Here is a 144179-nt window from a genome sequence, read left to right as displayed (position 1 = left end):
TCTTACTGTGCATTGTTGCTTCAAAATAATGGAGGGGATAGGCTATTCTATTGCTATATATTGTATCCCTATAGCTTTTAAATCATATGCAAATTCTATGTTGTAACCAGAACAATACTAATTATGATTGTTATAATTCTTTTTGAAATTCCTCAAGTGCTATCCGATTTTGGAGTATGCAATATAAACTCATTTCTTTTATTACTCAATCACAATTTATTTTATCCATGGCTCTATGGATGTTTCCACATTAAGGATTGAGCATTGAAAATTATGGTATGCTACTAATACAAGTAATTTGTAGGTGGAAAATTGAATGTTTATTCTCATGTTAGAGAAGAATATTTTCAAGACAAATAGATCAAGTCTAGGAATGGAGACTAGTGATCCTCATTTATTCATATTGATTGAGTCCTAGAAATAATCATCATCTGTATCCTCAATCTCTCAAGTGTTTTAGTGAAAAATAATTTCTAGCATACTCAATTACATGTCCTAAAAATTAGATAATTTCACCATTACATTGTAAGCTTGAGAAATAAAGATGTACTACATTTTAGCTAAGTAAGATTCACAAACCAACCATAGAAATATTTAGAAACAAATCATCTCAATGATATTAGTAATAATTAGAAATAATACAACTGACTATAAAAATAGATTTCATAGAAAGATATAATGAAAAAATAGTGAGAAAAAGTAAGTTGTAAATATATAGATTTTTTGCATCTATAAACAAATTCACCTTTGTCTTTTTCCCAAATAACATTTCTAATTTTTCTAAAGTGTGTTTGAAAAAAATTGAATTAATTTTAAGAAGTGAAATTGTTCAATTTCAAAACTTATGTCATAACAACTAATTAATTTGTTACCATAATCAACCTCTACAAATTCAAACCAATATTCGAGTATTGAATAACAATGTATATAGCCAAGAAACTTCACAATATTGATAAATTGAAACCTAAATTTTAAAATGTATCTTTGGTTGTGGATCTAGAGAATTCTATGGTACAACCCTAGTTTCAAAATCATTAATATTTTGTTGATTTTTTATGGTGAGCTTTCAAGAACCCCTCGAGGTAGGGAAATTTGGGATTCTATTACATTGTTTGGATTTTTTTATATTAGATGATGTATTCAAAGGAGCATAATAGGGCTTCCTTCTAATGAAATGGTTTTAATATTTTTAATAAATAATGCCTTGTCTGATTTTTGAAACTCTTCTACTAGAGCTTTTTCACAACCATTTTTCACATTAAAATATTTAGCAGCAAAATAAAGTAAAACATTTAAGAAAATAGATCTACAATAAGTCACAATATGTGTGTTCAATTACCATATACATAGAAGAAGATGAAGATGTTTTGAAGGAAAAAAAAGGTAAGTGTGTGGTCTAAAAACCCTACTAAAAAGGGTTAAGTCACCATGACCTACAAAATAAAAAATTGACCTACTCAAAGTGAAATAAAAGAATCGAAAAAAAAATCAACCTTCACTAGCACAATTCAATAAGTGTCATTGATTTTATGTTTTGAGTTTTACTCTACACTTATTAAACTAAATGATTTGGGCATAAAGATTTTGTCGTGATGATGGTATTTCTCCTATTTTTCTTGGGGGGCAATGTTGAATAAACTTGATGAGGAGGAGAGAGTATGGTCATATGCTTGATACAAACCAATTCTCTTTTCACCAAAAGTTCTACAAATGATTAGCTAGTGAATCTCATGATTTTTTGTTGTAAACTAAATTTTCTTAGTCCATGTCTAAGGGGACTAATGTTAGTAGGTCCTATCTATTATTTTTTACAACTAAAAGATTATGACAGTCAAAAGTATAAAGTACTTTAATTTTTAAATATGTTTTTCTACAATCATTTCTAATTTATTATTGGTTATTATCTATTTTGTCTATAATAAAATTCTTCTTTAGACATAAAAATTAATGAAACTGAAATTCTAGTATTCACATCTTCCAATGTAGTTGGCGGAGCCCAAGTACAATGTGTTGTCCAAATTACCAAAATTATAATGTAAAACTCATACAACACTTCCCCTCTAATACCACAAAAAAAATGATTTTATTGCACTATTTTTCTCAATGAAAAATTAAATATTTATTAAATTATCAAATAGTAAACAAAAACTATCACTCCATAGCACACGTTAGAACAAAATCATAGTAAACTACTAAGTATCCATCATCAAGTCAATCAAACAAATACTATCAATACATGACACATATTAGAAAAAAATCATTTTGCAACCACATAAAACTAATAAACAATTATCATCAAATTACTCAAAATATCTCATGTGCCTCATGGCCAATAAAACAAAACTTAAAGAAAAAGTGTAATCAAATTAGTCAAACCAAAACATGAATTAACAAGGGCTACGAAGCTAGAGTAGGGTGAGGGAAGTGTGGGAGGGGGAAAATGAATGTCTAAGCTGGATGGAAATCAAAGAATACAATGCCTTTATATATTAGTAAAATTGTATATTTTGTACGTAACTTTATTAAAAAATATATAATATTAAATAATGTTTGATGCTTATAGTTTTATAGTCCACTCCATAAATTAATAATAATGTATATGTGCACCTACCATAAAAATAGTACATGAACACTTGTATTTATCTTTGATGTTTATTGAAAAAACCCTATTTTTCATGATATCAAATTTGGCCAAAATCATATGTATTATAATATACCAGCATTATAATTTAAAAATAATAATATCATAAACATGTTATGATGTCACAACATTTATTATATGCTTAATTATCTTTTTAACTAAAAGAGGGATAAAAAAATTATTGAATAGCAAAGAGATCAAAACAACACAAGACACAAAGGGAACTACAGAGCTTTATCCTGGTCCACAAGTTGAACCAGCATTTGAGATAAATCTAGGGGAAGCATCCTATGATCAATAATATTCCAAGCCGGCCCTTGCTCAAAGGCCCATTTAGCCAAACAATCAGCCACACCATTCCACTCACAAGGGATATGCATAAAAGACACAAAATCTAGAGAATTGCATAACTGAATGATATGCTGAATAGCTAGAGCCAAATGTCAATCCACATGCACAAGGTTTATTTTATTCAATAAATTCACAACCACCTGTGAGTCAGTCTCATAGATGATTCTTTTACAGCCATGTTGACAACATTGTTCCAGTACAACCAAGATAGCCAAGGCTTCCATGAGGTTATTAGTATGGTAACCCTTGTCTATAGAAAACAAAAATTGAATATCACCAAAACTATCACGCCCAACTCCCTCAATACCAGCTAGACCGAGATTTCCCTAAGAAGAACCATCAGTGTTGATTTTAAGAATGCCCACCTCAGGAGGAGACCAATATCCCTCACAATTAACACTTTGAGAGTGTTGCTTAGCTCTATTACCAAGGCAAGTGTGGAGGATAGAGGGAGTATAGCCCTGAAGAGGAAAGGAGAGGTGAGAGTAAATACCAACATCTCTAGGATCCAAACCTCCACCAATATCACATTTAGCTAGGAGTGTTTCATGAAGAGAACTAACAATTTTCCCCCACAGGTGTCTGATCTCAAACTGCAGATCATGGAAGATCCTCCTATTCCTCTCAAGCCAAACATGCCATAAAATAAGGGAAGGGCTTATAGTCCAAGCAACTTGAAGAAAAGAATTCTTCGAAGGGGAATGGCCTAAACGGTCCTAGAATTTAGATAGAGAGGAAACATGCCAACACGTACATCCCCACACACTCCACTAGAAGTACCAAATCTATTTGGCAAAGGAGCACTAGAAAAAAAGGTGAGATACAATCTCTTCATTATTGCTACAGAAAACACATATGAAAGGCCCCTAGAAGCCTCACTTGTAGAGATTATCCCAAGTAAGACAACGATTGTAAACTAGAATCTAGAGAAAAAAGTTACACTTAGGCCACGAAAAACTATTCCAAACTTTCTTCCACCAAGAGACCTCCACCTCACCAAAAATTTTCTTCATTAGTGCAAGGTACCCAGAAGAAATAGAATACTTTCTAGAAGAAGCACCTCCCTAAGCCAAAACATTAGGTTCCTGCAACAAGCTACACTCGCTAGAAGCCAATATTTGAGATAGTTCCCACCAATCCCCCAAAGAGCCACCCAGCAGCCAATCAAAAGAATTCTTCCATCTATAACCCACAGCAAGGCCCAGGTTAAAAGCCTCCTTATAATGAGCCACCTTATTCCATCCAAAAAAAAAGAAAGCATCACAAAGAGACTGCAAGAGAGGAAGAGAGGATAAGAGAGGAGGATGCCCATTCCAAGAATCACTCCAAAATAGAGCCTCAGTGCCTCTATTATAGATCCAAAATAAATTTCTCTTCACCAGGTGAGCACAAATCTTGAGGGTATTCCACACCATTAAGCCTCTTCCCTCAAGAGAAAACCTAGAAATATCTGAAGGTTCAACCCCAGGGAAATACTCGTGTGACAGGATACGAGCCCAAAGCTATGACTAACTAGTACACCAGTTCCAATAGAGTTTGGTAGCAAGAGCTTGACTACACAAGATAACAAAATGAAGGTCGAGGCCTCCTTCATTTTTTGGCCTACAAATGGTATCCCAATTGATGAGGCTTCATTTGGTATTTTGCAAATTGCCACTCCAAAGAAATTGGTGAGAGAGGGCATCAAATTCCTTAAGAAAATATATCGGGGCAGCCTGAACCATGCTTCTTTATACATGGGAAGGGCTTGAATCATAGATTGAAGAAGTGTCACCCTGCCAACAATAGAGAACCACCTATGAGTCCAATGATTAACTCTTTCTCAAAGTTTGTCAAGCAAGCTTTGCCATAAAAGCCTAGGCTATCTACCCACCACAATAGGGAGCCCTAAGTAAGTCAAAGGGAGAGATGCAATTTTAAATCTCAGGATATTAGCAATCCTCTATTGGATCAGCTCAGGAGTGTTGAAGAAAAAAATAGAGGACTTGTGGTCATTAATTTTCTACCTAGAGATAGCCAAATAAGTATCCAAGGTGAGCCAAAAGGCTTTAGCTTCCCGAATCTAAGCTCTCCCAGCAAGGATTGTATCATCAACAAAATGGAAGTGAGAAAGAGTGGGCAAACCATTTCCCCATTTCCATCCTTGAATCAAATTTTGGGAAACATGAAAGTTGATAAGTCTACCAAGTCCCTCAGCCATAATGATAAACAAATAAGGAGAGAGGGGTTCTCCCTAGCAAAGACCTCTAGATGCCCCAAAAAGCTTCATCGGCTCACCATTAAGAAGGATCGAGAAGGAAGGAGTAGTAACACAACTAAGAACCCATCTAACCCATTCCTAATTGAAGCCATAAGCCAAAAGAACTTTCCGCAAGAAATCTCAATTGACTCTGTCATAAGCCTTAGCCATATCAAGCTTAATGAGCATAGCATGTTCCCTAGAAGTACACATAGAGTGAATAGCTTTAGAAGCAATAACCACCCCATCCAAAATTTGTTTTCCTGCCACAAAACCCCCTTGTTCCTCAGAGATAACCATGGGAAGCCAAACTTTGAGCCTCTTTGATAGGAGCTTAGTAATGATTTTATAGACCACATTATAAAAAGCAATGGGCCTTAAAAAGTCTAGCTAATTAGCCTCTTCCTTTTTTTGAATAAGGACTAAGAAAGTAGCATTCAAGGCTCGAAGCATTTCATTGTTGGAATAGGACTCCTGAACCACATCCAAAAGGTCATGGTTGATAATATCCCAAAATTCCTAAAAGAATTCAACAAGGAAGCCATCAGGACCGAGAGCTTTGCCTATTATAACATTACACTCACCCACAAAGGCAAATTAGCACCAACAATGACTTCCTCAGCTTTGGGTTATTGTGAAAGACAGTTGAATTTAATTGACACCCACATTGACATCATACTGCTTGCAATGGCACTAGCCTTTATTCATGGAAGATTATTGTGGCTTTCCCAAAAAGTATTGGGTAAAATATACATATATTTGAGAGTAGTTGATTGTCTTCTTGGAAGAAGAACATCTATTTTGAGTTTGGGTTGATTCAACTATTCTAATCCACAAGCATAGATAACTCATGAATAATTGGTGTATCCTTTTTTCCTAGACGTGCTAATCGAAGGGAATGGTTGAGCTTTTCTTCATTCATTGGCCTCAATAATATTTAATCCATCAGTTCTATGCTTTCTTTCTTCATTGATGGCAGTGATATCCTACCATTAATGGGTGTATCACCCAGAATAAACTATAGAAAAGAAAATAATTGGACAAAGAAAACCACACATGATATTTGAGCTTTCCTTTGATGCTTGCCTACAATTTCTTAATTTTATCTGCAAATTTTTTTACAAGGAAAAAGAAATCTATCTAGACAGACAGTTCTCAGAAAGTTCAAGCCAGTAACTTTTGTCAAAGGAAATGCAAAAACACTTGAAGCAGTCAAAATGATCTTTATCCAAACTATTTTACTACAATCTTCTGTAACTCTTTCTCATATATTTTCAGTTCATTTCGACTCATTTTTACTATTTTCTTTATTTTTAACTGGTAACTATACCAGTGAGACAAAATTTCTATTCCTATTGATGTAGAAATTTTGAACATTTTTATAACTATTTTAGATTTGAATTTTTCTATTTTTCTTAAATCTATGAAGCTAATCCCACTACCTTATTTACAAAAGTTGCTAGATGAAAAAAAGATGTAATATATAATTAGGCCATTTTTCAATTATGATAAGGGTTTTGATCAATTTATTAGAAGAAAGTAAAATATTTTGTCTATGAGAATTGGTGAGCAAGGATATTATAGAGAAAATTACCCCATTTCTTTAGAGACAGAAGCCTTAGAAAGGAGATTTCCACTAAGATTGTACTCTTTTAAAAATTGAGTATTGTTGAGAACCAAAAACTTTAAGGTAGAAGAATTTTTTTTTAAAAACTATGGTTCCTACTATTACATTGTAAGATAAATGTTAAAAACAAAAAATAAGAAGTTTCAATTTTCAAATCTAAATTTTAATTGCAAGCAACAATTTCAATGGAATAGGTCTAACCTGCATTGAAACAAATGCTAAGCATTGAAAATACAATTTTTGAAAAACTAAATTCATCATATCTCCATAAGTACCAAACAAAAAGATACAAGAATTTTTTATAATAAAAAAATAGCTCAATAATAAACTAGTTCAACAACAAAGACAAAGGGGAAATCAAGACCTTACCAAATCACGCTCTACACAAATATGCAGTAGATACAATTTTAAGCATTGAAAATCAATATGTAAGAAGTAGAAAAGACTCTCAAATCTGAAAAGGAAAATGAATGCCACCTGTGTAAATAATAATTCTTCTAGGCAAGCAATGACAAGGTATGTCCTCTTTTTGATGTTTCCTGTATCTACAATTAACACATCAAAGCCTCACACATGATGTCCATCATCCTTGGTAATGTTCATCCCCATCCAATAGGGAATCCTCTCAATCTCCTATCTAGACAAATGTAACCTGATATCATCCTAGCTAATATCATTGGCAACGGATCATATGCCTCTACCATAAAATCCTAGCTGATTTCATAATCATCTTGGTCCTCATCTATGAATACATCCATGCACCCCTATAACCCGTCGTGTTGATCATATTGAACCAACTTGCCACTAATAGGAAGTCTCAATATCATGTAGACATCCTCCAAATGTGGAGGTATACTATGTATTTGTCTATGTGTATTAAAAATTTCAAAAAAAATCTAAACTATCATATCAATCTACCAAAATCTACCAAATCTAACAATATTTCAAGCTACAACTATCAAATTACTAAGAGGGGTTGATCACTCACTGACTCTCTGTAGTCGACTGGTCGCTAGTAACTCTACACTCACTTGAAACGATGTCCTACAATTAGGAACAACATCGTCAACTATAAAAATGATGACTCATCCACCCTATCTTTTTCCTATTTATACCCATGGGACCCTTTGCTTGGGAATGTCACTATACTACATTACTTGTAATCAATTTTTATCACCTAGATCATTTCTTCTCATTACTTATCAAAAGATTTCTCAAATTAACTACCAACTCCATCATGAAATCTAATCAATCTTTCGAGGGGGGCATCTTGTACAATCTATATCATTCCAAATCTTGGGGTAGGGACAACAGGGTCAAATGATAGTTGTTCTCAAAACTATGTGTTGACCATATATTATTCCAAAGAGGAGCAAATTTTATACACATAAGAATTGTCAACCCAATTAATTAAATTTTTTATTATTTAATTAATAAGTTTTCCTCTATTAACTTCAATAAATCATTTTATTTATTTATTTATTTAATTCACTTTCTTCTAATTAGTTAAATATATTTATATTTAATTAATATTATTATTCTATTAGTATTAATAAATTGTTTAATCTATTAAACTCATTCACCTAATTCAGTTACATTGTCCTAAGTCTTCTAAATAATCATATTAAGTGATTTATTTAAATTGCTTAATTATCCACTCACTTAATGACTAAGTCTTTTAGTCCATTGAGTCAGTCCATGTCATGTGCCGCATCATAGTTGCACCAATAATTAATTTTAATTAATTATTAGAAATCATATTTATCCTCACCCACGTGTCCTATTTTATGGTCCTTAAAGAGGATATGTGGCCTTGATTAACTCAACCTCTGGAACACATGTCCTTGGATGACTAATTCCTCTTCCACTTCCTCTACTAGCTTGGATTTAGTTAGTCCACCTCATGCAATCAACAAGGACTCATGAGAAACTTGTCCATGAAGTCCTCCTCAAAGCTAGAGTCCTCTCAAGAAGTCTTGATGAGATGTCTTCCAAGTGTCTTTCATCCCCCCTAACTTTTCTCTCACATCTCAACTAAACACTTTTATTTCCTCCATCTCTCTAACCAAGTCAATCTCATATGTCCATGTGTCCTTAATTGTCTCTCCACTATTGGATATTGCCACCTAGGCTATGGTCTTCCCAGACTCTATAAAAGGAATCTCTATCTCCTCATATCAACACCTATAATTTAAGTAAAATAATTTGACTTTGCAATTTGAATTAACACTAGAGAATTCACAAAAAATTATCCATCAACTCCATATATTTCCATCCAATATCCGTTAGAATCTTAATTCTTCTGTCCATTCATCACCATCTACATTTAGCATTATAGGATCATTTGATAGATCTTATATTGAAGTTTACAATCTCCAAAACCTTGAAGAATCTTGAAGAAGGGAGTTGATCATGATCTAAGGGCTCACAAAATTAAGAAATGCAATACTAGGAGGACAATGGAGGCACATTGGTAAGGAAAGGTAAAAAGTTCCATTTTGATTTGTAATCCTTCATTGTGTATGTTTTTATTGTAGACACCTAAAAACCTTTAGAAAATAAAGTATTTTTATTTTCTGAAAAAGTCCTGATGACATCATCATTTATTAATTAATTAATTTTTATGCCATTAAATCCCTTTATCTTAATTAAAAATATTTAATTAAGGAATCCCTCCCAAAAATGTTTAAATCTTATTTAAACATTATTTCCTTATTTATTAATTATTTAATTAATAAATTGACCAAAAAATCCTAAATAAATTAAAAATTTATTTTTTGCCCAAAACTTGGCCAATTTCCTTATGACCAATAACCTCTTCCAAAATCTTCTAATCCTTCTTTAATTTTGATTAAAGGCTAATCTTATCGTTTCCTACCCCTAATCCCAACTCAAAATATTTAATTAAGATTAAATATTAATTCCCATGTTTATTAAAAAAGTTTTAATAAATATCTCCTCAACCCAAACCCTTGAAATAAATAAAACTTTATTTATTTCCTAAAAATCTAATTTATCCTCATCCTAAGAAGTTCTAGACTCTTCTAGAAAGTCTTCATCCTCATCCTAGGAAATTCTAGACTATTCTAAAAAGTCTTTATCCTCATCCAAAATCTAGACTCTTCTAGAAGATGTCTTTAAACCTAATCCTAATCCCCTCCTAACCTTGTCACATTCCCTAAACATGGGTTAAAACTTACTAACCCAAGCCAAAGTTAACAAATATCTCCTCCTTCACCCACCCTCATTAAATGCCATCCACTTGCCTATCCCTAAGCTAATCCTAAACCATCCTAATCCATCCTCTAATCATTTGCACAAGCCTAAACAAGCTTAAAACCTTCATAATCAAGTCCAAGTCGAAATTGCTCTCATCACCCTCAAAATATCTCAACCATAAAACTTTATGAAGTCCACTAGGTCATAAATGACTCTTACAAGCCCTTTTATTGCTCTTACAAGTCATTATGAGGGTCTTTATGAAAATTTTATCCCTTGAACCTCCTTTTTTGACTCATCCTTCCCCTTTCCTCCATCCTCTCACCATGTGACATGTGTCACTCTTTGATTGGCTGTAAGGAAGCACAATCCATGTGCTCTCTTCTCATGCAATCTGAGCCCTCCATAAGCTTCTTCCCATCCTTGCATCTTAGCCCTCAATCCCTCAAGCCTCTTGCCTATAAATTGGATCCTTCCCTTTTGCAAAATAACACAATCCATGAAGTAAAGTCATAATGCCATTTTGAGAAGCCATTTTACATCAAAACCATACACTCACACCCAAATTCCAACTCCATTTGAAGCCCTTTTTGAAGCATAAGTTTGAGCATACATCCTATCTATTTAGACAAAGCCACTCAACAAGAGAGCTTCTCATTGAGAGAGTCCATTAATGGCTCATATTCTCAATTGAGAGTTCATCTTATTCTATCTTGAAATTTATGAATTTTGTTTAGTTTGTAGAAGCTTTATTTAAATTTGGTTTCTATTAGCATACTAACATTGCTCATACACATTTTGGCACGCCCGGTGGGACCCCGCATGGGTCATCTTCATTAGCTTTTTTAGTCAAGTTTTGTATGTCATTTGCTAATTTTGGAAAATTTTGCTTATTTTTGTGATTGGTAGGATTGTATAAATTGGTTTTGTAGGTCCACATGAGCATGAAGAAGACAAAGGAACTCATAGTCTATCTCATAGTATTTGTAGATTTTTCAAGCTTATAGGTGGACAAAGCACTTGGAATTCTTCTTCCTCTTCTTGTCTATATTCTTCTTATTCCATCTACTTCTTCTTCTTCTTCTTGTGGGAGATCTTGGCCATTTTTTTTAAGGAAGAAAAATCATACACACTTCTTTTTAGTGCTTAAAATGAACCCCCAAATCATACTTAAATCCATTAAAAAACTAAAAATTTGCAAAAAAAAAAAATCTTTTAACAAGTGAAACTAAACCAATCCAATCATTTGCATCCTTGCAACATCAAGGTTTTAGATGCATTCATGCAAAGTTAGGAACACTTCATTTTTGGGAATTTAAAAAGAACTTCAAGTTTCCATTTCAAAAGGTTCAAAATCAACACTAAGTGCATACTAAAATCTAAATCAAACTCAAAGCATCAATCAAGGATAAAATGAACCTCATTTGCAAATATTTTAAAGTTCTTTTAAAAATCTCATGAAAACTAAGAGTCCTAAATGGTTGCCAAAAATTGTCCTAAAAAGCTTTGTTATTTGTTCCAAACAAATGTCTTGTTGCAAAAATCTTGAATGTTTCTTAGGTTTTTCATGCATCAAAACAATCTAGGAATATCATTTTTGGGCTTAAAACATGCAAACTACAACACAAAATCTTTAATGAAAACCAAAGTCCAAAGAGTCATTTTCACTTTTGAGTCCAAAACAATCTTGAATGATCTAAGGTTAAAACAAAGCACTTCAAAGTTCTTAAAACAACACACAAAATCTTAATCTTGAATGCTCAAAGGAAAAAACTTGAATGTTTAATCACTTGTCTTTGAATGCATGTTGCTAAAATCACTCTTGAGTGCCATGGATTAAAATCAATTTTTTTTTTTTTATGAATGCATGATTAAAACAACAAATCCAATCTTGAATGTCATAGATCAAATAATCATCTTTTGGGGCATAAAAAGAATCCACATTTTTAAAATCTTCTAAGTTATAAAAACTAATAAAGACGCTTTGAGTAAGTTTGTAATTGGACTCACCCTCTTTAATCACCCATCAATTCAACCATTGGTTGCAATCTCAGCGCCATCTATGGGGATGGGTCTACCTAAGAGGGTGTTAAGTGCTCCACAAAGATCAAACTCCACTCACTTGGGTCTTTAGTGGTTTTTCTAAGTTAGAAATTTTTTTGAATGCGCATTAATCTCTCTCACACTTCATTTGGGTATAAAAATTGGACAAATCTTGACGTGGAGGGCCTCCGGGCGCGCGCTTGGCAATCAAATTTCACACATCTTTGTTTTGGGCTTAAAACACTCTAACACAATCTTGAATGCCTAACAATCAATGAACATTGCATGGTTTTGATGCATTTCAATGACACTCGCATTTTTTACGCTGACGAATTCTCGATTTCCATTATGTTGATGACGTTGTCAAGTTGGAATGAACATTGTATGCCCTAATCACGAGTGTCTTCAATCATAGCTTACAAAATCTAAATCATCAATTGAAAAAAAACTTTTCTTTTTAGCCCAAGGTCATCTGAATCTTCTCTCCCCTTGTCGCCTTTGCAGGCCATCTTGGGTGCATAAGACTAGGGTCCAAAACCTTGTTTTTTAGTTTTAGGAGGCTTGCTTGGGGATTTCATCACCCCTTGGACAACCTCAACTCCAACATTTCGGTGGAGTATAAAAATTGGGAGGTGAATCCAAAGACACCTCTCTTGGAATCAAGATTTTGTCACTCGGGCTAAGCCTCAAGGAACTTTATACCCTTGAGAAGTGAAAGAGGAGAAGTGGGTTACCGCTCCTCTCGGCTGTGTGACATCTTTTTGGTTTCATCTACAGATTTGGGCCTCACGTACCTTGCGTATATCGAGGACTCCCTAGCTATAACAAATTTCATCCTTGTAGAAAGCTTCCTAGGATGTTGGTGTGTTTGACGTGCTTGCTCCAAAATTCTGTCTGCTTGTTCGTTCATAGCTTTTGAATGAATGTTTTCCAACTTTGGTCAAAATTCCAAAAAATCAGAAATCTCCTAGCTCAAGGCATACTTAGCATAGTCACTGCCTCATCAGAAAATCATCCAAGCTCCCCCGCTGCAACCGAATCTATCTAATTCCTTGCTTTAGAACAATCCCAAATCCAAAGTCTCTCCAAATCATCCCCCCCAGCCAGCTAGCAACCCAATCCAAAATCACACCCAAGCCTTTAGAGAGTTGTTGTCATTCTGCTAGAATTTGCTATCCAATCAATCCGACCAATCCACCAGCCTGACCAAGGTTATCCCTTTGACAGAGCTTTGTCTAGGGTAATCTAGCTTTGTCACTTGTTATCCCTCATCACCTTGAGCTAAAGGTTGGGATCCACAAGTGGTCAATCTCATGTCATGCCCATAGGATCATTAGTTTATCCTTAAGTTGACAAAATCTCCACCAATCCAGTGCATAGGAAAGCAAAACTCACTTTTTGACAGCATGCCCTTGAAGTCTTCCATCCACAGGAAAGCCAAAAATCCTCAGCCAATCCTCCTTAGGTCTATCATACAGCTTTGACTCTCCCTAGGAAATCCTTCATCAGCCAATCCAAAATCTACGCTTAATCCAAATCCAACCATGAGCTTCCGTGTTCATCCATATGCAAGACCCCATCCCCATCTGACTCATCATGAAAACATGAAATCCCAAACCTATCATGATGTGTTCGGTCGTATTGTCCTTGCTCCCACCACCTCCTATTCCAATGATGATGAAAATCTTGTTGACTATGACGGGTATATTGAAAGCCTTAGAAACATTCCCCCAAGCATCCCCCAAAATCCAAGAGTTATTCCAAACTATCTAGTCATGCCATCTGATATCCTAGCTTCTCCTCCATCACCCAATCAACCAAGCTTCCAATCTTCCACCCTCATCACACCAGCTATTCCTATCAATCCACCACCTCCACCTTCGACATATGAGTCTCCAAGGAATCTCCTAGAGGAAATACAAGAAAAGTCGCCTCCAACAGTCGATAAGCCATGTCATCTAAGCCAACTATGTGAAGTAGTCAGTGATGAAGCTTCCCCATCTATAATATCACCCCCATCTCCCATAGCTATCATCCCCATACCATCCATCAAATTGCTTAAAATCCTTCCACTTCATGTAAGCATCAAATTCCCACCACCCATTGAATCGCTCCAAATCCCATCCACATCTCCTCCTCCAAGCATTATCCAAATCCCATATAATGAACCTCATGCATCCACTCCCATCCATTCCTATCAAGATCTTGTCCAAAAGCATGCTGAAATATCCTCTGATAGAACAGCAGATCTTGCCATCTCACTTATTCCCCTACATGATCCACTTTTACCATCCCCTCCATATCTAAATCCTACCATCTTACTTACTCCATCTCAAGATCCCTTTTCCTCATCCCACCCAACTCAAGATCCTATCCTCCCATCTCCTCTACTTCATGATCATACATCTCCCATAATCCATGATGATAGATCCATTGAAGAAAAACTAATTATCATATCCGAAGCTCCAACTCCTTCAGCTAGTCATGGACTCACATCTTTTGTTCCAAATAATGAACATCATATTGAAAAAAGAAATGAAAATGTATTTCTAGATGTTGGTATCCCCGCTATTCCTACATGGTCCCAAGTCCTTCCATCTCCACCCCAAAGTTCCCATCCATCTTATTCCCCATCTATTTTGGGCCCTCATCCTACTCCTTATCTCCAACCCTCCATTTTGGGTCCATATATCCCTTATCTAAATCCCACACCCTTTTCATCCATTTTGGGTCCTTACATACCTAATATGAATCCTTTATCCCCTCCATCTATTTTGGGACCTACACCTTCTCCGTTTCCATCTATTTTGGGCCCATATCCTTCCTTCCCTCCATCCATTTTGGGAAATTATATCCATCCATATCCTATGTTCCAATCTATCCTTCCATCCCCTCAAATCCACCAGCTAGATCATCAAAGGCACTCACCCTTGAATCCCTTCCAACCTTTAAACCCTATCACTCCATCAATTATCCCTCCATCTCCTCCATGCTCTTGTTCCCATCCCATGGCTAATAGAAGCATATTGGATGCCAAAATACAAAAGCATAAATCCAAAAATCCACAAAAATCCAAGTCTCAACATGTCCCTTCTAAAATACATGTTCAAAACAAGAAACATTTAATCCCAATCAAAGAAAAAGTCAAGAGGCCACAAAAGCCCAAGCTAAAAAAGTCAAAAATCATGTGGATACCCAAGATGCTCATAAAAGAGATGCATCTCAAAGAAAAATCTCAATTGGCATCCATTCATGCTACTCAAAAAGCCTCATCCATCCATCCTTCATCCAAATCCCCATATAAGCAACCTTCATCCCCCCAATCCACTTTCAGTCCATATGCTTCTTATCCTAAATTTCCCATCCTCCATCTTCCAACTCTACTTTTAGTCCTTATCTTTCTCTTCCTCCATTTTCTTCTCAACCTCGCTCAAAACCATCTTTCCCACTACTTTATCACCTCTCAAGGTGTGTGCCAATGATGATCTTTCCATTTTCCTCATCCATTTACCCACAAGCCTTATGTCTTCGCATCCATTATCCACTTGTTCAATCCAATCCTTTTTCATCCATCCTACCAACATCTATGAGCCAAAAATAGCTAAAGAAAGCCAAAATCATTCCAACTAAGTCCACAGTCAAAAAGTCAAAAAAAAAGTAAAGAAAAATAAAGCGTCCACTAGTGAAAACTTGGCAATTCAAGCACCTTGGACAAGTACCATGATGAAAACTTGGCAAACAAGCGTCATGTGTAATCCATCCATCCCCAGCTTAGCCTATCATCTTCATGCTTTTGGTCACATCTTGCCATCCAGCTCCATCTTCCAATTTATCCACCTATCCTCCACCCTCCATCTTCCATGTCACACCATCCACTTATCTCATGCAGCTTCAGCCAACCATCCCAGCTATCATCCATCTCCCTAGCCCCTTCAGCTTTTTCCATCCTAGCTTCAATCCTATCACATCCATCATAAGACCTCCTTCTGCATGTTATCTTCTGATTGGGGGCACTATATTCCTTGGAGATCTTGTCTTGTCCATCCTCCTTTGTCATTGGTATCTAGCTCTAGGCTATCCTCATGCAAACCCAATGTCATCTCTTTATATCCATCATAATCCTAGCTATCTACCATCATATCCATCCATCTCATCCTGCTCCTCTAGCTATCCTTGGTCACAAAATCTCTCATCATCATTGGATGCATCCTGCCAAATCCATATCTTTTGCTATCACCCCATCCTTAGCGTTCGCATCTTGCACAACATCAAACCATCCTGCTATCCTCTCATCCTGAGCTTTTTATCCATTTGTATCATACCTATCTTGGTCCGTCAGCTTGTACATCCTCTTTAGCTTAGTATCATTGTATCTATCTAGCTTTCATGTCAGTTCCTCCTTGATCAGCATCTTGCACCCATCGCACATTTTGGTTAGCTATCCCAACGCATCCTTTAGCTAGATTTCTTGTCACCAAAGTGTTATCTTTCTTAGTTTAGCTTGCCAGACGCATCACTCATCCAAATCCACCAGCTTCGGTGCTCTCCGATAGGTCCTTGCAGGATATAGCTTTCCTCATGTCTGATCTTGGTCCGTTAGTACCTTGTCCTACCCATCTCGTTGGCAAATGGCTCTCTTTTGGATTTTCACTTTCTTTTGATTTGGGATCTTCCCTTTTGGGTCTTGAAGTATCTTTTCCAAGAAATCTCCTTGTTCCCTCCTCAAGGTTGCCACGATCTTCCATATCATGGTATGCTGCGAATGGGGCAATTAGAGCGTAAGGTCTTGATCAGGTCTTTCGTTTGTTTTTCTTTTCTGCTTGTGGGTTCTCCAGTGTCGTTTCCATGCTGCTTCCTCTAGGATTCATGTGTGATGGTGGGGCAGTCCTTGTGTGTTTTTTTTGAGTTCATTTGTCAGTCCTTTGGACGGTTGGTGAAAAGGCCTTGATGTTCTTGGTAACCTTGGCAATTAACCAATAGTCCTATAGAAAATCTAGTGCTCAACTACATGGTGGTACTTCTCTTTGAAGTATCCCCCCGCTCAAAAAGCTTCAATGGTTTTCCTTCATCTCCATTATCCCCCATCCATATCCAGCATCTGTCTCTCCTACCCCAGCTGATGCATTAGTATCTCTTTGAATCACTCATCACTCTTAGCTTTAGGGATCCACAATCCTAGTCTTAGGGATCCACCAATCCAAATCAATCCACCAAGCCTCATCTTTCGAGATCCACAATACTAGTCCTAGGGATCTCCAAAACCCATCTTCCGCCAATCTAACTCTTTGAAATCCTATTGCATCAGCTTTATAATCCCCTCATCCATCTCCCTATCCTGGATTCTTTTTTATAGCACTCCGCTCCTTCATCCTCCACCTTCCCTAAAGTCTTAAGCTTGCTTCCTCTTGTGCATCTAATTCTCCTTTATCATTCTCCCATAGTGAGAGTTTGAGCTAATTTAGCCCATTCTCTTTGCCCATCTGAGTCTTCTTGCTCATCTCAGATTCTTGTACTTTTCAAGAAGTCGTCGAGCCTCGCTTTCTCTCCCCGCCGCCTTCTTGCTCATCTCAGATTCTTGTACTTTTCAAGAAGTCGTCAAGCCTCGCTTTCTCTCCCCGCCGCCTTCTTGAGGGGGCATCTTGCAGTCCATTCTCTCCTCTTCTGCTCTAGCCTTGGGCATCTTATTTTCTTATCTTTGATGTCATGCCACTTGCGGCATCACATCAAAGAGGGGCAAAATGTAGACACCTAAAAACCTTTAGAAAATAAAGTATTTTTATTTTCTGAAAAAGTCCTAATGACATCATCATTTATTAATTAATTATTTATTTAATTAATTAATTAATTTTTATGCCATTAAATCCCTTTATCTTAATTAAAAATATTTAATTAAGGAATCCCTCCCAAAAATGTTTAAATCTTATTTAAACATTATTTCTTTATTTATTAATTATTTAATTAATAAATTGACCAAAAAACCCAAAATAAATTAAAAATTTATTTTTTGCCCAAAACTTGGCCAATTTTATTATGACCAATAACCTCTTCCAAAATCTTCTAATCCTTCTTTAATTTCGATTAAAGGCTAATCCTATCGTTTCCTACCCCTAATCCCAACTCAAAATATTTAATTAAGATTAAATATTAATCCCCGTGTTTATTAAAAAAAAATTAATAAATATCTCCTCAGCCCAAACCCTTGAAATAAATAAAACTTTATTTATTTCCTAAAAATCTAATTTATCCTCATCCTAAGAAGTTCTAGACTCTTTTAGAAAGTCTTCATCCTCATCCTAGGAAATTCTAGACTATTCTAGAAAGTCTTTATCCTCATCCAAAATCTAGACTCTTCTAGAAGATGTCTTTAAACCTAATCCTAATCCCCTCCTAACCTTGTCACATTCCCTAAACATGGGTTAAAACTTACTAACCCAAGCCAAAGTTAACAAATATCTCCTCCTTCACCCACCCTCATTAAATGCCATCCACTTGCCTATCCCTAAGCTAATCCTAAACCATCCTAATCCATCCTCTAATCATTTTCACAAGCCTAAACAAGCTTAAAACCTTCATAATCAAGTCCAAGTCGAAATTGCTCTCATCACCCTCAAAATATCTCAACCATAAAACTTTATGAAGTCCACTAGGTCATAAATGACTCTTACAAGCCCTTTTATTGCTCTTACAAGTCATTATGAGGGTCTTTATGAAAATTTTATCCCTTGAACCTCCTTTTTTGACTCATCCTTCCCCTTTCCTCCATCTTCTCACCATGTGACATGTGTCACTCTTTGATTGGCTGTAAGGAAGCACAATCCATGTGCTCTCTTCTCATGCAATCTGAGCCCTCCAGAAGCTTTTTCCCATCCTTGCATCTTAGCCCTCAATCCCTCAAGCCTCTTGCCTATAAATTGGATCCTTCCCCTTTGCAAAATAACACAATCCATGAAGTAAAGTCATAATGCCATTTTGAGAAGCCATTTTACATCAAAACCATACACTCACACCCAAATTCCAACTCCATTTGAAGCCCTTTTTGAAGCATAAGTTTGAGCATACATCCTATCTATTTAGACAAAGCCACTCAACAAGAGAGCTTCTCATTGAGAGAGTCCATTAATGGCTCATATTCTCAATTGAGAGTTCATCTTAGTCTATCTTGAAGTTTATGAATTTTGTTTAGTTTGTAGAAGCTTTATTTAAATTTGGTTTCTATTAGCATACTAACATTGCTCATACACATTTATTAGCTTAGATTTCTTATTTAGGCATTGTCACTAATTTCTGCATATAATCTATTTCTGTGAATCTCTTTTAACAAATACTATGATAACCTTTCAATCCAAACTCCCCCTTAAACTACAATCCTCTATTTCTGATTTTGATTATTTTGAAATACAAAAATTTGAACATCATTTGTCAATATCAACATTTACCATCAAATTTAATGCTTACCATGATTTTTTTTTGGTGACACTCCTCTAATGGAAAATTGTGATCTCTTTTAACCTTGGTGAGGAATGAAGACTTCAATCTATGACTAATTTGATGCCTCTTTATTGATTTACAAGGAAATTGGGTGACTTCAGCCTCTATCAGCTCCTTCCTTGAGCTAGTGGTAATAACAATGAAATATTGTTTTTCTAATTTTATTTTTTGTAAGCCCTATATCTTTATTTCACCATTTAATATGATGGCAATCTTATCTTTTACCAATGATTATAACCACCTTCAACTCTAATCCTCTTTATTCAATAATAAAAACCGTTATTAATATGCTCTTCACAACCTCTAAACGATCTAGCCCAAAATCTACTTGCTTTGATACCAATCTGAAGGGGTGAATGGAATGGATCAAGACTTCAGATGAAAACACAAACACATATTCATAATTTGTGCTAATATACAATAAACATTAATATTATTATTAATTCCTCCTTGAATGCATCAATTTCATTTCACTGTATTTCTAGAAGACAGTGGGAATTTCTAAAAACTAAAATAGTAAGCGAATGTGAAAAATGGGAGAACCATCTAGAATGATAGCAGTTGGAGGAAGACTCTAGACACACTAGTTAATATAGATGTTGGGATTGGTGGTAGAAATTAATATATAGCAACACCATTGATATAATATAGGGTATCCATATACTAGAAAATAACATGATTAGGTTGTTGTTAAAAGCTAGCAATATAATTTTGATTATTTCTCATGCTATACAATTTGGCTTGCTAAGCTCATCCCTAAACATGATTATTAAACAATGCATTGATTAAAAATATTGGCAATAATAATGATTGCTTTCAATTCATGCTTACTTATATTATTCTAAACAATGATAAATTATTGTGTTTTCTCACACTGTGATGTTTATCACAAAACTAAATGCATTAGTTGTCACATATTTGCATTGGATAAGCTAAGAGAGATATTACCTCTTTCTACTTGATATTTGAATGTTGTAAAATATTTGATCATATTGTTCCAATTGTAGTTTCCAACATTAGCATCCTTGCATTTGTACACCTTAAGACCTCAACCATAGTTTAAAAGATCATTCTTAACAAGCTTTTGATTCAATCAAACTTATTATTTATGCTTGTATACTCACACCATATCTAAATAGATGGGCCCTAATTTTTAGAATCATAAAGTAAAACATAATAGAAAAGCAAAATATCAGGACAAGTGAAAAGGAAGTTAGGGAGAAGACATACCAAGGTTGGAAAAAAAAACTCAAAGAAATGCCTTCTCATGGAATATAGAGGTTGCAAAATATGCATGAGATATGTTGTGAAAAATATTTATAAATTCCGTTAGGAGGTTAAAATCTAATTCTGCTACAATTATAAGCATCAACCCTATTGCAATGAAATGAGATATTTGAAAGGATTTTAGACATCCATAATGGGTAAGTGATAGAGGGAACAAGAGAAGGAACACAATAATGGAAGTGAGTATCATGGGATATGACATGTAGAGAGAAGGATATGTAAGAAGAATATGTGTAATCAATAACGATAATGTTAATAGATATGCATGAAAAGAATTTTTCAAAAAAGCGTTAGCAAATTTTATCCATAATGAGAATGATGAAGATGTTATTAAATAAATCATTCTTAGGAGTGTTCAAATTTTAAATGAATAATATATATACTATATAATTGTGTACTTCAAGTTGGTGTATAGAAAACTGGACACTCCACAAAAAAATATTTCCAAATAACCTGATTGGGTTATGAATAGTTTGATCAAGTTAATTAATATTTGTAAAATTCACTAGACTTAGTTACCAACCCTAGTGGCATGTCATTGTTGGAAACATGCAATTGGAACAATTTTCATTTTATAATTGATGTCAAATATATTGATAAGATATACTACCAAATCTAAATGTCATTTCTATTTGATTGATGAAGAGGATTTGAGAAATTGCTCATAACAATAAAACCTAGAGGAAAGGTTGAGTTATGGAAAGGAAGCTACAATGGACATTTTATTAGTTAGACTTTGATAAGAAAATGATTGTTTATATCAAGAAAGTTAAACTAAGTCAAGAAATAAAGTAAAAGGTTAAGAAATGTTGAGTAATGTAGTGTTAACCAAGCCATAGTAAGTGTCATGTGAATCTAGTGTTGACTAAGCATCAGTATCGATTGAGCAAGATTAGTCAGTGTCAAGCTAGAATTTTTATAGCAGTCAAGTGATTAAATGATGACCGAGTGTCAAAACTTAGTGATTGTCAAATAACAATTTTGAGAATGAAATTGAGGAAATCATGAATTCTAGCCGACTCAATTGATTTCTTGGGAGATGTAAACCATATTGAAGATAAGATTGATGAGTTGGATCATTAAATTCAATGTGAGGATTAGGTAAAGACCTAATAGATGAATTCCAAAGAATTTTCTATAGGATAATCAAGAAATTAGATAGATACAATGAATCATGTTGAACCTGATCATAAACCCTAAGATCTATGGTGATCATGAAAAGTGGAAAAGAAAGGATACCTATTTAAGGAGGTATAGAGCCAAGCTTAAGAGAGAGTGAGATAGAGGTGTGTACAAAATAAGGTTTATTAGAGATGTACAAGTGTGTGAGAGTGAATGGAAAGCTAAAAGAGATTGCTTGTGCAGATCTCACTGATATTGATAAGTGAATTTGAGTAGATGGCTTAAGTTTTGTTGTGAGGAGAAGATTGATTTCTTGAAGGCTTGCTAAGTGAATCAAGAATAGAGATGAAAATAGAGAGCTTATTAGTGAATTTGGCACATGAATCAAACAATGATTTGAAATTTTAAAGTGAGTTGTTATTTTAATGAGAGATTATGAACTTAACGAGGTTACATATATCCAATATTAGTGTTGTTACTATAAACTTTGTGGACAATGAGTATGTGAAGGTAACAACTACTCTTATAACAGCTAAACAATTAAAGCAAAAGGAAGAACACAATTAAGCAATGTTGGAGATTGCCTCAACCCTAAGCTATACTAAGTTTGATGACTTAAAAGACTGTGATAGTGCAAAGAATATGTGGGATAAATTCAAAACCATATATGAGGTGATGAAAATGTCTTGAGTGACAAATCAGAGAGCCTGAGGGGTATTTTTGAAGACATAAGATTGATGGAAGGTGAGAATATATTTCAATACTACACAAGAGTCAAAGAAGTTATTAATTTTATTGGTGTTGCAAATAGAGAAATCAAACATGAAACTATGATAAGCAAGGTATTAAGGACTCTACTTCCTATCTATGTCATTAGAGTGCCTATAATTCAAGAACTGAGATGCACACCAGGTAACACTTTGACCTTGGAAGGTGTAATTGGTAGACTAACTGCTTTTGAAATGTCTAACTTTGATAACTATACACCTACTACTATTGAATTTGTCTTTAAATCACAATTGGTTCTTAGCAAAAGAAAAGAAAAAAATGTGAAGAGTGATAATGACATTTTTGATGATAAGATTGGTGAACTTGAAGACCTTATTACAAAATGACTTGTAAGAGGAAAAAGTAAATGTCCTATTATTTGTTTCTCATACAACAAGGTTGGTCATATTGCTACTAGGTGTCTTGATGGAGATGATAAGGATGGAAGGAAGTAAAGAAAGTACAAAGGAAGAAGAGATGAAAAAGACTACAAGAGAAATAAAGATGAAAAAGGTAAGAAATCTTGTTATATTGTTGAAGAGGAAACTGACAATGAATCTAAAAGTAATGATGGTAAATTTGTCTATGTTGCTATGAAAGAAGATTTTGATGAAGATGAGAAAACTACATTAATCTCATATGTATATAAAAGTGATATATGGATAATTGATAGTGGATGCTACAATCATATGACTGGTGATAAAGATAAATTTGAGGATATTGGTCCATGCAAAGGTGGATGTGTTAAATTCGGTAATGATATTCCATGTGTTGTAAAAGGTAAAGGTACTATTCAACTAACTGACAAAATAAAATGTGATAATGTTTATTGGGTTGAATGACTTAACTATAATATGTTGAGTGTTTCATAACTAAACAAGTTAGGTTATAGAGTTGAATTCTATAATAGGAAGGCCAAGATATATGATGTTGATGTAAGATGATTGGAAGTGGTGATCAAACAAGAGGTAACTCATTCTATCTAGATTTATCTAATGAGACATGTTTATTTGCACAACAAGAAGATGTTTGGTTATGGCACAAAAGGTTATGTCATGTAAATTTTGGCAATTTTGTGAGTATCAATAAAATGAAGAAAGTAAGACAGTTGCCTAAACTAAAGAAGCTTAACAATGCTATGTGTAAACAATGTCAATTAGGAAAAATGGCCAAGTCTAATTTTAAGAGAAAACATACACTTCTAGTGATATTTTGGAATTGGTTCATACTGGCCTATGTGGACCTATTGATGTACAAAGCTATTGTGGAGATTAAGTATTTTATTCTATATGTTGATGACTACTATATAATGATGGTTGTGATGTTCCTTAAAGCTAAACCTGATGCTTTTCATTTATTCAAGTGGTATTTAGCCAGAGTTGAAAAAGAAATGGAGAAGAATCTAAAGTGCTTGAGATCTAACAGAGGGGGTGAATTCATTTCAAATGAGTTCAATACATTCTACAATGATAGAGGAATTAAAAGATAGGTGTTAGCACCAAGGACTGCTCCTCAAAATGGGATAGCTGGAAGGAGAAATAGATCAATAATAGACTATACAAGAACATTGATGATGGAGAAGAGTGTATCAAAGAAATATTGGAGAGAAGTTATTGGTACTTGTTGAAAATAGATTGATACAAGTATGATAAATGTGTTTCAATAATTATTCTGTCACTGATGTCAAACCTTTTTTTTTTTGGTAAGACAACTTCTTATATGATTTAAGTACTATTACTTATTTGATTGATGAAAAGGATTTGATCAAATGATGTAACAATAGCACCTAGAGGAAAGGTTGAGTTATGATATGAAAAGCAGTACAAGAATTAGTTGAGACAATGACATCATAGTGCATTGATAATCTACTTAAGGTTGCAAAGGTTGGTTACACTAAGCAAGTTTAAAAGAACAAGTTAAACAAAGTTTGTCTGCCAAGCTTGACCGAATGCATAGTAGGTGTCAAGCAAAACTAGTGCAAGTTGAGTAGAAAATTAGTTGGAGCTGAGTAAAAGTCTATTTTAGTGCATGCCAAGTAAAATAGTTGATGTCAAGTAAATTTTAGTTGATTTTGAGTACCAGTAAACTTTAGTTCATGTCGAGTGATTTTACAAAGGATGTCAACCAACACAGTGTGTGCCAAGCATCAAAAGCAATTTAATGTCGAGTGTCAACATTATTAGAAAGATCATGAATTTGATGGATCTAAGTTGAAAAGCTTATTTTCTTAGATTTTGTGGACCATGTGAAAGATAAGATTGATGAGCTGGTGGCACAGAATTCATGGCACACTATTTTGAGAAAAATTCCAAGAGAATTGAAGCAGAAGTTTTTAGAAATGAAATGGAATGAGGGGTAGATTCATTGAATGCCACCTAATCTATCCTCACCCTAAATTAGACAATGGAGAATGAATAGAAAAGTATCTAAATTATCTATTTATAGGGATGGATGGTCAAAAGCAAGGGTTGTCATATGCAAGAACCTAAGGAAGACAAGGAGTCTAGGGTATTGTTGCATTCAGTGACCTAAGTGAAGAGTATGCACTGGCATGTTAAGAAAGAAGACTTAAGGGTATGGATGCTTGAAGGGTGAACAAGCTATGAGAGCTAAAGTGTGTGAAAGCTAAGTAGAATGGAGGATTGAAACATAGATCTATAATCTACAAATGGAGTTATAATTTGTTATCAGATCAAGCCTTACTATTACTCTCTAATAATTGTATCATTCTAGGGTAAATCATTTGGATTAAGGTTGACCTAAGAGTCATTTGTAAATCCTTTAATTGGGTGACATTGTAAGTGAATAGTCTAAAGTCCTCTAACAAGGCTCACTCCTAACAAGGTGATTGAAATCCTTTAATAGGGTCACATTGACCAATGTGCATTGTAAGCTTTAGTAGGGTTGGCCTTTCATAGGGCATCACTTCAGAAGAGTGAGAAAGAGTAGCATGTTACTGGTGGTTTTTTCCAAATTGGGTTTCTATGTAAATCATCATGTCAAGTGTGTTATTGAATATATTATGTTTAATGTTTACATTTTTGCAATTTGATTTGACAGTAACATACAATTTTAAGTGATTGCATAATCTTATAGATGAGTGCATGACGATAAATATTTTGTGGGTTCACTAAGCTGTGAAAAGTTTTATTTTTACATCTAGACCTTGGATAATTGATTCACCCCCCCCATTATTCTAAAGAATTCCAACAATTGGTATTTGAGCCATCTGCTTAAGAAGACTAGTTTGAAGGTACTAGAAGCACAAAGATCAAGATGTCAAAAAGAGAAGTACCCAATATTAATAGAGATAACTTTTCTTCATGGAAAAGTCTAATGAAGCTACACCTTGGAGGACTTCAAGATTATGAACAATTTACCATTACTATTGAGCATGTTGATCATATTGGAGCCCTAACTGCTAAGGATCTGAAAAAGAAGAAAGAACACAACCAGGCAATGTTGGAGATTGCCTCTACCCTAAGTGACATTGAGTTTGATGATATCAAAAGTCTTGATAATGTAAAGAAAATGTGGGATGCTCTTGACATCATCTATGGAGGAGACAAGAATGTTCTAAAAGCCAAATCTGAGAGTATCAGAGGTAAGTTTGATGATATTAGAATGCAAGAAGGTGAAAATATTGCTCAATATTGCTCAAGGATAAAAGGTGTTGTTAATGCAATAAGAGGATCTACTGGTACAATAGACAATGATACAGTACTAAGAAAAATTTTAAGAACATTTTTGCCTATATATGATATTAGAGTTTCTACAATACAAGAACTAAGACATATACTAGGGATTGTTCTAACTCTTGAAGGTATAATAGGTAGACTCACTACTTTTGAGATGTCCAACTTTGATAATTACAAACCTAAAAATATTGAATCTACTTTCAAAGCTAAGTTTTCATTGAAAGAACCCAATGTGAAGAAGAAAAAGACAAAATATGTGTCCAGTGATAGTGATACTAATGAGGAAGATGTAGATCAACTTGAAACACTACTGTAAAGGAGATTTCATAGAGGTAAAGGAAAGTTTAAAGGTAAACTACCTATCATTTGTTTCAATTGCAATAAGGTTGGTCATATTTCTACTAGATGTCCAGAGAAGAAGAACTAAAGAGGTGGTAACAAGTACAAAAGTAGAAGAGATGAAGTCAACAAAGATTACAAAGACAAAGACCAAAAGTCTTGTTGCATTTCTAAAGAGGAAACAAAAAATGAATCTGATGAACATGATGATGAAGTGTTGTATGTTGCAATGAAGGATGAATCTGATGAAGATGAGGCAATTGCACTAATGTCTTGTGTGAACAAGAATGACAGATGGATCATTGATAGTGGGTGTACACATCACATGACTAGAGATAAAGTAAGTTCATTACCTTGAATTTTTATGATGGAAATAGTGTAAGATTTGGTAATGATGCACCATGTTTGATAAAAGGAAAAGGTTCTATCAAAATCACAAAAATAATTTTATGTGATAATGCTTACTATGTTGAAGGACTTAACTGTAATCTATTGAGTGTGTCACAACTGAATAATTTAGGATGCAAGGTTAAGTTTGAAAATAAGATTGCTAAGATATATGATAGTGATGGAAAACTAATTGGAAAGGGTGATCAAACCAGGAGAAATTTATTCTATCTTGATATAGAGGATGCTACTTGTTTAGTTGTAAAATTTGATGATGTGTGGCTATGACACAAGAGGTAGTGTCATGTTAATTTTGATAACTTGGTCAATATCAACGGCATGAGAAAATTTAGAGGTTTGCCTAAGTTGAAAAATCCTAACAATATAATGTGAAAACAATGTCAGCTAGGTGAAATGATAAAGTCAAGTTTTAAGAGTAAAAATCATACCACTAAAGGAATAATGGAGATTGTTCATATTGACTTGTGTGGACTAATTAAAGTGCAAAGCTACAAAGGAGATAAGTACGTTATGTTGCTTATTGATGATTATTCTGGAATGATGATAGTTATGTTTTTGAAATAAAAATCTGATGCTTTCCAAATGTTTAAGTGGTACTTAGCAAGAGTTGAGAAGGAAATAGGTAAAAGTCTAAAATCTTTGAGATCTGACAGAGGAGGAGAATTTACATCAAATAAGTTTGAGATGTTTTGTAATGACAAAGGAAGCAAAAGATAGGCATCTACTCCTAGAACCCCTCCATAAAATGGAAATTTATGAAAGGACGAACAAGTTTGTAATGGATTGTGCTAGGACACTCATGATGGAGAAAAATGTTGCTTTAAAATACTAGAGAGAAGTTGTAGGTATAGCTATCTATACCTTGAACCATGTATAAGTCAAGAAAGATAATCATTCAACACCTTTTGAACTATGGTATGGATACCCACCCAATGTAAAATATTTTAAGATATTTGGAAGAAAATTCTTTATTCTTAAAGATTTGAGAAATGGTAAACTAGATGCAAAAATTGAAGAAGGTATATTCCTAGGTTATTCCACAAGAAGCAAAGATTATAAGTGTTTAAATACTAACACTAAAAAAGTTGTGGAAAGTGTAAATGTGAAATTTGATGAATATACAGAAGTATATGAGGCTAAACCTATCAAGGAACTAGAAGAATACAAATCATTTGTATACTTTTATGAAGGTATTTCTATTGAAGAAGATGTTGCAAATCAACATATTAGCCAATAGCAAGTTTCAGTGACTATCAAATCACATACTATGAATGTTGAGTTGCATTCAGGAACCAAGCTACATTCAGGTGTTGAGTTGCAGAATGAAGTTGATGTACATTCTGATTCTAAAATTAGTGTACATGAAAGAAATGTTGAAATACTTAATAGAGATGTACATAGTGACTCTGAAGTTGAAAGACCAAATAAAGAAACCAGAGTTGAACCAAGATTATCTAAATATGTCCAGAGACATCATCCTACTACACAAATCATTGGAGATAAAGATGCTAGACCAATGACAAGGAACAAGTTGAGAAATGATACATGTTTGTTGAGCATGAAAAAACCTAAAATAGTGAAAGATTCCTTAGAAGGTGTGGATTAGAGTAAAGCCATGGAAGAAGAGATTGAACAAATTGAGAAAAATAAAACATGGACTCTAGTTCCTAGACCAAAAGACAAAAATGTGATTGGCACCAAGTGGGCATACAAAAACAAGCTAGATGAAAATGGTGAAATCACAAGCAATAAGGAAAGATTAGACTACAAAGGATATGCACAAGAAGAAGGAATTGACTATAGAGAAATATTTTCCCATGTTGCTAGATTAGAAGGAGTAAGAACTCTATTTGCTTATTCTGCATTCAAAAGTTTCAAAGTTTATCAAATGGATGTTAAGTTTGTATTTCTAAATGGCATATTAGAGGAAGAAGTTTATATAGAACAACCAGAAGGATTTGTTGATGTTAATAATAAAAACATGGTATGTAGATTACACAAAGCTTTATTTGGTTTGAAACAAACACCAAGAGCGTAGTATAAGAGACTTCATAATTATCTTGTGAAGATCGGATTTGAAAGGACTAATGATAACAATAATCTGTACTTAAAGACAAAGAAAAGAAAAGGTATTTTGTTATCTGATTTTTTTGTTGATGATATCATATTTGGAGGTCAAGATGCTTTATCTAAGGCTTTTGCAAATGAAATGAAGCAAGAATTTGAGATGTCTATGTTTGCAAAGATCAAGTTCTTTGTAGGTTTGTAAGTACACTAGATGAAATATGATTTATACATCACTCAGTCAAAGTATGTCAAGGAGATACTAAAAACTTTTTGATTGGAGGATTCCAAGCCAGTAAGTACACCTATGGTGACAGGACATAAATTGTCAAAGAATGATAATTTAGCTAAGATGAATCAAATATTATATAGGTCTATGATTGAAAAATTATAAAATGTAATACACAGCAGGCCTAATTTTATATTATCTGTAGGGATAGTTGCAAGATTCTCTACTAATCCCAGGAAGAATCATTTAATGGTTGTAAAGAGAATAAAGAGATATCTTAAAGGAATAGAGGAATATGGTCTATACTACAAAAAAAATGAGAAATTTGAATTAAGAGCCTATACTGATGCTAATTGGGCTAGAAACATTGATGACAAAAAGAGCACCAGTGGAGGAGCATTTTTCTTAGGCAAAAGGCTAGTTACATGGACTAGCAAATAACAAAACTGCACTTTTCAATCTATTGTTGATGTTGTAGTGAATTGTACAAACATTATATGGATCAAATAGCTACTCAAAGATATGAACAAAGAGATCACTAAACCAGTGATACTTTATTGTGATAATACAAGTGTTATAAATATATCAAAGTATCCTATGATGTACACAAATACTAAGCACATTGCAATCAAGTATCATTACTTAAGAGAATTAGTTCAAGATAAAGAGGTTAAGATGGAATGTGTTAACACAAAAGAGCAAATTGCTGATATCTTTGCAAAAGCATTACCTAAGGATGCTCATGAGTATCTAAGAGGTAAACTAGGGGCAATACCCCTATGAAAGGCTATCTAAGAAACAAGAGGAGTTCCTTGCATCAAACAAGTTGATTGACATGTGTTATGCATTGATGTAGTGGATCTTACACTAGGGGCCACCTAAAGTAATCAAAGAACTAAAACTACAAATCAATCACAAGCAAGGTGACAAAGGGAGAAACTAAAGTTCATATCTACATATTAAGATGACATAGTTTTTGGCATTGTTTTCAAAGAGGGAGATATAACTAAAGTGAGATAGATATATATGAGATAATGGAGATAGTAACGGATCAGAAGAGATACTAATCAAAAGAGATATTAAAGATAGACATTATTAACATCACATAAAGGAACTGAACAAAGAGGGAGAAATTCTTCAACATAATATGAGGGAGAAATTATGACTATTGAGAAAGAAAGTGTATCTACTAATTACATCTACCTGGTAAGAGGAAGATAATGTAGAGAGAAATATAAGAAGTAATTTAGAGGGAGTCATAAGGATGAGTTCATTATTTGTTGATCGAAACATAAAAGAATTTTGTAACCTATTAAGAAGATGAAATTTATTGATAGAGGGAGTGATTTAAATACAAGGATTTATTTTCTTTTTGGTATTGTGTTGGTCTTACTGTTTAAACTGAGTCAGTTTGGTTGATCGGTTTGGTTTGCCATCAATACCAAAGAGGGAGATTTTTTGAAAATAGATTGATACAAGTATGATAACTGTGTTTCAATCATTATTTTGTTATTGATGTCAAACCTACTATTTTTTTGGTAAGACAACTACTTATATGATTCAAATACTATCACTTATTTGATTGATGAAGAGGATTTGATCAAATGATGTAACAATAGCACCTAGAGGAAAGGTTGAGTTATGATATGAAAAAGAGTACAAGAATCAGTTGAGCCAGTGATATCATAGTGCATCAAAAATCTACTTAAGGTTGCAAATTTTGGTTACACTAAGCAAGTTCAGAAGAACAAGTTGAATAAAGTTTGTCTACCAAGCTTGACCAAATGGATAGTAGGTAACGAGAAAAGTTGGTGCAAGCTGAGCATAAAATCAGTTGGAGCTATTTTAGTGTATGTTGAGTAAGATAGTTCATGCCAAGTAAATTTTGGTTGATGCCAAGCACTAGCAAACATTAGTTCATGCCGAGTGATTATATAAAGGATGTCGAGCAATGTAGTGTGTGTTGAACATCAAAAGCAAGTTAATATCGAGTGTTAGCATTATTAGAAAGATCATGAATTCAATAGATCTAAGCCAACAAATTTTTTTTCTTGGATTGTGTGAACCATGTATAAGATAAGATTGATGAGTTGGTGGCACAGAATTCATGGTAAACCATTTTGAGGTGAATTTAAAGAGGATTGAAGGAGAAGTTTCTAGAAATGATATGGAATGAGGGGTAGATTCATTGAATCCTACCTAATCTATCCCGACCCTAAATTGGATGATGGCGAATGAACAAAAAAAATCTTAATTTTATATTTATAGGGATAGCTAGTCAAAAGCAAGGGTAGTTATGTGTGAGAACCTAAGGAAGAAAAGGAGTCTAGGGTATTGCTTCATTTAGTGACCTAATTTAAGATTCTGCATTAGCAAGTTAAGAAAGAAGGCTTAAGGGTATCGATGGTTGAAGGGTAAACAAGCTATGAAAGTTGAAGTGTGTGAAAGCCAAGTAGAATGGAGGAGTGAAATAGAGATCTGTAATCTACAAATGGACATGTAATTTGTTATCAAATCAAGTCTTATTGTTACTCTCTAATAACTGTATCAGTCTAGGGTAAATACTTTGGATTAAGATTGACCTAATAGTCATTTGTAAATCCTTTAACCAAGTAAAATTTCAAGTGAATGATCTAAAATCCTCTAACAAGGCTCACTCCTAATAGGGTGATTGAAATCCTTTAACAAGGTAAGATTTAACAGTGTGCATTGTAACCTTTAATAGGGTTGGCCTTTCATAGAGCATTACTTTAGAAGAGTGAGAAAGAGTAGCATGTTACTCTAGTGGTTTTTCCCAAATTGGGTTTCCATGTAAATCATTGTGTCAAGTGCGTTATTGAATATGATATGTTTTATGTTTAAATTTCTACAAATTAATTTGACAATAACCTAAAGTTTTAAGGGATTGCATAATTTTATGGATACATGCATGATGATAAATGTTTTGTGGGTTCATTATGCTATGAAAAAAATTATTTGTACGTCTGAACCTTGGATAACTGAGTCACACCCGCCCCCCCCCCCCCCCCCCCCCCCCTCCTAGTTATTCTAAAGAGTTTCAATAAAAAAAATTCTATACCTTGAATAGAGTACAAGTTAAGAAAGATACAAATGCTACACCTCTTGAACTATGGTATGGATATGATCCTAATGTGAAATATTTCAAAATATTTGGAAGTAGATGTTATATACTTAAAGATAATAGGACTAGAAAACTTGATGCAAAGAGTGATGAAGGTATATTCCTAGGATATTCCACCAAAAGTAAAGCTTACAAGTGTTTGAACTCTAACACTAAAAAAAGGTATGGAAAGTAAAAATGTGAAAATTGATGAGTTTTCAGAAAGAAGTGACATTGCATGCAAAGAAGAATGTGATTATTAGTACATTCATATATATGAATGATGGTTTTCCCAGCACTCTAAATGAGCAAGAAAATCAAGTTATATTTTCCTAGCAGATAGGAAATGATGTACTGCAACAAATTTCTAAGTAGCAGTTAGTAGGTGTCGAACAATAGACTAAAGATGTTGTCACAGATACAGAATGTTAGTTATCAGATAAAGAATATCGAGCACGTAAAACATGAATCAAAACTTGAACAAGAAAGATCAAATGAGCTTGAGATTATTTTCCAAGATGAACCTGTAGAATATTAGAAAAGGAAACCACATGTGCTACAAAAAATTTTAAGAAGACGTCACAAACTTGAAGAAATCATTGGTAATGTTGAATCAAGTGTTATGACAAGAAAAATACTCAAAGATGATGCATGCTTACTTTGTGAATTTGAGCCCAAAATAGTAAAAGATGTTTTAGATAATGAAGATTAGATTCAAGCAGTGAAGGAGGAAATTGAATAGATTGAGAAGAAAAATACTTTGACTTTAGTGCCAAGACCTAAAGAAAAAAATGTCATTGGAACAAAGTGATTTTTTAGAAAAAAAATTCCATGAAAATGGTGAAGTAACAAGAAATAAAGAAAGACTAGTATGCAAAGGATATTCTCAAGAAGAAGGAGTTGATTATGGAGAAACTTTTTCTCCTATGGCAAGACTTGAAGGAGTCATAACTCTACTTCAATATTCAGCCTACAATAATTTCAAGGTATATCAAATGTATGTCAAATCTACATTTTTGAATGGTATATTTGAGGAAGACGTGTACATTGAACAACCTAAAAGATTTGTAGATCTAGACAAGAAGAACATGGTATGTAAATTGAACAAAGTCTTTTATGGATTGAAATAAGCCCTTGTTCGTGGTATGAAAAAATACATAATTATTTGGTGAAGATTGGTTTTGAAAGGACAAATGATAACAGTAATCTATATTTGAAGAATGGTTAGAACAATGAAGTATTGCTATCTGAAATATTTTTTAATAACATTATATTTGGAGGAAAAGAAGTATTGTGCAAATCATTTCTTGATGAAATGAAAAAGGAATTTAAAATGTCTATGTTTGGTGAAATCAAATTATTTGTTGGATTACAAGTATATATGTAACATGAAGTTTTGTATTTTCATTACTTAATCCAAATAAATCAAGGAGATACTAAAGGCTTTTGGAATGGAAGATTCAAGACCAGTGAGCACACCTATGTCTACAAGACATAAGCTATCTGAGAATGATGAATTTGTTGATGTGAATCAGATATTATACATATCCATGATTGGAAAATTGCAATATGTTGTTCATAGTAGACTTGATATTGCATTAGCAGTTGGGATAGTTCCTAGATTTTCAACAAATCGTAAGGAGATTCACATGATGGTAGTGAAAAGGATAATGAGATATCTAAAAGGTACAAAAGACTATGTATTGTATTACAAGAGAAGTGATAGATTTTTACTAAAGGTATTCACCAACTCAGATTGGGCAAGAAATATTGATGACATAAAAAGCACTAGTGGAGGTGCATTCTTTCTAGGAAAGAGATTGGTGTCAAGACAAGAAAGAAATAGAATTGCATTTCCCAATCAATTTATGAAGTCAAGTATGTGGCAACTGCAATAAATTATTCAAACATTATTGATGCAAAAGCATCCTATATTTCCTTGTAATCCTGCACTTTTGGTTTATTTTGTTAATTTCTACTGAGTTCCAGTTATTATTGAGCATTTAGTTAATGTTGAGTTCTTAGTTGTTGCCAAGTGATCCTTTGGTTTCTGATTGATCCTTTGGTTGCAGAGTTCTTTGTGATTTTTGAGTCCTTCATGGTTGTCGAGCATTAGAGGATGCCAAATTCGTAGTAGCCACCAAGTGATTCCTTTGGATGATGAGTTTTTGCAAATGTTGAGTGCCAATATTCTGCGAAGTATTCATTTGTTCAGTAGTCTACATCTGGTTCCAATTTGGGCTGACCTTTGTTGCATTTAATTTTGGTATAGGTAGTTATTATAAGTCGACTTGTGGTTGTGCATGAATTTAATGTAAAGTTTAGTTTTTGGTAGGTTGACCTATGGCTGCACAAGTATTTAAGGAGATCTAGGATTGAGTTTTGGGGATAGAGAATTTTGGGGAGAAGAAACATAAAGAGTTTTTGAAAGAGTGGGATAGGTGCCTAGAAATGTAAGTTGATGTTCGATCATGGATTTGAGAATTGTATTTGTTTTGGTCAAAACCTAGAAGGCCTTATAGCTAGGCATGTATGATGATTATCTAATGAATATATAAACATTTTGTTCTCTCTCTCCTTGGGGTAGTTCTTGTGTTTTGTTTTCCACTATGTCAACTCTTGCAAGTTGGTTTGGATAGTTGGGTGTGCCTTTGGCCCTAGTTATTTCCTTCTTCCTATGTCAAGTGGTATCAAAGATTAGTTGTTCCTAAGTGTGCAAGAAGATCACCGAAGTGTGAGGTACTTTGTACTAGGACTTTGGATCATGTAGGACCCTGATTCGAATTGGGTTGTAGGATTATAGATCTTGTGAATTTTCCCTATAGAGGGTTACAATCTTGTAGGAACCTAATCTATAAAGGTGGCTTGTAGTAAAGGAAATGTTGATAATGAAATATTAGATACATTAAGACAAATTGCAGCCAAATTAGATGATGTGGAGAAGGCCCAAAGGAGAGAAGCACATCTTGATGATGTAAGTGATGATGAATTAGTAGCACCAAACCCTAATCTAGAAACTAAAGAAGATCAAGATGAAGCAAGGTTGTTGAGAGTGTTGTCTAAGGAAAATTCAAAGCTTGTTGTAGAAGTTGTTCCTTATGATGAAAAATTGGACACCAATGTTGTGTTAGATTGGATCTTGGATATGGAGGAGTTTTATGAGTATGACAACACTCTTGATAATAGGAAGGTGAAGATTGCAGTTACTAGGTTGAAAGGACATGCCTCACTATGGTGGGAGTATTTTCAAATTGATAGACAAAGGAGGGGAAAGGAGAGGATCAAAATTTGGGTGAAGATGGTGAACAAGGTAAAGAATAAATTCATTCCTGCTAATTACCAAGTTAGCTTGTTGAGAAAGATGCAAAATTTGAGAGAAAGAGACATGAGTGTGAAGGAGTATAATGAGGAAGTCTATAGATTGGACATCAAATCTAGACATTTGGATGATGATGTTGAGAAAAATGCAAGGTACATAAATGGGTTGAGATCTAGAATTCAAGATGAAATAAGTTTTGTGAAATTAGAAAGTGTGGAGGAAGCATATCAATATGCCTTGAAAGTTGAGGAGATCTTGACAAAGAAGCATGAATAAAGACAAAGAGGTCGAGGTAGTAGATTCCAAAGAGGTAGAGGAAGATCTTATGGTGAAGTTGGTAGATTTGATAGTTCTGTGCATGATAAAGGAAAATTTGAATGAAAGAATGATGACAAAGGAAAGACTGAGTGGAAAGGTGGTGATCCCTACTGAGGAGGTACTAGTTCTTACCAAGCAAGAGGTAATTCTTATTCTAGGGTTAGTTTTCATGGTAATTGTCTCAGATGTGGTAAAGAGGGACATAGATCTTTTGAATGTAAATTCTTTGAAAGTAGGAAAGGTAACAAAAATGTTGTGATTCAAGGAGATGATGAGGGTTCACCAAGTGGACCTAAGGCTGGTGAAAATCTAATGGTGAGAAGAACCTTCTATAACAAAGGAAGTGATGAGAAACCTATTTTAAGGAGAAGTCTTTTCAAAACTAGATGCAATATGGCTAGAAAATGTTGCAAGGTGATCATTGACAGTGGAAGTTCTACAAGTTTGGCATCAGAAGAGCTAGTTACAAAGCTACAATTGCAAAGGCTAAAGTATCCTAAGCCCTATCATGTTTCATAGATCAAAAATGAGCATAAGATATTGGTAAGTGAGCAATGCCTTGTGAAGTTCAAGACTGAAGTTACTAACAGAGTTGTTGATGCATTGAGCAAAAGACATTCTTATGACTGAGATGAAGATTGAAGTTCTTGGTTTTGATGAAATGAAAGAGTTATATGATACTGACCCTAATTTTTCTAAGGCATGGAGAGAGTGCAGAGCACCAAATCTAATAGATCACATCAATAAGTATGATGAATATTTTATTCAAGAAGGTATATTATTTAAAGGTATTCATTTGTGTATTCCTAGAAGTTCCATGAGGTTGAATTTGATTAAGGAAAAGCATAGTGGTGGATTGGCTGGACATTTTGGAAATGATAAAATATTGAGTTTGTTGAAGGAGAAGTATTATTGGCCCCATATGTATAAGGATTTTCAAAAATTTGTGAAGAGTTTTGGAGTTTGTCAAGTTGGAAAAGGAGTAAGTCAAAATATTGGTCTGTATACACCTATTATTGTTCCTAAGAAACCTTGGAGTGACATCAGTATGGATTTTGTTCTTGGATTGCTTAAGACAGTAAAGGGGTACAATTCTATATTTGTTGTAGTGGATAGATTTTCTAAGATGGCTCATTTCATACCATGTAAGAAGACATCAAATGCTAAGCATGTTGTTGAACTTTTCTTCAAAGAGAATGTGAGATTGCATGGATTACCAAGAAGGATTATTTTTGACAGAAATGGTAAGTTTGTTGGGTACTTTTGGAAGACTTTGTGGAAGAAGATGGGTATTGAGTTGAAGTTTAGTTCTACATTCCTTCCACAAACAGATGGATAGATGGAGGTTGTGAATAGAAGCTTCGATAATTTGCTGAGATGTTTAGTTGGAGATAAGCCAAGTAATTGGGAAATGGTATTAGCACAGCTAAGTTTGCATATAATTATTATGTGAATAGGAGTATAGGGAAGACACATTTTGAGATTGTTACAAGAACACAACCTAGAGGAGTATCAGATTTGAGAGACATTGCCAGTGAAGAAAAGAGAAGTGTTGCAAGAGAAACATTTGCTAATTTTATAGAATCTTTGCATAAGGAAGTGAAGCTAAAGTTGGAACAAAGTAATCAGAAGTATAAGGAGAATATTGATAAGTCTAGAAGACATCATGATTTTGAAGTTGGTGAGGAGGATTTCCTATTGGAACATACAGTAAGCTAAAGATCAAGAAGTTTGGACCTTGTAAAATCTTGAAGAAGTTTGATAGTGGTAATGCTTATGAAGTCAAGTTACCTGATGACATGGATATATTTCCTACATTCAATGTTGTTGATTTATATAAGTATCATGAGTCAGATGATGAAGTCATTGTATCAGATGATTATCCTAAGAAGCAGATTGAAAAAGTTGGACAGATATTGGATCAAAGAGTTAGTAAGAGCACAAGAGGAAAAGATTACTATGAATATTTGGTGAAGTGGAAGAATAGACCTATTGAAGATGCTACATGGATTTCTCAATCTGAGTTAGATTTAGCTCAGGTTGTGACATTTGCATGATTTAGGAGACCTATTTCTTTCTATCCTGGTTATTTGATGCAAGAGCATCCTGGGTTTCCTTGTAATCTTACACTTTTGGTACATTCTGCCAGTTGTTGTCGAGTTCCAATTATTGTTGAGCATTTAGTTGATGCCGAGCTCTTAGTTTTTGTCAAGTGATCCTTTGGTTTCTGATTGATCCTTTGGTTGTTGAGTGATCATTTGATTATCGAGTGATCCTTTGGTTGTCGAGTTCTCTATGGTTGTCGAGATCTCTATGGTTGTCGAGCATTGGAGGATGTTGAGTTCATAGTAGCTACCAGTGATTCCTTTGGATGTTGAGTTTGTGCAAATGTTGAGTGCTAGTATTTTGTGAAGTCTTCATTTACTGAGTAGTCTATGTCTGGTTCTAGTTTGGGCCAACCTGTGTTGCACTTAATTTTGATATAGGTAGTTATTATGCTCTAACTTGTGATTGTGCATGAATTTAATGTAAATTTTAGTTTATGGTAGGTTGACCTATGGCCGTACAAGTATTTAAGGGGGTCTAGGATTGAGTTTTGGGGATAGAGAGTTTTGGGGAGAAGAAATTTAAGAGTTTTTGAAAGAGCGGGATAGGTGCCTAGAAATGCGAGTCGATGTTTAATCACATATCTGAGAATTGTATTTGTTCTATTTGTAACCTAGAAGGCCTTATAGTTGGGCATGTAGGATGATTATCTGATGAATATATAAACATTTCATTTTCTCTCTCCTTGGTGTAGTTCTTGTGTTATTTTTTCCGTTGTGTTAACTCTTGTAGGTTGGTTTGGATAGCTGGGTGTGCCTTTGGCCCTAGTTATTTCCTTCTTCCTATGTCAATTATGTGGATAAAGTAATTATTGAAAGGTATGAAGAAAGAAATTATAGATCCAGTAGTTATCTATTATGATAACACAAGTACTATTAACATTTCAGAGAATCCAATGGTGCACACTAAGATAAAGCATATTGCTATCAAGTATCACTACTTAAGGGAACCAATTCAAGACAAAGAAGTGAAGTTAAAATATTTGCACACCAAAGAATAAATTGTTGACATATTTTATTAAAACCTTAGCTAAAGATGCTCATGAATATCTTGGAGGTAAATTAGAGGTGATTCCCCTAAACAAAGCAACTTAAGGAGACAAGGTGAATTTCATTAAATGTGCTAATTAGAATATCTTACACATTGATGCAAAATAGCTCTACTTTGGGAAATGCCTAAGGTAGATTTTCAAGTATAGCATAATAGATTAGTCATAGACAGAGGATAGAAATCATCCTGACATGCAAAATTTACTTAATTTGGATGTATGAAGAGATTGAAGCTAATAAAGTTAAGTGAATTTGGCATTGTTGTCAAAGAGTGAGAATCTAACCAAAGGAAGAGATACGCACAGATATATATATATATATATAGAGGGATAGATATAAAAAGAGGGAAATCTATTAACTCAAAGGTAGAAAATTAGTAAACAGAATCATAATGATAGTGAAATCTTTTGGATTGTATGGTAACAAAGTTAGATACATTGAGATATTGAGTTGTTGCTAATATTTAGATTTTTTCATCAATGCCAAAGAGGGAGATTGGTGGAAACTTACAATTGAAAAAATTATTCTTGTGTCATTGATATCAAATTTATGGATAACACATATTGTTACCTAATCTAAATGTCATATCTATTTGATTGATAAAGAGGATTTGATAAATTTCTCATAACAATAGCACCTAGAGGAAAGGTTGAGTTATGGAAAGGAAGCTACAATGGACATTTTTATTTAGACTTTGATAAGGCAAAGTGATTGTTATATCAAGAAAGCTAAGCTAAGACAAGCAATAGAGTAAAAGATTAAGGAATGTTAAGTGATGCTAGTGTCAACCGAGTCATAGTAAGTGTCGAGCAAATCTAGTGTTGACCAAGAATAGGTATCGACTAAGCAAGATAGTCAATGTCGAGCCAAAATTTTTACAACTTGATTCAATGATGGCCAAGTGTCATAATTTAGTGATTTTTGAGTAACAGTGTTGAGAATGAATTTGAGGAAATCATGAATTCTAGCTAACTCAATTGATTTCTTGGGAGATGTAAACCATGTTGAAGATAAGATTGATGAGTTGGATCATTAAATTCAAGGTGAGGATTAGGTAAGTGCTTAATAGACAAATTCCATAGAAGTTTTTAGAGGATGATCAAGAAGGTGGATATATACAATGAATCATGTTGGACAATATCATAAATCCTAAGATCTATAGTGATCATGGAAAATGGAAAAGCAAGAAACACCTATTTAAAGAGGTATAGAGTCAAAATTAAGAGTGAGAAAGAGAGAGAGAGAGAGAGAGAGAGAGAGAGAGAGAGAGGGGGGGGCATGTATAAAAGAAGGTTGATCAAAGAGACACGAGTGTGTGAGAGTGAATGCGAAGCTAAAGGAGATTTCTTGCACATAAGCTGATGATATTGTTAAGTGAATCTAAGTAGATAGCTTAAGTTTTTTTGTGAGGAGAATATTGATTGCTTGAAGACTTTCCAAGATAATTAAGAATAGAGATGACAATGGAGAGCTTATTAGTGAATCAACACATGAAGCAAATAGTGATTTGAACTTTCAAAGTGAGTTGTAATCATACAAAGCAAAACCATATTATTTTCTTTCTAATCATTGTAAATAGTTTGTATTGAAATCCTTTTAAAAGATGTTGACCTAATAGTCATTTGAAGGACTTAACAACCTATGTAAATCCTTTAACAAGGTGACATTCTAAATGGAATTGTCAGAGTCCTCTAACAAGGCCACTCCTATTGAGGTGATTAAATCCTTTGACCAGGTCACATTTAACAGTGTGTATTGTAAACCTTTAATAGGGTTGGCTCCTAATAGAGCTCACTTCAAAAGAGTGAAAAAGTGGTGACATGTTCTTGGTGGTTTTTCCCAAATTTGGTTTCCACATAAAATCCTAGTTGTGTCAAACTTGTATTGAATTCTTTATATGTTTTACATTTGATAAAGTTTATAGTATGTTATGTTTGGGACATTAATTTTTTTATCAGTATAGTAGAGACCAAGCAATAGAAGGATAAGCAAAATAGTGAGTTTTATATGTTTAATTGTTCAAATGGTACTTGTGGACCTTGAGTAACTGATTCACCCCCTACTACCTCTTAATTATTCTAAAAATTTCTAATAGTTCTGTAACATAAAACTTGATCTGATTTTGATGTAAATCAAAACTTGATCTAATTTTGATGTGAATCAAAACCCAATCAAGTTTTTAAATGACATTTTCTTTTTCAAAATCCAACCAAGTTCTATAAAACCTGATCAGGTTTTAAATAAGCCTTTTTTTTAGCCTATAGCTTTGGGAATTTCTAATTCCACAAAGTGCTAAATAGAAGAAAGAAGGTATTTTTTAAAGTACTAACCCAATTGGGTTTTGTAAAATTTGGCCTATTTTCAACATTTGTAATGATGAAACCCCCTAAAAAAGGTGTTTTCTCAATATTTTATCATTTATATTTGTATTTCTAATTAACTCAAGGTTTTTAATTATTTTTTTCTTATTTTAATATCAAATACATCAAAGATCTCAAGAGAACAATAGAGAGATGAAAGACCACCTCCTACACAAATAACACAATCAATCCCCATAGATACTTCCCATGCAAAAACCCAAAACCCTCCACTCATTGTGGAACAATCACAAAACCCTCAAAATCCCAAAAATGTTGTCTCTTAACAATTAGTGCCTCCTATAAACCCTATGCATGTCCCATTAGATCATGTAAACACTACATAGGAGAACCTCATCAATTGTCTTACACAAAAAACTCTTACATTGCTCAATTGGTCAATAGGTTAAGGTCCTCTAGTCTTGATCACCACTCAACCCTTGATGCAAAAGAAAATTGGTTGATAATGCTAACAATGTGTCTAAAGAGGTATGAAATTGGGGTTCATGGAGGGATAAGTATTGTGAATTTATGTGGATTGGTTATCATACAACCAAGTGAAAGATAAGGGTATATGTAAATGTGTTACATGTGCTCTTTCCATTGATACTACTACTAGAAACTCCCTAGAAGAAACTAAAATAAATTTTCCTATTCATTGGTGTATTCACAATAGGATGAAAAAAAACAATTGGATTAGGCGGTATATGATATTTGATGTACCACCATGTAATAATTGTGAGGTTCCTTTATACTTTTTTAGAAAGCTATACTATGAGTTCATCCTTGGTGAGAAGCCAAATAACTTTAACATCTACCAGTTCTAGGGTAGAGGGAAAAGCTCTGCATAGGATAAGTTTAGGGCCCATAGGGTGGTATGGCCACAAGATAGGAGGTGTACAAAAAGGCAAACTATGTCTCATGTTGTGGTCCCAATGGTTGTAAAGGAGTATATGGATGATTTACAAAGTCTTCATGTTGATGTATCATTGATTGATGTCATAATTCAACATGGCACATAGTTAGCTCAGAGAGTAGATGGAGCATCACCTATGACACCTCCACCATCATTAGATGTTTCATTAGGGTAATCATATCCTACACCATCTCTATCATCGTCACCTATAGCACTAGGGTCATCCCCACCTATACCACATGTAATATCATCACGTGCATCATTAGACTCATTTGACTCCATTGAGCATATTTGTCCCATCTATCAAGGTATATATAATGAGGTAGATACTAAGATCTAATAGATTAGGATGCATTTACATCCCATCCATGTATATGCTTCATGAGTAGATGTTATGTATCCATTATAGATGATGTGGCCCTCACAAATGATTTGATGATGATGGTCTTTGGTGGAGAGAAGACATGGATTTTATTTTAGTTTGGACATGTTATTAATTAATTACCTAAATATCATAAAAGTAAATATTTTTTATTTATAAAATACTCTAGATTGATACAAAAATAATATGCAATGCAAGGTGTAGCATGCACTAGGAGAACACCACTTACTACTTGTTTTTCTAAATGTGTCGGGGAAGCGAGAGCACCTTAGGTATATATATATATATATATATCCATCCTAGCATTGGAAAAATACTCTCACACAATCTAGGCTTTATACACATTCCTCCCTTTAAGCTTGATTCACCAAAGACACCTTTTTTTAATCTATAAATACCAAAGTTACCTATTGACGATATCATGTAATAGTTCCATTAATATCTACAAACTAGATTGGATATCCCTATTGATAGGGAGGCCCTAGGATTTTATCACAACTCTAAAATTTTCAAAGACCACAACCCACTAGAATATATTTTTCTTTTTTTATGAAATGCATCAAAATGATTTAGGCTTCTTTCCTAATGAAATTTTTATCCTACTAGCCTTATTTTAAGAATAAACTATATTGGATACTTAAATCCTAACCTTGAGGCTCTGAATATATTTTTAATTAGTCCCTAATCAAATGATTCTACAACCAATTCTGTCCTGTGAGTTGTACAAATATAAAAGCCCCAAGTTGCTCCTACAACCCTTACAAAACTAGGGTGTGATCAATGTTTTTCTTTTAGTCACTATTCTAACCAAACAATACTTGTTTCACATTTAAAATGATATATCCTAATATTTTGAATCATTAAAATATGCACTCATTAAGATATTTCTCTTACTACAATACCTTAGCACCCAATTTCGAATGGTTGTTAAGCAACTTCCATGGTGATCCCCTACAACATTCACTTCTTCTACATGTTAGGGGTTAGTATCATATGATAAATATAAAATTAGGATCATTCAATTAGAATTAGGTAGATAAATTCATGGAATGACCAATTCATCCATAAATTACTCAAAACTATTAGTAATAATACAAAACTTCTAAAATATGTCTATAGCAAACTGAGAGAGTATGCAATAAGTGATATTGTACTCAAGCATATGGTTAATAGGGTACATTATCTCTATCTTTTTATAATCCAAACGAAAAACTCAATCAGATTGATTGCCCAATCATGCAAATGCACAAGAAAGTTGCAGAAAATAATGATTTTTATTGCATGTTTGATATCAGTTCATACAAAAGTATTTTGCAAAATTGAATGTTTCTCCCTTAGGATTTAACTTTTGAATTTGATTCTTCTAAAACCCGTTTAATTTTTCCTGGGACCTTATTATCCTATTTTCTATCCCTTTGAGAAATATTATCTCTCATTGCATTCATTTTGGTCCTAGGGTCTATGTCATGACCCTTAGGACATTTTCCCCTTACATCATGTATATACTTCATGACATTCTTCATATACTTGATGAAATATTCATATACCATAATTCCCATATTAAATCATTTCATGAAAAACAATCATCATACTATATGATATTACTCCATTAAATCTCTTGAAGATGACAAATCATTACCTAATTGCATGGTGATCCTTGTAGGTTCTTTTGCCTCATATGGGAAACTTGAACATATTGAATCTTCAAGTCTTAAATTAAAATCTAGGGGAACTAATGGCCTTATGTACAATATTTCAATACCTCATAGGTCTTTGTATCCTTCAAGTGTTCAAGGTCAACCGTGTGACTATCCTAGTATCCTTCCAAGGCGTAGGTACTCCCAAGTATTCCCAAGTCTTCTCTTACAAGCCCTAGCCTTCCCAAATAACATTCCCTATAAGTTTTTAAAATTCTCTTAACTATTACATAAGACATGTTGAGGGCTCATATTCCTCAATTTGATGATGTTACACTTTATGTCATTAACTTTGGTTTAGGGAGCTTTACAATATCATATTTTGTACAGCTCTCAAGTTTACAATTTTAGTTAAATTCATGTTATATTATATTCATTCCTCTTATGTAATTTGTGTTTCTATATTAGGGTACTCCATGTAGCTCAAGGTTACTCAAGAAGAAAAATAAATCAATGAGCACATCGAAATGCAAAAAGGTATTAAGTACAAGTTAAGTTTATATTTTTAAATGTATTACAAATGAACATATGCATGTACTCAAATTTTATGAATATGCCTAACTTATTTGTTTTATATATGCAAACACAATTGGATTTTATAGAGTTGATAAATGCATCTAACGTCACTAATGTTCGGGAGTGGGAAGAGGTAACATTTCCATATTTCCTTTCAATTAAATATTTTATCATTGTATTGTAACATGTTATGTTTTTTAATCTAGGAAATGGTCATAACTTCCTAATTAGTGGCATTTCCTCCTAACAGTATAGGAAAACCATTTAAGGGTATGATATGCATTTGTTTTATATCCATGCTAAACATATGCATTTACAAATGAGTATATGTATTTTACAATTGTAGAGTGATTGTCAACAAATTTGGGTTATTAACTTTTGTTAATTGGCTTTTACTTGTTACAACTCCATTTGCAACTTCCTAAAGATAATTTATAATTTCATCTTTTTAGGAGTCACAATCATCAAATATGGGGTCGAACACAATAGAGGCTAGAGGTATGCATGTAGATTCTTAGTTGAAGTCCTCTTATCATAAATTTTGGATTCCTTTTATATATTTTAGAAATTTGTAATACCTATGTCTACAATGCTAATATTTGTAAACTTACCATATAGGTTGTACCCCCTACCAAAACTAATTCATCAGTGGTTGTGCCTCCTACCAACACAAAAGATCTAGAATGGGCTCCAATTCATATTTTATGTTTTACTTCATGCATTTTTGTCTACATTTTCATATTTTACCATGCATAAAAATATACCAATTGATTCATCATAGGTTTTTGCTCCTACCAATAGTACAATACATCCTAAGTCATCAATAGTTGTGCCTTCTATCAGTACAAGATATCCAATAGAGGCTTCAATATGCATTTGATTATTAGTCCATGCCTTTTTGGTTTATTAGTATATGTTGAATTCTACAACTTTTGTATTCTTTTTGTATTTCATCTTATAAGCACCTTCAAGACTACCCATCAACTCTCTACCTTGATCATTTTGTTAAGAGTCTGACTCATCCACAAAGGAGCCCATTACCCTTATCATTCAGTCTAAGCATAAAATAAAGAGATCAAGTAATCAAAAATAATAGTCCAATATTTAGCTATTTTCGCATTATTTTTACATAAGACATCTAATTTAGCATTTTAATTTTATAAGATCCGGTTAAGCATAAGATATTAGAATTAGGAATGTTATATTTAATGAGACAAAGATTTTCAAGAGGATTATAGAAAGTATTGATGTAAAAAAGTTTGTTAATAGGATTGAACAGCAACAAGAAAATAACCCATCATTGCAAGATGGGTGAAATAATCAGAAGTGTGATGGAAAAAAAAAAAGGAGAATGATGAACAACAACTAGAAAACTTGTAGGAGAATCTACAATAGATTCAACCTAAATGAAAATTAGTTCACAAATCTTCTAGACCTCAGAAGCCTTCATAAAAGCATATTCCCCCATATTATATGTTGGAAACTATAGTTGGAATAGTTGTTATATTGTCATTGATGTCAAACCTTACTTATAAAACATTTACTAACAATGTAGAGTGTCATACCTTATGATTGTTGAAGAGGATTTGAAAAGGGAGATAACTAGATGAACTAGTGAATTTTTTGAGTGAAGAGGAGAAAATATGATGGAATTACAATGGACACTTGACCAGTTGGTATATGACAAGATAATTTTTTGTTTGATCATTGTATGAAGTAAGAAGAGATGAACAAAACTCAAGTTTGACCTAGTAAATTGTGGTCAATGAAGAAGTTGAAGCAGAAGATTAAGGAACTTAAGTAGAAGCTGAGAAAAATAGTATTAGTGAAGTGATGGTTGTGAATGAGAAAGAGAAAGGAAAAATGTTAGTGGTGACCAAGCATAGTGAAGATAGATCGATTCAGTGTAAACCAAGAAATGGCAAGAACTACGAAGACCAAGAAATTTAGTGATGACCAAGTAGAAGAACACAATGATGATTGAGTGTTAGAAAATTAATAGTTTGTGAAAGAATTGAGATTTGAAGCTGACATAGTTAAATTTTTGGATTGGTCAAAATGCATGAAAGATTGATGAGTTGGCATAAATGCAAGAATTGAGTTTGTTAAGCGACCTAAGGTGAGGATTTAAGGAGAAGTTTCAAGAAAGAAGTAGAAGGACAAAGTGATGGACATATTCAAAATTAATCTTATCAAACCCTAAGATCTATAGTGATGTTGAAGAAAACAAATATCAAAGCTACCTATTTAAGGACCTACAGGGAATGTTCTATGTTGGTTGTTGGTTAGTTCAATTGCAACTTTGTGAAGAACAAGTGAAGAATAGAGTTGCAGAGGAAAAGTAAGAAGGTTGGTGAAGTGTGATTTCTTGAAGAGTTTCTAACCATATGAGAGATGAAGATTATGATCAAGTTCAGTCAATGAACCAATAATGAGACTAATGGAGATCTGAATAAGTAAAGTGAGTTGCATGTTATCAGATCAACCTAAATGTTACTTTCTAACCATTATGTCATTAAAATAATTTAAACAAAGTTGACCTAACAATGATTTGTAATCCTTTAATCAAGGTGACATTCTAATGGAATAATCTAAAGACCTCTAACAAGGCCACTCCTAACATGGTGATTAAATCCTTTAATAGGGTCACACCTAATAGTGTGTGTTTTAGTCTTTAACAAGGTTGGCTCTTAACCAAGCTCACTTCAGAAGAGTGAAATAGCAGTAGCATGTTATTGGTGGTTTTTCCCAAATTAGGTTTCCACATTAAATCATGGTATCATACATGTGTTAATATTATTTTTATGTTTCATGTTGTTTAGTATAATATATTTATGTTAGTAAACATATATTAAACAAAGAGCTAAGTGATGAATGAATGAGTTAAGTTGTTGATGATTTTTTATTTTGACCGAGTGGATTTGTGAGTTTGAATAAGTTGTTTGAAGTTGTTAAATATGGAATTGGTACATCTAGACCTAAGGAAAACATATTCACACCCCCCCCCCCCCCCCCCCTCATTTATTCTAATCATTCTAACAATTAGTATCAAAGCATTAGTATTTGTATGGAAAGTTTGAAGGGACTCAAGCCAAAGATCAAGATATATAAGAGAGCGATATGCAAGCTGAACAAAGAGAACTTCCCAACATGGAAATGCTTGATGAGATTGCATCTTTCTAGTGTTGGAGATTATGCACTATACTACTTGGATAATGAATACATTGAATTTCCTAAACCCATGACAATGGAGCAAATGAAGGAGAAGTGGGAGCACAATAAAATGATGATAGATCTGGCATCTTCCCTTAGTTGTGTTAAATTCAATGATGTGAAGGAATGCACTACTGCAAAGAAAATGTGGGATAAGTTGGCACAAATCCACGGAGGGGGAAAATGTGTTAAGAGATAAGGTAGAAAGTGTGAGAGGCAAGTTAGATGACATGAGAATTAAAGAAGAAGAAACTATTTCACGGTATTGTGGTTGAATCAAGTCAATTATAGCATCTACAATTCCAGAACTAAGATGTAGTCCTAGTAATGATCTGACCTTGGATAGTCTAATTAGTAGACTCATTGAATTAGAATCATCAAACTATAACTATACACTTTCTAGTATTGAATGTTCTTTCAAGTCTCAACTAACCCTTAATGGATCTAAAAGAAAGAAAAAGAATAAGCATATGGAGAGTGACAGTGAATCAGATGATGATCTTGATGATCTTGAAGCATTATTGGAAAGAAGGCTACCAAGAGGAAAAGGAAAAAATAAAGGTAAACTTCCTATAATCTGTTTTACATGTAATAAAGTTGGTCATATTGCTACAAGGTGTCCTCACAGACATGAAAATGTGGAAAGAAAAGACAAAAAATACCTAGGAAGGAGAGACAACTGAGACAATGAAGCAGGGATAACTTTAAGAAACCCCCTTTGGAAAAATGTATAAAATTTGGTGAATAAAACATTAGTTTAAGTGAAAATAATTAATTTCTATTGGCAAATTAATATTTTTTATTAAGAAAAATAATAATTTTATTGACAATTTTTTTCAACTGTATGAAAATTCTATAAAATCCTAGTGAATCTTCCATTATTGAAAGAAATCATGGACAAAAGTACACATACCTAGAAACCATGATTTTATTATTATTATTATTATATGGGTCCTAATTGATTAACAAACTTGAAGGTTGAATTTATCCCACTGATACCATTATAGTTTTGCTCCAAATTATTGAATGGTAGTATGGAGGCAACATCCCTATTGTTTATAATCGTTGGAGGATCCTAATCAATGGCGTAAATCCTATTTCAGGCCAAACTTTTAAAAGAATTCCTAGTTTTAAAGAAAGTCCCAAAAGTAAAGATGTGTTCTAAATCAAATATATTTTGGGCCAAAGTGAGAAAGGATAAGAGGTTTCATGGAAATTTTATGGAATAGAGACGCATGTGCAATCTACATACTTAACTTACAACCTAATTTAAATTTTTATCAAATATTGGCTAATATAACATCAATTAAGATAAGAATTGGAAATTGTAGACGAAAATATATAATTTAATGCATGGAAAAAATAGATTGCACTGTGAAGTCATCACTAAAATAAAAATACTTATGTATTATTATTGGTGATTGGCCTAAGCATGGGACCCAATTTTTGTAACATGCAGGTGACATGGCCACCCCAAAAGTGCAAACAAAATAGCAAAATTTGAGGTCCATGATGAGTGAGATTAGCCAATTTGTGAATATTAGCCACTAAAGTTATCCTTTCGACTGAGGTAAGAAAAACTACAAGGGAAAAGGTAATAAATCTTGTTACATTGCTAAAGAAGATGGTAATGATAGTGATCCTGATGAAAATCATTAAGAACTTGTTTATGTTGCAATGAAAGATGAATCTAATGAAGATAAGAAAAATGTTTTAATCTCACATATGAGTAAGAATGATAGGTGGATAGTTGATAGTGGTTTATCACATCATATGAGTGGCAATACAAGTAAGTTTGAAAATTTAGAACGTTATAATGAAAGTTGTGTTAAGTTTGGAAATGATGCAGCATGTTATGCGAAAAGTAAAAGATCAATTATTTTGAATGGCAAGATCAGATGTGATAATGCATACTAGGTTGATGGATTAAAATATAACTTTTTGAGTGTGGCATAGTTGAGAAATTTAGGCTATTGAGTTGAATTCCAAAATAAGAAGGAAAAATTATGTGATGGTACTAGTGAACTAATTGTAGGCGAAGATCAAATAAGAGGTAATATGTTCTATCTAGACTTATCTAAAGATACATGTTGTTTTGCACAATTTGAGGATGTTCGATTGTGTCATTAGATGTTATGTCATGTAAACTTTGATAATTATGTAAGCATTAGTCAGATGAAAAGAGTAAGAGGGTTACCAAAATTCACCAAACCTGATAAAATGATGTTCAAACAATGTCAAATCAAAAAAATGATGAAGTCTAGTTTCAAGAGCAAGGCATATTGTTCTAATGATATTTTGGAGTCGTTTCATACTAATTTGTGTGGTCCTATTAGAGTGCAAAGCTATTATGGTGACAAGTACCTTAATTTTTTTATTGATGATTTCTCTAGAATGGTGACGATGATGTTTTTTAATATAAAAAATCTAATGCTTTTCAAATTTTTAAGTGGTATCTAGCTAGAGTTGATAAGGAAGTAGGTTAGAATATAAAATTCTTGAGATTAGATAGAAGAGGTGAATTCATATCAGACAAATTCAATACATTATGCAATGGCAAAGGAACCAAGAGACAAATGAGTGTATCAATGACTCCACCATAGAATGGGAGATCTAAAAGAAGAAATAGATCAATCATGGATTGTGCAAGAACACTGATGATGAAAATGAATGTTTCACAAAGTATTGGAGAGAATTTGTAAGTATTGTTGTCTATAGACTAAAGCAAGTTCAAGTCAAGAAAGGTACAAACAAAACCCCTTTTGAACTTTAGTATGATTATGCACCTAATGTCAATTATTTTAAAGTATTTGAAAGCAAGTGTTATATATTGAAGGATGCAAGGAAAGGAAAACTTGATGGTGAAGGTATATTCTTAGGATATTCCACTAAATGCAAGGCATATAAGTGTTTGAATTCTAACACTAAGAAAATTGTGGAAAGTGCAAATGTTAGAGTTGATGAACTTGCAGAGAAGAATGAAAACAAATGCAAAAAAAGAACCTAAATATTATTGAAAATTTATCTACATCTATGAAGGAGAATCAAGCACATTACCTAAACCAGAGAAAGAGGTTGTTGAGAAATAGAAGCTAGGCATTGCCAAGGTTCAATAGAGAACCTCTGTTGAGCATTAGGTTGTAGGAGTTGAGTCACAAAGAGAAGAAGTCAAACATGAGATAGAATAAACTGAACACCAGACAGACAATGTCGAGATACAGCTAGAGATACTTGAAGAAGATGAAAAAGTTGGACCAAGTGAACTACCACAAGAAAAGAAAATACCTGTACCTATCTTGTAAAAAATGTAAGAAGGAACCATCTACCTAATCAAATCATTGAAGACAAAGATTCTGGGGTCATGAAAAGATGAAATTTTGAGAATGACACATGTTTTATATGTGAGTTTGAGCCTAAATCAATCAAAGATGCACTAGAGAATGAAGATTGGATTAAGGAAATGAATGAGGAAATTGATCAAATAGAGATGAACAAGACCTAGAAATTGGTACCCAAACCAAAGGAAAAGAATGTGATTGGAACCAAGTAGGTATTCAGAAACAAACTGAATGAGAAAAGTGAAGTCACGAGGAACAAAGAAAGACTAGTTTGTAAGGGATATTCACAAGGAGTTGACTATAGAGAGACATTTTCCCTAGTTGCAAGGTTGAAAGGAGTAAGAACATTGCTTGCATATGTTTTTTGCCAAGGATTTAAGGTATATCAAATGGATGACAAATCTAAAGTTTTTGAATGGAATCTTGGAGGAAGAACTCTATGTCGAACAACCTAGGGAATTTTTTGATCCCAACAAGAAGAGAATGGTATGTAAAATGCACAAAGCTTTATATGGTTTGAAGCAAGTGTTGAAATAATTGATCAATTTTATATTATCTTTGATGTTACAAAAAATGTCATACATTCACCAGTCAGTGTTTGCCAAGCTCACTCGGGTGTTAAACACATTTCTCTATGTTTGTCAAGCATTCCAATGTTTGTCAAGTTCAAATGACAGTATCTATCGAGTTCACTCAGGAGACAAAGAAAAGTTTGAAGGTAACAAGTGTTAACTGAGGTCACTCAGTTACCAAAGAGAATTTTTAGAAGTTGGTGTCTACCAAGTTCACTCAAGAAACAAAGAAAGTTGGCATAAAAACTAGTGTTAACCAAGCTCACTTGGTTAACAAAGGAAATCTATTTTGGTTAGTGTCTACCAAGCAAGATTGGCTAACGAAGGGTTTTCTTGTTTTGGCATATTGAGTTCAATAGTTTTATTTGATGGTTTTAACCAACTAAGGAGATGAATATTAATTATTCTATGTTCTATTCAAGACAACTTGATAATTTATTAGATATAAGGCAAAGTTGTGAAATTGAATGTAAACAAGTGTGTGAAGATAAAAGGATACTTAGAGGAAGCAAATTGGAAGGATAAGTAGAATATCCTTATGGAGCTACAAAGATATATTCGATCAAGAAGGATCAAGTATTCAAGCCAAAATTGAGATCTAAAATCAGCAAAGATAAGTTTACATTAGCACTTAGGTCATATCATTATTCCTCTCTAACTATTGTGGCAATGAACTAAATCTCTTAACAGAGTTGGCTTAACAGTTATTTGTAAATCCTCTAACAAGGTGGTATTTCTATTTGAAGTGTCTTGAAGACCTCTAACAAGGCCACTCCTAATAGGATGATTAAATCCTCTAACAGGGTCACACTTAATAGTGTGTTTTGTAACCTTTAACAGGGTTGGTTCCTAACAAGGCTTATTTCTAAAGAGTGAAAAATAGTAACTAATTGCAATTGATGGTTTTTCCCAAATTGGATTTTCACATTAAATCTTGGTGTCACTTGTGTTCATGCTATTTACTTTATGTGTATGCAACTAAGTTACATTAAGGTTAATCATAGTTAACATCTTAAAGATCTATATATTCAGTTATTGCCAAGTAACAGTTGATATTTCAGTTCTTACTGAGTTACAACATTTGCTAGTGTAAACTGAGTGCCTGTGTGTTTGTCAAGTTATAACAGAATTTAGTTTAATAGAGTTTTTTGATTTGTGTTGACATCTAAGAGATCTAGGATTTATTTTTGTGGTAACTAAATCACCCTTTCTCTCTTAGTTACTCCTCTTATATTTCCAACAATTGGTATTAGAGCTTTTGGTGCTTGTAGAGAAGGTTTCAAGGACCTAAGCTAAAAATTGAGATGTCTTACAAAAGAGAGATTCCCAAATTGAATAGAGATAACTTTGCAGCATGGCAGGAACTTATGAGGTTACATTTGGCAACTATTAAGGTTTAAAATATCTATATAATCAATATAAGGCTCCGACTAGAACATTAACAGTTGAAGAGATTGCTGAAAAGAAAAATCATAACACCATGATGATTGATATTGCTTCTTCTCTTAATTATGTTGAATTTGATTAAGTCAAAGGTTGTACTACTGCTCATGAAATGTGGACCAAACTAAAAGATATCTATGGAGGTGATGAAAATGTAAGAAGAGCCAAGGCAGAAAGTCTTAGAGACCAGTTTGATCAGATGAAGATGAGAGAGGATGAAAAAATTGCAAAATATGTTGAGTGAATCAAAGCAAGTGTAAGTGAAATCAAAGCCTCTAGAGGAGACATTGATGATAAAACTATTATAAGAAAGGTGCACAAAACCCTTCTTCCTATCTATGCAATTAAAGTATCTTCTATTCAAGAGATGAGATGTGATCCAAATAATAAGATAAATCTAGATACTCTAGTGGGAATATTGACATCCTTTGAGTTGGATAACTATGATAACTATGTTCCTAGTTCCAAAGGCATTGTGTTTGCATTTGAAGTCAAGCTTTCAATCAAGAAGAAAGGTGGAAAGTCAAAAGCCAAACAATCTGGTAGTGAAGAAGAAGAAGAAGAAGAAAGTTTTGATAGTGGTCTTGAAATTATTAAAGCCCTACTTGCAAGGAAATATCCTAAAGGTAGAGGAAAGTACAAAGGTAAATTCCTCTAATTTGTTTTTCATGTGAAGAATTTGGTCACATTGTTGCAAGGCATTCAAACAAAGAAGGAAAAGATGAAAAGAAAGGTAGTAAGTTCAAATGTGAGAAGGAATTCAAAAGCTAAAAGGACTACAAGGAAAAAGGTAAGAAATCTTGTTTTATGGCTAAAGTATCTAGAAGCAGTGACAGTGATGAAATGGTCTATATAGTTTAAAAGATGAATCAGATGATGAGTCAGATAAGATGGCACTTATATATCATGTTAGTAAGAATGATACGTGTATTATTGATAGTGGTTATTCTCATCATATGACTGGTGAAAAATCAAAGTTTGAACATATGGAACACTATGATGGTGGAAGTGTTAGATTTGGTAATAATGGACCTTGTTGCATAAAAGGAAAAGTTTTTATTTCACTAACCAATGAACTCATATGTGACAATGCCTATTGGGTTGAAGGGATGAAGCATAATCTACTGAGTGTGGCATAGTTGAATAACATTGGATTCAAGGTAGAATTCATGAATGGGGAGGCCAAGTTGCTAGATGGAAAAGCAAATCTAGTTGGGTTTGGTAATCAAACAAGAGGTAACCTATTCAACCTAGATCTCAGTGAAAGTTCATGTTTCATTGCCCAAGTAGAAGAAAGTTGGTTATGGCATAAAAAGTTATGTCATGTGAACTTTGATAACCTGGCCAAGGTAAGAAAAAACAAAAGAGATGTGGTCTTTAAACTGCACAAAGCATTATATGGTCTTAAAAAAGCTCCCAAAGCTTGGTATGAAATACTTCATAGTTATTTGATGAAAATAGGTTTTCAAAGGACAAATGATAATAGTAGTTTGTATATCAAAAAAGGACCACAAAAGGAGATATTACTAGCAGATATTTTTGTAGATGATATATTGTTTACTGGGTATGATGACTTATGTAAATCTTTTTCTAAAGAGATGAGTAAGGAATTTGAGATGTTAATGTTTTGAGAGATCAAATTCTTTGTTAGCTTGCAAAATCAACAGAAGAAAGACGTCATCTACATTACTCAATCTAAGTACATCAAGGAGATACTGAAGAAGTTTGGAATGGAGGATTCAAGACTAGTTGGAACACCTATGTCTACTAGACATAAGCTTTCCAAAATGATGATTCCAAGGAGGTAGACCATACCACATACAGATCAATGATTGGTAAACTATAGTATGTTATGCATACAAGGCCTGAAATTGCTCTTGCACTTGGTATGGTGGCAAGATTTTCAACTAATCTTAAAGAAAATCATATGATGGAAATAAAGGGAATCATGAGGTATCTAAAAGATACTGAAGATTATGGCTTATAGTACAAAAAAGGAGGCAACTTAGAGTTAAAAGCCTTCACTGAGGTTGATTAGGTAGGAAGCATTGATTATAGGAAGAGCACTAGTGGTGGGGCATTTTTTCTTGGCAAAAGACTAGTATCTTGGACAAGCAAAAAAAAGCATTGCATCTCTCAGTCAATAGCAGAAGTAGAATATGTTGCAGGAATAGTCAATTGTTCCAATATTGTTTGGTTCAAGCAATTTTTGGCAGGTATGAAGGTAGATATCAAGGATCAAGTGGTTATCTTTTGTGATAATGCAATGTAATCAACATATCAAAGAATCTAATGATGCATACCAAGACTAAGACCATTGCAATAAAATATCATTTCTTAAGAGAATTGGTGCAAGACAAGGAAGTAAGGTTGGAATATGTGAATACTAAAGAACCGATTGCAGACATATTCACCAATCCATTACCTGAGGATGCATTTTTGTATCTAAGAGGTAAGCTAGGGGTCATTCCCTTATTTGAAACTAACTAAATGAAGTTTAATGATGCATCAACCAAAGCATGTTGAAAATCAGTCTAGTTGATGCAGTATTGAAAGGGCAAATTGCATATGAATAAGTACTTAAGGTACATTAAAAACTACATTGTTTATTGTCTTTGGAATAGGATGTCAAAGAGGGAGAGTTAACTATGTCATATCACATAAATTCAAAAATTTTGCTAAAGCAGAAAAGATGACAAGGAGGGAGAGTTTGACGAAAAACTTGGTCTGATATCAAAGAGGGAGAATTTGCTAAAAGAGGGAGAAAACTAAAGTCAAAGGGAGTTCACACTAACAGAAGGAGTTCTCGTGGATGAGAATTAGAATGAAACTAAGGATATTATCCTTACTTGTATTTTGTTGTAAAATTTCATTGTATTATGACATGTTGTGTTGCCATCAATTCCAAAGAGGAAGATTGTTGAAAATAATTGATTAATTGTATATTGTCTTTGATGTTACACAAAATGTCATACATTCGCCAGTCAGTGTTTTCCAAGCTCACTCAAGTGATGAATATAGTTATATATGTCTGTCAAGTATTCCAATGTTTGCCAAGATCAGATGACAATGTCTACCGAGTTCACTCGAGAGACAAAGGAAAGTTAGAAGGTAATGAGTGTTAACCAAGCTCACTTGATTACCAAAGAGAATTTATAGAAGTTAGTGTCTACCAAGTTCACTTGAGAGACAAATAAAGTTGGCATGAAAAATAGTGTTAACTGAGCTCACTTGGTTAACAAAGGAAAACCTATTTTGGTTAGTGTCTACCGATCAGGATTGGCTAATGAAAAATTTTCTTATTTTGGCATATTGAGTCCAATAGTTTTATTTGATGGTTTTAGCCGACTGAGGAGATGAATATTAATTATTCTAAGTTGTATTCAAGCTGACTTGATAATGTATTAGATATAAGTATAAGGTCAAGTTGTGAAAATAAGTGTGTGAAGATAAAAAGGATGCTTAGAGGAAGCAAATTGGAAGGATAAGTAGAATATCCTTGTGGAGCTACAAAGATACATTCGATCAAGAAGGATCAAGTATTCAAGCCAAAATTGATATTTGAAATCAGAAAAAATAAGTTTGCATCAACAATAAAGTTGTATCATTGTTACTCTCTAACCAATGTAGCAGTGAACTAAATCTCTTAACAAAGTTGGCTTAACAACTATTTTTAAATCCTCTAACAAGGTGGCATTTCTATTTGAAGTGTCTTGAAGACCTCTAACAAAGCCACTCCTAATAGAGTGATTAAATCCTCTAACACGGTCACACCTAACAATGTGTTTTGTAACCTTTAACAGGGTTGGCTCCTAACAAAACTCACTTTAAAAGAGTGAAAAATAATAAATAGTTATAATTGGTGGTTTTTCCCAAATTGGATTTCCATGTTAAATCTTGGTGTCACTTGTGTTCATGCTATTTACTTTATGTGTATATGCAACTAAGTTAAATTAAGGTTAATCATAGTTAACATCTTAAAGATCTGTATATTCAATTATTGCCTAGTAACAGTTGATATTCCAGTGCTTACCAAGTTACAGCATTTGCTAGTGTAAACCAAGTGCCTGTGTGTTTGTTGAGTTATAGCAGAATTCAGTTTAACAGAATTTTTTAATTTGTGTTGACATCTAAGGGATTTGGGATTTATTTTTGTGGTAACTAATTCACCCCTCCCCTCTCAATTACTCCTCTTATATTTCCAACAACAAGCTCCTAGGGTATGGTATGAAAGGTTACATGCATATTTGGTGAGAATTAGTTTTGCAAGAACTAATAACAACAACAATCTATATCTAAAAAGTGAATTTGGGGACTGGATATTGTTAGATGAGATATTTGTTGATGATATCATATTTAGAGGACAAGATTTGATGTAAAAATTATTTGCTAATGAGATGAAGAAATAATTTGAGATGTCAATGTTTAGAGATTAAATTCTTTGTTGGTTTGCAAATTTATCAAATGAAGAAATGAATTTACATTACACAATCAAAGTATATCAAGGAAATATTGAAGACCTTTGGAATGGAAGATTCAAAACTAGTTGAAATGCCTATGGTGATTGGTCATGAATTTTTAAAGAATGATGATATCACTGAAGTAAATCAAACATTGTATAGGTCAATGTTTGAAAAATTGCAATATGTTGTACATAAAAGACCTGACATTGCATTAGTCATTGGTATTATTGCTAGATTTTATGCTAATCCTAAGAAAAATCATATGATGGCTATGAGAAGGATATTGAGATATATGAAAGGAACAAAAAACTATGGTTTATGATATAAGAAAATTGACAAGTTTGAGCTAAAAGTATACACAGATATTGATGGCACTAAAAATATCGATGATAGAAAAAGTACAAGTGGAGGTGCTTTCTTTCTAGGTAGAATATTGATTTCATAGAAAAGTAAGAAGAAAAATTGTATTTCTGAATCCAGAACAGATGTTGAGTATGTTATTGCAGCACTTAATTGTTCAAACATTGTGTGGATCAAGCAATTGTTGAAAGGTATGAAGGAGGAGATCACTGAACCTATAGTCATATATTGTGAGAACACAAGTGCTATAAACATATCAAAGATTCATGTGATGCACACAAAGACAAAACACATTGCTATCAAAAATCATTACTTGAGAGAACTAGTACAAGACAAAGAAGTAAGACTAGAGTATGTGAACACAAAGGCTTTACCTAAGAATGCATATGAGTATTTAAGAGGTAAGCTAGGGGTCATTCCCCTACTTGAAGGGGGAAAAAAAAAAAAAAGACACAACATTGCATCAATTGTTATGATCTAAATATCTTACAAATTGATGCGGAAGGTCACACTTTAGGAGCTTCCTAAAGGTGTGAAAAGATGTGAAAAAAAGGACAGAAGCATGAGCAGATGAGGCTACAAGCAGTCATGAATAAGATGATATCTAGGGAGAGATGATTGTAGAGATCATTGAGGATCAAGTGATATAATGGATGATGTCTTTGGCATTTTTGTCAAAGAGGGAGAAGTATGACTATAACCATCCAATATAAGAAGTATGTGCTAGTATGTGTTAAGTTACCATCTAGTAAAAGAGGGAGAACATGAAATAACAAAGAAGGAGATGTATATCCAAGAGGGAGCCAATACAATTGATATTATAGTTTGTGTCAAAAGCAAAGAGAGAGTAGATTGGAGGTTGCATAGATGAGAATCAGAAAGAAACTAAGAAGATGAGAATCAAAATAAAACTAAGGGTATTAACAAAGATCTATTTCAAATTACAAAGGGAGTCAAAAATGAAAATCATGAGATTACATTTTTCATTGTATAGTAACCAGAGGTGTTGTCATCAAATGCTAAAGAGGGAGATTGTTGGAAACTACAATTGTAACAATTGTTATATTTTCATTGATGTCAAACCTTACTGGTAAGACATTTACTAATAGTATAGAGTGTCATATCTTATGATTGATGAAGAGGATTTGAAAAGGGAGATAACTAGATGAACTAGTGAAGTTGTTGAGTGAAGAGGAGAAAATATGATCGAATTATAAAGAGCACTTGATCAGTTGGTATTTGACAAGATAACATGTTATTTTCTCATTGTATGAATTATAGAAGAGATGAGAAAAACACAAGTTTGACCTAGTAAACTATGGTCAATGAAGAAATTAAAGCAGAAGATTAAGGGACTTTAGGGGAAGTCCAACAGAACAGCATTAGCCAAGTGACAATTGTGATGGAGCAAGAGAAAGGCAAAATGTTAGTAGTGACTAAGCATAGTGAAGACCAAGTGAGTCAGTGTAAGTTAATCTATGGAACAAATTGTAAATGCTGAGCAATTCAGTGATGATAGAGCAGAAGAACATCGTGATGATTAAGTGTCACTAATTTAACAGTTTGTGAAAGAATCAAGATTTGAGGTTGATATAGTTGAAATTTTGGATTGATCAAAACACGTGAAAGATAAGGATTGATGAATTGGTGTATTTAATGTAAGAATTGAGTTTTTTAAGCAATCTAAGGTGAGAATTTAAGGAGAAGTTTCAAGAAGTTTCAAGAAAGAAGTAGAAACACAAAATGATGGACAAAATCAATAAATTTGATCAAATCCTAAGATCTACGGTGATGTTTAAGAAAAAAAAGATCAAAGCTGCCTATTTAAGGAGGTACAAGGGATGTTTTATGTTGGAATTGTTGGATGGTTTGATTGTGAATTTGTGAAGAAGGGAGTTGCAAAGGAAAAGTAAGAAGATTGGTGAAGTGTGGTTCCTTGAAGAGTTTCCAAATAGATCAGAGATGAAGATTATGATGATGTTTAGTCAATGAACCAAGAATGAGCCAAATGGAGATCTGAATAAGAAAAGTGAGTTATATGTTATCAGATCAACCTAGTTGTTACTTTCTAACTATTGTGGCAGTAAAATCCTTTAATCAAGGTTGACCTAACATTAATTTGTAAATCCTTTAATCAAGGTGACATTCTAATAGAATGATCTAAAGACCTCTAACAAGGCCACTCCTAGCAAGGTGATTAAAAAATTTAATAGGGTCACATCTAACAATTTGTTTTGTAACCTTTAATAGGGTTGGCTCTTAACCGAGCTCACTTCATAAGAGTGAAACAACGGTAGCATGTTAGTGGTGGTTTTTCCCGAATTGGTTTCCACGTTAAATCCTAGTGTCATACATGTGTGAATGTTATTTTTATGTTTCATTTTTTTTTACTTTGATATATTTTTGTTAGTTGACATATTCTAAATAGAGAGCTAAGTAATTAATGAATAAGTTAAGCTGATGATGAGTTTCTATGTTGGCCGAGTTGATTTATGAGTTTGAATAAGTTATTTGATTTTGTTAAATATTGAATTCATACATTTGTACCTAACAATAATTGATTCACCCCCGACACCCCCCACCCCCCCTCCCCTAGCCTTCTCTCACCCCACCCTCTCAGATACTCTAGCCATTCTAACAATATATTGTTGATTGATGAAGTGTGCTTACTAATTTTAAGAAAGCTTGTGAAGATGAACATAGTAAACAATGGAATAAAATGATGGAGGAAGAAATGGATTAATTGCTAAAAAATAGAACCGAGGAGTTTGTAAAGCTTCCAAAAGGAAGAAGAGATCTAGAAAACAGATGGGTGTACAAGACCGAGCATGAGGGTGATGGGGAAAAGAAAAGATACAAAGTAAGGTTGGTGGTGAAAGAATTTTCTCAAAAAGAAGGTATACAGTTTACTAAAAAAATTTGACCTGTTGTTAAAATATGTCATCCATTAGAATTATTCTTGGTCTTGCTATTGTTCTAGATCTAGAATGTGAGCAATTAGATGTAAAGACAACCTTGCTTCATGATGAATTAGATGAAGATATTTTCATGGAGAAGCCAAAAGGATTCGAAAAAAAGGGAAGGAAAATTTGGTTTGTAGGTTGAAGAAGAGCCTTTGTGGACTTAAAAAAGCACCTCACCAATGATACACAAAGTTTAATTCATTCATGTTGGAACATGATTTTAAGATGTTGTAATCTAATCATTTTGTCTAAATCAAGACGTATGATCAAGAAAAATACATTATATTAATGTTGTATGTGGATGATATGTTACTTGTTAGTGTTAGAAATAGGAAATACTAAGAGGGGCAATGGGAGTGGGGTCAGTATTTCACAAAATTTTGCCCAAGTATGGATATCTCTTATAATCATTAAAAAATGCACATGTGAATAAATGGAAACGTAAACATAATTGTAACACAATGCAACTATAACATCATTATTTGTTAACTAGGGAAACCCTAGCCAAGGGAAAACCCCATTGGGGATGGTGCCCACAAATGATCCACTAATTAAAAGTATCTTGTGAAAGATATTGACTCTGTTAGGAGTCTATTACATATGTATAGTGTCTTGGTTCTTGTTAGAGGATTAGGCCTTGTTACAAGCCTTAGCCCTAGTAGGAGTTGTTATTACTATTACAAAATGTATGCAAGATAAGCCCATTACCCAAACATGCAATATATAATGATATTCAATGCACAAAAGGTATAGATAAAAAAATCTCTTGCCAATGTTGATATCTTCAATATCATATTTGACCTTTGTATCTCACTATACAATCTTTTCATGTACTTCCTCTTACTGCTCTCATCACATAATAATAGCATAATCATCACAAAAAAAAAAAACATTACAAAACTTCACATCCAAAGATCTGTCTTTTATACCATATTTTTCTGTTATGTTGGCCTTCATTACATTACATGTGTCCCAAAATGAAAAATTAATTTTTTCTAACTTAGCGTTAACATTTAAGATGTCATACCTAATTAGTCAAGTAATTATTTTGCTAAACAAAATAATTCCTTAACTAAAAATATTAACTTCCTTAACTATGTTTAGTTCTACCTATGTATACATGTTACTGATAAATCCTTCAAAACTCTAATTACTTCTCATACTAACTCACGCACTTAGGTACGATATCCTAACACTTGGTACTATCACCAAGTGACTTTGCACATGTTGATTCTGCATATGTTAACTATGTCATTCAAAACTATGTCTATGTTGATTGATAAACTTCATAATAGTTTAGACAGTTTTCTAAGTCCTCACTTAATACTAAATATATGTCAGCATAAATGACAACTCCATACTATATACCTAGCCAAATTGCTGACAATCTCCCCCTTTGGCATTGATGGCAACATATGGGAAAATTGGCTAAGTCCCAAAAATCAAAATTTCAAAATTTGTGAAGTTTTTCACATGGCCATTACAAAATTTCAAAATGTGGATCATTTTCTATTTATACCATCTTTACATCCTTATATCTCCTAGTTACAATAATCATATTATTCCCCCTTTGATTATACTTCTATCTTATATATCATTTTGCATATTACAAATACAATTTGCCATACTATACTCCCCTTTTCACATCAATGACAAAGGTGAGTCAAAAATCAAAATGATGGATCTATCTTTCTTTCCCTAATGTTGACTGGTTTGATATGCATGAAAGGCAATCTACAAAGTTAGTCTTGGTATTCTTGAACTCCTTGTCCCATGTGTCTTGGACTACTTTAGATATGTTGATAAGAGTGCATAGTCCATAAGATGCAACTTCTACTGCATTCAAGTCTAAATGGACAAATTTCTCGTAAGATGCCTTAGCCTTAAGGCATTCATCCATCTACTTCTAAATATGACTGATTTTCAGAGTGACATGTTCTCTTAATAGTCAAAACCTCTCAATTATCCTCTCCCTCTTTAGTTCTATGAAACTTATGTCATCACTTACCTTTCCAATTATGTTTTCCAAGTTCTCAATCTACACATTTGGTAAGTGTAATTTAGTTAAGATATTCTACAACTCAAGTTGTTTCCCTTTACGTTCTTCAATGAAATATTTGATATAATTGTATGACAGAGTGAACTATCCATACAGAGTCTTTCCTTCAGCTAAGTATCTTCTTAACTCTTTATTGTAGTAGTCAAGACTTACAGATTATTCCTTATATTTTTGCATACGGTATCAAATAATTGTGCAGCATGCTTAACCTGTGCCTTGGAGATGTATTGAACTCACTGTTAAAGATCTTAATCACCTCTTCGACTTTCTTCTCTGGATCTAATTTCATGACTTTTAGGTGATTGATATTGTGCAATTTGTTTGTCACTATATTTAGAACTTCTTGTGTCATCTTTATGCTTTTGGTTTTTTACATGATTCTACTAGTGGCTAGTGTTGTTATCTAACTAAATATATTAATTTTAGGATCTCCAGTAGGTGTCAAAAGTGTACTTCTTGTCAAGTTTGCTAACAATATCTTCATTGGAGTCTTTGGTGTGCTTGTGTTCGAGATCTTAGAGCTAGGTGCCTTAACAGGAGTAACTAATTGAATTTGCATATACTAATTATCCACTTGATCTTTGTTATGCCTTTCCTCCTCTTCTATTGACTATTCTAATTCTTTGGTCTTTGTTCTTTTTCTTTGTTTCTTCTTATTGTTGGGGTTAACTGTCATATATATGTTTCTCAGTTGAAATGTACTTTAACTATGGTGAGAAATGAGATGTTTCTTGTGTAATTACGTTGCAACTAGCTTGAAGCTTCTTATCCACTCTCTTACGCTAATCCACTAAGGTAGCTAGATCTTCATCCTTCTTTTCATCTTCTCCTTTCTTCTCTTCAGCTATCTTCTCCTTTTCTCTTTTCTCTTTGTCTCCATTGTTATTTTCCTCATCATCAGAACTTGTATAACCTACCAAATTATCAACACTAGGGCCATAATCCTTGAAAGGATCTTTAAATGTATCAATAGTAGTATTGGTGTTGTCAATGCTTATTGTGTATTTACCAATTGTAATCTATGGTGTTTCTATTGTTTTGTTGCCTTGTACATCTCTCATCTATTTGTCTCTCTTGTAGCTACAGTAGTGGGAGTAGAAATAGTAATTGCTCATCTTAATTTCATGCTTTCTTCTTCTTTGCTAGGTTCAGAAGTAGTTCTCATTATTTTTTCCTCTGAAGTCTTCTAAAACACTTGTCATAACCTTAATGATGGCTCCCTATATCTCTTTATTTACTTCTTCATAATTGCCTCCGATGATCAAGATTACTTGTCTTGTTCCTCGTCAATGGCTCTATATTCTTCATTATTTTCTCAAAGTGCTCCTCATTTTCAATTTTACAAAGCTTCCTAATCATTCTTTCCCTTATTGCCTTATCTTCTTCTACTACCCTCTTCTCTCTATTTACTAACCTTTCATGCATCTATTTGCAAGGAGGATCGAAGACTAACGGCAAAGAGTCATCTATGTCACATTCAAGCTTGACGTCTTAAAGGCAATGACCCTATCAAAGTCCATGTAGTCATCGTCGCAATTGCAAAACTCAACCTTATATTGCAAAGGTTGATTCCCACGATCGTTCTGTGCAAACAAATGCACCGTTGTGGGAATTTTCCACATCAAACTGTCACACTTGTAACACACATCCTTAGATTGTGATGCTCAATTTCCATAGTCCAGTTGTGCAAACAACACCGTCGTGGAAAACTTTCACGTATTACTGTCGCAATATAATTTTACAGGGCATGTTTCCCACGGTTGTGTTGTGCAAACGATGGCACTTCTGTGGAAATCTATGATAGTTGATTGTCACTATTACAATACATGAAAGATAATTGTGATGCCATGGTCAATGTTGACCAAAATGTGTGATAGCACGTGCAAGCAGTTGAATAGCCAAACTACAACACTCTAATGTGTTGCAAGTGCAACGACAAACCACAACTATGGCAAGTTGCGACGAAATTGTTGTGACATCACCATGTGTTGCATTTGCCACACAATCGTCACAATTGCGACAGATAGCCATCACAAAATGGTTTAAAATGTACTAGTGTTTTATGTTGATGTTGTGTTGTTGATAGCTTGGTAATCTTTTGATGGGCCTTCTTTTTGTAAAGGATCAACGCCCTTGTTTTTAGTTGTCTTAATCAAAAACAACTTCATGAACATGTGTATAGTAGGGGTTTCATTTCCTAATTTATATAGAAAGCAATACAGATTAAATATATCAAACTCAATTTACAAGACATTTGTAAGAAATCTCAAAAAAAAAGATTGGGAAGTTGCCTCTGAAATAATGGTTGGAAAAGTCTGTCTCAACTAGAGGAATGACAAAATAACGACAATGAGACGACACAAATCCCTAAAATGGCATTTAAATTGTTATAAGGAATTATGATAGGAGCAACGTCCATGCCACCAATATAAATCCCTAACATAACATTTTGAAGAAAAAAATAAGACAATATGCTTTAATTTGATTTACTTAGATAATTGTTATAAGGAATGATGATAGGAGCAATGCCCATGCCACCAATATAAATCCATAACATAACATTTTGAAGAAAAAAATTAGACAGTATGCTTTGATTCGATTTACTTAGATAATGTAATAAAAAAATGATTGGACTTCAACTATATATCTATCACATTTGTGTTGCTCTTTATCGTGTTGGGGTTTTTTGTGGGATTTAGTCTGATGCATGGATGCTTTAATGCTATATCTTTCATAATCTTGATATACAAGATTTCATGCCCTTCAAAACTTATTTTTTCTTTAACCATAAACTATAGATTTTTTTCCTGCACCTTTCAAGTTGATTTTGTGTTGTTTATAGTCTAATAAATTGTTAAGGGGGCTTGTTTTTGTAAAAGGTCAATCCCCTTGATTTTGATTATTTTCATTAAAAATAATTTCATGAAATTGTATTTAATAGGGATTTCACTTTTTAATTTGTATAGAAAGTAATAGACATTTAAATATTCTAACTCAATTTACAAGTCATTGGTAAAATATCTCATAAAACAACACTAAGAAGTTGTCTATGAAATAATGGTTGGAAAAACTTATATCTCAATTGAAGGAATGATAAGATAAAGACGTTGAGACAACACAAATCCCCAAAATAGTAGTTAAAATGTTATAAAGAACGTTGATAGGAGCACAGTCCATGCCAATATATATTCCTAACATATCATTTTGAAGAAAAAGCAAGACAATATGCTTTAATTTGATTTATTTAGATTATGTAATAAAAAATATTATGACTTAAACTATATATTTGTTACACTTATGCTTTCTATTATTTTGTTGGGTTTTTTTGTAGGGTTTAGTATGATGCCTGGGTAATTTAATGCTATATCTTTTGTGATCTTGATGTAAAGGGTTTTATGTCCCTTCAAACTCTGATTTTAATTTAATAAAAAATTATAAATTCATTTTTTGTCAAAACCTTTCCTCTTGACATTGTGTCGTTGATAGTATGGTGGTCTATTGATGGGATTTATTTCTTTTAGGGATCAAACCCCTTGTTTTTTGCTATTGTTTTAATCAAAAATAATTCCATGAACCCATATAGCAAGGGTTTCATTTTTCTGATCTCTATAGAAACAATACACATTTAAATATGTCAAACTCAATTTACAAGTCATTTGTGAAAAATCTCATAAAACCAGATTGAGAAGTTTTTGAAATAATGGCTAGAAAAGTCTCTATCTCAATTGTTGGAATGGTGAAGACAAGACAATTAGACAACACAAATCCCTAAAATAGTGTTTAAATTGTTATAAAGAATGTTGATAGGAACATGGTCCATGCCAATATAAATCTCTAACATAACATTTTGAAGCAAAAAGCAAGACACTGCTTTACTTTGATTTATTAGGATTATGCAGTAAATAAATAGTTGACTTCATATCTGTTGCATTTGTGCTAGTCTGAAACTTGCTCAATTTGGTTGTGGAGTTTAGTGATGCATGTTTGGGTGCTTTAATATTATATCTTTTGTAATCTTGATGTTTGTTTCGAATCCCTTCAAAAACATGGTTTTTCTTAATCATAAGCTATATATTCGCTACTAATTTAAAGAATTATGCAACTTTTTTTGGTTGTCATAGCATACTTTTACTGAAATATCTGAGTGAATATTGATTGACACCTCTAAATGACAACTTCTATGATATTGTATATAGAATAACACGATTTGTCTTAAGATTGTTGTAATGACTAAAATGAACCAATAGCTCTAAGCTCTTATATCATTTTAAAAAATAATCCAATATAACTTTGGGAATTTAAAATTCAGAAATTAGAACAAATGACCATATTAGATACTCTCCACCATAGAACCAAGAATAAAACACTTTCAAATAACCAAACACTGCCCAATTGCAAATGATTAATAGATATATTAATGCATCAAAGTCCACACGTGTTGAATTGCTCATTGTCTTACTTAAGCCGCAAAGGTGTAAGTCACTTAAGTCACTTTTTGAGGTTTTTATCCATTACAAAAGATCAAACATGGTCTTTGAGACTCTTCCAATTTCTAATTTGAGATTAAATACATTGCAGAAAGAATTGAGCGCAAAGGATATTGGATGCATGTCCACGAGTGCTCACACTTGCAGATGATGGCAACATTGCAAGATTCCTTTTGAGCATAATTTTTTTTTTTTAAATGATATTCAATGTTGCAAAATGTTGATATTATAAACAACAAAGCAATTTCCCTTGTTCTTGGGATAGACGGCCATTTGGCCCCTATAATTGATAACCATGGACGACCAGAAAAATAAGCTAGATGCCCTGACAACAGCAACATGTGCAACTTATATAGTGACGAACTCCTTTAAATGATATACGATAACTAACTCTTGAATTCTGAAATTGTATGCATTCCCCTAAGTTTACTTGACTATTTAAGATCAATGAAAAACAAATCACTTATGGTCCTGATTGGTTTCTAGATGTCCACTATGATGCAATTATGGTGTGCACTGTGAAACATTTACATGGTCTAAACATCATTCACATGCCTTAGGCTGGTTTGTGAGAATCAGCATGTAAGTTAATACAAAAGATGTCAAGTTAAAATAAGAACTTTCAACTAGAAAGACATGGTAAACACGCATATATATAGCTTTATTAGGTCAATATTTGCACAAGGACAAAGACATTACAAATATTTTTGTCTTTGAAATCCTCTATTTTATTAATCGGCATTTGTACAACTACTTAGGCATAGCACATATGGGCTTTTTTAATTCCTTCTATACCATAATAAGTGTTTTACATAAATCTATTGCAATATATAAGGAAATATAATTTCAGGAAAAAAAAATCAATTTCATGTAAAGAAAATCAAATGATCCACAAGAAAGCAGACTTCAGTCTACATTCATTCCATGTATAAAGTTATCGTAAATGATAAATGTGTGCAGTATTTACAGTTTATGATGTAATCTTCTATTTGTGGAAAGGAACATTATTTTCTTCAGATATAAAGTAACAGGTCTACTGGGGCCTCTGACCATATTATCTGATCATAGCTACATTGCACTGAAACTTGAGCAAGAGACCATACAAGGAATTACTTCAAACAAAGAAACAGAAACAAAACAGTAAGGAGCCTCAAGCCTGAGACTCAACAAGCCTCCTATAGAAACAATATATTGTGGAAAGGGACATTGTTAATCCATCAGGATAGTAGTTTTACTTGATATACTTCAGGTTCAAAGGCAAAATGTCATGCATCCAGCTATGACATATTGCGCAGCAGATAAAAATCGACGTTAGGATTAGGAATATGAAATGATTTTACCATGTCATCAATGAGCAGTATTGATATTTTGTAGGTACATAACAAATTGTGAAAAAAAAAGGTAAAATGAAATTCAGCTTTTTTTTATACTTGAAAGATCATGCAGCTCATCTAGAAAGCTATGGCAGCAGCTCCGCACGTAGATGGGTTTCAGGCAGTGAGATTTATGGAGAAGAACCAGTCAGTTCGTGCGTATCTGGACGGGTTCGCATGTTTTTGAAGGATCTTCAAAGGAAGAGCTATTGTTCAGCCAGCAAAGGCCTTCTTTATAAACCCCAGATTTTAATTCACCAATACAGATTCGCTCGTCTGAAATCCAAGAACAAAGAAAATGGGGCCAGAATAGATATTTAGGAAGGTTGCACGAATATTCAACAAGCGGGATTGGGACAAGGAAAATGTGTTAAACCTGGGGCCTACTTCTACACAGGAAGGTTCAAGGGTTTTTGTAGCAGGGTAGACATCAAAAACAAATAAGCAGTTGAAGGTAAACAAGGACAAGGTAGCAGATAGACCATTGACATCAACTCCAATTACATCATCTACTGGAGTTCAGAATTGGTTGAGCAGGAAGCTTTAAAGACCCCTTACACGGGATGCTCATTACATGCAATGACAGGCAACTCGCCTTAGAAATGCCCTTCCGAAAGGACCTCGTACTCACCAGGCCACGGGTGGAGGATGGAATGGTGTTAAACAGTCAAAGTTCCTAAGAAAAAAGCTACCGATCTTTGATAATTGATGTGGCACTTCAACTGGATCTCCAGTCAAACTATTGAATCAAAATGACATTCAATATGAAGGTACTCAAAAAGCAGCAATCTTGGACCAGAATCCTTTACCTTCAGTATCATTTCCAAACAATATACCAATACATAGGAAGATCATTTCATCGCTAAGAATTTATAATGCCGATACCATAAACAAGTTTCAGAGAATATCCTTCAATCCATCAAGGTCTTTGAAGTATCAGCATCACAGTAAAAGTCAGGAAGGACCAAATAACAAGCAGGCTAGAAAGGGGTATGCCAAGGAGAATAACAAACTGAGACAGGTGCACAAAAATGGTGTCCAGATTCATATTCTAGACTAAGACATCTTACCACAAGTGGATTTGCTTCGACAAATAGCATTAATTGGTAAATTTCCAATTATTCTCTTCAATTTACAGAAGTGTTCATCTGGGTGAAGCAACAATGGCAGGGTTTCAAGGATTTGTTGTTAATGGACTCAATTTTTAAGTATTATATCTTGATGTTTGATAATAAGGCCTCTACAGATGAGGTTCATAGATCCAAGGGTTGGTTCTGTAAACGATCGGGGTTTGTAACTATGCTGTGGGTGCCAAACTTTAAGCCTGATCCAGTGCTATGGTATTTTCCACCTTGTTGGATTTCATTCCTTCTCTGCCTTTGAAGGACGAAAAATCCTTGAATTATAGAAACATTTGCGAATAAGCTTTTGGGATATTTGTAAAACGTGACCATATTCCTTATGAGAACCCAAATAGGGATATCAGAATTAGTGAGTTATGCCAAACCACTTCCAAATTATTTCTTCTTCATGGCAAAATGGGGCCATTGGGAGCAAAAAGTCAGTGTACAGGAGGAAAATATAGTTGAGATATACACAAACTGCTTGGTTCACTTCAATACTCAGTGTCAATTGCAGATCCAATTAGAAACTTTAGTTTACAGAGACTTTGTAACAGATCCAAACAAGTGCTCACTTAAGGAAGAAAGTCCTCAGTCAAGACAAGTGTCTAAAGGCGCGACTCAGGTGTCAAAGGAACTAGCTGTACAGCATGGTATTCCCGGATTTCACAATATTTCCATATTATCTCATATGATCACAGATGCTATTGTATGTGTAAAAACCCTAACTGGCTTCTAGTTTGAATGCTGATGCACAACTTATGTTTTTTGACATTTTATGAATTTTTAAAATCCTTTGTAGAAAATGTATCAACAACTTCAAAAAATTTAAAATGGCAATATGAGAAATCAGACTGTAACTGGAAATTAAAATCACAATGCACCTTATTTGGTATTATCATCAATCAAAATTACACATTATTAAATGGCACCTGGATTGTAATATATATTTGACAGGCCGTCTCACCAAATTGCCCTCCTACTGTCCACGTTAGCTTCTTATTGCCAACACCCAGCCGTATACACTTGTGTCTTCAATGTAGAAGGCTGTGAGAAGAATGGCATGCAAAGCTGGTGCTGAAATGTGGCTCCCAAATACTTCCCACTCGGCTGCTGGAGTGTAACGCAGGCCCAGAATTCTGATCACAGCCACTGCTGGTAATTATCACAGCCCAGAACAGTCATTTACTGGGGGCCCTGACCTGATTATAGCACCCAGATAAATAATGCCAGCCCTGAATTTTTAATGGCAGGCCTCCTAACAGGTAACGCAAGTCTGTACTGCTATCTACAGGCCCTGTAGGATAGATCACAGGCTACCAGACTCAATCCTTGAGTATTATCCAACTTTCCAATGCCCAGATATGCAGATAAAATAAACCCTCGAAGTCTCACAATAACAGTCCTCCAAGAAACAGTGACACAGTAATGAAAGACACTAAATTATTCCTCAGAACTTATAAATCCAATCTCCCAATCACAGAAAATCACAGATGGGAGATTTAACCAATGAAACCACTATACATCAGCAGTGACTTCAAACAATCTTCAAAAACTCAAAGACCCTTATACTTCAGCAAGGGCTCATAATTCAGAACTTGGGAAAAAGCCACAAAGGCACAAAAAGAAAATATATATTCAAGCGTGATTTTTCCCATGAAATGAGCTCTCATTTATAATATTTTGTTGGCCCAAAGTTTCTTAAAACACTCCACTTCAGAAATTGTAGAAGTTTCCCAAAAGAACTCAATACTAGAAACTTTCCAACACAGTTTTAGAAATATCACTTAATGTCATTATTATAATAATAGAAACATTATTATAATAATGCATCTTAATAATTAATGAATAAATAAGAGCTCGTGCAATTATTAATTTAATTTACTATAGGTGACGACCAACTGTCGAAGCCACCCACTGCTCTACCAAAAATAGCAACTGCCAAAAAAAGAAGTACTAAAAATAGTAAATCTTCAACTAGGACCCCAAAACACCCTATCAACTCACAAGGGTCGCTATGATGAGCTAACTCCATCAACTACATAGATCTGCTAAAAATGGATGGGGACATTGCAGTATGTGCAAAGAGGCTTTCATTACTACAAACAGATTCTCAGAACAGAATATTAATATTAATAGGCCCAACTGAAGAGATGCATATGCTTCCTCCTTAGGTATCTGGTCAAAATGATCAGACAATACATGAGAAATTGAAGGATTCTATAGTACATAGGATAATGCTTCATAAGTCCCTTGTTTATCTTTCATATGTGTTGGAAATGATTGAAAAGATCATGAGGAAAGTTGTTGGAATGATCATATGGAACTGGTAAAGAATGTTCTCAATCATTGTTTTGTCATTGATGTCAAACTTGCTACTTGCAAGAATGACAATTGCTTTAGTGATCCAAATACTATCAATTAGTTGATTGACAAGAAGGAGGCAATCAATAAGATGTAACTAGAACACCAAGAGAAAGGTTGAAGTTATGATGTTGTAATGAAGTACAAGGATCAGTCAAGACATTGATGAAATAAGTGTGTTGATGACATACTATAAGACACAGAGAATGGGCACACTGAAACATATCAAAGATATAAGGTTTTAGCTAAAACATCTGTAAAGCCCAATTAAGATCATTAGAGAGAGGGAGCCAAGCAAAGCTAGTAGGTGTTGAACAGATTCCTAGTAGATGCCGAGCAAGTTAAACTTTAGATGCCGAGTGATACAGAGTTTATCAAGTGCCGAGTGATATCAAGTGCCGAGCAAATACAAGTGCCGAGTGATATCAAGTGCCGAGCAAATACAAGTGCCGAGCAGATATAAGTGTTGAGTAACACAGAGGTGCCGAGCACCAGTAAAACCAACAATGCCGAGTAACACAGAGGTGTCGAGCACCAGTAAATCAATAATGCCGAGTTGCTGCATTATTTTGCAAATCAAAAATTCGCCAGATCTAAGCCGACAAGGTTGTTATCTATAAATCTGTGAATTAAATGGAAGATAAGAATGATGAGCTGGTGGCACAGAACACCATGTAGAACGTTTTTGAGGTTACAACTGGAGCCTAGACGAAGTTTCTAGATAAGAACAAGATATGGGGTAGATACATTGTATCCTACCTAATCCATTTGATACCCTAAAATTGGAGAGGGAGAATCGAGCGGCAAAGGCAAATCAGATTTCTATTTAAAGAGTCATAAGTTCATGAAGGAAAGAGAGAGGCGATCAAGCATGAAAGCATAATTGCTGAAGAAGGTGCTAAGGAGAAGAAAGCACAGAAATATTGTTTGGATAGAAGACCTCAGATATGGATGCATTGGTATGATGAGTAAGAAGACTTAAGAAGACGAAGCTTGAGAGAAAAACAAGCAGTCAGAGCTGAAGTAATTGAAGCCAAGTAAAAGATTGAACTGAAAGTGTGATCTGAAATCAACAAAGTATGTTGTAAGTTGTATCAGATCAAAAAGTCATTATCGTTACTCTCTAGCAATTGTAACAGTTAGTTTAAATCCTATAGACTTAGGTTGGTTTAATAGCCATGAGATAAATCCTTTAACAAGGTGACATTCCAAGTGAATGTTCAGAAGTCCTTTAATCAGGCCCATTCCTAACAGTTTGGTGAAATCCTCTAACAAGGTCACATTTAACAGTGTGTTGTAAGCCTTTAACAGGGCAGGCTTTTAACAGGGCATCACTTTAGAAGAGTGAAAATCAAGTAGCATGTTACTGGTGGTTTTTCCCAAATTGGGTTTCCACGTAAATCATTGTGTCATGTGTTGATCTTGCATGTTTTATCTCTACATGTTGATTTACTGTAACTTGCTAATATGGTTGATTTAAGTTTGGATGGATGAAAAGTGTATAGATTCATTAAAAATAGTGAAAAAGTATTATTAGGGCATTTGGACCTTGAATAACTGATTCACCGCCCCCCCCTTAGTTATTCTTAAAAATTCTAACAATTGGTATCAGAGCAAGACTATTGATTCAGTTTAAAGGGACTATAAGCAGAAAAGATCAAAATGCCTAAGAGAGAAGTTCCCAAGCTCAACAAAGACAACTTTGTTGCATTGCAAAGCTTAATGAAGCTACATCTTGGATCCATAGGAAATTTTGCCCAAAATTCAATTGTCACTGAACATGTAGATCCAACTGGTACTCTTATTGCAGAAGATATGAAAAATAAACAGGGACACAATCAGACAATGCTGAAGATTGCTTCTGCACTCAACTATGCTGAATTTGATGATATCAAAGGATGTGACACTGCATTCAAAATGTGGAAAGCCCTATCAGACATCTATGGAGGAGATCAGAATGTATAGAGAGCAAAAAGAGAAAGTCTCAGAGGAAAGTTTGATGATATGAAAATGGAGAAAAATGAGAATGCTGCTCAGTATGGCGCAAGAATAAAAGAAGTGGTAAGTGCAATAAGATGCTTGAATGGTCAATTGGATGAAGATACTGTTAATAGTAAGTTTTTAAGAACCTTGCTCCCTATCTATGCTATTAGAGTATCAGCAATACAAGAACTAAGATGTGTGCCAGGAAACAATCTAAGTTTTGAAGGTATAATAGGTAGATTCACTGCATTTGAGTTATCTAACTTTGACAACTACAGACCTGAGAATGTTGAATCTGCTTTTAAGGCCAAGCTATCACTGAAAGATGTTGAACAGGTGAAATCAAAGAAAGGAAGAAAAATGAAATATGTATCCAGTGACAATAGCACTGATGAGGAAGATGTGGAACAATTGGAAGCATTGCTTGCTAGAAGATTTCACAGAGGCAAAGAAAAATTCAAAGGTAAGATGCCTATCATTTGTTTCAATTGCAATGAAGTAGGTCATATTGCTGTCAGGTGTACACAGAAAAAGGATTACAAGGAAGGCAATAAAAACAAATTCAGAAGAGATGATGACAAGAGAGATTACAAAGAAAAAGGCAAAAAGTGTTATATTGTTGAAGAAAATTCTGATGATAATGATAATGAAGTTGTTTATGTAGCCATGAAGGATCAATCTGATGAAGAAGAGCCCACAGCACTGGTAACATGTATGAATAAGAATGACAGGTGGATCATAGACAATGGATGCTCACATCACATGACAGGAGACAAAAGTAAGTTTGTTAACTTTACTCAGTATGATGGAAATAGTGTTAGATTTGGTAATCATGCTCCATGTCAAATCAAAGGAAAAGGTTTTATTAAGCTCACAGAGAAAATTTCATGTGATAATGCATACTATGTTGAAGGATTAAACTACAATTTGCTGAGTGTCTCACAGTTAGGCAATATAAAATGCAAAGTAGAATTTGGAAACAAAACTGCAAAAATCTATGATACTGATGGTAAACTAATAAGAAAAGGAGATCAAACAAGGAGCAATCTGTTTTACCTTGATATGGATGATGTTTCTTGTTTTATTGCAAAATTTGATGATGAATGGTTATGGCATAGAAAGCTATGTCATGTCAACTTTGATAATCTGGTCAATATCAATAAAATGAAGAAAGTCAGAAGTTTACCAAAATTGAAGAAGCCTGATAATATCATGTGCAAACAGTGTCAGCTAGGAAAGATGACAAAGTCAAGTTTCAAAAGCAAAAACTATACATCTAAAGAAGTACTTGAGTTAATTCATACTGACTGATGACTGTTATGTTCTTAAAGCAAAAATCTGATGCTTTTCAAATATTTAAGTGGTATGTGGCTAGAGTTGAAAAGGAAAGAGGAAAGAGTTTGAAATGTCTGAGATCAGACAGAGGTGGTGAATTCACATCAAATGAATTTGAGATATTTTGTAATGATAAAAGAATCAAAAGACAAACGTCAGCTCCTAGAACTCCCCCATAGAATGGAATTGCTGAAAGAAGAAATAGATCTGTGATTGACTGTGCCAGAACATTAATGATGGAAAAGACTGTTGCTCTAAAATACTGGAAAGAAGCTGTAAGTGTAGCTGTTCATACATTGAACCGAGTACAAGTCAAGAAAGGTACAAATACAACACCTTTTGAATTATGGTATGGTCACTCACCCAATGTAAAACATTTCAAAGTATTTGGTTGCAAATGCTTTATCCTTAAAGACGCTAGAAATGGAAAATTTGATGCAAAAAGTGATGAAGGCATATTCCTTGGTTATTCCACTAGAAGTAAGGCATACGAGTGTTTGAATACTAACACTAACAAAATTGTGAAAAGTAAAAATGTAAACTTTGATGAACATACAGAAGTCCAAGCTCAAGAACCAAAGAAAATGGAAGAATACAAAACCTTTGTGTACTCTTATGAAGGAATGATTGTTGATGAGGATGATGTCAATCAAATTGAAACTCAACAACAAATTTCAGTCTCAGCCGAGCTTAACCAGTGAATGTCGAGTTGCATTCAAAATCCGAGTTGCAGAATGAAGAAATTACACAATCTGATTCTCAAGTCAGTACACATGAAAGAGATGAACATACTGACAATGAAGTACATAGTGACCCTGAATCAGAAAGATCAAACATGGAAACAAAGACAAAACCAAGATTATCCAAATATGTAAAAAAACATCACCCTGCTAAACAGATAATTGGTGACAAAGATGCAAGACCAATGACAAGGAACAGACTGAGACATGAATCATGTCTGATTAGCAAATCTGAACCTAAGACAGTATATGGTGCATTACAAGATGATGACTGGTATAAAGCTATGGAAGAAGAGATTGATCAAATAAAGAAGAACAAAACCTAGAGTTTGGTTCCCAGACCAGTTGACAAGAATGTGATTGGCAACAAGTGGGTATTCAGAAACAAGCTAGATGAGAATGGTGAGATTACCAAAAACAAAGCTAGACTAGTATGCAAGGGTTATGCTCAAGAAGAAGGACTAGACTATGGGGAAACATTCGCCCCTATTGCTAGAATGGAAGCAGTAAGAACTTTACTTGCATATGCTGCATATAAAGATTTTAAAATCTATCAGATGGATGTAAAGTCTGCTTTTTTAAATGGTATACTAGAAGAAGAAGTCTACATTGAACAACTAGAAGGATTTGTTGATGAGAACAACAGGGATATGGTTTGTAAGCTACATAAAGCACTCTATGGTTTGAAACAAGCACCTAGAGCATGGTATGAGAGACTTCACAAGTATCTAGTGAAAATAGGATTTGAAAGAACTGATGATAACAGCAATATGTACATCAAAGCAAAAAAAGGTAAGGATATTATTGTATCTGAAATTTTTGTGGATGACATAGTGTTTGGTGGAAAGGAAGTGCTTTGCAAAGGCTTTGCTGACAAAATGAAACATGAATTTGAGATGTCTATGTTCGGAGAAATTAAATTTTTTGTTGGATTGCAAGTACATCAACTCAAACATGGTTTATTTGTGACACAATCAAAGTACATCAAAGAGATTCTTAAAACGTTTGGATTGGAGTCCAAACCAGTCAGCACACCAATGGCAACAGGAAATAAGCTATCCAAAAATAATGAATCAACTGAAGTTAATCAAACAATGTACAGATCCATGATTGGAAAACTACAATATGTTGTACATAGTAGACCAGACATAGCATTAGCAGTTGGAATAGTGGCTAGATTCTCTGCTAATCTTAAAGAAAATCATCTCATAGCAATAAAAAGAATAATGAGATATCTTAAAGGAACTGATAACTTTGGTCTATACTATAAAAAGAATGGAAAGTTTGAGCTCAATGCATATACAGATGCAGATTGGGGAGGCAACATTGATGACAGAAAAAGCACAAGTGGAGGTGCATTATTTCTAGGCAAAAGGCTAGTTACCTGGACTAGCAAGAAACAAACATGCACATCCCAGTCCACTACAGAATCAGAATATGTGGCAGCAGCAGTCAATTGCACAAACATTGTGTGGCTCACACATCTATTGAAAGGAATGAAAGAAGAGGTAACAAAACCTGTGATATTGTATTCTGATAACACAAGTGCTATAAACATATCCAAAAATCCAGTAATGCATGCAAAAACCAAGCACATCGCAATCAAGTATCATTATGTCAGAGAATTGGTAGAAGACAAACAAGTGAAGTTGGAATACATTCACACAAAAGAACAAACTGCAGATATCTTCACCAAACCATTGCCCAAGGATGCTTATGAATATCTTAGAGGCAAGTTGGGGGTAATACCCCTAACTCAAGCAATTTAAAGCAACAAGGATGCTGCCCTGCATCACCAGCAATAAATCATTGAAATATCAACAGATTGATGCAGAGGATGACAGCAGGAGCAGAAACTCCAAATCAGTCACAAGCATGGTGACAGAGGAAGAAAACATCAAGAAGCCAAAGCTTATATTTTGCATGATAAAGATGCTACATCTTTGGCATTTATGTCAAAGAGGGAGAAATATGCAGAAACCTGATCAATACAAAGCAAGAGGGAGATATATGAGATCAGTAGTAAAGATGCAGCAGCCAAGAAAAGTAGCAGACAACGTATACAATCTTGGTGGTAACTAAGTTGATTAATTGATCAGTTTGGTTTGCCATCAATGCCAAAGAGGGAGATTGTTGGAAATGATTGAAAAGATCATGAAGAAAGTTGTTAGAATGATCATATGGAACCGGTAAAGAATGTTCTCAATCATTGTTTTGTCATTGATGTCAAACTTGCTACTTGCAGGAATGACAATTGCTTTAGTGATCCAAATACTATCAATTAGTTGATTGACAAGGAGGCAATCAATAAGATGTAACTAGAACACCAAGAGAAAGATTGAAGTTATGATGTTGTAATGAAGTACAAGGATCAGTCAAACCATTGATGAAATAAGTGTGTTGATGACATACTATAAGACACAAAGAATGGGCACACTGAAACATATCAAAGACATAAGGTTTTAGCTAAGACATCTGTAAAGCTCAACTAAGATCATTAGAGAGAGGGAGCCGAGCAAAGCTAGTAGGTGCCGAACAGATTCCTAGTAGATGCCGAGCAAGTTAAACTTCAGATGCTGAGTGATACAGAGTTTATCAAGTGCCGAGTGATATCAAGTGTCGAGTGATATCAAGTGCCGAGCAAATACAAGTGCCGAGCAGATATAAGTGCCGAGTAACACAGAGGTGCCGAGCACCAGTAAAACCAACAATGCCGAGTAACACAGAGATGCCGAACACCAGTAAATCAATAATGTCGAGTTGCTGCATTATTTTGAAAATCGAAGATTCACCAGATCTAAGCCAACAAGGTTGTTATCTAGAAGTCTGTGAATTAAATGGAAGATAAGAATGATGAGCTGGTGGCACAGAACACCATGTAGAACGTTTTTGAGGTTACAACTGGAGCCTAGACGAAGTTTCTAGATAAGAACAAGATATGGGGCAGATATATTGTATCCTACCTAATCCATTTGATACCCTAAAATTGGAGAGGGAGAATCGAGCAGCAAAGGCAAATCAGATTTCTATTTAAGGAGTCATAAGTTCATAAAGGAAAGAGAGAGGCGGTCAAGCATGAAAGCATAATTGTTGAAGAAAGTGCTAAGGAGAAGAAAGCACAGAAATACTATTTGGATAGAAGACCTCAGATATGGATGCATTGGTATGATGAGTAAGAAGACTTAAGAAGACGAAGCTTGAGAGAAAAACAAGCAGTCAGAGCTGAAATGATTGAAGCCAAGCAAAAGATTGAACTGAAAGTGTGATCTGAAATCTGCAAAGTATGTTGTAAGTTGTATCAGATCAAAAAGTCATTATCGTTACTCTCTAGCAATTGTAACAGTTAGTTTAAATCCTATGGACTTAGGTTGGTTTAATAGCCATGAGATAAATCCTTTAACAGGGTGACATTCCAAGTGAATGTTCAGAAGTCCTTTAACCAGGCCCATTCCTAACAGTTTGGTGAAATCCTCTAACAAGGTCACATTTAACAGTGTGTTGTAAGCCTTTAACAGGGCAGACTTTTAACAGGGCATCACTTTAGAAGAGTGAAAATCAAGTAGCATGTTACTGGTGGTTTTTCCCAAATTGGGTTTCCACGTAAATCATTGTGTCATGTGTTGATCTTGCATGTTTTATCTCTGCATGTTGATTTACTGTAACTTGCTAATATGGTTGATTTAAGTTTGGATGGATGAAAAGTGTATGGATTCATTAAAAGTAGTGAAAAAGTATTATTAGGGCATTTGGACCTTGAATAACTGATTCACAACCCCCCCCCGCCCCCCCCCCCCCCTCTCAGTTATTCTAAAGAATTCTAACAATATGATCACGAGAGTAAGAAAGTAAAGGGGAAGGTAAAGGGAGTATCGGAGGAGAAGTTAGAAGGCTTGGCTAGTGAAATATTACACAACGTAGCAACTTCAATGATCCATGAAATAGCTAATGAGGAAAGTATACATTTAGAAGAGGAAAAAAATCTACATTTAATGGATATGCAGTCAGAGGGAGTAGAACTCATCAATACATCCAAAGCATTTGTTTTTCGGCCAAATACTATGAGAGTACAAATGGATATAGAAGCTTCAGAGGATAAGTTTTTAGAAGATAGTTTTGAGGCAGAAAACTTTGAAGATACAAATGCTAATCCGCCTTCTAATCTAGGTTCACCAATTTTAATAGTGTCAGTAAATCATGAAATGGGGCTGGTAGCTAATAGTCTCAAGCATTCGAATAGGGAAGAAGAAGATTATTTGGGCCTGGATGTGTTAAAGGACTCAATTAAAGAAGGTATGTTAGCTGAACCAAATATAGAAGGGGTGTTAGGTAATAACAATTACATTGATTCTTTTAATTATAGTAAGTCCCTCTCTATTGCTCAAACACCAGCACAGTCACCAATTGGGAAAAAAACACCTAAGCCTAGGGGTCATAAACCAAAGTCCCTCAAAACCAAGGAGGAAGTGGAAGCAGGTATTCAGTCAACCTTAGATGATAATTTTTCCACAGTTAAGAGAACAAAAGGAAAACGGAAGGTTCTCTTTGTCAGAAGTAAAGATTCTATCTTGGAATGTCAGAGACATTAATGCCTCTGACAAGAGACATAGGATCAAGCAACAGCTTGATTCTTCTCATGTGGATGTTATTATGTTGCAAGAAACTAAACTATCTCAGGCCTATTTAAGAAAACAATTAAAAAGTGGTGTGGGTGTAGCTTAATACACATGCAGGGGCTGGGGGCTCCAGGAGGCTTGGGAATACCATGGAATCCTAAATCAGTTCAGGTTCATCCATTGAGACAAGAAAGTAATTGGCAATTTGTGAAAGTCAAGAATTTTGACAAAATCCTTTTACTTTATTAATCTCTATGGCCCTTATACCACTCAGATAAAAAAAGATTGTGGGATATGTAACCAGAATTATTCAATCACATGAAGATCTCATTATATTAATAGGAGGGGACTTCAGTGCCATTTTGATGCCTTCATACAAATGTGGGGGGATATGTCCACCAGTAAGAGTTATTCAAGATTTTGCTGCTTTTGTAAATGACAATGCTTTATGGGATGTGCCTCCCAAGCCAGGACTCTACACTTGGACCAAAAAAGGGAAAACTTTTTTAAAATTGCAGAACGATTGGACAGATTTTTAGCATCTCAGCTTTGGAAATCAGAAGGGTTGAATCAGAGATCCTGTCTTTTTCAGATTCAGACCACTTCCCTATTCTTCTTATGTTGATGCCATCTTCATTAATGAATAGATTTACACAGACCATCTTTCAAATTTGAGCGTATGTGGTTTCGGAATCCACCACATTTTCTTCCACTTCTCAGACAATGGTGGGTTAGCGCTCCACCTACCAAGGGAACAAAAATGTTTCAATTCTGTAATAAGCTCAAACATGTTAAAAATCGGATTTAGGAATGGAATGAAAAGGGTCATCAAAAATGTTTTTGAGCAAAAAGAGTTGGTTAAGAAAAAGTTATAAACTTATATAAAATAAATGAGCACATCATCATGCGTGGAATGGATAGTAATAACAAAAAAGGGCAGCAAGTGCAATCTTCTGAATTCAAATTGCATATTCGGGAGATACTGTCACAAATACCACAGAAATACAAGACGAGGGAATAAAGCTCTTTAGAAATTTATTTAATTCCCCTAAAGTCATTAGAGACCCTACATCAAATGCAAATCTCGATGAATTAATAGGGAGTATACCTATGCTAGTAACCGAGCATGATAATGAAAAACTCTTGGCTCCCTTCTCAGAATTAAATAAGGCGGTTTTCTCCCTTGAACCCAATAAGGCTCCGAGTCCTGATGGATTCACAGCATTATTCTATCAAAAATGTTGGGATGTTTTCTGTTGGGATTTGCTAGCAGCATTGGGAGAATCTAGAAGGAATAGAGGAATGTTAAAAGACTTCAACTCTACTAATGTTGCTCTTATACCAAAGGTGAAGAATCAAAAACGTTTACAGAGTTTCGACCATCTCCCTTTGCAATACACTATATAAAAAAATTGCAAAAGCAATGTACGTCAGATTGCAGCATCTCATCCCCAATCTTATCTCCCCAAAGTAAGGAGGTTCTGTCCCTGCTCGAGAAACAACGGAAGGAGCTCTTGTAGCTCATGAGGTTCTCCATTCTATCAATACCACTCATGAAGTGAACTTTGTAATTAAGCTCAATATGATGAAAGCTTATGACAAAGTGTGTTGGGACTTTTTACTCAAAGTTCTTGTTCAGTTTGGATTTTCAAGTAGATGGTGTGAGTAGGTTAGAGCATGTATAGAAGGTGCATAGTTTTCAGTTTTAATTAATGGATTCCCAGCAGGTTACTTTTCCTCTTCCAAAGGATTGCGACAAGGTGATCCTTTATCTCCAGTCCTTTTCCTCTTAATGGCTGAGGCACTTAGTAGGACTGCTAAGTGTCAGCTCGAAATAGTGGTACTTTAATCTCGGTGACACATTCCTTATTTGCTGATGACATTCTATTATTTGGTAAGGCAAATGTATTGGAAACTAAAATCAAGTGGACTTTAGACATGTATTGCCTAACATTGGGACAAAAGGTAAATGCATAGAAATCAAAAGTCTATTTGTTTAACATTAATAAGTCCTTAGCACAACAAATTATTTGAATTCCTATTCTCTAATTTCCAGTGGACGAACTGCCTTCAACATATTTGGGTATTCCTTTCTTCATGGGTGCTAATAGGAGTGCTTATTGGTATGTTATAATTGAAAGAATTAAAAATAGCGTATCAGCATAGAAAACTAGATGGTTTTCATTATCTGGTAGGATATTATTGATTAAGACTGTTCTATCGACCTTTAATAACTACTGTATTGCAGTCCTTAAGGCACCAGTAGCTGTTGTAAATCAAATTGAGAAGTTCATTAGACTTCTTATGGAAAGAGAATCTCTCATAGGAAAGAAAAGGCCCCATTGGTTTCTCTTCAGGATATGACAAATTCAGAAGTGTCAAGTAGGGTAGGACTTCATGATCTAGCTATAACCGAAATTGGGGGAAAGTTGGTGTGGCAGATTTATGCAAAACCAAATTCAAAATGGTGTCAAAAAATGCAAGCCAATTATTTAGTTAACAATGACGCATAAAGTGTCATTTCTATACTCAATCCCCCTAAGGGCTTAGCTAATGGAATTTTATGGTAAAATCCGTGATGTGTGTTTACGGTCACGAGTAAACAAGTTTAGTGCATAATAGAAAAGTAAAGAATGTAACATTGAGTTTCATAGAACTATATCACTGCTTCCATTAATATTCATGCCAATACAATATAAGATAATGTACTTCTAATTGATCTCTAATGCTGCTTAGGCAGATATACATATAGTACCCAAAGGGTTGTGACTCCACTATTGCATTCCAACTACTTCGGTACTAGACAACTTACACACTTAACTAATAACTATTCTTGACGGTTTACAGTTATTCCCGACAACATCATCCCCCCCCAAAAAAGAAAGTCATCTCCTAACGACAAATACAAAATAGGAACAATGTTGATTACATATATGAAAAAACAAGCTAAGAAGAGTTGGGAGGAAGCGTCCCTGGAGCTGCCAGCTGTTGTTCCACCATACTCTTACCATGTGTGGCTTCCTCTAGCTGTGTAACCAGTACTGCACACTCTGCTTCCCAAGCAGTCTGCTGAGTGGCTAGTTAGGTAGCTATCTCTTCCTAAGATTTCTCTAGTGCTACCTGAGCCTCTTCCCTAGCCTTCTCCTCTCGTCACGCTACAAGCACCTCTTCTGCAAGAAACCTGCCTCCATCCACTACCTCATTAATAGCATTGAGGTGTGCATGTACATTCTCATCCCTCCTATGATCTGCTGGTATTTCGTCCTCTGCCTGCACCATAGTCACTACTTCCCCTCCTGGTGCTACTCTACTGTAGTCTCCCATCTCTCCTAGCAAAGTTGCCTCGACGTCTTCGGGGACATCATTGTCCAACAACATTGCCTTCGGATAGAGGTCCTACTCCTCTCTCATAGGGGACTAAATGGAAGGTCCTCGTGCTATAGGTAGAAGTAGCCACCGTGTCAAGTATGCACTCGCATGACCCCATGAACTACTCTATCTCACTGGTGCATGATATTCCTTTCCTGGAATACTCACATTCATGCTTACCCTAGGACTACCTCCTACTGGATCAGCTAATAATGCGGCATCCGCAATCACCACAGCATCCGACCCAATCAGCTCTAGCCAGACCTGCTTTTGTGATCTGTTGCCTACAATCTTTCTAACTTCTTATGTCACATTTCTGACCAAAGCTTCAACTATCTGAGGCATATCAGCAATTGCTAAAGTGTTCTTTGTGGTTGACACTATCACTGGAGTGATCTCCATCATCGCGGTCTCAGCCACTCTTGGAACCCTTGCCATTGTCATTGTTGGTGGAGTCATATCTATTGCTGCTCTAACCAAACCAAATGCCAGAATAAGGGCATTGGTCGCAATGGGTGTCAAATGAGTTGTGCTAGACAACATAGGTCGTGGAAATAATAGTGGGATTCCTGAAATCCCCTCCACTTCCTCATCTTCGTCCTCTTCTATGTCATTCTCATCCTCGGGCATCTCCTGGTGCCCGCTATCCATATCCTTGGGACCTAAGCTGACCTTTGTCTCCTGTCTGGACCTCTTCTGTCCTGCTACTTTTGACCACCTGGCATGTCCAAATGTCATCTCATAATAGGGGGTTTGTCTGGTACCACGAGTACTACTTTGACCTCTCTCCTCAAAATTGCATGCAACACCTAGTTAACCATGGCATCCATAAGCAATCTAATCACGTAGTGCGACATGTAGAACGTCTTGTGTTGAAGGCTCATAAATTTGTACATGCGCTCGGTTAATAATGTGCCCCAATCATAAACCCTTCCTCCCAACAAGTTCTTCATGATAGAGACCTGCTGAAATTAAATGTCGCACACATGGCTAGAGCATGTTAGTCGAGTTTTGACCAAGTCCATCAAGCCTCTCCAATGCCCCTCTCTGATAATCGACCTCTTTATCCCCCTTTTTTGCAAAGCCCATTTAAGCGACTCCCTCTCGGCCTCTGTGAGGTCATCCCAACAAAGTAGGTGGATGTAGAGATCCTTCACCTCCAAAGTCAATTTTTGCGACTTCAACTCCACTTTATACCCTTTCGCTAGTAAGCCAAAAACTCGCCCAAATTCTGATGGTGTGAAAGAAACTACTACCAAGTGATCCATGTCTAATACTATGCTCTTCATAGAGACACTATCAAAGGTCTCAAACATTGCTTGGAGAGGGCCTTCAAAATTCTTGATGCAGAATATCAGCATCTATATCATCCATTGCACCTACGTGTGCCTCGGGTTACCTTAAATAACTTGGTTGTCTAGTGTTGCCGCACTCTCAAACCACCACCTTTGGCAATCCAAACCATTCAAGCCTTCAAACATTATTATCTATGGTGTGACGTGCTCTTTGGTCGGGGTTGTAGACGCTCTCGGTCTCCTTGTATTCTTGCCTTTATCCATACTACCTGCAACTTTTACGCCTAAAGGCAAAATCAGAGCATTCTTGGTCATCCTGGAACACAAACTCAGCAAGTTTGTATGCAACCTTGTTTTCCAGGAAGCAATTTGCTTTCTGGCTGAATCCATAACCATCTGGCTTTTGTCGTTTCATGCAATAACTGATTCTTCCAATGGTCGTATGGCTTTGCTTTTCGGTTTTCTTTGAATGCAACTTGTTCCTTCTCCAACAGCCAGCTTCTTCTTCACGGCTTGCACTCACTTTTCCATGCCCTAGCTATGTCTCCGTGTGTGAATGTTGTAATGTCTCTGCGCAAATGCATTCGTGTTTTTATTGGTGTGCGGCTTGGTATTCAAATCCAAACCTAATATATATGTATTATTCTTGTCACACACTTCGCTTATTTTTCTATCTCTTAATTCATCTCCTCCTTCCCTCTTCCTCAGTCAAGTTCGACCCTATACATTACCATTTTCAATTTCTAACGTGAAGCAATACATCACGAGGGAATAGCTTTGTACATCGTGAAACATTTAGTGTGTGGTGGTCTTTTGCTGACGCTGACTTCATCGTTCAATGACTTCTGCTGCTTGCTCTCTCTTTCTTTTCCTTCTAAGTATTCCCCTCTTCTGGGCGACCAATGTTAACTCTATGATCCCCGTTCCTTTGATGGCGAAGATCTTCAATTTCGAACCATTAACTAGATCCACTATCTCCCATCCATCGAGACTCCACACCTTAATGGCTCCATTGTCACCAACTTCCCATATTTTGTAGGGTCCTAACCATTTCACGTTGAACTTCCCAAGTTTAATCTCATTATGCCCATTGTACATTAGCACCAACTCTCTAGGCTGAAACCTTGTCCGCTTCAGATGTTTATCATGCCATGTTTTACAACAAGTTTGTGCTACCTCCATTGCCCATTGCGCTAGTAGCCTTCATTCATCTAGCTTGTTCAACCTATACAACCTCTCTCAAAGACTTTCCATATCACCAAGTCTATTTTCAATCGCTATTTGAAGGCTTGAAACCATAAATTTTGTAGGAACTATTGCTTCTTACTCGAACATTAGTTGGAATAGTGTTTGTCCCATTGTAACTTTGTACATTGTGTGGTACGCCCAAAGTGTTGATGTTAACTTTTCTTCCCAATCGGCTTGCTCCACCCCACATGACTTGTAGATGACCGACACTAGAATTTTGTTCATTGCCTCCACCTAGCCACTGGCCCTTTGATAATACGGGCTCGACAGGGAGTGAAAAATTTTGAACTCAGTCAAGAGCAATCAAATCACATGATTGACGAAGTGACCTCCCCTCTCACTGGTCAACTAAATATGGATGCCATAATACATGATGATCTGCTCATAAATAAACTTTGTCGTGCTTATGGCCAAGCTATCGGGTGACACTCGTACCTCCACCCACTTCGTCAAATACTCATTTGCTACCACAACGTAGTGGCATCTTCGAGCCCTACTTGGCTTGAGGGACCCCATGAAATCTAAACCCCACCATTCAAACAACTCTTGGGCATGTGATGGATTGAGCAGCATGAAGTCTCATTTCAAGGGTTTACCCGTGTGCTAACAAGTGTCATAGCTGACACCCACTCTCTGGCATCATTGTATAGCATAGGCCACCATAGTCCTGCCAAAAGTACTTTCCTTGTTGTTGTGTCCGGTCCCATATGCCCTCCTGTCGGGCCTTCGCGGGCTTCCCGAAGAACACTTTGTACTTCCTCCTCCATGACACATCTTCTCAATACTTGGTCTGGCCCCATCTTATACAACAGACCATTAATCAGCAAAATCCCTCTTAAATTCTTCTCTTAATGCAGCAAGTATCAGTAATCCCTCTTTAAATTGCACCCTTAATCATGAATCTAATGTTATACGCTCACCCAAAGTAGAGGACAGCCTACTGCTGATTGAAAGTAACAATGCCATTCAGGAAATGTAAATTGAGAGTCCTATTGGAAGCAAAGAAGATAACATTTGTGATGATGCTAGTGTTATTTCGGATGCAAAGATACAGCAGGCACCAATGACAGTGTCTTTGGATATGGACAGAAATAAGTCTATATTGGATGAAAGTTTGGATTACCCAAAAAGCAGCTGAGAGCAAAGAAGGATACAAGAAGGAAGGAATAACATGTTAATGCAAAAGACAAACTTGTGCTGAAAATACCAAGGGATTCACAGGATACTATAATGAAGAACTGCAGCTGATTACAATTATTTGGAATGCAGCATTTGAGAATGATAGAACAACTGATGTCACCTCTAATACTATTAAAACAGATGTCAGATGCAAACAGGAGTGTGCTTTCTAACCCAGTGGACTCTGGTGGAGATAATGTTTCCAAACATTGCAATCGGGAGGGAAAGGCAGGTTCTGATCTTCATGATATCTGAGAAAATATCTTTACTGAGTGCACTAATATTGATGCCAACATGACTGAAGTTTCAAATGATTGTGATCAGCAGAAGCAAAATGCAAATTCTAATTTTCTTGACATCTGTGGTTGTAAGTTTACAGAGGACACAAATTTTGATGGTAGCGTAACTTCAATTCCTGAATGCTGTAATCAGCAAGCAAAAGATAAACTTTAATCTTCACGACACCAGTGACTATAAGCACACAGAAAATACCAATCATGATGCTACTGTGATTTCAGTATCTGAACACCGTAATCAGCAAGAGCAAAATGCAGATCCTAATCTTTAAGATAGCTGTGCTTAAAACAAGACAAGGAGAAAACAGTCCTATCAATAAGCCTATGGACTTGGTGTTTAAAATCTTCTATTTTGCAGCAAGAAATGGAGCCCCAGATTAATTTGAGTGGGCAGGCGTTCTATCCAAGATTGAAAACAGCAATCAGCATTTTGTTTGTGTATGGTGGAATGGAGAGCTCAGACATGATGGATTAGACAGTGATCTGCAAGCAGACTCTGCAGGCTTCATATGCCCAAACTGCAAGGCTAAGATTGGACAAGCTCAGATTTGATAGGCTACTAAGTGGCAAATATTCAATTTGCAATGGAATATAAGTGACATACATATTATGTAATTTGGAAGGCTACAAGATTACTCCTTTATGATTTGTGAGCTAGTTTGTAATGGCTATTTTATAAAGCCAAAATTGAAGCTCCAATCTTCTTTTTCAAACTTTAAGGTTATCTGTATTACATGAGAAATGAATGAGGGTTTTCTTTCTGGTTCTTTTCCCCAGGAGCTCTTTGAACCATATTAATATTATTAATACAAATATATATTGCAATTCCACTTTTGCCAAAAACAAAATTGATATTTTGTGTGATGTATTTCCTGATCATATTTTTGGAATCTCAAGACTGCACAGGGAGTACTTGGGTACTTAGGGTACAGGTATAGGTATGGGTACAACTATTTTTTTAAATAGGGGACAGGGGTACTTGGGCAGGTCAAAACTTTTTTCAATATATAATTTAATATTTAAAAGAAATTTGAAAATATAAGTCATGACAATGATTTCTCGAAATAAAAACTATGAAAGTTTGCAGATGTAATGTTGTGTTTTCAGTTTCAGATTTGCAATATGTTTGTAATAATAATATATGATAAATGTTTAGATGCATAACAGAGAAGGAAAACTTTAAACATGAACAAGAAGATCATAAATAATATAACAATGACATAATGCAATTGATAAGCTTCTAACTTGAACGGTGATAAAGTTTATTGTTAATCGGTAAATACATATTAATTAAGCTTGATAAATAACAAGCCAACACAATCAAAAAAATGAAACAAAATTCAGATATCTTAATCAAAGTCCTTAGCTATGATACTCTCCACTGCATACCCGGTACTTGAGGTATGTGTACCTGGTACTTGGGTACATGGGTACGCGTCCCAGGGTGTGGGTACCCATACCCATGCAACCTAGTTTTTGATATACCATGCCATCCAAGTTCAAAGGTAATGTATCCAGCTGTGATATATAGCGCACCCAAATAAATGGATGTTAGCAAAATATACATAAGTTTACTGTGCCATAAAAAAGTAATATAGATAAGCTAGAGGGACATATTTCTTGATCATGTTTTAGATATATACCTCCACTTGTGAGTACCTAGTTTATAAGAGAAACTGGTGAAATGTAAAATGTTATTATTTTAACAGTTAAATATACATGCTCTTCACTCCTTGAAACAAAATATAGTGATAGGCAACTTTCAAATGCCGGGATCCTATTTCAAAATCTTTTTATACAACCCAGAAATAACAGTTGTTCATAAGAATAAGTAATATCAATGACATTTGCTGGTCAATTTGGAATCGGAGGGAATATTCTGGAATAGGGAGGGGCGGATATGGTAGGATCAGGTATTAACTTTTTGTTATCAGAAGGATCACGCACCCAACGCAGCTCACTCATATTGGGCATCTCAACGAAGGTCATAATGAATTCTCCATTTTTTTGTGCCCTCCCTTTCTTTCCAGCTCTTAAAACTAGGTTAGCTTTGTGATAGGAGAAAATGCCACCGGTTAGATGAATAATATCACCAGGTTGAAAAGCATCACATTCATTCCCCCAAAGTTGAAAGTGAACAGAAGCAGATTGATCAGCTACCAAAGTCAAGCACGTCCTTTCTCCTCCATCTTTCATTGGTTTCCCTTTCTCCAACATGATGAACTTCGTGTTCACTGTATTTGTAGCTGCTGGTGAAAGATCCTTAAGGCAAATCATTTTGGCCTCTTCCATTTTCTTTGCGGGTCAGAAAATGGAATGCTGCTTGTTCCTCTTTCCTTCACAGGACAACTATTGCCTGATTAAGACAAATAAAAAAGTCATTTGTGAATATAATAAACAATTCCAACTGGTTGGCCAAATGTAATTACATGCCAAACATTATTAACATATTCTGAGTTTATTTTTATTCTAAGATGATTTTTCTTGGCTATAAAAAAGCAATTTATGACAGGTATTTTGAAAAGTTAACAGGCAACTTTCTCTAAGAAGCTCTTCTTAGCTTTATGATAAAAATTGACAGTATAAATGAACAATGCCAACAAATTTCTCTCTGACTGACAGAATGAATAATGAAAAGAATTGCCGTTGTTATTACAATTGGAGATTATAATAGAAGATATACACCATGGGTTTGTTCCCCCATCAACCTGCCATTTCCTTCCCCTCTCTTCTCTCTTTTCCCATGTCCTTGTGCCTCGAGAAACAGAGGCTTTATGAATATCTGACGATGTTGTTAATCAATTGGAGATGTGAATATGTCAAAAAAAAATCATAGAGATCTCACTCAGCAAAAACATATTCACTGAGGTGTCTATAAATGGAATTCTTCTGGGGAAGAACCCCTGGAATTATTTGGCTACCCCATCACACCATAATGGGGGCATATATCATCAACATTGTGGTATCTTGGATTGAATTTTGATTTGGAATATGAATCTGCTTAGTATTAATATCATCCATAATTTGTATCTCAGATATGCATTCAGATATGAAACAGTACACAGTAAATCTACTCTTAAATTAAATTCAGTTCTCATAACACCATAACCTATCACTATCTTGTACACTCTAGACGTATTCAAGGGTGTCACAATATGTGAAATAACTCTCAGTTAACATATATTCTGCATATTAAATGTTAACTTGCATATCAATTAACATATGAATTCCAGGTATGAACTTGCATAACTATATCAACAGGTATGAACTTGCATACCTATATGAATCAACATACCAATGCAGTATAGTTTACTATCTGCTAAAAATTCCGCCTCCTTTTGGTGCAAGTGCATCTCTAGGCTAGGATCTCATTTTCACCATTTCTCTACTTATCTGCTTATACGTTCATCTAAATAGAACTAATGTTCATACACAAAATGCCGCCAACAAAAGCACAAGTCTAGTATTATTAACTGAGATTCTTTCCTCTGCAACCTAGGACAAGTAACAAACAGACTAGGGCAAAAGCACTTCTAAAAAAGGTTCCAAACTGAGTTTTAAATATTCTATACTTTAAAAGGCATTATTTGAGTTGTTTCATGTGCTTAACTTTGAGAGAACACTTCTCTTCACAAAAATTATATGCTAGATGAGAATAAACAAGGTTGACAATTTCCCCATATCATTTTACATATCTACTTTCAAATTTAATTTGCATAGAAGCAATATACACAAATGAAAATATACAAAACGACAAAGCATGTCTAATTGAATTTAAGGAGACTGAACCCTCTTGTTAATTACAGAATTAAGGATATTTGACTTGTGCTGATTACAGAGTTAAGGAAATTTGACTTGTACTCTTTGCAGGGTTGAGGCAAATCTTCTTGTGATTAGGCATGAACCCCAGTTATCTAGATTCTAAATCACCTATTTTTAGCCATCGTTACATATCCTTCCCTAAAAATCCTTTTCACAGCTGATTTTCAAATTAAACAGTTGCTTAGAAATTCAGTTAAAATTTACACCATGAGACTCACCAGATGCAAATTAAAGAAATGCTTGATTTTTAACTCTATTTTCTTCTTCGTCTATATTGAACGTCTTATAGGTTCTATACTTTAAATATAATAATTTTACATTAACTTTGTCTTCGTTGTGTGTGCACAAACATTATTTTTATGTTCTCTATTTTTTGCTAATTTGAATGTTTTCTATAAACCGTTTACTTGACACTGCAGAAGATAATTGGATGCAGCCCAAATATAGGCCCGCATATGGAAATTTTTGGATATTATATCCATGCTATGTCCACAATATCTGATCGATATTTGGCATCTGATACACAAATATGTGTATCCAAGCAGATCAGAGAAGTATTGAGTGACTCTAGAATTTTGTGACTGAATGTTACTCTCCAAATTGTGCATATCCTAATTTATTTTTCTCTTTACATAGAATCCTCTTTTATATACTTCTTATTTAGGATGTATATGGCTGCTCGATCTATTGTGAAATCTGATATTATCAGCCATTTAGAACAGAAATTAACCAAACAACAGTTTAAAAAAGGTTATGCTCTGTTTTTAGAATGGAAACCCCAGAAATGTATTGCAGAGTTGAAAAATTACAGAACCGAGTCTCCTTTTAAAGGAATTGCTAATGAAAACTATGCATGAAAAAAATTTGATACTATCTACTATTAACATCTTTGTTTCAGTTACTATAAGCTATGGCAATTTCAGCTAAGTTATTGATTCGGAAGCAGATTTGGGTGCGCGGATGCATGAAATGAATTAAATTTTAATTATTTTGACAGTAATATAAATAATAATACTAAAGTATTATGATCTAATATAATATAAAAATATATTTATTATATAATCATTTAATTCATTATATATTAAACTCACGTAATATTAAAGGTTATTATAAATACGTTTATAAATAAATAATTGTCATTTGCCAAGAGATGTGACCTTTGATAGATGTTACCTATTATATAAGTAATAAAGTATAAATAAAAGGAAAATATATACAGAAGGGATATATCAGAATGACTATTTATTAAGGAAGAAGGGAAAATAAAACTCAGCTGTAAAGTATCAGATTGGCAAAATTACAGGTGGTATTAATCAATCACTGCATGTAAATTGGTCCTATGAATCAAGTAAAGAAGTGACGAACGATAAAGAATACATAATTCAATGAAAATACATAAACCATAATAATACTGAAAAATAAGATTTATTTTAATATGATAAAAAGACCAAAGTAAAACAGTCAAGGAAAAGTCAAGCATCAGAAGGGTGTGAAAATCATTGGCATATAAGTGTGAAACATTAAAAGAATTAACAAAAGACCTAAGTTAGCAATGGAATGCAAACTACTAATGTTGTATTTGGTCAAAACAAAAAACTTAAGAGAAGATCAAAACATAATATTCAAAGGAAATACATAATATCAAAATAATAAATAATTTAAGAAAATGAACATTTCTAGTATATAGATCAACGTAAAATAAGGATCAGCCAATTAGGAGAACAAAAATATGAAAATACACAAAATCTTGATTTATTTTAGTAATCAATAATAATATATGTATAAAAAACAAGGGTTAAGAGATATGGGATGCATCTCTTAATAGCTAAACCCATCATAGGAGGGTGAACTAGAGGTGGAATAGAATATAAAGTTTAGAAAACAAGATTTTAAACCATGAGAAATTAGACATCTTGAATATCAGTCAAGTAAGAAATTAGGAAAACATAGACCCACTAAAATGATAGGTCATGACAAAGGTACAAAGAAAGAAAGGGAATATTGATTATACAAGTTGAAATCAACATTGTAATGTAGAATTTGGTACTAGAAGTCAATAAGGGCCCGTTTGGTTGCTGGAATAGGAATAGAAAATTAGGAATACATTTTCTATTTTCCATTTGGTATGTCAATTGGAATATGGAATAGGAATACATATTCCCATTTTGCCTCTAAAATGAACTTATGCCCATTCCAAAAAATAGTTGTTATTGGAATAGCCATTTCTATTCCCAATATGCATTCCTATTCTCCATTCCTATGCCTACAACCAAACGGGCCCTAAAACATAATGTTTTTGGGAATGAATAATAGGCAATCAAACATGGGGAAGCTACCAATTTGTTGGGAAATATTGGATGAGACTTTACAAATGATATAATGTGTGCATCATAATCAAAGGGAAGTTTTTCTAGAGAAGAGAAAAGATCAAAGGTTATCATATTTGATGCTTGGATATATCGCCATTCTCAAGTAAGGAACATAGATCCACATATGGTAGAAGCGATTGGCTACAAAAATAAGGTGAAATAGCAAGGAATGGCATGCATGTAAATTATGTGAAACAATAAATGATCTCTATTTTATTTAAGGACAAAATATTATGTGTATTTGTATTTTTACTACATTAGATCATTTCTTCACAAGATGAGGTAAGACCTGCAGTCAAATGGACTATGCTACATCATACAAAGGCACTAGATAACACCTGCGATGGAATGGGCATGAGCTACATCATACAAAGGCACTAGACAAGGCTTGTGGTGGAATGGGCATGAGCTACATCATACAAAGGCACTAGGTAAGGCCTGCAATAGAATGAGCGTTAGCTACATCATATAAAGGCGCTAGGTAGGCCTTGCGATGGAATGGGCATGAGCTACATCATACAAAGGTACTAGGTAAGGCCTACAGTGGAATGGACTTAGGTTAGATTATACAAAGGCACTATCTTGGAAGTAATGATCTGAGAGAGGTAACAACAATAAGGGGCAATTGTGAGACCCGCTAGGTAAACCACTCCATATGATATGGGGCCAAGGGGGTAGAGGCTCCACCCTTGGGCCTATGGTCAAGTAACAAGGCACCCTATTGTAGTCCTTCCTCCAATCTTAGAAGGATATAAGGATTATCTAATTAGACCACCTTGATGGATGCCTAACACCTGCCATCAAGGCCAAGGGGGTCAAAGTCCCGCCCTTGGGCTTAGATAGTGATGAAGTATAAATATGGAAGGGAACAAGCTTCCTGCTAAATAGGCCACCTTGTGTGTATGCCTAACACCTACCACTGAGGCCAAGAGGGTCGAAGTCTCGATCATGGGCTTAGTATGGAACTAGCTTGGACTAATTTATCATGACTCCCTTTTTCTATTAAACATATATATAAATGTATGTAGTAATGATCACTTGTGGTTGCAAGTTCCATGATCAAGAGCTTGTTGAAAAAGTATTTAAACCCTAACTCATTACAAATCATATGATGTAAGATTCAGTTAAATTATCTGTATACATAGTGTATGTTTCGTGTCTACATGCATTCATGTGTATTTATGCATCTTGTGTATAATTTGTGTCTTCGTGCACTTTTTCATGCATTTAGATGTATCCTCCATGAATATCTTGTGTCTCATTACATGTAATTATATGCTTTGTATGAGTAAAATTATGTATAAATCACCATTGCTTGAGGACAAGCAATTTTGGTAAGGGAGGACAGTGATGTCCCTACGTAGAAGTAGGTTTTAATTATAAATAAAGAGTTACATAGTCAAAATTTTAATTATTATTTTGATAGTAATTATAGAGAATCGAATGGTATGGCTAACTGTGTTGCAAAGTTTGGATCTACTTGAATCATGGATATTTGGAGTTGAATTCTTCCAGAGTTTGGGACTTGGTATCTTCCTCGGGGTGCTCGGCCAAATTGGTTGGTGATGGGCACATGATGACTGTGTTGGGTGGGACTCTCTGTGTTTGTTGTTTGGTTTGTGAAGAGCAATGTTGGAAGGATGTGACATTTTCTATCCTCTGTACATGGGTTTCTGCTTTGTTAGTTGTGGGGTTGGATTTTTTCCACATGCTTTTCTATGCTTAGAGTCCATCCAGATATTTTGGAGGTTTGGATTTTGAATCTTGTATGTGTGGATGTGGCTGGTTCTTTTTGGATCGAGATTTCTATGAGTTGTATTGGGTTTTTCTGTTGATCTTGAACTTTTAGCAGCCTCTTTCATATGTACTTTTTTTTATCTTTTAATTTAATCTATTTATGGGTCTTCAACCTTTTATCAAAAAAAACATATATATATATATATATATATATATATATATATATATATTTATGATATAATGATTTATATCATTATATATTAAATACACATAATATAATAGTGAAATATATAAATAAATAATGAAATACAAATAAATAATAAACAAAGATACAATCAAAATTAGCATAACAAACGATAATCAAAGATTATCATTATTATAAATATATTATAGAATAGAATAGAATAATACATGTATAATATAATAGTAAATATTTATCATTTTTTTGATATTTTTTACACAATATAAATTAAATATATTATCAAATATATATCAAATATTATATCAAATATAAAAAGAGGTAAATTTAAATATGACAATATCCCTATAACATTAAAGGTTATTATAAATATGTTTTAAATAAATAATTGTCATTTGTTGTCACATCCCAATTTTTGACCTAATTTGAAATATAGTCGTTGAGGTTCACATGAAGCCAATTGGCAGTTTAATTTGTTATAATCTAGCGAAATGGTATGATAGTTAGTCATTATGATTTCAAGTGAAGATAACATGTTAGTTGATCATTAATCACGAATTCATGGAATTGAGATGAAGGTTAACCGTTATGATTATTTATGATTAAATAATTTATAATTTAATTACGGAGAAATTCCTTGCAAGAAGCATGTCGAAGGGGTGAAAGCATTGTCAGAAAAGAATTAGGCGGGGCATCACCATCACTAGGCAAATGGGTAGAGGACCTAGCGACTTGAAGCGAGATACATCTATGGGCCCCGCATGAGTTATTTAAATAAATAAATTGAGAAAATAATTGGGTTAAAATATAAAATGTATCTCAAAGGATTTTAATTTATCTTTCATCATATTATTTTAATAATAATTTATATACGTGCAAATAATATAAAAATGATTTGGCATCATTATAATTTAATAATTTAATAAAGTGATGTTTACATGTATATATAAATATAAGACTATAATAATGTTCATAATATAATAACGTTTGAATTATAATATTCGAACTATAATCTTCTAACTCTCTTTCCATGCTTTTTATTTTAATATTCTTGCTTTTAATCAATTAACACTTGGCATGATTGATTGATTTTATATTTGGCAATTCGAATTGGCTTAATCTTTCCAACTTCTCTTCAACTCCTTTTCTTTTCCCTCTTTATTTCTTTCTCAAATATTTTGTATTTGTGATGCATTCGTATGGCCATCTTGATAACCAAAGGAAGCCGTAGAGCCTAGGCCAGCCATTTAATAGAATCTCATTGATCGTTTTTGAGATAACTTATTCCTATTTGCAAACCCGTAACTCTCTTCTTGGTACTGCATTACATTCACTCTTACATCCGTTTGATGCTCAATCAGCAGAGTAAATATCAGAACGATCTCTAATTCAATCATACCATTCCGTTCCAAATTTTTTCTATGTATCTTCTCTCATTCATCCGACGACAAGCACCGAGCAAAGGAAAACGAGGAAGTTTTTCATTTCTGGCCGCGAGAGGAAGAAAGAATTGCTTTGGGTCATGTGAGTTATGCTAAGTCCATAACATAGACTGTCTGCTCTGTCTTCCTTTCTATCTACATTGTTACATCTAGTCTTTGATACATTTTTGTGCCTCTTTCGTATTGATGATATTACTGCAGTCGAAATTTTTTTGTGTCTTATTGTAAGTTTTTTATTCCACCTGTAAAATCGCATGCAATGGGAAATCAAAGGATACGATTTTATATTGGGTGCCTATTTGGTGTATATAATACCAATGATAACCATGGAATGTTCATGACAAGAGTTTTCAATGGTATTCATGGCATTTTGAGTGTTAGAAGTTTCTGCTTTCTAAAACTAAAATTTATTGCTAGTCTACTGGTCTTGTTGGAATTTAAAATCTTCATTTTACACAAAAGGTTGAACCCTTTTCTACATTAATTTTTGGTGAGGGTCTCTTTAAAGCAATGGTAACTGCTCATATAATTTGAATTTTCTGTTTGGAGGGATTTTATTATAATTTGGTATTGCTTTTATCACCAGTCATCCATCTGCCATATCTTGCTTGTTAGGAACACACAAGACTGGTAAGGAATGTCCCTTTTCCTTTCTCATTTGATAGGGTCTTACATCCTGTGGTTGAGAGAATGTAACCTTACCTGGGTGATTTGTCAACAACCCATGAGTTGTCCTGGTAACAACAATCATTTGTCTTCCATTGTAGATTCTTAGCTTGTGAATATAGTAAAATTTTCTTGTTAGTTTAGAAATGAACATATTTATTGTTCAAAATTAAAATTCACCTTGCAAATTCATTTGAAACCTGACAATTATTGTTTGTAAACTGTAATTTCTTTTAATAATATTATTCTTGGCAAGAGCATGACAAATGCGTCCTGCAATTATTTTTATAAGTATTGCAACTTGTGAAGATTTGTTATATTAGTTAACTTCTTTCCTAGATATTTTAGTTAAGATGTCTCAATGATCAAACGCCAAGGAAATTCACCGGCAAAGGATGCCATTAAAGGTGAACAGGTGTAAATAAAAAGGAAATGGATATAATTTCTCGAGCATCAAGGATTCACTGGCCAGGAGCCATCAATGGAGAAGAGGTGAAGATAATCTACAAGAATCAAAAATGAAGTCAGTTAACCAAATAATAGAAAAATACATAATAGCTCATGCCTAATCCTATTATTGTAATCTCTTGCTACCAAGTCGTATGGTGTGATAATTACCAAGATGTTCATTGGATGGCATGATGACCCCTGTCTATTTCAAGTAGGGAGGGTCTTTCTCGTTAGAGATCGTGTGGGGATAAGATTTGGTCCGAGATTGGGTGGTTAAGCCCCTGAGAATGTTTCACCTCTCCATAAGTTACCGGATGTGCAACAGACAAAGATAAGTCATACACTCAATTGGTTGTCGAAAACAAGTATTTTCACTTTTATGATTAGTATGCAAGAAGGTAAGATTAATTGAGTTATCTCATCACTACACCTAGATGCAAAAGATAGATTCATGGATTGTTTTTCATATATTCTTATAAGTATATTTCTAATCTTAAGTTACTGTCACAGTTAAGTAATTGGAAGGAAAGGAATCTGAAGCCTTAATTGATTAAGTGATAGTTGGAACCCTAAATGGTACAGCGGCATCGGAAGCCCTATTTGAATCAATGGTATCAGATGCCCTATTTGAATCAGTGGTATCGAAAGCCCTAAATGAATCAGTAGTATCAGAAGCCCTAAGTGACATAGTGGTATCAGAAGCCCTAAATGAACTGATGGTAAACGATGCCCTAATTGATACGGTGGTATGTGATGCCCTAATTGATACAGTGGTATGTGATGCCCTAATATAGTGGTATTTAATTGTAATCATCATTTGATTTTGAGATAGCGGTTTTTAGATGATAGTTATCATGTGATATTGTTATAGTGGTATTTGTGGACTAACCCGAGTGGTTGCAGAAGCATCCCTAGTTTTGATTTCGATCTCAGTTTCCGAGGTATGTGGTTTTCAATTTCTGTAGTAATTACATTTGATGGTGTTTCAAGTTTTTAGTTAAGAAATTTTTTCTAACTAATTTTAACGATAAATCTTATTCACATGAACATGAATGATATAATTGTCTTCCTATGAAACGAAATAATAACTGTATTTCTTTGAGTACGTTAGTTGTTAATTTAGACCCGGGAAATCCAGATGTTACATTTGCCAAGAGATGTGACATTTGATAGATGTTACCTATTATATAAGTATAAATAAAAGGAAATATGTATGGAAGGGATATATTAGAATGAACATTTATTAAGGAAGAAGGGAAAATAAAACTCAGCTACGAAGTATCGGATTGGGGACATTGTGTGTGTGTGTGTGTGTGTGCGCGTGTGTGTGAAGAAATGAAAGAAATGTACAAAAATAAAACATTTGATAGCTAGTAACTTTAGCAATACATATTCAAATATGTCTATGTTCATGATCCCAGTGCAAATCAGCAAAAAAAAAATTACATCCCATATTGTTTTTATGACTTCTTTGGTTGAGCAACCAACCCAAAGCTTATAATAAAAAAATGAGAATTGTTTCTCAATAAAAATATGAAGTAATATGATATTGTAAAATCCCCAAATAGGGATAACAGAAAAATAATATAATGATATGGTGTGTCATGATGTTAGTAGGAAGCTGGCCAGCAGTGGCTTCCAGCTAGCTTCCGGATGCATCCGCACCAGAATCGACACCCAAAAGCTTCCACCTCCACCTCCAGCCTGCAGCAGGAAGAATCGGTATCCAAGGCAATTTGTATTATTTTCAAGAGCTACTTTGTTACATTTGTTTTTTGGAGAATACTTTGCATTGAACTATCTGAAACTGACCTACTCTTATCTTCAAACTACGTAGGAAAAGTTCAGGTTTTATTTGCATTAAAACTACATTATACAAATTATAAACTAGACAAAAACAAATCGCATTAAGATGCTTTCTTCAACTGTCTAAGATGCATGACAGTGGAAGTGAAGATAAATGGTGGTAAAAACAATTTTTTAGTCCATTCTTAGTTGCACGATATCCTTATTTCCATCACAACATCCATCATCTTCTACATCTATAACAAGCTGGAATTTATTGATAAGAGTATTTCATTTGAAAGAGGGTGGGAAGCCAAATCAAAACTAAATAAAATAGGGAACACAATCTAACCAACTAAAATTTAATAAGTTGACGATATCAACAAAAGCTTGTTATATAACTAAACTAACAGAAATCATAATAGTGACATGCTGACTTACCAAAGAAACCAAAGGTGGATAGGGCATCAGGACAAATTCATGGAAGAGTTGAGAATGAAAATTCACTTGTTTTGTGTCCTATTTTGTAACAATATGTTTGCGTCAAACTACAATAAGAAAAAAATAAAGAAACATTCAATAAATTGTTTCATACTCGAGAAATAATTCTTGAATGCAACTACATCCCTAGAATATGCTTCTAAAAAAATTGTGTGCATGTTTCTAGGCATATCATAGCGGCATGGCTTGTGCAATGTGGCTGCAGTGTATTTAGACATGTTGCATCTCACGTATTAGGGTTTCATTTTTCTTTTTTGTTGTTTCTTTTTGTTCAAATCCTCTACATTAGGGATTCATTCAGCTCCCTTCGATTCTTTCATCCACTCCATTGCCAATGTCAAATCCATTTTTTTCCATGTCTACTTGCATAGCTCCTTCCGAAAAGAAAACCCTCACTATCAGGTTTAGTATTCTTATCTTTGATTTTAGCCTCTGTCGCACCTTTGAAGAACTCTCCAACCTACCTAGCCACTAATTTTAGGTGCATCAAAGCAAAAGGGTTTGCTCATGGAAGCTCTAGGAAATTCAAAGGATGAAACCCCTCATACATTAGGGTGTAACTAGGGCAAGAGGATTGTCTTTTGTTCGCAATCCCTTGTATTACAACTTTTCTCTGCTTCTACAATTCTTTCCCCACTATTCTACTTAACTTTATCTCTTGAGATTTCCCTCCCCAACTAGTACAAAACAAAAGTAGATGAAAAGAAACTAGCATCAACCACAGTAGTTTCCTACAATGAGTGGTCATACAAGTACATCTATCTAGACTCCATATACATGAAATCTACGAAAAAATCGTAGTCCATCGAGTCTGCGAAAAAAAGAGGTGAGAGAACCCAATGCAATCAATTGGAAACTGATGAGTAAGCACCTGCACAGACCAAGGCTTAGAAGGTGTGAACATGAATTTAAGGCAGGAACAAGGACAAAAATCAGAAAAGGGATAGTTTATCGAAGGTACCCAATAAGATGAAAAGAATCAATAACATCCACACTGAATCAAAAGATGCCAAGAAAACACCAAAATCTGAATCATAAGAGAACCAAGAAGAAGACTTTTGGAGCTAGCTCTACTATAAATCTCTTTGCTCCCCTCCATTCCTTCCTCCCCCCACCACAATTTCTCAGAAACCCTCCACTTTTTGTTTGAATCCCCTTCATCCCCTGTACCCTGCCCTCCTTTTGATTTCTTTAAAATTAGAGATACCACCATATTGCAATTCACGAAGAGCTGCCTAGAAGATCTATTTACAGCTGCCAATTCACATGTAGGCTTGCATTAAATTGTAATTGGTATTCTTAAATTTTTCTATAAAAAGAGGAAATGAATTCAACTAAAATCCAGGTGCCAACTAAACGATCAATAAATTTGGCAAATGTAAAACGGGTTGTAATAGCCACCATATCTTCACTAAACCACCACACACCAATTAGTTTTCTATTACAAAGAGACAATGGGAAGTCTATGTGTTGACGCACAAGCCTTTCCCCCTTCCTGGTATGGCCACAACACCTCATAATTGCCATGGCTGCCTCAGAAAAACTACTTCTCAAAGGGCACTAGATGGGAAACTTGTTACTCTTAAGATCACATGGGCTCTCAAGTAAAAGATGTGAAGGAGTCCCATGAAAGAAGTTAGGGAGGTTACATGGGCTCTCATACCTTGAACCCCAAAAACAGAAAAAGCTACAGGGTGTTTGTATAATTTGTTTGTATCGCCTATAAAGTAACAAAAGGGCTACGCAGAAACGCAAATGCACCCTTCTATATTTATTAAATTAATTTAAAAATACCAAACAACTATATTGTAATTTTAAACTTAATTATGAAAATCAAATAAGTGCAAATTCGTTGTTGTATAGACAGTGCTGACGATTCCCTAGGTTGAGTAAACCTTAGTAATTTTAAAGTACAACTGTATGACAACACGAGATATTGGAAATTGGTGGAATGTAGTGGTTAATACCTAATCAATAAAGCCTCTAAAATAGGAAGTGGAAGCAATAGTAATTGGGAAGGGACTTCACATAGACTGGTCATGAACCACCGTAAACCTTATAAGTTCTGCTTAAGTCAGTGTTCTACCACTCTCAATTTAATGGACCTTTTATTTTTGCCCAAAATAGGCAACAAGTTCAAAATAGGTTGGTGGAAGCTATAAAGAGTTTGAGGACTCGATCATACAAGTTTGGCAATGACAATGACACTGTGAGCTATAATGCTTGAACCTAAAAAGCCTTGGCCAAGGTGGTACGTAACAAGTTCTAAATATGTTGGTGGAGGTTATAAAGAGTTCGAGGACTCAATAATACAAGTTTGGCAATGACAATGACAGTGTGAAGTATAGTGCTTGCACCTATAAAACCTTGGCCAAGGTGGTACTATGCTATGGGTAGTAATTGTTAGTCACTAGAAACAATTGGGAAATGTCTAGCTAGGAATGTCACTCTGATAGGCAAATATGTCCATTGGTTGACTAGTTATGACAATTGTGGGTTCTGCACCAACTTGCAAATGGCATGGAAATTGAATCTAGTATATATGTTCCCTTGGGAAGGGTCGGGCCATTTGTGTGAGCAAGTTGTGCAAAAAATTGTTATGTTGAGATTGTAAGTTCAATGGTTGGGTGGTTAAAACCATTGATGATTGTAGTGCCTACCCCTAGTTTACTTTTCATGTTATATTGCCGAATTCTTTTAGGCCAGCTTTATGGTTATGTTCAATGATTTAGTGGTACTCGGTTACCTGATCTGATTGGATATTTATTATTATTTCATACTCAGTTTATATATTTGATGAGCTACTTGATACTCGATTATTTCATGTGTTCATGTTTATTTTTTCGATGATGATGCTTCGTATGTTCATACAATGATTTCAATTGTTTCATGATGATAGTTAGATGGATGATCTATATACAATTTTTTATGGTTACTTACCCCATACTTGCATGTGTATGGTGTACATGTATGTTTTACTTTATGTTTGATAGTTTTGATGTGGTTAAGGGAGGAAGTCGTAGTCACCTGTTAGTCGGGACCTACATTATGCACCACTCCCCGCCACTACCTATTTAGTTTAGATTTATATGTACATGTACATGTTCGACTTTTATGCAAATTGCAAGTACCGAACAGTGACTTCCTTGAATTGCCACAATGTGCATACCCTTTCGCAGTATCTCAATGGTAAAGAGGGGAGATAGTTCTCCAGTCCAAATCCTAAATCTAAGCCACTTGTCCTAGAATATAGGGCAAATATCTAAGTTATTCATCCTTCCAAATTCGTCAAAATGACATGAATTCAAGATTTTGACCCTTGATTTGAATCTGTACTGTGTCTTTCAAATAGGTTTTCTTATTCAGATTTGTGGATTTGTTGTGATTTTCAGTTATAATTAAATCAAATTACGAGAATATTAAACGATTTAATTTAACAAAAAATTTATAAAGAAAAATCAATTTTTAATTATATTTAGTTAATTGAGAAATTAATTAAATAGGAGTATTAAATTTAAAAGATTTAATTAAAGTTCCAAATTTGGCATAATCATATTTATTTAATTTAATAATAATTAATTTAGGAATTTCATTCTTATAATAAACTCTAAATATTATTATTTAAATGAATAAATATACTTCTAAATATGTCTTGTTATTTAGTAAAAGCAAGAGAGAATAAAGTAAATAAAGTTTATTTTAATTAAAACATAAAAGGTTTGCACATAAAATTAATATAAATTAGAATAATAAAAGAAAAGGCGTTTTCTGTTTGTAAAACGGAAAACCTAAAAGAGAAAGCTCTTTATTAAGAAATTAGAGCTCATTTCTACACACAGGTTTGGAGGAGTAAATTTTCATAAAGGGTTTCGAGTGAGGGGAATTCTTGCAACTTCCAAGTGTTCATCTCGTTAGCATCAGATCAAAATAAGAACTTTGTTGAAATTATCACAGTAGATTGCTTCAAATTTTCCCTGTCTTCTCCGTGTTTGTTTATGGATCTGTTTTCACAGATCGATTCTAGTTGAAACCCTAGTTTGAAAAATTGTTGTTTTTCGTTATTAAAATGTTGTGAGAGAAATCATTTGAAAACTCTTTTGGGAGATTGGATTTTTACAAAACTAAAATAGGGAAAGGGTTTGGAAAAATACCATAATTTAATTTAACGAATTTGATTGTTTGCAATTATTTTCCCTATCAGATCTATAATGCAAAAGTTAAAATATATATATATATATAGTTATATAGTTATATAAAAATTACCATGGTAATAATATTTACTGTGGTAATGATGCAGGAGCATCTTGCATGGAAAATCATTGAAAAAAAAAAAAAAAAATTCTGGAAGAGAGAGAAAGTGACGAAAATTAGAGGAGAAATAATAAAAAAAATTTAAAAGGGGAAAAAGGAGAAAAGAAAGGAAAAGGGGATTTCTGTTTTCGAGGTGCATAGGTGGCATTAGGTGGCATAATAGAGAAAAATAAAAAAATAAATGGTTGTCATTCCATTTATCGAGGTGTGTGGGTAGAATTCTAGAAAGTTATGAATATTGTAGAAAGTTGTGGATATTGTAGAAGGTTATGGAAGTTGTAGAAGGTTGTGGAGGAATTCTAGAAAGTTGTGGATAAGCCATGTATTGGGTGGTAAGTGCCTATTTAAGCAAGGCATATGAGCATTTCTAATCAAGCTCAAGGTGAAAGCTTGAGAAGTGGAAGCTCAAGAAGGAGCTCGAGAAGTAGAAGTTGTGGAAGGTGAAGCTTTGGAAGAAAAAGCTTCCAGGTGAGAAAGCTAGTAAGTGTGAAAGAGAAAGAGGAAGTGAAGAGTGAGTTTTCCTGAGTCTGTGGACAGAGCGCCGAATGTGAAGCAGTTTACAGCAGGATTGTGATGGACTTGTGAGTGTGTAGACAGAGCGCCGAATGTGAGGCAGTTTACGCTTGGATCTTGGATTAGGTTGGAGAAGAGCTAGTGACTGCAGTTTAGAAACAAGGAGGTTGCTTGGTGGCTTGCGAGCACAAGTTGAGATCTCAAAGGTTTCTACACAGAGTGTGGATCTGGGCTAGCTTGGGTTTGGATTGGATCTTGAGAGATCTTGCAGAAAGGTTATTGTAATTGCTAAGGATTTTCAAGTTTAATAAAATTTCTTGAGAAGCATTTTATCTCTCTTTGTCTTCATATTGTTGCATTCTTGGTTATGAGTTGGTAGGGTGGTGAGGCCCTTCGTTAGTGGTATCAGAGCAGACCGTCATTAGTGGTATCAGAGCAGGAGTTCCTGAGTGTACACGCAGATCGTCGAAGTGTGAGGCAGTTTGTACCAGGACCTTGGTTGGGTGAAGTTTATTAGAGTGGGAGTTCCTGAGCATGTAAACAGATCGCCGAAGCTGAGGCAGTTTGCACCAGGACCTTGGGAGGACATGTAGATTGATTGATGGATGCGGAGATGGAAGACTAAACTTGTGAGGCATGATCATAGAGAGCTTGTGGATTGCAGATCCGTTGTCCTAAACTTGTGATGTGGTTCCTGATTGTTTGTGCAAGGTGGCAGGTTGCGATCTGACTTGCAAACAATTTGAAGTTGTCACAAGGAGCGTAGGAAGGATTTGTTGCAGAGGGTTTACGAAGATCTTGGAAGATGGCTCCAAGAGGATTGGACCCTAAGATGATTGCAAAAATCCATGATATAGTGGAGAGGAATTTTTCTAAGATGTTTGCTCGGTTGGATGCTAGATTGGTTGATCAAGCTCAGAAGGTCAAGGTGGAAGACGATAGTTTTGCTAATCATTTTGTGGAGCCTGATGCAAAACCTGTAGAGCAAATAGAGGTTGTTGTTGAGGATATTCCTAACCTTGTTGATGTTGGGATAAAGGTTGGTTTTCACGATCAAATGGTTGAGTCTGACATGGAGATTGTGGCGCACTCGATCGTGGATGATCCATTTGTTGGTGGTGACTTGTATGTTGCAGAGCATCTTGTTGTGAGCAATGAGGTTGCTGGTGTTGAGAGTTTGGCATGTGTTGATGGAGATCTACATGTGGCTGTTGATGCGGGGTTTGTTGCTATGGGTGTGAATTCACTAGTTGCTGATGTGGATGAGAGTTTTCTGTTGAAGCATTATGTTCAGTTTGTTCCTGGGAATGAGCATTGGATGGTTGAGATGCTAGTGTGGAGGATTTGCATGGTGGTTTTGTTGTCCCTATTGAGGTGGAAACCTTTGGTGAAGATGAAGATGGTGGTAGATCTTTCTTTTTTGGTGTCAAAGTGTGGGACACACTTTTCTATTTACCAGGGGAGTCTGATGCAGTACCATCTTGCATGGAAAATTATTGAAAAAAAAAAAAAAAAAAAAAATTCTGGAGGAGAGAGAAAGTGACGAAAATTAGAGGAGAAATAATAAAAAAATTTAAAAAGGGGAAAAAGGAGAAAAGAAAGGAAAAGGGGATTTCTGTTTTCGAGGTGCATAGGTGGCATTAGGTGGCATAATAGAGAAAAATAAAAAAATAAATGGTTGTCATTCCATTTATCGAGGTGTGTGGGTAGAATTCTAAAAAGTTATGAATATTGTAGAAAGTTGTGGATATTGTAGAAGGTTGTGGAAGTTGTAAAAGGTTGTGGAAGAATTCTAGAAAGTTGTGGATAAGTCATGTATTGGGTGGTAAGTGTCTATTTAAGCAAGGCATATGAGCATTTCTAATCAAGCTCAAGGTGAAAGCTTGAGAAGTGGAAGCTCAAGAAGGAGCTCGAGAAGTAGAAGTTATGGAAGGTGAAGCTTTGGAAGGAAAAGCTTCAAGGTGAGAAAGCTAGTAAGTGTGAAAGAGAAAGAGGAAGTGAAGAGTGAGTTTTCCTGAGTCTGTGGACAGAGCGCCGAATGTGAGGCAGTTTACAGCAGGATTGTGATGGACTTGTGAGTGTGTAGACAGAGCGCCGAATGTGAGGCAGTTTACGCTTGGATCTTGGATTAGGTTGGAGAAGAGCTAGTGACTGCAATTTAGAAACAAGGAGGTTGCTTGGTGGCTTGCGAGCACAAGTTGAGATCTCAAAGGTTTCTACCAGAGTGTGGATCTGGGCTAGCTTGGGTTTGGATTGGATCTTGAGAGATCTTGCAGAAAGGTTATTGTAATTGCTAAGGATTTTCAAGTTTAATAAAATTTCTTGGGAAGCATTTTATCTCTCTTTGTCTTCATATTGTTGCATTCTTGGTTATGAGTTGGTAGGGTGGTGAGGCCCTTCGTTAGTGGTATCAGAGCAGACCGTCATTAGGTAATAATTATATTGTAATGGGAATTTTGTTTGTTAAAAAAAATACTACAGAAAAAATAAGAATATGTTTTTAGGGAGGCAGGGCCACCACCTCCCCACCCCCCTTTCTTTCCACCTTCAATCGCATGAGCTACTGGCGAGCTTCAAAGCCTGTCGCACATCACTCTGTTGTCATAGCGGCAGGTGTTGCCGTAGCAACAAGTACTGCCATAGGCAGTACTCTGCTGCTGCATCAGCAGAGCAACCACAGCAGCCCAGCAAGCCTACACACTTTAGATAAAAAGTTAGGGTGGTTTGTTTTTAATTTAGTTTTTTTAATTTATTTTTAATATATTAATTTATTAAATATGTTTTGTTTAATAAATTAAAATTTATTATTATTTATTATTATTATTAAGATTAGTGATTATTATTATCAATAAATTAATAATTATTATTTATTAATAATTTAATAATTATTATTATTAATAGTTCAATAGTTATTATTAAATTTTAATAATATTTTAATTAAAGATTTTGTTTTGAAGTTTATTAATTAGACTCGATTTATAAATGAGGGAATTCATTATTTTTTTATATGACTCGAATTTTGTTTAAATGGTTCATTTTATATGAAATGTTTTTTTTTTATACTAAGGAATTTTGAAATTCTTGTGAACCCAAGAATTGTATCAAATGTGAAACTTCGAAAACAAAACTTTGAACCCATTTGTAAGTTAAACTTTATGATTTCAAACCAAATGAACTATGAAGCTACACTTGTTAAACACTTGATGTGATGTAAGGTTTACTTTGTGTTGGGGTTGGGTTTTAACTTAGAACGTTGACTAGTTTTGGATGTTTACAAGAGGCCTGGGAGTTTTTGTTTTATGATGTTGTATGTGATGTTGTGGTTATGTGATTTGATTTTTGAGAAATGGATCAATGTTTATTTTGTGATTTCCAATTGCTTGTGTAGGGCCGATGTGGTCATTGTGGCCTTATGAGATTTTCTGCTATGAGCTTAGGGTAGGTTATCTTTATGCATGTTGGGAAATGGCTTGCAATGGAGGTTGGAGCCCTAAAGAGGCTACCTGAGTAACCCATTGTAGGTTGTATTAATAAGTGATAATATTTCATTAAATGGGTATAAAATGAACTAATAAGAGTCAATGGATTACCTCGCCCATGCCTCGAGTGTTAGTACAAGCTAGGATGGGAGTAAAGAGGATGCTTGGTTGCGACCTTGCCTTGTTAGTATGCCTCGTCTGTAAGAAAGGATATTGATGCCGCATAGAGTCACTAGGGGGCCGGAGTCCAGAGAGGCTGCCAAGGTAACCTTAGATTTGGCTCATGTGATGATACTCGCCCACTTACATAGTAGATTTCCTAAGTGTCATTGTTGCCTCTAGGATTAGATGTTACTCGTGTCTTGGTACCTTTGAGATAGATTGCTATCAAGATTTCCTTGACCTAGATTTTGGATTATGACCGTTGGATTGTTATCTGTATGGGCCTTGAGATTATCTCCTCAGCACAATGGGAGTGGGCCATTTAGGTTCCACAAGGTTAGGTGGTAGTGTTTCTTATACCATTGAGATCCGACAATTGGATGTTGTTGCTGGATGTACTTTTACAGTTGTTTCTTTCATTCTAATCTTGTATTCATGTTTGGTGGTCATATTTTGTTGTACTATACTTGATGATTGGAGGTCTTATGAGATGTTGTATTTATTCATGATGTATTATTTTAGCAGTTCATACCCTGTGACTTGTACAGAGGATGATTATGCATTTGGTTATGCCATGTGGCATCTTATGTACTTGTATATTATTTCATTTGTTTCATACTTATGGTTATTCTATGATGTGGATTTTGTTATGTATCAGATTTAATCTTAATAAAACTTAGACTGTGATTCAACATCATGGAACCCTTAAGAGATGTAACTGTTAATGTGTGGCTTTCTATGTATGTGAATTATTGCTTCCGCTATATTATCTCTTTTTTTAATATTTTTAAAAAACAATGTTTGGCAAACTCAGTGACTTAATAGGTTAATTTCTTTTGGGTTCCCTAGCGGGGCATTACAATGATACTTTTTTTACCCTTGAAGAGATCAGGAGCTCAAAGTAATGAAAAAAACAAGACTGATACATCAAGCTTATTAGGTTAGAGTGGTTTATGCCTTGACAGTTATTTCAGCTAATGCTTTCTTTATTTCAGTAATTAGAAAATCGGAAATTTGTTAATTTACTCTTCATGTGAAATCAGTTATTGAATTATTTGTTTTGCCATTAGAAAAATGGAAATTGTTAGTTTAATTGTCATTCATGTGAAGTTAGCTATTCAAGAACTATTATATCTCTTTCAATTAGTAAACAAATTTTCAGTTATTTATGTTCATGTAAAAAGGATGCAATTACTTCTCTTATAAAGAATAAAAGGAAAAATTATTTCCCTGAATTGTTCATTATTTGATAGATAGATTTGGCATGTTATAGATTGTATTGGCATTTTGGGCTGAGATCAAACCATTTAAAGGCATGCAGGTTTAAATCTTCGAAAAATTGTAAGCAAGTTCAAACCTATAAGCTAACTTAGTCAATAGAGCATCTTGCAAGTAAAATAAATATGATTCTCGTCTTGCGTCTAACATATCTCACTTGTCCAATTACATTTTTGCACTCTGTTGTTTAACAACCATAACCAGAAGAAATTATTCTCAATTGTTTCAATGGTGGTTGTAGATTTCATCCATCAATGATCTCATTGTTAAACAGTGTTTACTCCCAAAGGGAACTAATCTGATTATGCAGGATAAATGGTAATAGAATCACACCACACAACAATGCAACATAATGAACAAAAACAACATAATATGGCTAGAGAGATGTAACTTTTATTGTAGAATGTAATGTGTAAAATCAATCAATATTATCTTTTGAGACAACAATAAGTACATAGTACCTGGTGGTTGGTTAAGTTTACCAACCATCGACAACTGCAAAGAACCACTCGGAAGCAACTATCATTACTCTACCAACTAACCAATAAATAACATTTATTTCTAAACATGGCAAGACTGTCCACTACATGAGCCCCCAAAAAAAGAAGTCTTCTAGACAACGAAAATAAAATATGGACTGTGCACACTATGAAATCGCTGGGAATCAGGGTGCGGAGATGTCCCTGAGCTAGTTGAGGACATCAGGATAGATGTAGCCTAGGAGGTAGAGAACATCTTTGGAGACATTGCACCTGTTCTGTTCAGGTCCTGGAGTCTCCCTCTACCACCAATTGTCACCCTCGTGACCTCTTCAACAATTAAACAACCCCCCATCAAAGACTGCCTAGCCTCTTCAACTCATGGATAATACATTTTTGGTGCTGCCAATGCAGCCTTTTGTTGCTCCAACTGATTCTCTTTCTCTACCATGGTGGCCTCAAGATCCATACATAGATCACTCATAAAAATGGTGAGGCTCATCTGTTGTTCAAGCAGCTTTGCATATTACTGAAAATAGCTCATTCCGAACAGCCTCTATCTGGTGCAATGTGAATACTCTTTATGCGAGCATCTTCTACAGAAGTGACTACCTTCATCTGGTAAAATATGTCGTGAAAGAAAGTCTACCCTAAATAGTACTGCTGCTTATTAATGCACTTTTGATTTCAATTCTCTTTCTGCTCATTTTCCTTTCATCCCTTCCAATTTCTATCCTTTCATGGATGATTTTGCAAGCGTTCAAGGCTGAGTGCAACCCCTTAATAAAACCGAGTCTGCTCCCTTAAAGAATTTACTAATACTTGAATGTTGCTCAAAGTCATAGCTAATTTTAATTTACTCTATTTTCCGTTTAAAATAATTTGTTGTTTAATCCTCTAATTCCAGTCAACCCCTTCTAAATTAGTTGTCATATTAATCTTAATACAAGTAGTCTTTATAATGATTTGATAAGTAGGAAATATTTTCCACAGCAAGTCAAATTGTGATATTGCAATCAGGATTCAACTGTGTAATTTTCTGAGTCAAACTTATTGACCCATGTTTCATGAGTAGTGGTTCACATGAACCTCTCTCTGATGAGAATGAATGGAACACTTAGCACTCATTGCATCTAGGTCATGCTCACGAAGTGTTACGTGTGCATCGCCTCTGTGAGCATCGCCTAGATGCAATGAGCACTAAGTGTTCCATTCAATCTCATGAGAGATGGGTTCGTGTGAACCACTATTCATGAGACATGGCTCATAAATTTTACAAAAATGGAAAAACTACACAGTTGAATCCTAATAGCAATATCACAATTATAACAATTTGTTATTAAAGCAATTGCCTCACCTAGATTTCCTTCATCAAGACTGATCTCTAGTAGGGGCATAACACATAACTACAGAAGATAACTTAGAAGTTGAAGTTAAAACTCCCATTAGCATACAATCATATAAGTATAAACTGAGGTTACCCCAAGTTTCCAAGCTGGGACAACAGTGTACAACTTTCTGGGATGGCAATTTTTTCACCAATTTAAAGAAAACTATGTAAAAATAGGGAAAATTCAGAATCTGAAAGGAAATTTTAAATACAAACATAAAAAAATCAATAAAGTACATATATATACATTATAGAACCTTAAAATATAAGAATTGACAGAATTCTTATGCCAAATTTGTGATGTTTTGAGAGTCAAAGTCAAATTGCCTCTAGAATAGCATTTTAAACATGAAAGAAGTTTCAAAACTAACAGTTTGAACACATATAACTAGAAAACCTAGATATATTTTATTGAAATAAGAAAGCAAACACACATAGGATCAAAAAATATCATTGAAAACAAAATAAAAGAACACAATGAAAAACAAAAAAATAGAAGAACACAATGAACAACAAAATAATAGTCCAATACACAGTCATACCTAGCTGTCAAAAGGGCAACTTTCAGCTGGTGATGTATGTTGGATTTTCAAAAAAATAATAGACATGGTCATTGATAACCACGACACAAGAGGACCTAACAAATTCTACCATTCATTGCTATGATCACAATTACCATTCATCTGCAAGATGATTTTCTTGCTCAGCTGATTCTCCCAGATCAAACATAGATAGGTTCATATAAAAGAAAAACCTAAAACTCTGGTTTGCAACTCCCTGCCCGTATGAGTAACCCCAACAACTTTCATCATCAGTTCGGAGTTTTTCGCTAAGCCTATTTTCAAGAGAATGTCTAGCTCATGCCTTGAATTAATCTTCATAAAAAAAAATTAAAAAACAGACTTTCACGTTTTGGAAGTAGATGAAGCACACTCGTGTAAACTTGCATTTCTTGAAATAGTTCCTCCTATTAGAGTGAAGACTTGCATATCTTTTCTCAAATCTTTTCTCTGATGGCTCAATGACAAAACTAATACCAAGCTCCAAGTTAAGAATATTATTTGCCCTTGGGCCACTAATAAGGTTTGTATCTGAGCATAATTATATGTTCCAAACTATAAGTCAAGTGCAGTGGAAATAATTCAATCACCTAGAATGGGTTGCTTCCAGAACTGTGAAAAAAATCAATTTTATTTTGAAGTGAATGCAAACTTTGGCTAGATATTAGGGTACAACCAGGGTATTTTACTAAGAGCACAAAAATGCAATCCAAGACCCAGCAAACAGTTGAATCATTCCAGCAGCTTATCAAATTGCCAATCAATCCTTTTGGAAACTTAAGTCATTTTCAAAGTTTTTAGCTAAGCCTCTTTCAAAAAAATGTTCAGCTTGTGCACTAAAACAAGCCTCTCTAAATTTTCACAACTTTGTGATTCTTGAACAAATGCAGAATGCTTCTCTTGAAAGCTATCAATAACTAAGTTTTTCTTTTTATTAGCTTAATGTCCTCCTTCCATCAATAAGCTTTTAAAAATTTCAGAACCGGCTTTATCAACTACATTTACTCCATCTAATAAAGTAAACTGACTATTTTCTTAAGCAGATGAAGCATGTCCATATGTGAGCGGTTGCCTGAAATAGTCCCTCCCTTCAGAGTAAAGCATTACATATTTTTTCTCAAAGCTTTTCTCTGTTGGCTGAATGACAGAAGAGACACTAACCCCAACTTAAGAACATTACTAATATTTACCCTTTACCATGGATAATGTTTGTATCTGCATATGGTTCTATGGTCAATGCACTGGGTGTAGTACATTTGATATAATTTTAAAACCTAGAGTGGGTTCCTTATATATTGTTGATATACCTGTTGCTCCCACAGTATCTTACAAAGAGCACAAAAGGGCAATCCAAGTCCCAGCAACTAATTGAATCACTCCTGCAACTCATCGGATGTATATGCAATCCTTCTAGCAACTTTTTCATCATTTCAAAGTCTTTGGCTAGGCCTACTTTAAAAAATGTGATATGCACTGCTAGCCTGCGTCATTACTGTTATGCATGATTTTCATATAATTCTTTGGTCAATGAAGAGTAATTAACTCCTAGGTATTGCTACAGTTTGGGTTTGTTAAGAAGAGCTACTTTATGATTGATGCATCTGTTAAACATGTTGCATGAGAATGTCTATGAAAGCTGTAAACTTTATAAAAGAGTAATATTGTATTATTTCAATAAATTACAGAATAGTGTGTATGCAGCCTGCAAGAATGTAAGAGATTTGGAGATCAAAAAAGATTTTTTAGTGATTGTGTGTATAGTTTGTATCAAAATTATTTGTGTTCTCTGTATTAAGTTTTGCCTCTGTTTGAGATTCTACATGTGGTATCAGAGCCCATGAAGATCTTGGGGTGTGAAGAGCGTTTGTGAGATTATCTGGGCTGAATCTTTTTTAAGAAGATGAGAGCATGAAAAAATAAATTGAGCATGTGTGATTTGGGCAATGGTCTTTACGAAAGATTGAGATAGAAAAAATCGGAGCAAATTAAAAATAGAGCAGACTTACTAAGAAAAAGAAAAACATCGTAGTGTCCAAGATTTCTATTTTTTAAATCTCAGAAGTCAGTAATGGAGGTTTAACATTTTCATGTATTGGTTAAAAGTTGAAAATTTGCTGCTGAGATTGCTTAAAAGGTGATTCATTGCAGGGAAGCCAAGGTTGTGTTAAAAAGGATCAGAGAAGAGTTTACAATTCATGAAGGATGAGAAAGACGTATGTATGGGGGAAAAATTACAGAATTTATAGTTTGAAAGATCTCTCATAGTCAAGGATTTGATGAATTTTCCAATTGGAATAAGAATTGATGTACAAAAGTTACTATAGTCCACGGGTACTACAAGAAAAACTGGACCTGCCAAAGAAGACAAATCATGTCAAGAAGTTCATAAGGTCAAAGGAGATATTGAAGCCACAATTGCAGGTAAAAAAAAATTCTATTTATTTCTATGGGGAAGCCAGGCAAGAAAGTAAAGAAAGAGAAAAAAAAATTTGATTTGTGAGAAAGATTGTTTGAAAGATGAATTGATAAAATTAGAGAAGTGTAATTCTGAATTATCAGAAGATTTCAAAAATTTTGGAAAGGAGAGATATGGATATTTGTGTAAATTATAAAACCTATTGAGCAGTCCCCAAAAATTGAGCATCCTCTGTTCAGCAACAGAGTTATTTTTTATCTTTTGTGTATTATTTTTGTGTTAAAATCTCCCTGGGTGCTGATTGTTTTGGATTCTTCATTTTTCTCTAGCCGAAAACCATTCAACACAATAATAACTACAATGAATTTCTATACAAATTGTCATTAAAAATTGATGCACAACAGATTATGATTCTCACAACATAAGCCTTACCGACTCTCAAGATTCTCATTGAATTGTAGTTTATTTTGCAGTTTATTTGAAGAACAACTAGATATAATTGGGTGCACTTTACAAAGTTCCCCAAGCTCCTGCGTTGGAAATCCAATATTGCTCAAAGTTAACATAGTTGCAAGCAAGATTGGTGTGAAGTGGAGGCATCAAACTATGGATATCACAAGACTTGCACTTTACAAAGTTCCCCAAGCTCCTGCATTGGAAATCCAATGTTGCTCAAAGTTAACATAGTTGCAAGCAAGATTGGTTTGAAGTGGAGGCATCAAGCTATGGATATCACAAGACTTTATAGCGATAATTTTTTAAAAGCAATCAAAACTCATTAGTTATATTATAAAGCAAATGTTTTTTTATAAGCTCAGGTTAAGTTCTTCTATTGATTACCCTGGATAACAGCTTATGTATAAAACATGACACATTCCGCCTAATATATCTGGCATTAGTAAAGTTTAAATCCTTTGTATAGCAAAGATAATCTTAAAAAACACTTGCTAAACCTGGTATTGCACATTCACTGGGGTTTTAGCATGGGTTTCTACTGCTGCTTTCCCAGAGAGTTTAGCAGTTTGAACAAAAGTTGAAGACCACAGTTTTAAGTTTGGATGACAAAAAGCCCAGTTAACCCTTCCTGAGTACAAAAGGAAAATTTAGGATGAAGGGCATATTTTCGTAATGCCTATTGAAGCATTGGTATATCATACATTTGGATTTATTGTTGAAGATGACACTGGGGGGTATATCACAATTAGCAGTGCCAAAATTAGTTGTATTCAAAAGGAGGTTTTTAGTTCCTGCCAAGGCAGAGAACTATTGCCCTGGCTAAATCTTAAATGGCCATTAGACTCTTCCTCTTCAACCAATAAACATGGCTTCTTTTCTTATTATTACATTTTCGTTCTATGTTTGTGAACAAAACATGATCGATGTTTAAGGGTTGCCTGTAAAATATAAATGCTGGCGAATTTCGGTTGGCTAAAGTAGAAGGTTTGCTAATTCCTATACAAGAGAAGGCGGAGATATAGAGGAACGGCACCAGAATAGATGTCTCGAGGTCACTGTTTTTGCAGAGAGTGCTTATGAAAAGAATGCATTCCAATGACTAATAATCATATTCACAAGACAATTTTTTATACACGGCTGTCACAATGTGATTTTCCCAAAGCCAAAAGCTTTTTAGATGCTGATTTTCAGATCACAAGACACAGAATTGCAGCAGAGTCTGATCATTTAATTTCGAAAACAATATCCAATCTTGGGAATCGCTGTGGCCTGCAGGTGGAAAAGAGCACTAGGCAGATGCAAAATTATTTTTCTCATATGTTTTCAGACAGGTGGAATGTCATGACAGACTGTACGAAAAGATTGCTATGTTGGGTACTGCACATTTAATTAATGCTCTCGCAAGATTAAAAAATTCAGAGTCGACTGATATTTTGTAGGCGTGGCATCTTGCATGGCTTTGTCCAAGTCTTTTCATTCATAGGACAAAACTAGTGTTTCTCATTTGTAATTGTGCATACCTTTCGTCTCCCTTCTGTGTGCATTCAAATATTGCTATCAAAACCACTAGGTGTTTTCTTTTGAATTTTACTGGAAGATTGTAAGTAGCTTCTATTTACCTGTTATATCAGATATTCGAATCTGGTGCTGCAAATAAGTATGGACTGACAAGATTGAAACCACATTTTTTGCAGGTAATCACTGTGGAAGGACGTGGGCTCACCAGAAGAAGTTGTGTTGTCTACATATATGTTTCTGAAGAAGAATATTTTCTACAAATATGTTTCTATAAAAGGTACTCAGTAACTCATAATTTTAAATTCATTAACATTCTGTCATGGAAAATGTTCAATCAACTAATTTTAATCTCAATTAAAACAATTAAATTAAAACTTGTTTAGTTTCTTAAATCTTTCAATTGATGCAATTGGAGTATGTAATAGACAGCTTTGTAGCTGAAGCGATGAGAGTGCAGCTCATGGTGTTTGCCCCAATTTGTGAATCCTGTTTTTATGATGCTTCTCTGCTGAACCAATCTTTTGAGATGACTTTTAGTTGTGATCATCCCACTTGTGTTGGACAAATTTGTTTTGTATCTTTATGCATATAAAGACAGTTCAGCAGTAATTTCTAGTTTATTTTCTTAATTAACACATTGTGGAAATTGCTCCTCTTGCGTAGGGAAATATTATGTTGATTTTTTTTGGTTCACTGTAAAATTTTACAGAACATTACAAGTAAATTGATTACTTTTATTCAAATTTTCTGTAATAATTGATAGAACTTTTCAGGCTCAAAAATACCTTTTTTCTTTTGACAAAATAAATTTTCCTCAATATTTGCTTAAAGATACGCTTTACTGCAACTCTTATACACCACTTTGACAAAATTTACAAAGGCTTGCAACAACAATTTTCAGCCCTATTTTCTTCATTTAAATAGTAACAACTATTTATTTCCCTTTAGATCTAGTGGGCTTCTATGTTTGAATTTGCTTCTATTATAAGTATTAGCCTACAATTATGTTATCTTGGTCTGTAAACTAGCATTCAAAATCACTTTTAGATAATGCTTCTGGTTGGATCTTCATGTTCTCTGTATTTTAGTTATCTTCAAGCTCTGTATTAACAAAAGAGACTAAAAACATGTTTGTTTTACCACCATATTTTCAGATCATTGATCATATAATATGATTGTTTTACCTTACTAGAACCAATGAATCTCAATTCCTCTGTTCTGAAAATAGATTTTCTCTTCAATGATATTGGCTGCCACCATTTCCATATCTCAAAATTACAGTGCAAACAAAATTGGGAGTATTGTTACCAGCCTTTGTTTAGACGGTTATATCCTTTGGATTGTCACTGTTTGGCATACGTATAAAAAAAAGTCTTTTATTGCTCTAATATGCCATTGCCTTATTTCTGCCCTTGCACATTTTATTACATGTATTTTTTGACTTGATCATTTGACAATGATCTATTAACCTGCGAAAACTTCATTATGTCAATGGAATTGACCTTGAAGGATATGAAAATATCCTGAATAATGTGCTCCATCTTAATATTTTTTCATTAATTCACTTTCTAATACATATTATTGCATCCTTTTCACATCAGATATTGTTTTATTTAATTTCTTTTATTTTTTTCACAGTAGGAACCTGTTAATGGACTTATCGTTGTCCTTGCCTCAATAATTTGAATATAGCAAAACTATGTCCTTTCAAATGTGCCACATTGGTAGTTATCATTTCTTATGTACCACTCGTGACATCCTTTATTGATAAACTGCCATTTTCATTGCAAACTTCTATCTTCTTTTCTTTTGATCATGATTAATGGAATCTAATGTTACTACTATACTATATGTTTTCTCTTCCCATCTGCATGTGGACTTCCCTATAAGTTGTCGCTATGTATTTGTTTTATTTATTTTCCCTTCATATAATCACACTAAACTCATGTTGTACTTATTGTGCTAAAATTTTCTTGTTCTCTTTATGATAGTGATCAAATTTCAAGATGTCTTTTTTTTTTTTTGCTTTTCTTGTGATTTATTACAAAAAATTGAATTAGCAAATGAATCATATCTAAGGTTCAGGGTCACTCTTTGCAGTAGATCGTTAAGAATTTATAGATAATGACAAAAAAGTTTTGTTTTGCATATAACAATTTCAGATGCATGGAATGCCTTTCTCGACAAACAGGCTTTCTGGAAGTATTTCTGCTGAAACACAATCGTTGACTTCATTGCCTTAAATTTGTCTGACAACAACTTATCTGGAAGCATATTCACACTGATTCTTACATCAAATGTGTATAATCAATTAAGGTCACTGGTGGTCAAAATTAAGGGCTTGGAGGCAAGGGTAATGATTGCTGCAGAGAAATGAATGGTCAGCAACCATGCAAATCTAGCGCACCCATTTTTACAAATGTTTGCTTATTACTCTTCAATTATCAAGCAGAGATCCTCTTAGTGTGGAGGAAATTTGTCTGGGAAGATGCAAATCGTAAATATTGTCTCTAGTGATACTAGACACTAGAGATTCAAACATTGGGCTTAGGTCATTCTTTCTTGTAGATTTCTATTTCACAGGCCATCCTTCTTCTCAACTACATGCTGTCAATTAGTTGATTGTTCAATGATTGGCATTACTATACAGCACTGGTAATTTGTTAAACCTTTCAATGTTTTGGAGCATGGTAGATGGTTTTCCTTCCTAGTCTGGTATCTATAGCGGTTGGCCTGAATAGAATTTATATTTAATTCTTATCACTGGACCTATCTTGTGTTCAACTTTCTTAGGTATTTTTTATTTTTTATTGGCATTGAATGTTACAAAGCTTATGAAGAAAACTGATGATGTTTTTATTCTCCAGTGAAGCATGCATGCATCTCAATATTAACATTTTTAAATGATATTTTTGCTGTGACCACATCAATTGGTGGAAAATAATATCGTTCAATCATTGACAATGTAATATTACCTCGGGCTACAAGTCTTACAAGAATTCTGATAGCCTCTTTGGCAGGAACTCTTCCCAAATCTAGATTAGAAGAAGTAACCTATATAATATATTGAGTTGAGACCACCTAATATTACTGATTAAATATAGGGGATGTCTTCTATCTGCACTTTTATTAGTTGACGACTCTGCTCTTATGCAAATAAATTTATCTTACAGATCATTTCTGTTCTCATGTCAATGACACAGACATATGTAATTCAAGTTGCTAACTGAGCACAGCAAGCCATTTCATTGATACCATCAACAACCATAACAGATGGTGAGATATCATGCTTATTAGGGGCTCTGTCTTCCACAGCCTCTGATGCAAGTTCTGCAGCTCTTATAGGTTTGCTTGACGAATTATCAGCTGTCTGGAAGTTTTACTTGTACTCATAAACAATGTTGCTTTTGGTCAAATATGCAATCCAGGACTAAATTTAGGGCAACTATCAAGTTTCTTGTACTCTATTGGCCAAATATTCAAGCCACGAAATTCAATTAACAATGATGTATCACCCTGGTTTTTATTATTGATTAATATAAAAAACAATGTGTTAGGATATGATGAAGTCATCAACTTCTTTTATATGTCTTATATTTATTGCTTAATTTCTCTTTCAAAAGTTGCTGGATCTTCTTAGAAGTTTTGCATTCAGCTAGCCTTCTGATACAATATATATTGTATCTATTAATACAGGTTTGCTTAACTTGGTAAGTTTCCCTCTTCTTGTTGATTTCCTCGAGCAATTGATCATTTTTCACTTCCCGAATAAATTTGACTACAATGATATTTTATCAAGACAAGATAGTAAACCTGCATACACCTAATAAGCATGGCGCTTAACCAATAGACAGGCTGCTTAGCAACCAACACCATCATCTACTATCTTTGGCAGGAACTTGGCTGCCCTACAGCTCTTGTTTAAAATGGAACGCATCTGTGGGTACTGAAAGAAATCACCATAAATTTTAACTATCAAGTTTGATGTGAAGATTGAATTACAAATCAGTACATATGTCCAAAGTGACCAAAATGACAAATCCAAAAGTGACCAAAATGTCAAATAAGTGGGGCAGTCATGAGATTGATCAAATTTAAAATTAAACGTACTTCAAAAACTATGGTGCAGAATAGAGGGCAGAGATCTGTACATCACATGAACACTGAAGAAGATCGGACTTGTACGAAAGTTTCTTTTAAGTTTTATTATCGGATAAAGAAATTACTAACTAAATAAACATGGGTTCTGATGGAGTAGAGTCCCTCCCTTTGTTAAAAAGGGGTGATAGATTTTAAACATTTAATAGTTTTTATATTTAAAAATTCAGAAACTTATGTACCTATCATGTAGTTTCATATCCAGTTCACTTAACAAAATTATTTTTCCTTGTGGTCATGAATGTTTCAAATAGGTTTTGGCTCCCTATTGCCATTGTTAATGTGTAAGTTCTCTTTTGTTTGCATTTTCTTCATGATATTATTTTAAAATATGAAGGTTGGTATGGTGGAAAGCAATGGGATGGGCATTTGCAATTGATATGATACGGTAGATTAGATGGAAACATTTATGAAATATTATATGTATAATGTGCATTTAATATTTTTGTCATATTTTATTAATATTTTCTAAATTAAATATTTTTTAAATGCAAATTTTTCATATATTTTATGTTTCATATTTATTGACTTATAAGTTTGTTTTCAATTTTTTTTTTTTTGATAGGTAACATTACGATTTTGTATTGATTTTAAAAAGAGGATTTACAATATATTGCCATATGCATAATTTGGCCAAAATCCTTAAACACTTATATCTACCCAACCCCCAGGCCATAAATAAGCGTTTGAACATACAATAAGAACAAAAAATGGGCATAAACACCCTGCCATAAGCACCAAAAGCCCAAACCCACTAAACCACCAAAAAGTAACATTTTGGTGCCCAAGGAATTGACACCGTCCTCCTTCATCCACCCCCTGTAGCTAATCTTTGAACCATCGAGCCGCCTCCTCTCGTGTGAAGGTTGGAGTGGATCAATCACCTGCACAGACCTTGGCCTTGGCTTCCCCTACAAAGTGGCAACTTGGCGACGCTTGCTACTACTTGCTCCCTCCTCTTCTATCAAGGAAACTTCCACCCACATGCCTTGCACCGTGGATTCTCCCCCTCCCTTATGGTTCTTCCTCATTATTTGATGTCGCAAGGGCTGTCCTGGAGCTAAAATACTCTTTCATGGTGTAGCCTTCATGAAACCACGCCTATCCTCAGCCGACACCCAAATCTTCGCCTCAAGGAAATCCACTATTTTTCGCCATTCTTCTCTTCCTGTGGGGTGTGCACCCCTTTTGGGCTTGCAGAAGACCAAATGATCAGGGATTGTAAAGAAGCCTCCCCACCCCCAATCAAACGCCACGGCTCTTGTCCCATCTCCAATCCCACACCCAACACAATGCGTTCCACTATTTCTTCCAACCCCTACAGCCACTGTGGGTCGACACAAGCTGCCACGACCCTGCAAACTTCCTCCTTGGAATCACCCACCACTAGTGTCAGCACCATGAAAAGTGAAGCCACATCCAGATTAGAGCGTCACTTCCAGTAAGAGTCCAGGTACTCTACTCCGTACATTTGTTGTATGCCCTCCAAGAATTTCTGATCATTGAACATGAAGATATTCTTCAACCGCCGGACTGTAATCTTCCCTTCATAAGTTTGAGTCTAGTTCTCAGATCCGAGCATGAAATTTGCCTCCATTTCTAGCTTCCTTGTAAAAAATTCTGTGGAGTACCCTATTTTCCCTCCTTAAATTCACTTGCTTCGAACAATCTGGAAGCAAGTTTTAGTGGGGGTGTCAATAAATTATTTCATTCTCTAACACGCACTGGAGAATGTGATCTCAAGAACCGTAATCTCATGAATGCCATCAAGGGGGTAGAATCATGATGAAATATGTACTCTCAAAATGATCAGCAATAACACTTTATTTGTTGATTCAGCCTCTTCATTGTTTCTTCCTCTCTTTAATCAGATTCGAGAAGTCTTGAGGTCTTCGAATATTTCATTCTAGATCCCAAAAGCTGCATTTGCACCCATATTGGCCAGCTTATCCACCACCTTGTTTGCTTCTCTATAAACATGGGAAAACTTAAAAGTCTTCAAACTCCATTAACAGGCCTCTAATCTGTTGAATGTATTTGTCAAGATGTCACGCTTCCAGCCTTCCTTTCTTTATACCATTAGTGATAATCTCCAAGTCCCTTTCAATATGGATTCTTTGGATACCCAATTTAGCCCCTAATACTAGAGCCTCATCTGCCGCAACACATTTTGCCACGTTGTTCATGCCATCGCTCAATCTTTTGGCCACAAAAGCAAGAATGTTGCCCTTTATGAGCTCTAGCTACACAACCACACCCAGATACTCCCGGATTACCCCTGGCAACACCGTCAAAGTTTATTTTAATACATCCTTTCTCTAGCGGTGTCCAAAACACCTTATCCCTTTTCAGATTAGAATTAAACCTACCAAGCCCAATAAAGGGCTTGTTTTCTATTTTTATTGAGTATATAAATTCTTTTTTATTGTTGAAAATTTTGGAAACAAAGATCTTGGGGTATTAAATTTCTTTAATTTTATAATAAGAGTTTTAAATTTAAAAATATTCTTTAATTATTTTAGTTCATGAGTCTAGATAGATTGTGCAAAATTTCTTTAATTTAATTAGGTTCAACTAGAATTTTAAATCTTGAAAAAAATATTTTAAGAAAAATGATATATCTATGTACCTCAAGGATGTGTCCCTGGCCAAAAAACCCATGTTTCCTAGATGGGGACATCTCCGAGACTGGGGGATAGGAAGGAGACGTCCCCCAGCCATCCCCAAAATTTGCAAATCACTAGGGGACTTCTGGGAAAAAAAGGGGGGTGGCTTGCCATCTCTGATACAGAAAGGGGATGTCCAGAAGTCCCCTAACCGTATCGGGGAGGACGTTTTTTGTGAAGCTTAAAAAAAAAAAATTTAAACAAAAAGCTTTATTTTGTTTGTCCTTACTTGGTCATCCAGTGGGCTTTGCCTCTCCAAATGCCCTAAAAGGTCAAAAAAGACCACATTGTGGTAGTTTTGTCATTTGCATGGTTTTGCCTGTGATGTTGGAGTGTGTTGCAACTGGCTGGGGTTTTTGTTTTGCAAGAAGAGGTGATTTTTTCGCTTCCTTGAGCTTGAGCAGCAGTCCAATTCATTTTTCTATATTCTGTTTTCTATGTTGAACTTGAACATCATGATGAAATTTTATGACAGCCCTCTAGCATTTGGGCATATTTAGATTTCCAAATTTTTATGAGATTGTTCACTACTAAACTTATAGTTAAATATTTTTGTTCACATATTGATATGCATATTGACAATTAAGTACTGAAATCGATTATTATTTCCTAGGTGGCATTCAAATGGTGCATGTTAAGGTTCTATAATGTTTAAATGACATGCTTTGTGCTTAGTTTCATATGAATGACATGTATATTTGCAATTTTCAGTGTATTAAAATTATCGTATATATATATATAGCCGTCCCCATTTGTCATCCACCCCCACCCGTCGTCCCCAAAATTGCCAAAAAAAATTGTCGTCCCGAAAACTCCGAGGAACATAGTGATAAATATTTTCCTATATTATCAAATGAAACTAGAAAAGTCCTTTCAAAAAAATCATTTCAGTAATTGTGCTTTTAAAACCTTCAAAATATCTAAAGTGAAAATTTGAATAACAGTTATCAAATTTAATTTAATTATTATAAAAAATAAAAAATAATTATTATCCTAATCTAAATAGGGAAAAGGTATGTTGGATACCACCAAAGGAAGGATGGGTTAAAATAAACTTTGATGAGGCTGCCAAGGGAAATCTGGGGGTCTCAGGGTGTGGTTGTGTAGCGAGAGATCATAAGGGCAACACTCTTGCCTTCATGGCCAAACGACTAAGCGATGACACGAATAATGTGGCAGAATGTTGTGCGGCAAAAGAGGCTCTAGTTTTAGGAGCTAAACTAGGCATTCGAAGAGTCCATCTTGAAGGGGACTCAAAGATAATCATTAATGGGATAAAAATAGGGAAGTTGGAAGTGTGGTAACTCAACAAATACATTCAACAAATCAGAGGACTGTTAATGGAATTTGAAGATTTTAAGGTTTCCCATACTTACCGAGACGCAAATAGGGTGGCGGACAAGCTGGCCAATATGGGCACAAATACAGCTTTGGGGATTCAGAATAAAATATACGAAGACCTTAGACTTCTCGTTTTAGATTGAGAAGAGGAAGTTATTATTAAGAGGCCAAAAATAAAAATACAACATTCTTGCTCATCATTTGGGGAATGCAACTTTCATTATGACTCCATCCCTGGATGGCATTCATCAAATAATGGTATGTAGAGATCACGATCTCCAGCACGGGTCAAATTGTGATATCATTTTTTGGCACCCAAGCGTATGCTTGCTTCCAGAGTATTCGAAGCAAGTTATTATAAGGAGGAAAGACAGGGTAATACACAAAGTTTCATACAAGGGAGGCGGATATGGAGGCGAGTTTTCCACTAGGATCAGAGAACCAAGCACAAACTTATGAAGGAAAGATTACAGTCCGGCGTTTGAAGAACATTTTCATGTTCAATGATCCGAATTTCTTGGAGGGCATACAGCAGATGTACGATTTGGAGGACTTGGATGACTATTGGAAGCGACGCTCGAATTTGGATGTGGCCTCACTTTTTGTGGCACTGGGCAACACCGCATAACAGCGCGTTAGCTCCAAGTCAACCCCTCCAACATCATCTTGTGAGGAAGAATCAAAAGAAAGGGGGTGAATCCACGGTAAAGGGCATGTGGGTGGATGCTTCATTGTTAGAAGAGGAGGGAGATAGCAACAGGAAGTGTCGTTGAGTTCCGCAGGGGATGCCAAGGCCAACATCTGTGTCAAGCGATCGATCCACTCCAACTTTCACACGGGAGGAGGCGGCTCGTTAGTTCAAGGACTAGCCACAGGATGCTAGTGGAGTTGGACAGTGTTAGCTCTTTGGGCACCTGTATGTTTTCTTTTTGGGTGATTAAGTAGGTTTGGGCAAATAGTGTTTGTGATAGGGTGTTAATGCTCTATTTTTTTGTACAAACAACTATGTATGGCCTTGGGGATGGGTAGATATATGTTAGTAAGGTCTTTGGCCAAACTTTGCATATAGCAATATTGTAATTCCTATCTTTAATATCAATACAAAATCATAATGTTACCTATCAAAAAAAAAAAATTACATTATTATCGTATTTTTATTATAAACCATATGTATTTTTTTAATAAATATTAGTGATCAAATTGTCTGATTTGATTGTAATTCAGATAGTCGAGAGAGCTTCATATTTGTTTGCAATGAAGAAATATGAGCCTCTAAGGAGTCCAGAAACGACCGTTTGCTTAAGCTCCCTCCGATAACCTTCCTGAAACTTCTGCTAGTTTCTACGCTTGCCCTAGAGCTTCGACAGTTTGTTTGAGTGAGGAGTAACGTATAATGGTGCGGTCTAATGAGGGGGGCTTCGGGATCTATTTTTATGGAGTGGAAGGTCCCATGAAGTGAAAATGAAAATGCAATGTAATTAAATGGAATCTTTTCCTCAAAAATAGTTGCACCTACTTTTTAGGGTGCAAATTTGAGCAGGTGGAAAATGTGGGGGGCTACAAATTGCCCCACCAACTTAGGCTTTTTGTCTGCCACTTGTCAATTATATTTTTTTTTTTAATTCTTATCCATAAAAATATTCAATTGTTTAGTCATGTAAATTGGCAAAGATGAATAAAATAATTCATGAGACTACCTGCTTCCATAAATTGTGGAGGGTTAAATCTTTAAGAATAGACTCCACTTAATAACTCATGGGACCTCCAACTTTAAAATAATCCTAAAATGTCTCAATAGCACCCACTGAATTTTTTAAGGAAGCCCCCTCCATGAGACTGCACCCTATGGCAACCAATGATTTGTTTGTAAAGGCGACCACTGTAGCACACCCGTTTTACTCCATAGCCAAATCAGAGTATGACACTTCATTTTTTAGGGCTTTTTGGGGCTTTTTCAAGGGGTTTGATGCGAATAGCTGTGTTCTTTGTGTCTTTTTAAAGGTGCACTAAGAAGAAGAATGTTAACCATTAGTGGAAGATTGATTTAGAAAGCTCTTCCCTAAGCACGACCACTGGCATATTCATAGACAAATCCACAGAAATCTGGAACTCTGCCTACTTCAAATTCATAGTCAATTGTAAAAATTATTGTATTAAAAGTAATGAGGACACTCTGAAAAGTAGGAACAAGCTGGAAATTTTCCTTATCACTACAAGGCGATCAGTAATTCCAAAAAACTGTACCAAGTTTGTCACATAATAATAAAGGAATTTATAGAACCTGATATGAGTTTCTACATCTTAAGAATGTGGTCCATATTTAGCAAACAGGGCAGTCAAGCAATGTGCATAAATCCTATGAATGGACGAAGTTCAAAGCATTCAAAAAGATAGTAGTATCATAAGAATAAAATCTTAGAAATCACCTTTGTTCGATGGACATCCTGCTGCTGGGCTCTTTTGCTACACTTATGCCAACCTTTCCCCTAAGGAGGCAGCTCCTGCCTGCAGCAAATATTATTCAGATGCCAATTAAAATCTTATTTTCTCAGTTAAAAGCTGTGTGATTCAGATGTATGAAAGTTGAATGGAAATGGAAAGAAATCTTAAGTAAGATAACAATTAAACCTAGGATACGAAGAAAATCAAATGGCATCAACACCCACAATGATCAAGTGAAACAACATACTCCATTGCACAACAACAAAGTCTACCATGGACTGCCACGCCGAGCTTCCCAAGTGCAAGGATTCTCCGACTGCGGCAACAGTAATCGATGCATGCACAAATAATTAGGGTTGCAGACATTGAAAACAAATGCTTTTGAGAACACTCCATAAATTTAATTCTTCAATATCCAAAATTTATTTTTACCCTAGCAAAATTACTACTGATCAATAAAAAATAGTAATGAGGGATTAAATTAATTTTGAAATTAATTAATTTGAGAACTTTAGAAATTGTCTAATTGTAATTATTAAATTAATTCTGGCACCCAAATTGGAACATTAGTTATCGGACTAACAACAACATAATGGAGCATCTGGCCATCTTGTTTTTGAAATTAAAAGCGACCAAAACAAGGGGGTTCGCCCATACAAGCAAAACGTTGGTAACCAGCGAATTACCAGCAGAACCACCAGTAGACAAAAGACTAACTAAACATCAAAAACCAGTAGTCTGCAAGAACCAACAGAGAAATAGAACACTAAGCTAACACCAACCAGAGAAAACTAGAAAACTACGAAAGTTTATCATAACCAAAATTGGTAACATCGGCCAACCCGAGTCCTAATAACAGTTGTAAACCAGCAAAACCTTAGCCAACAATAAAACATAAAAAGTCTTGGATCCAAGGATCCCACTAAACTTAAAACAACTTAATTTTCTTTTTTCCCTTTCCCCTTCGCATCCAGCAGAATCTGTGCCCAGTCATCCGCAAGGAACTTGAAGAGCAACTTGTGGTCTTCCATGTCCATACCCGTGTCCTCCTTTTCCTGTGCCAGCAACTACAGGGTGGTGGCAGTAGCATGTGTAACTTTGAGGCCGAATTTGGAGAAGGTAAAAAACCCTTCCTCCAAAGTTTTAACCCTCCTTTCCAATTTGGTATATCGTTCATGCAACCTCTCAGCCCCTTCTTTAGTCTTCACTTCCACCTTTATAGCTTCCTCTTTAGCATTCTGGTCTTGGAAATCCTCCTGCAAAACCCTTGGGTTAGAGGAAACCTTATAATTATCTTTAACGGGGGAGGAAATAGTTATGGAGGAGGTGTCCATTCTGTTGCTCTCTTCACAAAAGGTAATGGGTTTAAGGGAGAAGCTAGCAATCACATGGGTGATCTCCATATTCACAGCATTACCAGCACACGCCTGGGTCTAGGCATTATTCATCGAGTTGTACCCCAAGTTAAAACTTTTATCCCCCTCATCCTTGCCATCCTCCTTCTTGGAGTTGGAAATATCTTCCTCCTCCCTCCCTTCATTATTATTTTCAGAACTATCTTCTTCAACCTCCTCAACTGGGACTCTAATGGACTTATGTTTACACCTAGCCTAAGATTGTGTAAGCCTACCAGATCTCCTCCTAGCCTTACCCCCTGTCTCCTCCTCTGAAACCTCAACATCAACCTCACCCGATTTTTCAATTTTAATTTTTTAACTTCTTGTTTCCTTTTTGTTCCACTGTTATATCAAGTTTTTTCTTTTTCTTGATTTCCCTACCAGGGGAGGGTTGGGGGGTGTGGATTTTGGTGCCCGTATTGGAGCTTGGGGGTGAATTCTGGCGATGGCGTTGGTTATCAACCACCATCACCCTCGAGGGGCATAGGGTAAAGTGAAACTAATAGAGGCGAAAAATTAAACCTTGATGAATTATGATAAAATTTAAATCTTTACTCCTTTTTCCCCTAACATCAGCTACCATATCCTTAAGAGAATGCAGGAGGTAAAAAGGGATAGAAATGAAATCCCTATTCCAAAATTGATTTAACAAAGGGAAATGATAGTAATAGTAGACACTGACCCTGCCCTCCAACGTTAGATACCTCATAAGGACCAGGCACAAATCATCCAATGGGGCGGACAGCTTGTCTCTTTTAAACCCTCCTCTATAACGAATTGGCTCCTCATCATCCGCACAAAAGCTATTCATACTGGCCTCATTAGTGACTTTGGTTACCTTTCTCCATTTTTTCCCCTTCATTGAGAGGCCATTCGCCATGGCAATCACTTCCTCAGTGACTTGGAATGTGATTCCATTAATGGTGACCTTTCTATCATTCCAACCATTAACAAACTAGAGCGCATAGTTCTTGTCGTACCCTGCCATCAACTATATGTAGGGCAAAAAACCCCCCTTCCTTCAAAAGAAACCAGGTGACCATCCTATCTTTAAAATTCTCAATTTTCATGGGTTCCAGCCTATTCAAGTCCCCTCCCATCTCAATTTCACCAGTTTCTGATTCCCCTTCTTCAGTAATATGCATTTGAACTTTCTCAATTGCAATTTTTCTACAACTACTCTTCGCCTTAAACCCTTTAACAACAAAATATAATTTGCAGACCCCTGCTTGATGCACTCCCAAATCCCATGTGAGATTATGATGGGATTCGTGAATGTATAAAATCATAATTTTCACCTCTCGACGTTTTCTGACAACTTGATTAATGATATCTTTTGTACTTCCAATTGGGAAGTAATTTAAAACTCGCCATGGGTTACCATAATTATGGAATGACATCTTTCTTGATTCGTAATCACTCCTATTACCATTTGTACAGCCACGTCTTTCCATTATTTCCAAAAAGCCATTGTTAAATTTAGCGAACATAATTACCTTGTTGCCAAATTTGGCCCTACTTTTAGAATTTATAGTCAACATCATATACTATTCCCGCCTCTTTCCTTGATTATCAACGACTTAATATCTTCGTTGAGATCAACCCAATTCCTCCAGCACATGAGTGTCATTGCATTGAACCCCATGGCTACCGCCACATCTGCCACCTTATTGCCTTCCCTGTAAATGTGCTACAGGTGGACACTTTCCATTCCGTTCAAGACTTGTTTGATATCCATAATGGTATTTTGAATATTCCAGCCTAGTCTAGCCACTCCTTTAACTAAGTCAATGATTAATTTGGAGTCCCCCTCAATTGTTAACTCCTTAATTTTCATTTCCCTAGCCAGTTAAAGTCCCCATAACAATGCCATGGCCTCAGCCAAGTTATTGCTTCCAATTCCCACATTTCCAGTATATACCAACAGCACATCACCATTCCTGTCCCACAACACACCTCCCACTACTCCTAATCCTCCACTAGCAGCACCATCGAAGTTCAATTTATATTGCGTTGGGGTGGGGGGTCTTCATCTCATCTGTTGTCTCATCATCATCTTTGAGTTATCAAATAGGTAGAAATCCTCATGACAACCCCATTTTTCAGCAACTAGGCCTTCATGTTTAACTGGTTCTTCCTTTGGCATTTTACATTTAGCCACTCTTAAATTTTCCTTCAACAATTTATCCATAATTCCAAAAACTACTTCCTCCAGTTTACTCTCCTCCCTGAATAATCTATTATTTCTTTCTTTCCATATGTGCTAGCAAACATATGGAGGAACAATTTTCCATAGAAAAACTAATCTAGGGTGATCAAAGGGGCAGCACCAATTCTCCACAAACTGTCCTAAATTATCTTTCATAACCCATTCCAAACCGAATCTTTTCCAAACCTTAGCCTAAATCCCTAAAGCATACTAGCATTCTAAGAAAAGGTGGGAGATACTTTCTTCCTTTTCTTTACAAAGACAACAGTGATTTGTAATATAAAAACCCCTTCTTTTCAAGTTGTTCAAAGTCAAGATTTTACCATGCTGAACCATCCACCAAAAGAAATTAATTTTAGGAATGAGGTCAGTAATCCATACCTTCTACCACAATGTTGGGCAACAGTCCTTAACAAACATGAGTGCGTATGTAGATTTGACCGAGAAGTTACCAGCTGGAGTTAAGTCCCAAGCCATAGTATCCACCTGAGGTAGTAAGGGGAGTCTCTATTCCTTTATCAACTCTTCCAACTCCTCGATGAGAAGAATATCCTCCTAGGAGTAGTCTTCCTTGCAAAGCTTCTTCCACCTCCTCCCCTGATCAATATAGTCTCTGACTTTTCCCCCCACGTCTTCTTTAAGGAATTCCATCAATCTTTTGAATTTACTGAAGACCAGCGGTTTCCCACCCATCCACCTATCTTCCCAAAATCTGATATTGAAACCATTCCCCACAATCCACCTTAAACCTTCTCTCAATAAACTCCTATTCCTAACAACATTCTGCCATATTTGTGAACCTCCTGGGAGGTCGTTACTAAATAGATTCCACTCAAAGGAGGTATTAGACAAATACTTAGCTTTCATGATATTGCCCCAATCTATATTCTCTTCAGCCAGTCTCCATCCATTTTTCGTAAGGAGAGCTTTGTTAAGGTCCCGAAGCCTTCTTACACCCAACCCCCCCTTAATCTTTGGTTTGCACACCTCCTCCCAATTTACTAAATTCAATTTATTTTTCTCCTCTGTCCCTGACCAAAGGAAATTCCTTTGTATTCTCTCAATTTTCTCCGCCATGGTTTGATTGATTTTGAAAATGGATAAGAAGTAAATAGGGATACCCTAAAGAGCAGCAAAGAGCAATTGTAATTTTCCAGCATTCCTTAATATCCTCCCTTTCCACCCTGCAAGCTTCCTCTAAATTCTCTCCACTATAGTAATCCAGAAATCATTACTCACTTCCTTAGTAGTAAGTGGTAATTCGAGATAAGTATCCAGGAGGCTAGCAGATTGGCATTCCAAAATGTTTCTTATCCTCCTTTGTAGTGAGGCTTCAATATTAAAGAAATAGATCTTACTCTTGTGGTAATTCACTCTCTGCCCTGAACTTTCTTCACAATTATGTAAAATCATCTTCCAAGCTTCTGCCTCCCTAACTGAAGATTCTCTAAATAGGAAAGTGTCATCAACAAATTGTTGAATGACCTCAGTTTCAGCAGTAGTAGCAGTAGTAGCCATCTTGTTGTTTGCATTCATAGCTAATATTAAATCGAACCCAGAAACAAGAATTCATTATCATGGATTGTGGAAATCTTATATCACTTATCAAGAACCTTCATGGGAGGGAATTATTGATTAAAGTCATTGGTTCTCTTGCATCTTGATAATGGGTCATGTAATATAATCTGAAACATTGATGGTAAACAATTGCTACACAATCGTATCTAGAAATAAGAATTCATTTTCATAGATTGTGGAAATTTAATATCACTTATCGAACACTTCATGGGAGGGAATTATTGGCTAAAGTCCTTGGTTCTCTTGCACCGTGATGATGAATCATGTAGTATGATCTAAAACATGGATGGTAAAAAATTGCTACACAATCAAACCCAAAAACAAGAATTCATTATCATGGATTGTGGAAATCTGATTTCACTTAATATTAAATGGTCATTGGAATTTTTACATGCCTCATTGGGGTAGGCAATGCCTAATACTAATTACTGTTATTAGAGGACATGACCTTTAAAAGATGGACAAATGATTAGTTTATCAAGTGGGAGTTCATGTTATTTGGCAAGCAAGAGTGTGTAATTTTTAATAGTAATATTAATGAGCACAACATGATATAAAGCAATGAAAGCAACATAAATGTAAGAAATTATTGATTTCTACATTGAAAATAAATGTTAAATATACAATGTCTTTGAGAAGTGAAATTATAGCAATTACAATATGAAAATATAGTTTAAAATAGGATATTTTAAAGAATGTTTGGAAAATTGGTTTTCAACCTTGTTTCTTAGATAATAGCTTTTAGCTTTCATTTTTTAAATACGTGAACAAATAATATGCTTATAAAGCATTAGACAAGTGATTTTGCTACAAAGTGATTCATAATATTTATAGTGTTGTTTAGAAGGAAATATAGTAGATATGAAATGTTGATGAAGGCAAATAAGAGGGAAGTATTGGAATTTAAAATTAAATTTGTTACCTTTCGAAAGATTATGTGGGAGAAGTTATTTGAGGTTGAATGATGACACAAACATGTGCATTATTAGTAGGTGCTCTTAATATTTGAATTAAAGTTCTCAATAAAATATGGTTTGTTATTTTCAAGGAAATGTATGAAGTGAAGAGTTCTTTCTAAAGTTTTTAAAGTATTGATGCATTTCAATGAAGAGTGCACTTTGGTTGTGGTGTCATGTTATATTTAATTTGGTTGAATATTATTTTCCAACCTATGAGAAAACAAGAAAGTAGAGAATTTGAAGTTATACAAGAAAGTTGCAAGGAGTACTATGTGAGGGATTTGGGGGTGTGGTGAGGTAATAAATGTGCTCATATGACAACAAACAACCAATCCATATCTCAAATGCATGCACCATGGAGGCTTCAATCACCTTATAGTTTACCTACATACCACGTATATGTAGGATCAAGACACCTCAGATCCACAATCATTGTATGATATGTAGTTATGATTTGTCTATGTTTAAATATAGATGTGTTTGAAGGGGACCTCTTTTGGGACATTTGCCACCTCCAAACAATTATTCATCATTATACACCCAGTATATATTCCTTGCCCAAACTGACTAATTTTAGCTCAAGGAATATTGTCAAACACTTGTATGCTACTTCTCAATGCTAAGAAATTTAGAATGCCCACAAATGATATTACAATGCCTCTTACAATGAACTAATATGCAAGTGCATTTCTTTTGGTATTTTCAATGTATATACATGGAGACTAGATGTGGAATGCATACCTACAACCAACTAACATTTTGACAAACAATTGACATACAACTATTATGTTGATCATATATGCTATTAGATGGACATTTTGCCAAACAAATAGTATGCAACATGTATCTCCTTTGTTGAATTCATTCTCATGTACTATGTTGCTATGAGTTTGCTAAGACAAATGGGCTTACAATAATGACTACAGTAATGCCAAAATCTGATTTTTAATTATCACAGCAAAATCATATGCCTAAAAATTACAATGCTAACTACTAATAGTTGCAAGGGGAAGCTGATAATAGTGATGCCCAAGAAAGGAGATGAATCAAACATAAATACTGTAGAGTGACATCATGTACTATAGCAACCAAAATGTATTCTCCAATTTAAGCACAATTAGAACTCCTAAATTGAAGCTCTCCTGAATACCAAATTTAGTGGATATTTCACCACCTCAAATGGTTGCAACACTAAAGAGTTGACGTTCTGCAATGGTTGACTAAAATTAGAAACTTTGGTTTCTTCTCCCAAGTTCTTATCAAATGCAATTCATAATAATCGGATGATTAACAATGAAGCTCTCACCTCTATTTATTATTTTCCTTCACCCTTCTAGAAGGAAGTAAAATATTATTTAATTGCTTTCTCTGAAAGCTTCCCCCTTTCCAATACAATTATTAGTTGTATTTCTGGAAAATGCACTCTCTAGAAGCTTCTCCCTTGCAATACAATAATTAATTGTGCTTCTAAAAAATTAAATTAATTAAATATAAAGTCACCTTTTAATTTTAATTTATTCAATGACTCTATAAGAAATTAATTTAATCAATTTCTCCTTATTTCTCCACTTAGCCTTTAGAGAATGTAAAGGTTAAGAACTCCACTGAGATGCTAAAAAGATGGGGACATTATAGTCCGCCCTCCCTAAAATTACTTGTCCTTAAGAAACTTCAAGTCTGGATGCTACAAAATCTCCTCATTCTCCCATGTCGCATCCCCTACTGGTAGGTCCTTCCATTTCACCAAATACTCCCTTATAGTACGTCGCCTCAAGTTCCTTTCCCTGAAATCAATGATAACCTCTGGCACCAATATCAATTTTCCCTCATCATCCAAGGGTGGAAGCACTATAGAATGAACAATATGATGTCCTAGTGCCTTCTTGAGGCATGACACGTGAAAAATGTTGTGCACCTTGCTCTTTGCCAACAAATCTAACTCATAAGCCACCTCTCCCACTTTCCTGATAATCCTGAATGGACCATAGTGTCGTGGCTTAAGTTTCTCAGCACAACTCTTCTTAAGAGTGGATTGACAGTAAGGTTGCAACATAAGATGCACCATATCTCCAACCTCAAAAGTTTGCTTAGTCATCTTCTGGTCTGCATACTGTGTCTACTAATTATGTGCCTTGGTTATATTATCCTCGAGAGTCTTAACAATGTGTTCACTCTCCTATAACAAATCACCTACACTGGGCACTCTACTATCACTCAAAAGTAGATCCATAAAATTGGATGCCCCATACCCATATAGGGCCATAAAAGGTGACATTTGAATAGACATGTGATGAATGGTATCATAACAATACTCACAGGGATAAATCCACTTTACCCATGGCTTCTGTTGCCCTGCTATATAATTTCTGAGATATCCCTCCACCCATTTATTCACTATCTCCATCTAACCATCTATCTAAGGGTGGTAGCTAGTACTCGAAGTGAGCTTTGTCGCACACAACCTGAATAGCTCTTGCCAAAAGTGACTCATAAGCCCATTGTCTCTGTCACTCACAATGCTCCCAGATAAGCCATGTAATCTGAATATCTCCTTGAAGAACAACTTTGCCACCTATGTAGCAATGTATGTAGCAGTGATTGGAAAGAAATGTGCAAACTTTGTAAGGTGATCCACAACTACATATATGCAGTCCCTACCTTGGGCTCTAGGCAGTCCTATGATGAAGTCCATAGATAAACACTCCCACTTCCTATCAAGAATCAGAAGTGGTTGAAGTAAACCAGTTGGATAGGAGTGTTCCTGCTTATTCTGCTGGTAGGTGGGACACTCCCTAACATACTAAAGTACCTCTACTTTGAGCCCTTTCCATGTGAAATGCTCTCCAATATGTTGATATGTCTTGTAAAAACTAGGATGTCCTGCCATAGGTTGAATCATGAAAAGATTTCGAAACCATCCTCCTCACTATTAAGCCTGGAGCCAAAAATACTTGCCCTTTATAAATGATGAGCTCATTCACAAGGGTGTATCTATTGTCTCGAATAGTTCCATCTATGAATCTAGTTTTCCATGCATCCTTTGCATACTCTACAAGGATCAATTGTCTCCAATCCTCCAATATATCTGTCAATAAGCTCAAATGGGGCCTATATGATAAAGCATCAGCAACTACATTTTGTGTCCCCTTAAATATGTAATATCAAATTCATAGGACTGTAACCTACTCACCCACTTTTGCTACTTATCATTGAGATCTCACTGCCCCAAAAAGTGTTTTAGGCTATTATGGTCAGTTTTGATACAAAATTTGCTACCTACCAAATATTGCTTGAATTTAGCCAAAACATGCATAATGGCTAACATCTCCTTATCATAAACATTGAAGCTCCACTCTGGCCCTCTTAGTTTCCTTATCTCATAAGCAATAGGGTGCTTCTCTTATATAAGCACCACTCTGATGCCCTCTCTGAAAGCATCATAGTGTATCTCAAAAGGTTTACTAAAATCTAGTAACACTAACACTAGACAGGAAGTCATCAATTCCTTAAATTTTTCAAAACACTTTGGTGTCTCAAGAATCCACAAGAAAGCTCCCTTTCTCATCAAATTTGTCAAGGGTGTTGCATGCCTAGAATATCCATCCACAAACCTCTTGTAGAAACCACATAATCCCAGAAATCTTCTCAACTATGTAAGGTTCACTGGTGAAGGCCACTCCACAATGGCACGAATCTTTTCAGGATCCATGTGTACGCCTTCTGCACTGATGATGTGACCCAAATACAACAACTTTGTCATACCTAGATCACATTTCAACTCCTTTGCATACAAGGACTCTATGCCCAATATATCCAACACCGTGACCAAGTGTTCCTCCCAAGATCTATTGTACACCAAGATATCATCGAAGAAGAAAAGTACAAAATTCCTCAACTGAGGATGAGAAACCCTATTCCTTGTTGCTTGAAAAGTAGCAGGTGCATTAATTAGCCCAAATGGCATAACTACAAACTCAAAATGACCACAATGACATATAAAAGTTGTTGTCTCGATGTCCTACTCTCTAACTTTGACTGGTGATAACCTAATCTCAAATCTATTTTTGAGAAGAGGCAAGCTCCATGAAGCTCATCTATCAACTCATTGATCCTGGGAACAAGGTACCTATTTTTTATTTTCTTCCTATTAAGCATCCTATAATCAATGCACATCCTCAATGTCCCATCCTTCTTGTTCACCAACACCATTGAAGAAGCGAAAGGAGACTTACTTGGACTAATGTGGCCCATAGCAAGTAACTCCTTTATGGTTTTTTCAATTTCATCCCTCAACCTCTTTCAGATGCCTATAAGGTGTAATGGGCTTAGCTACCTTCTCTAACTCAATGATGTGCTCAATACCCCTGTCTGGTGGTCTACCTAGTGGAATGTCACTGAACACCTTAGAGTGTTTAATTCTAAGCTCCTAAATATTAGGAGGATATTCAGTCTTTTGTTATCCCTCATGTGATGGCATTAACATGCACTCTGCTGCCCACTCTACTTGATCATGTCGAATCAATCTAGCTATCCTTTGGAAAGAGACCATTATGAAATATATTGAGATAATGGGTGTTGCACACATTGCATAATATTGTTATATTTTATTTTATTACGTAATGTTGTGCCTAGATGGACGTGCAACATGTAAAGATTCCCATAGAATATTCTTGATGAGTTGTATTGTAACATTGTGATAATATTTTATGTAATTATTTAATATTGGAGAAAAGAATTAAATGTCCAATATTAAATGTGGGGTCAGTGGGTTAGGTAGCACATGGTTTTAACACATGGTTTATGTAATACCACTTGGTGGTTTTGTGGGACTTGCCATTATATAAGCAGCCACAAGGGTAGTTGTTGGTGTGACAAGGAGAAGAATAAGAGTGAGAAAGGCAAGAGTCGAGCGGGACAAGGCTTGACAAGTTAGCCAAGGGAGAATTTGTGAAGGTTGGAAGCATGACATGGGATGTGTGGATTCATGCTTGTTCACATAGTTTGCTCAGTTGTGGAGATGGCCATGAAGACTTCTATGGTTGTATGGCAGTGGTATTTTTGCTTAATAATATATGGTGATGGATGCTTTTGGAGGCTGGGTTTTTTCCCTCGATGAGGGTTTCCTAGGGTATATCTTGTGTCACAATTTTGTGGGTATGTTGTCTATTCTCTTGCATGTGAATTTTAATTCCATTTTTATTTCAAATCTATTATGGGTTATGTGGGAACAGTTATATTCTTTCTTGCCAATTTTCCTTACAAGTGGTATCAGAGCTATGGTTTTATTATTATAACCTTAGATTGAATCCATGGGAATGCATGAGAGGATAAAAAGAAAGGGCAAGATATATGAATGATTTATTGCAGATTTAAGGGTTTTGGGTTTGATGTTATGATGGGATGTTAAAAGATTTGGGCATGTGAAATTGATATATAATATGCCCTAGTTTGGCCATGTTCAGAAGAAATGAAAGAGTTTTTTGGTTTCAGCCCATGATGGCCGTCAAATTTAATCCCATCAAAATTTTCGTCACAAAAAAAAATAAAAATGAAAAATCGCACTGAAAATGGTAAAAAGACTATCTTAGTAAAACGACCATAAATTTCTCTTAGAATATCGGATTTCAGAGTTCTTACAAGCGTTGGAAAGCTAATTTAGAGCACTATAACTTGGTGTAGGTTTGGTTCTATGATTTTGAGATTTTGTTAGGTTTTAAGAGCCCTAAAGTCAGATTTTTTTTATTTTGAGCATGAATTAGGGCATAACTTTGGCATACAGAGCCGGATTTTGGACTTCGAGTAGTCAACGAAAAGCTCTTCTGAGATCTCTACACATTGGTTTAGATTTGGTGCAGGTTTGGCATGATTTATTTAGTGATATATTGATCTAAATAGTTTATAGATATATTTTGACTATGGTAACATTGTGAGTTTATGGCATTGAAGATTTAAGATTTGATGTCATTGTACACTCAGTTCATTATTCAGATTGGTCTCATGATGATATGGTTATCAATGTTTGGTTTGGATATGTATGATGACTTGTTGGGTCTACAAGTTGTGCAGTGTTGTAAGCAGTCTATACTTATAGGTTGCATTTATAGTTTGGTTATGAGTTGTCTTTGCCCATTGATCTTTCATTATTGATGCATATTCAGATTGGTGGCTTCGATTTGGGTTGTCTATGCCCTAAGTCACATGATTTGCTAATTTTTCTTCATGTAGAAAGGATGAGTTGTTGTTACCAGGTACAATCATGGTGGAGAATTGTGGTTGACTATTTTATGCTGACAAGTTAGACATATTGAGAGTCAGATGCTCGATTCATGGATGTGATCATGGTGCCATGGATTTTGGCATGACATGATTGGCTATACAGGTGCATCCTTGATGTTCATTAGCTTAGATTTTCTAATTCAGTTACGGTGGTATATCTTCTTGGTTGAGGATCATGCTTATTTGGTTTCTTTTGAGGAGCTCATGATGTGCACTTTGAGTTCTTTGATGGTTTGATGCCTTGGTTGATTCTCATGGTTAGAGGATGTATTTTTTTATTATTTATTTATTTATTTATTTATATTTTTTTTCCCTCATGGTGTCATGGATAGCTTGGATACATGGTTTAATGGGAGCTTGTGACAGTGATGGGGTGACAGTGCAAGATTAGTTTCCGATTTTGATTTGGATCTTCATGTAGGAAATGGATTTTATAATGCCATAGGTGACTTGGTACCATAGTTGAGTGGGAGTTGTTGGCATTGATATATTTATTGAGTGTTTGCAGATGTTGGAGGTTTGTCTTAGATCCTATTGCTGCAAAAGTGTCTTTGACATTTGTATGGTGCACTTGTTATCTTCATGGTGTGTGAAGATGGTTAGATCTTAAGGACTCATGGAGTTCTTGGTTATCTTCATGGTGTGTGGAGATGGTTGCATCTTGATGACTCACATGGTTCTTGGCAAAGGTGTGGTTTATGCTTTTATTTGGCATGTTATCCTTAGTGTGAGGATGGTTTCATTTTTATGTCATGGTATACCCTTGATACGCGTTTAGAGTTCTGACATGTTATAGTATGTTCATGTAAAGCATGTTATCTCTTTGGTTGAGATGGTTAGATCATGTTGTCATGTTTATGTTCCTGAGGTCATGGTTGAAACTTTGACATTGATCTTGGTTTAGTTTCTTGGTATTGAGTACACTGATCATAAGTTGGATACTTCATGATATTACTATGTTGCATTTGGATTTGGCATGGATTGATTGGTTATAGGTGCTCATGGATACTTAGAGATGGTGGTGATGTTGATTTCTCTTGGATTAGAGAAGTATTTGTTGGGATGGTTGATGGTTTCAACAGGAAGTCTGAGGGGCAGTCACCTGAGATGGACTTGAGAGGAGATTGTTCTTAGATGAGTCTTGGTTGGAGACTTGGGTATCTTGATGAGCATTCTCATTCCCCACTCTTGGTCTACTCGACGGTTTGCTACTTGAGAGGTATAGCCCATTGTTTTTTCTCAGGTGTATTATATTTATCTTTCATGGATATGGATCTTGAGCTATAGTACATGAGTTAGTTCTGGAGGGTTCATTTGAGAGATGGTTTACAATTGGTTATCTCCATTTTTCATATGTTGTTATGCTGGTTGAGTTTGGGAGATGGTTTTATATAGGGCATATTCCTTGGATTTGGAATGGGTTTTATGAGTTTGGTCTTCTTGTGAGAGGCTTACATCCATGATTAGTTATATGGTATGGTTTGGGTGTTGTTGAGGCTTCTTGTTGGGGTTTAATGGAGGAGACCATACTTGCATAGTTTACATCTAGAGGTGTGTGTGGAAGGACATGATACGGGTTATGATTTGCATGGTTTCTCTTAGTCTTGGTTATCTTCCTAGATGTTCAGTTTTGTTTACATTGGATTTGAGATTGGTTAGAGATTGTGATCACTAGTTTGTGCTTATGTATGTCATGTGAGAGATGACATGGTTATTCATTTATCTCTTTCCTCTGTTGGTTGTGGAGAATTTGAGAGACTATTGGAGACTTGTTACAAGAGTTGTTCTTGCAGAATATTAGTTTATGTATTGTGGATGTCCTTGATACTACATGGATTCACTTCTTTAAGATGTTGTGAGTGGATTGTTTATATATTTGACATTATCTTTTGCAGTGGGAGCTTCTTGGTATATATGTGGTAGGTATTGCTCTTGAGGCTTGTGATTGCAGGTTACAGATTGGCTATGTTGACAATATGAGATTCACTTTGCATACCTTTGGAGGTATGGATAGTTGGATGGGTTTGACACTTGCTATGGGTGCTATTTCAGCTATGGATATTTTGACAACTATAGATGCATGTGATTACCTTTGGATCAGGTTATTTGTGCTTAGAGGGATTGTTCCCTTGTTCATTTATGTGTCTACCGATTGACCCTATGTAATGTATACAAGAAGTGGGAGATTGTCGAGATAATGGGTGTTGCACACATTGCATAATATTGTTATATTTTATTTTATTATGTAATGTTGTGCCTAGATGGACGTGCAACATGTAAAGATTCCCATGGAACATTCTTGATGAGTTGTATTGTAACATTGTGATAATATTTTATGTAATTATTTAATATTGGGGAAAAGAATTAAATGTCCAATATTAAATGTGGGGTCAGTGGGTTAGGTAGCACATGGTTTATGTAATACCACTTGGTGGTTTTTGGGGACTTGCTACTATATAAGAAACCACAAGGGTAGTTGTTGGTGTGACAAGGAGAAGAATA

The 144179-nt window shown here is 34.8% G+C and overlaps 1 protein-coding gene and 1 long non-coding RNA gene across 13 annotated transcripts; both read right to left on the bottom strand.

Moving 5' to 3' along the window:
• Window positions 1-68107: 68107 nt before the first annotated feature.
• On the bottom strand, window positions 68108-129704 carry LOC149539850 (Nucleic acid-binding, OB-fold-like protein). 12 transcript variants are annotated; one of them, XM_089801044.1, is made up of 3 exons: window positions 129445-129704; window positions 129243-129321; window positions 68108-68527 (listed from the first exon to the last, which is right to left on the bottom strand). In XM_089801044.1, the coding sequence occupies exons 1-3, from the start codon at window positions 129470-129472 to the stop codon at window positions 68407-68409; spliced, it is 228 nt and encodes a 75-aa protein (XP_089657170.1). In that variant the 5' UTR covers window positions 129473-129704; the 3' UTR covers window positions 68108-68406. The 12 variants fall into 12 exon arrangements, with proteins under 12 accessions (XP_089657170.1, XP_089657165.1, XP_089657169.1 ...); XM_089801039.1 differs by having other exon boundaries at window positions 129483-129698; XM_089801043.1 differs by having other exon boundaries at window positions 129506-129661.
• On the bottom strand, window positions 71564-76194 carry LOC149539851 (uncharacterized). The gene is made up of 2 exons (XR_016355953.1): window positions 76100-76194; window positions 71564-71993 (listed from the first exon to the last, which is right to left on the bottom strand). It is a non-coding gene; the product is annotated as an uncharacterized LOC149539851 (long non-coding RNA).
• Window positions 129705-144179: the final 14475 nt, after the last annotated feature.

Source organism: Cupressus sempervirens, chromosome 9 (assembly GCF_028749045.1).
Source record: "Cupressus sempervirens isolate cs-2001-9-10 chromosome 9, ASM2874904v1, whole genome shotgun sequence".
Classification (NCBI taxonomy): domain Eukaryota; kingdom Viridiplantae; phylum Streptophyta; class Pinopsida; order Cupressales; family Cupressaceae; genus Cupressus; species Cupressus sempervirens.
The sequence above is the reverse complement of the archived record's forward strand: the minus strand, read 5'-3'. Positions and strand labels throughout refer to the sequence as shown.

What these genes read in the sequence shown, in the direction of transcription:
- LOC149539850 (XM_089801035.1), bottom strand. Translation starts at nt 91,410, where the DNA reads ATGGAAGAGGCCAAAATGATTTGCCTTAAGGATCTTTCACCAGCAGCT.